This window comes from Pipistrellus hanaki (assembly GCF_964339955.1).
Source record: "Pipistrellus hanaki genome assembly, chromosome: X".
Lineage (NCBI taxonomy): Eukaryota > Metazoa > Chordata > Mammalia > Chiroptera > Vespertilionidae > Pipistrellus > Pipistrellus hanaki.
The window spans coordinates 8000726-8144904 of record NC_140524.1 but is presented as its reverse complement, the minus strand read 5'-3'; the positions used below and the strand labels follow the sequence as shown (position 1 = coordinate 8144904).

General features: G+C 42.7%; 1 protein-coding gene across 1 annotated transcript; it reads left to right on the top strand.

Annotated features, from left to right (window-relative positions):
* The first annotated feature begins 25017 nt into the window (after positions 1 to 25017).
* Positions 25018 to 139176, top strand: WNK3 (WNK lysine deficient protein kinase 3). The gene is made up of 23 exons (XM_084870997.1): positions 25018 to 25195; positions 50103 to 50747; positions 62611 to 62783; positions 64503 to 64723; positions 66104 to 66261; positions 68125 to 68213; positions 74578 to 74797; positions 80225 to 80519; positions 83982 to 84172; positions 84287 to 84427; positions 105241 to 105305; positions 106334 to 106481; positions 108830 to 108946; positions 109914 to 110069; positions 110151 to 110202; positions 112719 to 113659; positions 123670 to 123760; positions 124295 to 124425; positions 126269 to 126837; positions 129222 to 129436; positions 130374 to 130487; positions 131651 to 131853; positions 134015 to 139176. The coding sequence occupies exons 2-23, from the start codon at positions 50220 to 50222 to the stop codon at positions 134348 to 134350; spliced, it is 5154 nt and encodes a 1717-aa protein (XP_084727123.1). The 5' UTR covers positions 25018 to 25195; positions 50103 to 50219; the 3' UTR covers positions 134351 to 139176.
* Positions 139177 to 144179: the final 5003 nt, after the last annotated feature.

Below are 144179 nucleotides of genomic sequence, written 5' to 3'. Positions count from 1 at the left end.
TGGCTGAAACTGGAATTTATTAAGAAGATTATACTTTCACCTGCGGTTCACTTCAAGTCATTTCCATCCATGTTCTGCATCTCGATCTTTAAATAGTTCATAATGCTCTCCATTCTCAAATTAATCTCAAACTTCAGAAACTGCCATATAAGGGAGTAGTTAGAGCTACTTCTGTTGGGACTAGAGATGGGGGTGGGGGGGTCAGTCTAAGTTATATTCTTGGTCTTCCTTGCCTGGTTCTGGGGTCTTATGCAATGCCAAGCCTTAGGTGGGGACTGAGAAGGACTCTCCTAGGTTATTAGTGAGGATCATTGCCCAATGGGCAGCTACAGTCTGTGGCTTCTATGGCAGCGTTGGGACACAGAAAGTTCTTATAATGTTTGAAACCCCAGGTCTTGCATCCCTGTCCCTCAAGTTCATTAAAGCAGCCATTCCTCTCTTAGGGCCTCACCAGGAGGCTGTGGGAAGCAAGGTCAAGGTCCCAGCTGACTTCTCTCACCTTCTCTCTCCGCAGCTCAAGGGACATTTCTTTTTAATTTGGTGGGAGTCCCATTTGGTCAAAGAACACAATTCTCCTTAATGTGCTTGGGCTTTTAGAAAAGAATGTTCAAATATATATATTTGTATTGATTTCATAGAGGAAGGGAGAGGAAGAGAGAGCTGGAAACATCAATGATGAGAGAGAATCACGAATCGGCTGCCTCCTGCACAGTCCACAATGGGGATGGAGCTCACAACTGGGGTATGTGCTCTGACCAGGAATCCAACGGTGACCTCCTGGTTCATAGGTCGATGTTCAACCACTGAGTCATGCTGGCCAGGCAAGTTCAAATACCTTGCAATCTTATCTGCTTTCAGCTCAGCCACATACTTCCTAGAAAGCGATGAAGCAAAGAGTCTGCTATTTGTCAGAAAAGGAGAAAAGGAACGGGTGAAATTCAGGGAGAAAAAATCCTAATACTTTAAAATATTATCTAGAAATGAGCAGAAGTTTTAAAAATAAGACTCAATAAGTGCTAACCATAGAGCGGAAAATCGGATTCATTAAAATAAAAAACTGTTGTTATTTATCAAAAGATACTATTAAAAAAGTGAAAAGACATGACAAAAACAAGATATTTGAAATATGTATATCCAACAAATGATTCATGTTAAGAACATCTTACAAGCCAATAAGAAAAATGCAGACAATACATTTGAAAATTGACTTAAAACACTTCACAAAGGAGAACATAAAATGGCCAATAAACATATGAAAGATTGTTCAACTTCATAAATCATCGTGAAAATGCAACAGCACCACACACTTTACCAGTATGGTTAATGTGGAAAAGACAGACAATACCAGTTGGTGAAGATGTGGAATATTTTGATGGGAAACATAAAATAGTACAATTACAATATCTTGGAAAACTGGTAATAACAACTAAAGCTAAAGCTAAACACACACATATCCAATGGCCCAGCAATTCCATTTCTAGATATATACCCAAGAGAATATATACATACATACATACATACATACATACATACATCAATACATATATAAGGTGTTCCAAAAAGTGTATATACACATTTGAATAATTATAAAGGCGGTGTATTAAAACACATTTCATTTTCAAAATTGAACTATCAGCTGTTAAAGTGTGTACACATTTCTAGGGACACCCTGTACATAAGAATATCTGTGGCCCAGCTCGTGTAGCTCAGTGGTTGAGTGTAGACACACTTGAACCAGTAGGTCCTGGTTTGATTTCCAGCCACGGCAAATGCCCTGGTTGCAGGCTCAAATCCCAGTATGGGGTATGCAGGAGGCAGTCGATCAATGATTCTCTCTCATCATTGATGTTTCTCTCTCTCCCTCTCCTTTCCTTTCTGAAATCAATAAAAAATATATTTTTTTAAAAGAAGTGTTTGTGACAGCACTACTTATCATATTCCCAAATGGAAAGTACCCAAATGCTCATCAATGATAAAATAGTTAAGGTATATGGTAGTATATTCATACAATGGAATAACATACAACAACGAGAATGAGTAAACAATTTCTATATGAAACAACTTGAAAGACTCTTACCAATGCAACATTAAATGAAAGAAGCCAGATTTAACAGTATATTCCATATTATTCAATTTCTATATTTTTTTAAAGAGGCAATACTGATCGTTGGCCTTAGAAATCAGGATAGTGGTTCTCTTTGAGATGAGTAGTGACCGGGAGGATACATTAGGAGGGTTCTGAGGGACCGGTCATGTTCTGTTTTGAGGTCTGCATGCTAGTGACACAACTATGTTCTCTTCATGAAAATTCGTTAAACTTTACACTTAAGATATGTGTACTTTTCATATTCATGTAACACTTCAATAAAATTTACCTAAAAACTTTTACCTAAAATGTACCCAGCCACATTGAACTGCAAGTCTGAGGGCCAGCCTCTGAAATGTGATTCACGAAGGGAACAGATGTCACCAAGAAGCTTCTTTTCTTTCTTTCTTTCTTCTTTTTTTTTTTTTTTTAATCCTCACCTGAGGATATTTTTCCATTGATTTTTAGAGAGAGTGGAAGGGAAAGGGAAAGACAGAGAGCAAGAAACATCAATGTGAGAGAAACACATCGATTGGTTGCCTCCTGTGCAAGCCCAGACGAGGGCCCAGGCCTGGGAGAAGCCTGCAACCTAGGTACATGCCCTGGAATTGAACCCGAGACCCTTCGGTCCTCAGGCCAATGCTCTATCCACTGAGCTAACCCGGCTAGGGCACCCCTGAAGTTTAAATACTTGTCCTGGTGATATCCCTGGGCAGGTTTTCCTGGAACAGAGGGGACTCAGCAAAATTCCTTCTATAAATTCTGTTACCAGAATTCTGAATAAAGTAATCTAAGCACATATGTAGATTTTTAAAATATATATATATATTTGATTTTAGAGAGGAAGGAAGATGGAGATAGAGAGATAGAAACATCAATGATGAGAATCATTGATTGGCTGCCTCCTGCATGCCCCTTACTGAGAATTGAGCTGGAAACTCAGACACGTGCCCTTGGCCGGAATCGAACCCAGGACCCTTCAGTTCACAGCATGACACTCCATCCATTGAGCCAAACCAGCAAGGGCCATATGTAGATTTTTATTAAACATGGTGGGCTATCACCCATGGGAAACTTGCTCTGTACCTACCTCAGCTGAGGGACAGCCGTTCATGAGCCTATGTGTCCAACTTTACTTGAAGGCAAATCTTACCCAGTGCTACAAATCCCACTGACCAGGAATAACCAGAGTTAACAGATTAATGAGTCACTCTACAGGATGTATTAAAACAGCAAAAAGGAAATATAAATGAGTAGCTAGGTAGTGAATGCATAGAGATAATTTTGTGAGCATTTAAGCTACAAATTGGGAGAAGATAAGTTGTCGTAAATATAATAGCAAAAAATTAATATCCAGTATATATAAAGAACTCTAATAATAAAAAATAAACAACTCAATTAAAAGGTGGCCAGCATGGCTCAGTGGTTGAGCATCGACCTAGGAACCAGGAGGTCATGGTTTGATTCCCGGTCAGGGCACATGCCTGGGCTGTGGGCTCGATCCACAGTGGGGAGTAGTGTAGGAAGCAGCCGATCAATGATTCTCTCTCATCATTGATGTTTCTATCTCCCTCTCCCTTCCTCTATGAAATCAATAAAAAATATCTTTTTTAAAAAGTGGGAAGCTAATATGAAAATAATTTGCACAGAGAGAACCACAAAAGAGGCAATAAACATATGAAAAGGTGGCAAATATTACTAGTACAGTAATCAAGAAAATTAAAAGTAGAGTGACACAGAGTGAAAGGAAATGGGACTTATTCCCACATCTATGCAATCTGGTTTTTAATACTTTACACCCACAAGGTTGGAAAATTTAATTAAATTTAAAAAATTAATTAGGTCTGGTAATACCAAGTATTATTGGTGAGAATGGGAAGAAAGCCCTAACTGGTTTGGCTCAGAGGATAGAGCATTGGCCTGGGGACTGAAGGGTCCCAGGTTCCATTCTGGTCAAGGGCACATGCCCAGGTTGTGGCCTTGATCTCCAGTAGGGGGCGTGTAGGAGGCAACCAATCAATGATTCTCTCTCATCATTGATGTTTCTATCTCTTTCCCTCTCTCTTCCTCTCTGAAATCAATAATAATAATAAAAGAATGGGAAGAAAAAGGACCTCAGATATGAATGGTGGGAGTTTAACTCACTACAACTACTTCGCAGATTGATTCAGAAATAGAAAATAAAACTTATCCCTACTTCTATGCATAACACAGCCTATCTCTTTAACACCTCAAAGATTGGAAGTACGGCAGCAAGAGACACACCCATAATACAGATGCTATTCTCAGGATGTGTTAGCCACTTTTGGGAGTTGAATTGTATGCCCAAAAGGATATGTTGAAGTCCTAGCCCCCAGTACCTGTACCTGTGACCTTATTTGGAAATAGGGTGCTTGCAAATGCATTCAAGCTAAGATGAGGTCACACTGGATACTCCTCTCTCTTGCCCTTGCATGTTGCTAGGCATGTCAGAGAACAGTCAGAACTCCGATGACCCAAATCCTTGGCTCCTGAAAGAGTTATGCTAAAAGCCCATTCCAAGTAACTGTGCCTCTATCTGCTCTTTTATAACCATGTACCTAATACAGTGAAATTTGAAAAAATTATCCCAATCTCTTTGATGTCATAAAGACTGTGAGTCACTCTGGGCAGATTTTTTTTATTCTAGAAAAAATAATTTGGCTAGTTCCCTCAGTCATGGACATGAAAGGCAGGAAGGCGCTCTTAGCCAAGGCAGAACAGGATCTTTCTGCCGTGTTGTAGCAATATTATTCAGAGTTCTGGAGAGTCCTGGGGAAGCAGCCGATCGATTTGCATAAGAAGACGAGAGGATTTCTAAGAATCCAATCAGCGCTTTCTACCCTCAAGTTTTAAAATTCTGTTGGGGTGGCAAGAAAGGATTCCAGAGGTCCCCAAAGAGAAATGACCTGCCTGGAAGGCAGCGAGAAGCTAGCTGGGCAGCTTATCCGGTGTCAACACCAGGGCCTAAGGGTTCTTGGGGGTTGGGCTAGTTCTAAGGTTTGAAGTCCTAAGACTGAACCTGGCAGGCCCAGCGGTCTGTTTTGAGGGTCAACAGCTAAACATAAAGAATTAACTCAAAGAGTCCCGGCTGGCATAGCTCCGTGGTTGAGCATCAACCTATGAACCAGGAGGTCACACTCCTATTCCCTATCAAAACACATGCCTGGGTTGTGGGGGGTGGGGGGGGAGCATGCAGGAGACAGCCGATCAGTGATTTCTCTCTCATCTCTATCTCTCTCTCCCTCTCCCTTCCTCTCTGAAATCAATAAAAAATATATTTTTAAAAAAAAGAATTAAAGACCCATAACCTTGGTACTCTGAACCCTTGCATTGTGCAGGACCAAAGAAGATGGCAAGAGAGCTATAAGGCTAGTGGACAGACTGGTATTTCCAGTTCTCTCTCCCTCTGCCTAGAGTTTTGAAATAGGACTCATCACCTGGGAATGAACAGCTACCTCGGTTATTTACCAAGTTAGGGGGGAAGAGGGACTCCTATTAATAAAGGCAGATGATTCCTTACACGATTCATGGAGAGAGAAGACAGCCATCATTTATCCTCTTAAGTGGTAAAGCTGGCCATAACTTCACCAGGTGATTATTTATTGACTTCTCTTATGCACCAGGTACTACCAGACTCTAGGACTACGGTGGTGTGCAAAGGAGACATGGTTCCTGTGCTCTTTGACTTGATAATCTTGTAGAGGAGACAGATACTAAACAGACCGGATGAAGACTCCGTGTCTCTGCCAGCTCATCAATCAGTTCCTGTAGCCCAAATGTGGGCTGTAAAACTCCAAATGTGTATCCTTATCAGTCCGGAACCTGTAGCTAGCTCACTGGAGTGTCTGAGTTCCCTTCCAAAATCTTAGAGAAGAGAAGCTCATCAGCTCAGCTTAGGTTAGGTGTCTGCATGGTCCAATCAGCTGCAGCCTGGAATGAGGTGACAGTGGCCTATTGCCCACTTAGTGGGGCTCTTAGAAAGTTCTGGAGGAGTATGGGGGGAGGGCAGTTGAAAACAATGGACGTGGAACAGAGTGTGGAATCTCAGAGAGAAGGGTGGGGAAGGTGGGGGGAGAAGGTGGAGGAGAGGGTTTGGAAAGGGTAAGGGTGGGGGTGGGAGGTAAACAAGAACCTTAAGCATATATGCATGGCTCATGGACACAGATGAGGCCAGGGGGCGGTGAGGGCCTGGGATGCAGGGGGGTGGGGGGGAAGGGGCAGGCTGGAGGGGACCAATGTGGGGGAAAGGGGAATGTATGTAATATGTTCAACAATAAAGAATTAAAAAAAGAAAACAAGGGCCAAGACCCATTTGGCTCAGTAGGTAGAGCGTCGGCCTATAGACTGAAGGGTCCCGGGTTCAATTCTGGTCAAGGGCATGTACCTTGGTTGCAGGCACATCCCCAGGAGGGGGTATGCAGGAGGAAGCTGATCCATGTTTCTCTCTCATTGATGTTTCTAGTTCTCTATCCCTCTCCCTTCCTCTCTGTAAAAAATCAACAAAATATATATTTTTTTAAAAAAAGAAAGAAAACAAGGACATGTTGCCTAACTCTAAAACACAGCTCTACATACCGGATCTCACCATGTGCATCCAGTAATTACAATGACCTATACAGTGCTCAACATAATTGAATAATATCAAGTCCTTGCCATCAGCAACAGAAGACTTCCTGCCCAATTAAAGCCCAAATATATCCAAAACATCTTCTCTCTTCTCTCACTTTGTTCCATTTAGAGGAAACTCACGTGGGTACTGGTGGGGGCCTGAGTTCCTAAGTCTGTTGCTCTGGCCGGGCTGCCTCCCACTGATGTGTGTTGATTGACTCAGGAAGGGGCCAGGTCTGGCTCCTGCAGAGATGAAGCCGGGGTTGCCCGGGTCTCTCCCACCCTGATATGTGCCAGATGGCAAGATCAACAAACTGGCCAGGGAGAGGTCATCATGCCCCCGTCCACGATCTCTGCCCACCCCCTACACCTCCGCAGGCTACTGAGAGGCATTCCCTGCCATTTCCCAGACAGTAAGCAGAGGTATGGGCATCATCGCATTGCATATGTATGTGCTTACCGCAGGTGCTGAGTCACGGTCTATGGTAATTGTGCTCTATGAGTAGGAGCTTTGCAATGCAAGATCAGCAAGGTCTGGAGATATAACTCCGATAAGAGGAACTGGAGTATGTGTGAGCAACAAGGAGTCTGAAAGGAATGATTCTTTCCAGCTTAAAATCCAAACTAGATACTGGCCTGTTACCTTCCTTGGTCCTTTCCTCTGGACCCACACTCTGGGTTCTGTCCCTCTCAATCTTATTACCCAGACTATGAGCAGTAAGAGGCGTAAGAAATCTTTCAGCCGAAACTGGTTTGGCTCAGTGGATAGAGCGTTGGTCTGTGGACTGAAAGGTGCCAGGTTCGTTTCCAGTCAAGGGCATGTACCTTGGTTGCGGGCACATCCGGGTGTGCAGGAGGCAGCTGATCGATGTTTCTCTCTCATCGATGTTTCTAACTCTCTATCCCTCTCCCTTCCTCTCTGTTAAAAATCAATAAAATATATTATTTTTTAAAAAACTTTCAGAAGTCAACCAGCGGCAATGTTGTCCCTTTTATTTTTGGTGGTCACAAATGTGTGTGTGTGTGTGTGTGTGTGTGTGTGTGTGTGTGTGTGTAGGGGAAGGTGATACTGGCATCTACTAGGTAGAAGTCAGGATGCTGCTAAACAGCCTACAATGCAAAGAATAGTCTCCACAACAATGAAAAATGCCCCTAGTACTGCAGTTGAGAAGCTCTGGAGCGGAAAATGCCTCACTTCATTTCCCCATACATTCCATTCCTCATTAACAGGCCTCCGATCTCTTGGAATTCATCTGAATTCCCATTTAGCTTGTTTAGTGAAGGACAGTAGTCTAGGAATGGATATTCTGTCCCATGACCTGCACAGAAAAAAAACGCACAATCCACCGAAACCCGTTTGGCTCAGTGGTAGAGCGTCGGCCTGCGAACTGAAAGGTCCCAGGTTCGATTCCGGTCAAGGGCATGTACCTTGGTTGTGAGCACATCCCCATTTGGAGTTGTGCAAGAGGCAGCTGATCGGTATTTCTCTCTCATTGATGTTTCCAACTCTCTCTCTACCTTCTTCTCTGTAAAAAAAAAATCAATAAAATATATATATTTTTTAAAAGGCACAATCCAACAGTTTAACTAGAGAGAGAGAAAGATGTCCAAGCAAGGGGAAGATCAAGAGATGCCAAAGGAGATATCTCCACAGCAAAATTTTTAAATATATATATATATATATATATATATATATATATATATATTTAAATTTAATAAATCTTTATTGTTCAGATTATTACAATTGTTTCTCTTCCCCCCCTCCCCCAGATCCCCTCCACCCAGTTCCCACTCTCTGCCCTTACTGTCCACATCCTTAGGTGTACGATTTAAAAAAATTTTTTTTAAATATATTTTATTGATTTTTTACAGAGAGGAAGAGAGAGGTATAGAGAGTTAGAAACATTGATGAGAGAGAATCATTGATCAGCTGCCTCCTGCACACCCCCCACTGGGGATGTGCCTGCAACCAAGGTACATGCCCTTGACTGGAATCGAACCCGGGACCTCTCAGTCCGCAGGCCGACCCTCTATCCACTGAGCCAAACCGGCTTCAGCAATTTTTTAAAATTTTTTTTATTAAGGTATTATATGTGTACATATCTTACCACCCGCCCCCCCACTCCCATACATGCCCTCACTCCCCAGAGTTTTGCGTTCATTGGTTATGTTTATATGCATGCACACAACTCTTTCGGTTGATCTCTTTCTCCAGGTGTACGATTTTTGTCCAATCTCTTCCCGTACCCCCCACACCTCTTTCCCCCCGAGAATTATCAATCCACTTCCATTCTATGCCCCTGATTCTATTATATTCACCAGTTTATTCTGTTCCTCAGATTTTTAATTCACTTGATTTTTAGATTCACTTGTTGATAGATATGTATTTGTTGTTCATAATTTTTATCTTTACTTTTTTCTTCTTCTTCCTCTTCTTAAAGAATACCCTTGAGCATTTCATATAATACTGGTTTGGTGATGATGAACTCCTTTAGCTTTTTCTTGTCTGTGAAGCTCTTTATCTGCCCTTCAATTCTGAATGATAACTTCGCACACATTATTTTCTACTTTGTATTCCAGTTATTTGATTTCACTGTAGGTTTTCAGTTTTTATACAATCGACTTTTACAAAATATCCAAATCATCTTTGGATATATTAATATATCCGAACCATCTTTGGACATATTAATATATCTGAACCATCTTTTGGGAGCTGAATTTTGACTTACACCAGACAACAAACATTTCAAGCTATTGCCTGCCAGCCAACCCTCCAGTTCCTACAATGAAGCCATCTTGATAGAGCACATTTTGTGATTCAAACATTTTATTTCATTTTTTCTTATTATTTTTATAAAAATCCTAATTGGGAAGCCAAACAAAGTGAAAGGGCTCATACTATAATTTAAACAAAGACTAATAACATTAAATGTATCAAAAGCAGTGGCTCTTGAGATAAGCATACTAGAGTAGATGGTCAACAGGAGATTGAATTGTGAAGAAAAACAAGGTAAAGGAATAAGTACAGATGACTGAAAATACATCAGTGAAAAATGAGTCAATATATCTTTATGAACATATGTTTCCAAATTTTTCAGGTAGATACCCAGAAGAGGGATTTCTGAGTTATCTGGTAGTTCTATTCTTAATTTTTTTGAGGAAATGTTGTACTATTAACATAGCGGCTATAACAATTTATATTCCCACCAGCAGTGCATGAGGGTCCCTTTTCTTCACCGTCTCATTGGTAATAGCCAATCTAACGGATGTGAGGTGGTTTCTCACTGTAGTTTTGATTTGCATTTCCCTAATAGCTAGGGAAGTTGAGAATTTTTTCAGATACCTATTGGCCATTTGTATGTCTTCTATCAAATAGCTGTCCAGTTTCAATCTGTTGCATGTGGCTTCCCAATTTTCCCAGCACCATTTACTGAAGAGGTCTTCTTTTCTCCACGATGTACCCCTATGCTTATAGCAGCATTATTCATGGTAGCCAGTATATGGACACAACCTAAGTGTTCTTTGATGAATGATTAGATCAAGAAAGGTAGAGTACATATATTCAATGGAATACTACTCAGCCATTAAAAAGATGAAATACTGCCATTTGTGACAACATGGATAGATCTTTGGAATAAGCAAAGTAAGTCAAATGGAAAAGGATAAGAACCATATGATTTCACTCATATGTCGGATATAAAACAGAAAGCAGCAAATGAATAAACAAATAAAACACATAGATACAGGCAATAATATGGTGGTTACCAAAAGGGAAGAAGAGTTGGTAGAGATTGAAGAGGGTAATTAGGGTCAAATACATGGTGATGGAAGGAGACTAAACTTTGGGTGGTGAGTATACATTGCAATATATATATAATTTCCAGAATCAGAGAAGCTCACAGCTCCACAGAGCTATTTTTTTAAATATATATTTTATTGATTTTTTACAAAGAGGAAAGGACAGGTATAGAAAGCTAGAAACATCGATGAGAGAGAAAGTTCGACCAGCTGCCTCCTGCACACCCCCTACTGGGAATGTGCCCACAAGCAAGGTACATGTCCTTGACTGGAATCGAACCTGGGACCTTTCAGGTTCGGCTCCTGAAACCGGTTTGGCTCAATCCACTGAGCCAAACCGATTTTGGCTCCACAGAGCTATTGATTGGGGTACAATTTATACATTGCTATCAAATGAAAAAGAAGGATGGTGTCAGACTTCCTTTGGACAAATTTGTCAAGGGAGTTCAAAGATATCTCAAAATCAACATAAAAATATCCTGTTTAATCTTTTGAAAGCCCTCATCTAACAAATCCTTCTTCCCAACATTTAAATGAAAAATGTTTGGAAGATGGCTGCTCGGGTATACACCTAGCCGCAGCAGCTCACAACAATTTCAAAGGAATACAACTAAAATGTAGAGTGGACATTGCCCAGAGCTACAGGTAGTCGACTGACTGAAAACTCTACAATAGGAAGGAGGGAGAAAACCAGAAGGAAAATCAGAGGAGCTGAAAAAAAGCCTAAGGTACGGAGACATGCTGCGCGCTCGCACGCACGCGCGCGCGGAGAGGTCGCAGCCGGAGAGGAGGAGAGGGCTGGGTGCTGCCTGGCGTTCCCTAGCAGGAAGGAAATAGAACCCCCAGCCTGGGCTGAACCCCCGAACCGGCAGCGCTGAGCCCCAAGTTATGTGCCAGACCCTGGGGACCCAGGCTCCGGCAGGGGGAGACAATCCCGGGGGACGGCGAAATGCGGGGCCCCCGGAGTCGCGCGCACATGGCGCGCAGAGGACTGAATGTTGACTCTGATGCTGGATTACCCTAGCCGGAAGAAACAAAGCCTCCGGCGGCAGCTCTGAGCCTCAGTCCAGACCTCCCCGAACTCCAGGTCTGGGCCAGTCCCTGGGGACCCAGGCTCGGGCAGGGGGAGACGGGGCTGTGAGGTGGAGTCCTGGGAGCGCGGCGAAAGGCCGAGCCCCCGGAGTCGCGCACACTGTGCGCAGAGGACAGTCTGTTGACTCTGATCCTGGACTCCCCTAGTGGGAGGGAGAAAGAAAGCTCCAGACTGGAGGAACGCGACGAGGAGCAGGAGCCCCTGCCGGACACCGGCCAGCTGGGCGCCAGCAAGGAGCCGGGCGACGGGGCCCCCAGTGGGGGGGGTGCCCCTGAGCCTTCGACTGCTGAGCGCTGGCAACGGAGCCAAGGACGGGGGCTGCTTCCTGGGCGGCGCCGACCCCGGCAACAGGCTGGAACAGCGCGGGAGCCCGCGGAGAACAAAGGGGTGCCACAGGCCAACCTGCTGAGCTCCCAGGACAAGGAGGAAGAAACCAAAGAAGTTCTCAATGTGAAGAAATCAAGTGAGAGCAAATGATAGTAAAATTACTTAAGAAAGAATACAAAGAAGATCTTGAAAAATCAAAGACTAAGTCAGAACTCAACGCACCAGCCAACATTGCAACATAAATGCGTTTTGTTGTTTTTTTTTAAAAAAAGAAAAAAAAAAGAAGAGAAAAAAGAGACAGAATGTTGGAACAGCGGCGACCAGGCCTAGAGTGGCCAGGCACAAGGCAGTGGCAGCTGGGCCCGGAGCAGCAGTGGCCAGGCCCCAGAACAGCAGCAGCCAGAACAAGAGCATCAACGGCCAGCACTGGAGCAGCCAAACCTGGGGCAGTGGCAGCCAGGCCTGAGGCAGAGGCGGCCAAGCCCAGGGTGGCCAGTCCAGGAACACCCAGACACGGAGTGGCTGGGCCCGGAGAAGCCCGGCCCAGAGCAGCCGGGTTGGGAGCAGCCAGGCCCAGAACAGCAGTAGACAACCACGAAGAATCCAGGCTGGGAGCGGCCAGGCTCGGAGCAGCCGGGTCGGGTGCGGCCAGGCCCGGAGCAGCGGCGGCCAGGCTGGGAGCGGCCAGGCCCGGAGCAGCTGGGTCTGGTGTGGCCAGGCCTGGAGCAGCGGCTGCCAGGCTAGGAGCGGCCAGGCCCGGAGCAGCAGCTGCCAGGCTGGGAGCAGCCAGGTCCGGAGCAGCCGGGTCTGGTGTGGCCAGGCCCGGAGCAGCGGCTGCCAGGCTGGGAGCGGCCAGGCCCGGAGCAGCAGCTGCCAGGCTGGGAGCGGCCAGGCCCGGAGCAGCCGGGTCTGGTGCGGCCAGGCCCGGAGCAGCGGCTGCCAGGCTGGGAGCGGCCAGGCCCGGAGCAGCCGGGTCTGGTGCAGCCAGGCCAGGAGCAGTGGCTGCCAGGCTGGGAGCGGCCAGGCCCGGAGCAGCCGGGTCTTGTGCGGCCAGGCCTGGAGCAGCGGCTGCCAGGCTGGGAGCGGCCAGGCCCGGAGCAGCCGGGTCTGGTGCGGCCAGGCCCGGAGCAGTGGCTGCCAGGCTGGGAGTGGCCAGGCCTGGAGAAGCGGCTGCCAGGCTGGGAGCGGCCAGGCCCGGAGCAGCCGGGTCTGGTGCGGCCAGGCCCGGAGCAGCGGCGGCCAGGCTGGGAGCGGCCAGGCCCGGAGCAGCCGGGTCTGGTGCGGCCAGGCCTGGAGCAGCAGCTGCCAGGCTGGGAGCGGCCAGGCCCGGAGCAGCCGGGTCTGGTGCGGCCAGGCCAGGAGCAGCGGCTGCCAGGCTGGGAGCGGCCAGGCCCGGAGCAGCCGGGTCTGGTGCGGCCAGGCCAAGAGCAATGGCTGCCAGGCTGGGAGCAGCCAGGCCCGGAGCAGCGGCTGTCAGGCTGGGAGCGGCCAGGCCCGGAGCGGCCGGGACCGGAGCAACCGGTCCCAGAGCAGCCGGGTCGGGTGCGGCCAGGCCTGTAGCAGCAACAGCCAAGTCCAGAGCAACTAGGTCGGGAGCGGCAGTGTCCAGACCCGGAGCAGCTGGTTGTGGAACGAACCAGAGCAACAGAGGCCAGGCCCGGAGCAGCCAGGCCCGAAACAGCTCGCTCCTCGCCTGTACCTGCCCACGGCTGCCTCTCAGACATGGCTGGAAACTTTTGCGGGAACTTGAGGGTCTGCTGAATCAAGTGATGAAGGCTTAGATCTGGATGTGTTGAGTTAGTATAGCGCTGGGGTGTTGATCTGTAAGTGCCTTGGGTGGGACCTGGATGAGGCTGGTTGACCTATTTGGAAATGTCTTTTGTGTGAAGTGTATCATTGGGCATGTGGAGGTATTATTGATATGAGATAATGCTAAGTAACAGATTTACTATCTGAAAAGGGATTTACTATCGGGGAAAGGGAGGGAGGAAGAGACTGAACATAAACTGTGCACCTATGGATGAGGACAATGGGGGATGGGGAGGGGGCGGAGGGTGGGGTGGGAACCTGGTGGAGGGGGGAAGAAATGAGGAACCTTTGTAATAATATGAACAATAAAGATTGATTTGAAAAAAAAAAAAAAAAAAAAAAAGAAAAAAAAAAAATAAATGAAAAATGTTTGAAGAACAGTGCTCGCTTCGGCAGCACATATGCTAAAATTGGAATGATACAAAGAAAGAAAAAGAAGCTTGAAGAACTAATGGTCAACATTTTTCAAAATATGTTGAAAATTATAAAGTCACAGATCATTTGGGTCAAATGTTGGGACTTGGCTTAACTTAACCTTCTGTCCTGGCTTCTCACTTCAGCTGAGCACAGAATGTGTTAAATTAATGAATGCAATAAATAAATGAACCTCATTGTTTTCCAACAAATGTTTGCTAAGGTCTATGGAAGAGGGAGCATAGTTCTTGAAAGTAGGAAGTGTAAGGCTTACTGGGAAGGGAGCTTCTGTTCCCAGTAGGTTTTATTGTTTGAAAGGAGAAGTCTGCTGTCATCCTTATCATTGTTCTTTACCTAAAGGACAATAATTAAAAGCAAACTTCCTAGGCCTGTTTCTCCCGGGAGCACAGCCTCGCTTTTCCCCTCCCCCTCTTCCACCCTTCTCTCTCCAGAGCTTCTAGGATCCTTCTTCTGCGTCTGTAACTTGTTTCCTGAGCCTGTGTCTTCTACAGCTCACGTCTACCCCTGTGACTTTCTAAATAAACTTTCCCTTATAGTTTAAAAAATATTAACTACAATGTAAAATAAAAACAAGCTTCCTGGACCTCTTCTTTCCCAATTTTCAACAAATTTTGAAAAATTTCAGCCAAGCCGAAACCAGTTTGGCTCAGTGGATAGAGCATCGGCCTGCGGACTGAAAGGCCCCGGGTTTGATTCCGGTCAAGGGCATGTACCTTGGTTGTGGGCACATCCCCAGTGGGGGGTGTGCCAGAGGCAGCTGATTGATGATTCTCTCTCATCGATGTTTCTAACTCTCTATCCCTCTCTCTTCCTCTCTGTAAAAAATCAATAAAATATATATTTTATAATATATTAAAAAAAAATTTTCAGCTAATAGTTTTCCAAATTTTTTATGTCTCCTCTTTCTTTCTGGGACTCCAGTTATATGTGTATTAAGGCCTCTTGAAGGTTTCTCACAACTCAATACTCTTCATTTTTTTCAGTCTTTCAGTGTGTTTAACTCTGGATAGTTTCACCCAGTTGGCACGGCTCAATGGTATGCTCACCTATGAACAAAGAGATCAGGGTTCGATTTCCGGTCGGGACATACGCTCAGACTGCAGGCTCGATCCCCAGTGCGGGGCATGCAGGAGGCAGCCAATCAATGATTCTCTCTCCTCCTGGATGTTACTATCTTCCTCTACTTCTCCCTTCCTCTCTGAAATCAACAAAAATATATTTTAAACAATTCTGCATTTTTTTTAATACATGACTCAGATCTATGACTATGTTTTCAAGTTCATTTATCTTTCTTCTACAATGTCCAAGCAAATCTTAAAGCAGCTTGTTTTTAACAATATATTTATGTACAGAACAATGATAAGGATGGTAGGAGACTTCTGATTGAAAACAACATAACATAATGGGAACAGAAGCTCCCTTCACAAGTAAACCTTCTCCTTTCAAGGACTGTGTTGTCTCTCCTATGGACCTTAGCAAATATTTGTTGGAAAGTAATGGGGTTATTAATCCCATCTACTGTATTTTTCATCCCAATGAATTTTTCATCTTTAGAAGTGTAATGGGTCTTTAAAAAATATCGTTCATCTTTCTCCTCAACATGCTCTCTCTTTCCTCTACTCTCTTCAACATATAGAATCTATTTATAATAGTGGTTTTAATGTTCTTTTCAATTAATTTTACCTTCTGTGTCATTTCTGGGTCTCTTTCTATTGATTAATTTTTCCCTTTTTTGGTTGTATTTTCAGGCCATTGTGCATGCATGATCATTTTTTTGTTTTGTTAATCCTCACCCAAGGATATTTTTCCATTGATTTTTTTTTTTTTTTTTTAGAGAGAGAGAGAGACAGAAGGAGAAACATTGATGCGAGAGAGACACATCGATTGGTGGCCTCCCACACATGCATGCCCTGACCAGGGCTGGGGAGTGAGCCTTCAACCGAGGTATGTGCCCTTGATTGGGGTTGAACATGCCTGATCATTTCTTATTGGACCACAGACATGGTGAGGTTTACCAAGTTGGGTTCTGGATTTTATTTTTTACTCTTTTAAGTGATTTTGAGCTTTGTCTTCGGATACAGATAAGTTACTTGGAAACAATCTTATCCTTTAGAGGCTTGCTTTCAAACACTGTAGATGGGACAAACATAGTTTTTAGTCTAGGGCTAATCTGACCTTACTATTGAGGCAAGATGCCTCTTGGTACTCTTCCTGATGTGCCAGATGGGGAATGCGAATGATGCCAGCTCTGTGTGAGCACCAGGAATTTCCCCCTATGCTCTTTTCAGGTGATTCCTCAGCCTTGGGTAATCTCTTCACAAGCATGTGCTGACTAGTAGCCAGCTGAAGATTAGAGAGGAATCCGCTGCAGGTCTCTGAGACCTTCCTCCGCGCAGCTCTCTACTCTCTCTGCAGCTCTCCCTTCCCTGGCATTTTGCTCTGTGAATCCTAGCCATCCTGTTTACCTGGATCCTCAGCTCTGCCCTTCAGCTCAGGGAGCCGAACATCAAGCTCCATTGGAGTCCCCTCTCTCTGTACTGGGGTCTGGAAGCGCTCTTCAGGGGTAAGCTGGGGCAATTGCAGAACTCAACCTCATTTGTTTCCTATCTCTCAGGGCTGGCTTCTCTGTATTGGTTATTGGTGAACACCTGAAAACCTTTTTGTTCCTATATTGTGTGTGTGTGTTAGTTGTTTTAGGCAGAGGGTAAATCTGGTCCTTGTTCTTTTATTGTGGGTGGAAGTCGATGGAAGGGTTGTGAGCAGGTTAAATGACATGGATGGGTCTATTCATTGATGGCTGATGTGAGATGGGCTGGTGGTACTGGAACGTAACAGAGATATGGACCCCTACGCTCATTGCAGTGTTATTTACAACAGCTGAGATAGAGGAGCCACCTAAGAGCCCATTGATAGACTATAAGATAAAGAAGATGTACATCCCTGGCTGGGTAGCTTAGTGGGTTGGAGCATCATCCCGATACACCAAGGTTTTGGGTTTGATCCTGGATCAGGCACATACAAGAAGCAACCAATGAATGCATAAATAAGTAGAACAGTTGATCTCTCTCTCTCTCATCAATAAATTTAAAAAAATGATTTGGGACATATATAAAATGGAATATTACTTGGCCTTAAAACAGAATGAAATCTTACCATTTACAATAGCATAAATGGACCTAGTCAAATCATGGGCTAAGTAAAATAAGTCAGCCAGAGAAAGACAAATACCATATGAAGTTCACTCATATGTGGAACCTAAATAACAAAAATAAACGAACAAACAAAACAGAAACAGACTCATACATACAGAGAACAGGCTGATGGTTTCTGAGGGGAAGGAGAGTTGGGGGACTGGGTGGAAAAGGTGAAGGGATTAAGAAATACAAATTAGTAGTTAGCCAGTAGTCATGGGGACATAGACTACAGCACAAGGAATATAGTTAATAGTTAATAATATTGCAATAACTATGTGTGGTGCCAGGTGGGTACTGGAAATATTGGGGGAACACTTTGTAAAGTATATGATTGTCTAACCACCATGCTGTACACCTGAAACTCATACAAAATGACACTGAATGCAAACTGTAATTGAAGATAAAAAAATTAATTAAATTAAATAGAATCATAGACAATAAAGAAGATATAGCAAATGGTTAAGAGCATGAACTCTCAATTAAACTAACCAGATTCAATTCTAGCTCTGCCATGTAGTTGCTGTGCTATTCTGGGCAATTATTTAACCTCTTTCTGACTTGGTTTACCAATTTGAAAAAATGGTGTTAATAATGGTACCTACCCCACAGGGTCCAATGAGTTTGTATAAAGCACATAGTAAATGTTCTTTTTTTAAAAAATATATTTTATTGATTCTGTACAGAGAGGAAGGGAGAGAGATAGAGAGTCAGAAACATCGATGAGAGAGAGTCATCATCGATCAGCTGCCTCTTGCACACCCCCCACCGGGGACATGCCCGCAACCAAGGCACATGCCCTTGACCAGAATCGAACCCGGGACCTTTCAGTCCCCAAGCCGACGCTCTATCCACTGAGCCAAACCGGTTTCGGCTAGTAAATGCTCTTTAATGATTAGCTATTATTATTCATTTTTAAAATTATTCTACATCTTAGTGGCAGACTCTGATTCATTTCCGCTACATGAAGGATTTGCAGCAAGACTGTTTTTAAAAGATTATTATGGAATGTTGGAACACATTCAGAGGGATTAGTGGAAGGGAGAGAGAGGAGAGATAAGGAAAGAGAGGCAGTCAAATGCAGCCTGTTGCTATCCCAGGTGACTGAATTCTCTGATTCCCAGAAGAATATACTATGTTCAACTGTACATTTCTTTTTTTAAAATATATTTTATTGATTTTTTTATAGAGAGGAAGAGAGAGAGAGAGAGAGAGTTAGAAACATCGATGAGAGAGAATCATCGATCAGCTGCCTCCTGCACAACCCCTCCTGGGGATGTGCCTGCAACCAAGATACATGCCCTTGACTGGAATCAAACCTGGGACCCTTCAGTCCGCAGACCGACACTCTATCCACTGAGCCAAACCGGTTTCGGCACATTTTTATTGATTTTTTAAGAGAGAGTGGACAGGAAAGGGAGACAGAGAAACATCTGATGTGAGAGAGATAAAATCCATCCGATGCCTCCTGCACCCACATTGACTGGGGACCGAACCCGCAAACTGAGCATGTGCCCTGACTGGAAATTGAACTAGCAAACTTTGGATGCTCAGGACAACAATCGACTGACTGAGCCACACTGGCTGGGGCATGGGCTTATTGCTTTTAAAAAAATATATTTATTTTATTAATTTTTCACAAAGAAGGGAGAGGGGTAGAGAGTTAGAAACATGGATGAGAGAGAAACGTCGATCAGCTGCTTCCTGCACCTCCTACTGGGGATGTGCCTGCAAGCAAGGTACATGCCCTTGACTGGAATCGAACCTGGGACCCTGGAGTCCGCAGGCTGACACTCTATCCACTGAGCCAAACCGGTTAGGGCAAGAGGTACATTTTCTTTGCTGAGATGCTAAGATAAGGTGACCAGACATCCGGATTTTTAACAATTTGTCCTGCGTCCCGCGGCGTTTTAAAAAAGTCCCGATTTTTGGAAAGATTCTTTTAAATCTTTCAGACCTTTTTTAAAACACCGAGGGACTCGGGACAAATTGTTAAAAATCTGGACGTCTGGCCACCTATGCTAAGACTTAATTGAGGGAGAATGTGGCTGCGATATTACTTTGAGATAGAAATGGATTTTTGTCTTTCCTGACTTTCCCCCTTTTCTCTGCACACACCCCCCCTCAAAGTAGTCAGCTTGGTGATGTATCTCAGGGAAAGGGGGTGGCAAGTCAGGAAAAACAAACACACAGGTCTGTTGCTTTTGTGTTCCAAAAGTATAAGCCTGCCCGGCCAGTGTGGCTCAGTGGTTGAGCCTCTACCTATGAACCAGGAGGTTATGATTCAATTCCCGATCATATCACATGCCAGGACTGAAGGTTCCATTCTCAGATGGGGCGTACGGGAGGCAGCGGATGAACGATTCTCTCTCATCATTGGTGTTTCTAACTCCCCCCCCCCCCTCTCCCTTCCTCTCTGAAATCGATACAAATTTTAAAAGTATAAGCCTTAGGGAAGGGGGGTTAGGGTGCAGGGGCAGAGACAAACTATCTTGGCCAGAAAACTAAAAGGAAGAAAGCTGCAAAGCCTATAAAAAGATTCTTCTCTTCATCACTCCCCCTCCTCCCCGCACCTTTGAAAAGAGGCAGAGAGGTCTGTGGGAGCTCAAGTGGCTCCTAAAAGCCGCCCTTGGCTGGTTGGAAGACTCCAGAGAGGAAGGGCTGGCCGAAACCAGTTTGGCTCAATGGATAGAGCGTTGGTCTGTGGACTGAAGGGTCCCGGGTTCGATTCTGGTCAAGCCCATGTACCTTGGTTGCAGGCACATCCCCAAGTAGGGGCGTGCAAGAGGCAGCTGATCGATGTTTCTGGCTCTCTATCCCTCTTCCCTCCTCTCTGTAAAATATCAATAAAATATATTTAAAAAAAAAAAAAAAAAAAAGAGGAAGGGCTGTGGGGAATGTCTAGGTATTTGGACCATCGGTTGACCTTGGCAATGAGTCCCATGCCCTAAACGTGGCAGAGATGTTAAAGGGGACCACAGCACTTGAAAATACCCATGTGGGGAGAGGGCTCCGCAGTAAATGACAGAATCTAAGAACCTGCAAGCAGATACATTGAATTCGCCCACATTTCTGAGCACTACCTAAGATTCCCCCAGATATGGCATCACCTGGGATAAGGGAAATGAACATCAAGAATGACTTACATCTTTCTTGAGCCGAAGTCGGTTTGGCTCAGTGGAAGAGCGTCGGCCTGGGGACTGGGGGGTCTCGGGTTCCATTCCTGTCAGGGGCATGTACATTGGTTGAGGGCACATCCCCAGTGTGGGGTGTGCGGGAAGCGGCTGGTTGATGTTTCTCTCTCATCGACGTTTCTAACTCTCTATCCCTCTCAATTCCTCTCTGTGTAAAATCAGTAGAGTATATTTAAAAAAAAGAAAAAAGAATGACTTACATCTTTCTTGAAATATGAATGTTTATTGCATGTAAATTGCTAGTTATTTTGTATCTACAATCTGGTAATAGATTTATTTTGTATATTGTAAAAAAATAACAATACTGGTAAAAAAAAAAAAAAAAGACATTGTTTTCCTAGTAGCTTAGTCAAAGGAGTCAGAAACAGAGTTCTAGAAACAGTAACAACTCTACTCACGGCTGCAATTGTACACTTTGAGGTTCATCTTGGTTCCATCTCGATAGAAGGAGTTACTATCCTCTGTGGTAAGAAAAGATCAACAGCTAGCAGGGCCATGAAACTACCCCCATGCCCACTCCTGCAGAATATGGGGGTCTAAAAATGGATCCAGTGCCAGGCTGGCATGGCTCAGCAGTTGAGTGTCAATCCTGCAACCAGGAGGTCACAGGTTCGATTCCCGGTCAGGGCACATGCCTGGGTTACGAGCTCCATCCCCAGTGCGGGGCGTGCAGGAGGCAACCGATCAATGCTTCTCTCTCATCATTGATGTTCCTATCTCTTTCTCCCTCTTCCTTCCTCTCTGAAATCAATAAAAATATATTTTAAAAGAATACATAAAAAATAAAAATGGATCCAGTGAAGGCTTTTGCAATTTCTTGGCACCAGAGTCTTCAGGTAAGTTGAAGTAGATTATTGGAAGGAAGTTTTCCTGGAATAATGTAAAGCCAAATATAACTGGTTAATATACGTCAAATTTTCTATTTGATGACTACAAACAGTACACAAATTCCGTTTGAGAATCAGTGGAAACCAGTGGGTAAGAGGAGATGTTCTCTGTTGTATGTTTGCTGTTGACTATGTATCATGGCCCATGCCATTTTCTGCCTATAGGCATTTGTGCTGAGTTATGGACAGGTTGTTTCAAACACAAGAGCACATCTATATATATATAAAAAGTCAGCGACCAGAACGCCATAATGAAGGGTCATTATGCCCACTGTGGCCAGCAAACTGGCTGAATTGGGGGTGGGGTCAGCCAGCCAACCTCCCTCGGCCCCTCCCCCCAGCCAGTCCCACCCCTGATCGGCCTTTCCCACCCCCATCAAGGGCGGGGCAGCCGGCCAACTTCTTCCTCCTGGGGCCTTTCACGCAGGCCCGCATGGCCCCTATCGCCCGCCCCACCCTGATCTGCCAGCAGCTCCTCCTCCCAGCCTACGTGCCCCGGATTGTCCCCCCGCCCCTGATTGTCCCCCCACCCCAAGAGGAGGTGGGGCTGGCCAGTCAACCTCGTGCAGCCCCTCCCCTGGCTACCCCACCCCCATAAACCCCCACACCCCCACTCCCAGCGGGCCCCACCCCAAATCGCCCCCCTTACCCCAACAGGGGCTGGGGCCAGCCAGCTAGGGGTAGGGGCTGCAGGAGGTTGGCTGGCTGTCCCACCCCTGATGGGCCCCCACAACTCCAATAGGCCTCCCCCAACCCCCCCCCCCCCCCCACACACACACACCAATCAGGGGCAGGGTCTGCTGACCAATCTCCCATAGTCCTTCCCCCAGCAGGCCCAGCCCTGATCAGGCCCTAATAGGGATGGGTCGGCCAGACAACCTCCTTCTGTCTCCTCTTCCCTACAGCCCCCCGACAATCCGCCCCAATTGGGGCCAGTCAAGCCACACCCCACCAGTGCACAAATTCCTGCACTGGGCCTCTAGTATGTCAATAAAAGGCCTACATTGAGACGGCCTTTACTTAGATGGGGGGCAGACTTGTTTGATTTTCTAATCTCTAAAGTTTATAAAACAGACATGACTTTAGATTTATTTAGCAAATGTTTGCCTGTCAAAGAGGGACTTCTTAGATAGGTTCACCTCTGAACAGATTGAGGGGCTACTGCTTCCAAATACTGATCTGTGTTGATTAGATATCTTCAGGCTCAGAGACAAAGAAAAGAACAGGTGACAACTGAGGGAGGTACCTGTTGCTTTTCCTAAAGGTGGGTTGTATGTGGTGGTGGTGGGAGTAGAGTGACATTGAAAAATAAAAATGCGGACAGTTTCTAGTTACTGTCTCAGTGGGAGTGAGGACCTATAAAGACTTGGAATAACGTGGTAACCTTTAATATTGTTCCTAAGTGGTTATTTGGCTATGCGTCCCAATTCCTCCACAGCAGTCAATAATTTAACAGGGAAAAGGGACTATCTTCAGGGGCAAGTAAGTAAAGAAGGATTTGAGAGACCTCATCCATTCTACAGCTAATATGGAATGCAGAGACCTCCAAGGTAGGGAGGTGGCACTATCTGGAGAAACTTGTTCTTCCAAGAAACTTGATCTTCTTATCCAGGAAGATCTCCACAGCTGGAATATATAACCCTGAATTTTATTCCCTCAGTTTCCCTCCATTGTCAAAATTGAGATATGGGGATTTCAATCTATTAAGGGCAAGGTCTGGTTTCCTTGCATATTCTGGCAATATTGCGATTCAAATTCAACTTTTGAGAGGAAAGGTGCAGAGACAAGACGCAGGGCCACCATCCCACTCCATTTGGATTAGAAAGTTACATTTATTGATAGTTTTTTGAAGAGCTGAAAAAGGCTGGGGTTCTGAGGGCTACAGTAGGAAAAGAAAAAAAAGTGTTGGAGATAAGAGGCTGGTAGAGCTTAGTGATAGGGCCCTTAGGCTACAGTTGAAATTATTAGCTCTGCATTTTCCAGAGTCTGCCCCTCAAGGCATCCTAAGGCTTAAAGGGGCCTTGAGAAAGCAATCCCGCCCTTAGGAGCTTTCCGTCTAGGGCAGTGACGCCAGACACACCTTGGGGGGTTGAGAAATGCCTGAGCTCTGGACTGAGCACACTTGGGTTCAAGTTCTGACTCTTCAGTACGTAGTTGTGTGAACTTGAGCAAGTCATGTGCATTTTCCCCTCCTGAGCCTCAGTTTCCTCTTCTGTGGAGCCAGGATTGTTGAGGTAAGAATGACAGAAACAATTCTGATACTTTGTAGGAAGCAGTCGTAAACCAAGTAGCTGCCCCGAGGTTAACATGTAGTGAATGCTCTAAGGAGGTAGTATTCATACCAACTAGTGGATCTGGGAGGAGGATGGTGGGAGATGGTGAGAGCCAGTCTCAGGGGGGGTGGATTGTAGCCTTTCCGCATGCGCACAGGCTAGGAGCCCTGCGGAGCAGCGAGGGGGGCGGGGCCAGGTTCTGAAAAGGTTGCTATGGCACCGTGGGGCCAGGGGAGGTTAACAGAACCCTTAAAACCTTACTCCCTCCCCCACTCGCCACCGCCTGGCCCGAGAGCCATTGTTCCTGGCAAAATGGCGTCGGTAATCCCCCTCCCGGCCCGAGGCCTAAGTAAGGCAGAGGGTGGGAGTGGACCTGAAGGTGGGAATAAAAACTACAATTCCCAGAGTACCCTGCACCTGCCCGCGAGGCGCAGGGCACGTGCCCAGGCCTAGCGGTTACAAGCCGTCAAAAATCCCTTTCATAGCTTCCCTCTCCCATCCCAGCTTTTGCTGCTGCTCAGCCCCCGGCGCGCGCGCACTGCAGTCACCGGGGGTGGGGGGTACATGCCGTGGCCGTTGCCCTCGCAACGTAACCGGGAGACCGGTATTTGTAAATCTGTGCTTCGACTTCTAATCCCAAAGCCGGCAGGTACGGGTCTCGCGAGAAGAGACGGGAGTTGGCAAAAAAGGGACTTCGGGGTGGTAGTTGGAAAGGTGCGGGCGGGTACCACCTCTCGGCGGGGCTCCCGCATTTACAGTCACGTGAAAACCTGAGAATGCATGGAGGGCGGCTAGCAAGTTGTGCGTGCTTGGGACTTTTTTTGTTCTCAGCAAGCAGCCGTGGAGAGAGGGCTTTTGCACCCACGGGAGGTGTCACGCGTGGCTCCTTCCTGAGATCTTCCTCCCGGGAGCCTTTCTCCTCGACGCGCATCCCTGCCTCCCGCCGCGCCGAACGGGGCGGGGGAGGAGCGCGCACCCTCCCGCTGGCCGGCCGCTCGGCACCTCGCCGCGTTCGGGGCCGCTCGGAGCCGGGGCCGCTCGCTCCGCTTTCTCCGCCCCTCCCCCTGCCCTCTCCTCCCCTCCCGTTCCCGCCCCCTCCGCCCCTCTCCCGGCTCCGACTCAATTCCCCGGCCGGAGTACGCGTGCGCTTGCTCAGCTCTCGGGCGAGCGCGAGCTCGGGCTCGCTCCCCGCGCTCCGAACCCCGCCCGCCCCACACCTACCGGCGGCGGCCGGCCCGGTGGGCTCGCGGGGAGACGCTCGCGCGCGCGCACGCGCACACGCCGCCGAGCGGAGCGCGAGCCGCCGCGGAGGGGAGTAAGTAGCATCGGAGGAGGCGTTAGCGGAGGAGGCGGCGTGTGCGTATGTGTATGCTCTATGGTGCGGCTCGTCGAGGGGCGAGCGGAGGCTTGGAAGGGGACGGAGGAGAAGCGAAAAAAGAGTCCGAGGCTCCATCTCCTAGAAGCTCTGGTCCGGTGAGGGTCCCGGGCCGGGCAGAGCGCCGGGAGAGAGGGAGGAGGCCGGGGGGCGTGTCTGGGATCGGGCTGCGAGATGAATGGGCCGGGGATGAATGGAGGGAGGCAGCGGCGGCCAGGAGTCTGTTCGGAGTAAAGCGCCCTAGCGGGGGGCGCTTTGACCCAGGCGAGGTGATTTCGCCGTCCCCCCAAGAGGTGCGGGACGAGGCCGGGCTCGGGTCCTCGGGGTTGTCGGGCTCGGCGAACGGGCGGAGAGGAGGATGAAGAGGGGAAAAGTGGGCAAGGGCTGGTCCCGGGTGGAGGTGCGTCTTTTTTGTCTTGTTTGTTTTTGCTGGGGGGTGGCAACTTTGGGAGTTGATGGGAGACGAGGGGACGGGGAAGGTGAGGAGGATACGCGGCGGGGCGGGAGGCGGCTGACAAAGGGGCTGAGCGGTCCTTTAAGTTAGATCGAGGCTCCGGGCAGGGAAGATCGCTCCAGGTATGGGAAGTTGGCTTTCAGCGGGGAACGGGGTGGGGGCAGGCGGATTTCATTTCGAGATTCCGGGGATGCGTGCGGGTCCGGAGGACTGGATCGGGGCGAGGGATACTGCGGGCTCGTTGTGTAAGTGGGTTAGGTTCAAAGAGACTGCGATCTGGTAACTCGGGACCGGGTGGTGCGTTCTGTTGCTGACAGGTTCGGGGTGTGGAGGAGAACGGGCTAAGGGGGTCAGGATAAAGCGGCGAGCTGGCTTCCCTGCGCCCAGAGAGGTTTCGTTTGACTAGTTAAGAGCGGTGAAACATTTATGCAGCGGGCTATGGCCGGCAATCCTGCACGTGTGTCTCGGTGCCTTGGGAGTTGATGGACCTTGTTAAAATGAAATTGAACCCTCAAAACAGATGCGCGTGGTATGGCTGGTCCTTACGAGTTACCGTTGGCTGAAGCAGTTCTTTGAATAATCGCCTTGAAAAGTTGTGAAAATGTTCGGTACAAGAGTGATTGCATCCAGTTTGGGGAGGCATTGTCACCTGCTTTTACATCCATAGTAAGTGGTAATACCAAGGGAACTTTTGAAGAGGTCTCGGTATATGACACAGAGCAGCAGGTGTCTTTTAGACAGTCTCTATACCCCGGGTTTACCAGTTTAAAAACTGTTTCAACTCAACAGCGCGAAGGAGGAGGTACCTTGCATTCAAGAGTAACTAAAACCGCTCAAGCTGATCTTGAGTGCCAAAATCCTTTCTATATGATTTCTCCGGTGTCTTTCTGAATTTGCCTGGTTTGCAAAATAGGAACTTGATTTTTTTTTCTTTTTAATGTGAGTTTCAATGACAGCAGATTACTTGAACATTTTGTTCTGGGGATACATTCCTTATCTGGTAAGGATGCCTTGTGATGGTCTCATTCTGTTCTGGGTCAAGATGAATACTTTATGGATTTTTAACTTTCCATGATTACTTTCGACCAACTTGACTGACATGCACCCATTTATCTGGGAAATATCGCGAACTGGAGGACATGCTTTCATTCCACTTCGATGTCGAGGCAATGTTCATAGCCTCTTAGATTAAAAGGAATACTACTTACTTATTAAGTGGCAGCCTGGAAATGGTGCACTCACTCTGGCAGGCCAAGGTAGTGTCCCCATTTTGAGCTGGATGTTCCTGGAGTGGAAGAACATCCCAGTATCGAGGCTGGAAAGAGTAAGCCTTGTATATTTGGGGAGTGGAATGAGATAAGGCTAGAGTCTTACACTGAGGTCGGGGTGAAGGAGTCGGAGGTCAGAGTCAGGAGCCCTTGACCCTTTAAGAGAGGGAATGACATAAGCAGATTTGTGGTGGTCCTCTCACCACCTTGGCTTCTGAGCCCCTCCCCCCACCCCCAATTTGGAGTGCTCTCTCTCCGTTTCCCTTTGCATTTCAGTTCAGTAGCTGTTTCTGAAAGTCTCGCCTGCTCCCATCTTTTTTCCTTTCCTCAGCATCCTATACTGTTAGATCCCTTTAGTGGGACCAGCCACCTAGAACATATTTTTTTTAAATGTATTTTATTGATTTTTTTACAGAGAGGAAGGGAGAGAGATAGAAAGCTAGAAACATCGATGAGAGAGAAGCATCGATCAGCTGCCTCCTGCACACCCCCCACCGGGGACGTGCCCGCAACCATTGTACATGCCCTTGGCAGGAATCGAACCCGGGACCCCTCAGTCCACAGACCGATGCTCTACCACTGAGCCAAACTGGTTTCAGCGTAGTACATGTTTTTATTACTATACTTCTGCTGGGAGACAAGCAGGAAAGTTTTCCTTTTTATACCTGAGAGAGAAAAGAAAGCTCAGAAAAGATTTGCCCTAGTGAAGTAAGTGGTAGACCCTGGAGTTTTGACGTCTAGACCAATGTTGATCCTCATATCACAAGTCTACATGCATTGATATAATTATTCTGTAGTGTTTTAGGAGTTAAATTTCCATACTGTGGACCTTGACTTTCTTCTGTAAAGTAGAGGGATTTCTTTTTTATTAAGATGTCCCATCATTTAGCCAGTCAATGATGAAGGCAATGGTCGCAGTGTGCCAGAATCAGAAGTAAAGAAAATGGTCATAAGGTCCTGGTGGAATAGCTCAGTGGGTAGAGCATCTGCGCCATATGCCAAGGTTATGGGTTCAATCCCCTGTCAGGGCACATACAAGAATCAGCCAATGAATGCATAAATAAATGGAACAACAAATTGATGCTTCTCTCCCTCTCTCTCTAAAAATAAATCAATACTTTAATTAAAAAAAATATATATATATATATATTTAAATTTTTTACAGAGAGGAAGGGAGAGGGATAGAGAATTAAAAACATCTATGAGAGAGAAACATCTATCAGCTGCCTCTTGCACACCCCCTACTGGGGATGTGCCTGCAACCAAGGCACATGCCCTTGACGGGAATCGAACCTGGGACCCTTCAGTCTGCAGGCTGATGTTCTATCCACTGAGCAAAACCAGCCAGGGCATTTAAAAAATATATTTTATTGATTTATACATATATATATATATAATTTTTATTTTATTTTATTTTTTTAGAGAGGAAGGGAGAGGGATAGAGAGTTAGAAACATTGATGAGAGAAACATCAATCAGCTGCCTCCTGCACACACACACACACACCCCCCACTGGGGATGTGCCCTCAACCAACGTACATGCCCATGACTGGAATCGAACCTGGGAGGGACCCTTCAGTCTGCAGGCCGACGCTCTATCCACTGAGCCAAACCAGTTAGGACTAGGGCATTTTTAGAGACAGAGGGAAGGAGGGAGAGAGAGACAGAGAGAGAAGGAAGGGAGGGAGGGAGGGGAAAAAATAATCGATCCATTGCCTCCCACTGGGGCCTCAACTGGGCATACAACCCAAAGCTTTTTGGTCTGTGGGAAAGGCATCCAACCAACCGAGCCACACTGGCCAGGGCTCCTGAACTGTGGAAGATAGAAACGAAGTAACATTGTTTCCTGTGGTTTTGCCTGGTAACCTTTTATTGCGATAAAATGCACATAGTATAAAAGTTACCATTTAGAGCGTACAGTCCCTGGTGTGAAGCACCTGCACCATGTTGCATGTGTAGTTGCAAACGTTTTTATCCCTCCAAAAGCTGACCCTGTACCAATAAGCAGTGGCTCCCCGCTGCCCTTTCCCACCAGTCCCTGGCAACTGCTAACATGCTATCTCTATGGGTTTGCCTATTCTGGGTATTTTATATAAAGGAAATCATATAACACATGGCTTTTTTGTGTCTGGCTTCTTTCACTTTGCATGTTTTTGAGAGTGGCATATATCAATACTTCGTTCCTTTTTTTATTGTTGAATAATACTGCATTGTATGTGTATACTGCATTTTGCTTCTTCATTTGGGGTCTTAACATATTTTGACTTCTTTTGTTTCCAAGTATCTTAACTTTTAGAGTTTTAAGTTGTTATTTGCAAAAAAAAGATCACTAAAATACATAGAGATATGTTGTTCTCTTTTTTTTGAAATATGCCATTTTCATTGGATTTTGTATATTTGATTAAAAACTGTTATGTTTATTTGTGAATTTAAATATCTTATATCTCTATTTTAAAAGTTTTCATTGTTGAAAGTATTATATATGTCCTCCTTTTCCCCTCCATTGATCCCTTCTAGCCCGCCCCTGCCCCAGGCCTTCACCGCCCTATTGTCTGTGTCCATGGGCTATGCATATGTGCATACAAGTTCTGTGGTTGATCTCTTCCCACCCACCCACCCTCCTCCACCTGTCTTCTGAGATTCCGAAGTCTTTTCCATATTTCTCTGTCCCTGGATCTATTTGTTCATCAGTTTATTTTGTTCATTTAGATGCCCCATATGAGTAAGGTCATGTGATATTTGTCTTTGACTTATTTCACTTAGCATGATAGTCTCCAGGTCCCTCCATGCTGTCTCAAAGGGTAAGAGATCCTTCTTTTTTTTTAAAAAAAAAAAGTATATATATATTTTATTGATTTCAGAGAGGAAGGGGGAGAAAGAGAGAGATAGAAATATCAGTGATAAGATAATCTCAATGATAAGAGAGAATCATTGATCAGCTGCCTCCCGCACACCCACCTCCCCCACCCGGGCATATGTTCTTAACTGGAATCAAACTCAGAACCTTTCAGTCTGCAGGCCGACTCTATCCACTGAGCCAAACCAGCCAGGGCAAGATCCTTCTTTTTTACTGCTGCATACTATTCCATCATGTACTGATGAAAAAAAAACTTTAAAAAAATATATTTTATTGAGTTTTTATAGAGAGGAAGAGAGAGGGATAGAGAGCTAGAAACATGGATGAGAGAGAAACATCGATCAGCTGCCTCCTGAACACTCCCTACTGGGGATGTGCCCACACCAAGGTACATGCCCTTGACTGGAATCGAACCTGGGACCTTTCAGTTCGCAGGCTGATGCTCTACCCAATGAGCCAAACTTGTTTCGGCGGAAAAAAACTATTTTATATTATGAATTGTAGTAACCAGATTAGGAAGTTTTCTGTCAGTTTTTCAGATAGGTTTGAAATTCCTTGCTCTCACTCTTCTCCTTCTGGCACCCCCCCTCCCCCCGACCACCCATGTGAATGATGGTGTACTTGAAGCTGTCCCAGAGGTTCTCATTTATAATATCCTCATTTTTTCCCTTTTTATTGAATGTGTTGGGTGATACTGGTTAACAAAATTATGTAGGTTTCAGTCCTAGCCGGTTTGGCTCAGTGGATAGAGCGTCGACCTGAGGACTGAAGGGTCCCAGGTTCAGGTTCGATTCCGGTCAAGGGCACATGCCTGGGTTGCGGGCTCGATCTCACTAGGGGGTGTGCAGGAGGCAGCCGATCAATGATTCTCTCTCATCACTGATGTTTCCATCTCTCCCTCTTCCTTCTTCTCTGAAATCAATAAAGAAATATGTTTTAGAAAATTATGTAAGTTTCAGGTGCACAATTCTACCACATATCATCTGTACACTGTACTGTGTGTTCACTACCCAAGTCAAGTCTCTGTCCATCACCATTTATATTCCCTATACCCTCCTGCGCTCCCACCCATTACTATCCTCATTTTTTAATTTTCCTTTTTGCTCTTCTGATTGGGTGTTTTCTGTTTCCTTATCTTCCTCATCACTAATTTGTCCTCTGCTTCATCTGCTGTACTGTAGATTCCCTGTAATGTATTCTTCATTTCATTATTGTGTTCTTCCTTTCTGACTGGTTCTTTTTTTATGGCTTCTTTTTATCTCCATTTTTATGTTTCCTGTCTCTTTGTTGAAGTTCTCCCTGAGATCATTGACTATCCGTATAACCGGTGTTTTGAACTCTGCATTTGGTAGATTGCTTATCTATTTTGATGAATTCTTTTTCTGGAATTTGGTTCTTTGATTTCATGTGGGGCATGTTTCTTTGTCTCCTCATTTTGACCGCCTCCCTGCAGAGTTCCTGTGTCTCCTGGTCTTGGCAGAGTGGTCTTACGTAGGAGGCGTCTGGCAGGGCTCAGCGGTGCAGCCTCCCTGGTCACGTGAGCTGGGTGCTCCAGGTGCTTTCGCCATGTAGGCTGTATGCACCCTCCTGTTGCAGTTGAGCCTTGATTGGTGTTGGTGCACCAATGGGAGGGGTTTACCCCCAGGCTGATTGGCTACAAGAACTGGTCATGACCACCGTGAAGCATATGCTGTGTAGGGATCAACCCCATGAAGCAGACTGGCTTTAGTGAGACTGGAGCCTGCTGGGTCAGCCCCTTGAGTGTGTCGCTTGTGGAGGTGGTTGGGCGGTGGTTTGGCATGGTCTGAAGCTGTCCACTGTGCGCACCGGGTCCGGGGCCTCCTGGAAGGTGCAGGCTAAGGTCAGCCACCACCTGTGTCCTGCCTAGAGCCACCTGGCATGAGCTCCATAGCCACGTGCAGATGACTACCACTTGTGCTGGGCTTGTAGTTGCCTGGGAGTGGTGTAGCTGCTAATCAAGGCCGGCTACCCACGAGGGGCCACTTAGCAAGAGGTACCGGGCATGTCATGCCCAGATACTGCTTGTTTGAGAGATTTTAGGAAAGTCTGAAGCATGAACCAAGACAGGCCATTTATATGGAAAAGCCCCTGACAGTGGCTTGGGTGGGCCCATGAGTTGGGTGGGGCAGGGTCTGAGGGAACCACCATTGCAGGGCTAACGGTGTTATCCAGGTTGATAGAAACTCACAAAGGCACCCGCCTGCCAGCTCTATGTGAGGAGGGCTCAGCAAAGGGGTAATGGCTTCTGCCAGTACTTTTGTCCGGGAGAAAGCTGCTCCTCCAATCCTCACTGGACAATTCGGTTCTAACCTGTAAGCTCCTGGCACCTTCTGAGTTACTGTGAGCCCAGGTACATCCTTGGGACAGGCCCCCTTTAAGAGGAATGCCTGGACTCCAACTGCCTGACTCTGTCTCACAGTCAGCGTTAAAGGGACTTCCTGGCACGGGAACCCTGGGCTGGGGGCCTGGTGAGGGCTTGGGACCCCTGGGTTTTTAGAGGGGATCTCCACAGGCAAGTTATCCCTCCCAATTTTTATTTGTAATTGTTTTTCTTTTTAATCCTCGCCTAAGGATATATTTATTGATTTGAGAGATAGAGATAGATAAACATAAATGTGAGCGAGTAACATCGATCAGTTGCCTTTTGTACATGCCCCAACTGTAACCTGCAACATACCGTGTTTCCCCAAAAATAAGACCTACTTACAGGTTTCCTTCTGAGTGAAATATAAGGCATCCCCCCGAAAATAAGGCCCCCCTAGGCTAAACGAGAGATTTGGTCCACTGATTCTGAAAGAATTGGAGACACCAGAAATTCACCAGGAAATTCAGGAATTGCATTGTTCTGATGATGTTCCAGAAGATGATGACATGATTGTCATTGAATAAATGAGTAAATTCTTGATATTGTAGGATTCAGTTTGTCTGGTTTGTGTTGACAACTACCGTACTACCGTACTGTATACAGGTAATAAATTTCCTTTATTTTCATTTAACAATAAATGTGTACTGTATTCTTCTTCATGGAAAAATAAGACATGCCCTGAAAATAAGACCTAGCGCATCTTTGGGAGCAAAAATTAATATAAGACACTGTCTTATTTTCGGGGAAACAGGGTAGGTATGTGCCCTGACCAGGAATAGAACCTGCAGCCTTTTTGGTGCACAGGACAATGCTCCAACCCACTGAGCAACCCAATCAGGACCTCCCTCCTGATTTTTAAAAAATATATATTTTTTATTGATTTTTTACAGGGAGGAAGGGAGAGGAATAGAGAGTTAGAAACATGGATGAGAGAGAAACATCGATCAGCTGCCTCTTGCACACCCCCTACTGGGTATGAGCCTGCAACCAAGGTACATGCCCTTGACCGGAATCGAACCTGGGACCCTTGAGTCCACAGGCCGACGCTCTATCCACTGAGCCAAAGCCGTCAGGGCTCCCTCCTGATTTTTTAATTTCACACGTGAGTGTGGGACCAGCCCATTCCGAGTCTCACCCATCTTATAAGTCTCAATGTGGCTTCTTTTTTTAATATGCTTATTTCTAGGACTTCAGCTAAACTTCAGGTGGTGCTGAATGATGGCTTAGTAGTTTTCATTGTGATTTTCATGTGGTTGGGGGCCAGGGCGAGGACAGCGGTTACCTACCCTGCTATCTTGACCGGAAGCCTCCTTTTTTGGCTTTTGTGAATGCAGACAGCCCTCGGGTTACATCAGACTCAACGTACATCGTTTCATGGTTATGTCACCATATCCCATTTATTAAAAAAAAAAGTTCCATCATTCCGACATATGTACGTATGTGCTTTATGTTTTTTATTATTTACTTACCACCAGTAAAGGTCAGGAATTGGTATCTCTCTTTTAATTTCTTTTTACTGTTTCACTCCATTACTGCTTGCTGTACCTGTGCTCCACGTGAGTGACGTAGGTGGACTCTTAGGGCAAAAATCGCGTTACGTCGTCATAACGGATCTCTGACGTAACCCGAGGACTGCCTGTAATTCTGATATGAATATTTGTCCCAGGTTTGTTTGAAAACCTGCTTTTAACTTTGTTGGGTGTGTAGAATTTCTGGCTCATATTATGTTCTGCACCTAATTCCATGATTAACTTGTTAAAGACCCACAAAACTGTTTTTACATCGCAGATAACAATGTATCAGAGTATCAGAGTCCCAATTTTTCCACACCTTCACCAGCATTTGTTACAGTGTGTGTGTGTTTTGTAGCCATGCTAGTAGGCGTGAAGTGATACTTTATTGCGGTTTTGATTTGTAATTCTTTCATGACTAACGATGTTGAGCATCTTTGCATGTGCTTGTTGACTATTTGAATTTCCGTTTTGGAGAAATGTTTATTTAAGTCATTTTCCCATTTTTATTATAAATCTGATTGCTCATCTCTTTATTGTCATTTAAGGAGTGGTTGCCAAATCCAAGGTTATGAAGACTTACTAATTCCTTTGCAGAGTTTTATCGTTTTAGCTCTAACATTTAGTTCTTTGCTCTGTTTTGATTTCATTTTTGTATATGGTGTGTGTAAGGGTCCAGCTTTGTTGTTTTGCAAGTGGGTTAACTTAAAGTTTTTAAACTATAAAATACAGAGTACGCAATACTTACAATATGTAGTGTATTAGTTAAATGAAGCTATTTTGTGATGATATCTAGTCGCTCTGAGCAGTTGAGGAGAAAAGCATTTTTTAAGGTCACACCTGGTATTTGAAGTGAGAGACATTCTAAAGCTTTTTATGAGTCAGTGAGACTTTTATGATCAGGAAACTTGAATACAGCAAGCAAGACAGTCTTTATGCTAAAGTTACATAAGTGATTTTTAAATAACGAGTATTATTTTTGTTTTCAAATTGTTTGTCAAGGGTGAAATCCTTGCTTAAAACAAGGGAAACAGCCCAGTCGGCGTGGCTCATTGGTTGAGTGTCCATCTGTGAACCAGGAAGGAGGTCACGGTTTGATTCCTGGTCAGGGCACATGCCTGGCTTGCAGGCTGTATCCCCAGGGTGAGGCTTGTAGGAGGCAACTGATCAGTGATTCTCTGTCATCATTGATGTTTCTATCTCCCTCTCCCTCTCCCTTCTTTTGGAAACTGTAAAGCAAGGTCTGATCAACTTTTTCCTATAAAGGACCAGGTAGTAAATATTTTAGGCTTTTCGTGCCATGGAGTCTCCGTTGCAAGCCACTCAGCGGCTGTTGTAGCAGCCTTGGGCAATATGTAAATGAATGAGTATGGCTATATTCCCATAAAGCTATTTATGAACACTGAAATAATTAGTTTTGAATAACTTTCATGTGTCATAAAATATTCTTTTTCTTTTTCCCAACCATTAAAAGTGTAAAAGTCTTTCTCAGCTCACCTACTGCACAAAAACAGTTAGTTAGGGGAGGTGGCTTTGGCCTGGGTGCTATATGTAGTTTGGCTGCCACGTTTTATTTCAAACAAAACAAAACTGGATTCTTAAGTCCTTGTATGATTTTTGATGGGCTAAAGGAGAGAGGGGATGCACACTGTTACTTACATATGTCCTACCATGTTTCTATGCTCTTAGATTTCCTAAGAATTTGGGTTTCTCTAACTGCTCCTTTCAGTGATCTCATATAGTCTTACTAGAGGCCCACTGCACGAATTCGTGCATGGGCGGGCCCCTCTGTGTGGCCTGCAGGAATCGGGCCAAAATCCTGGATGCAATGCCTCCTGCAGCTCCCACCTGCCGCTCCCACTCATCCGGGCCCCACTGTGCCTGCCCCGGGCTCACACCCATTCAGTCCCGATCAAGAGAGGCAAGTGCTGCAGCCATGTGCCCTGCGGCTGACAACCTCCCAAGGGGAGTGGTCTGAGGGATCGGGCTGAAACTGGCTCTCCGACATCCCCCAACGGGTCCCGGATTGTGAGAGGGCGCAGGCCAGGCTGAGGGACCCTCTTTGGTGGTCAGTGCACGTCATAGCAACTGGTCAAACAGTTGATTGTCTGCCCCTGGTGGTCAGTGCATATCATAGCGAGTGGTTGAGCATCCTTAGCATATCATTAGCATGTTACACTTTGATTGGTGGTTCGGTTCTGCCATTCGGTCTATTTGCATATTACCCTTTTATTACACAGGATGGCATAAAATACCGTTTCACACCAAATTCACATCTCCTGCCTAGACACCTATCTCATGAACTCCAGCCTTGTTCCTGACATTGGGCCTTTGCAACTGGCTGTTCCTTTAGACCAGTGTTTCCCAAACTTCTCTCATGATGAGAATCACCTGGTGGAGTTGTTAAAACACAGATTTCTGAATCCCAACTAAGAAGTGCTAAACTAGAATTTTTGGGAACATATAGGTAAAATTGTATACTTAACTAGTGCTCTAACACAGATGTTATATACAGAGCACTAAGTTAGGTATGCAATTTTACCTATATGTTCTCAAAAATTCTAGTTTAGCACTTCTTAGTTGGGATTCAGGAATCTGTGTTTTAACAACTCCACCAGGTGATTCTCATCATGAGAGAAGTTTGGGAAACACTGCTTTAGACATTCTACATCCTAACCTCATCTTTGCTCAAATGTTGCCTTTTTACTAAAGCCTATTCTGACCATGCTACTTAATGTTGTAATCTGTTTCTTACTCACAAACTGCAAATACTAGATATTTTATATATTCACTAGGGGCCCAGTGCACGAACTCGTACACCTTAAAAGGAACTGTGGGTTGCAAGGCTACAGTAGTAGGCACAGGGGCAGCCCCCGCCTGGCCCCTCCCACCTCGGCCTCTGTTCCCTGTCTACCGGCAGCCCTTCTCCTGCCATAGCCACCGCTCCCACGCACTGACCCTGCTCGCACCTGCTGAAGGTGCGGAGCAATTGGGGCCGGTGCCAGCAGTGGGTGCGAGTGGCAGCTACTGCCCCAATCGCCCCTCAGGAGCAGGGGGGGGGTGGAGAAGCCCTCAGGGGTGATCAGGGCCAGCAGCCACTGCTCACCCATTGATGGCGCTGAGAGATCCGGACCAGCACTGGGCACCTGCAGCGGGTGCGAGTGGCAGCTCTGGCGCTGGCTGTGGGTGCAAGTGGGGCCATTGCCAGCCGCTGGTGCAAGAGTTGGCTGACAGCCTCAATCTCTCCTCAGGAACAGGGGGAGGTGGAGAAGCCCTGAGGAGCGATTGGGGCACTGGCACTTGCATCTACTGATGGCACCGAGCGATCAGGGCTGGTGCTGGGCACTGGCAGTGTGTGTGAGCAGTGGCTCTGGTGCCAGCAGCAGTGCAAGCGGAGCCAGCGCCGGCAGCAGGTGCAAACGCTGGGTGGGACCGAGGTGTGCGGGAGCGAAGGATTTTCAGTAAGCACCAAAGGCTCACTCTGATGACAGCTACTGGCACCCTCCCCCCCCCCCTTGGTCTGGCACCCCTTGCTTACCTGTTCCACCATCCTGCCGTGGCCGATACCTGCCATGTTCTGCACACGCCCCCTGGTGGTCATTTCATGTCACAGTGACCAGTTATTGTTTGGTTGTTCCAGTTCCACTCATTTGGTCTATTTGCATATTAGCCTTTTATTATATAGAATTATGCTTATTGTTTCTCTTTATTAGTATTTAAGCTCTATGAGGGTAGGGATCTATTTTTTAAAATAATTCTTTATTGTTGGAAGTATTACATAGGTCCCCTTTTCCCCCATTGACCCCTTCCAGCCTGCCCCTGCCCCAAGCCTTCACTGAACTCATTGTCTGTGGCCATGAACCATGCATATATGTATACAAGGTTCTTGGTTGGTTACTTCCCACCCCTCTTTCCCTCTGAGATTCCACACTCTGTTCCATGCTTCCATGTCTCTGGATCCACTCCATTCATCAGTTTATTTTGTTAATTAGATTCCGCATGATGAGTGAGATCATGTGATACTTGTCTTTCTCTGACTGGCTTATTTCACTTAGCGTGATACTCTCCAGCTCCCTCCATGCTGTCTCAAAGGGTAAGAGATCCTTCTTTTTTACTGCTTCATAGTATTCCATTGTGTAAATGTACTACAGCTTTTTTATTCACTCATCTGCTGGTGGGCACTTGGGCTGTTTCCAGATCTTGGCTGTGGTGAATTGTGCTGCTATGAACATAGGGGGGGCATACCTTCTTTCTGATTGGTGTTTCTGATTTCTTAGGATATATCCCTAGAAGTTGGCCACCACATTTTAATGGGTTATGCAGAATAAGGTGTTAATTAAGGATTTGAGGGAAAGTGATTGGTAAATAGAAATTGTTTAATTTTGATATATATTATGTCAATATGCATATGCCCACTTCATTCTTTTTAATGGATACACAGTATTTCATACTACATGCTTTTTTTAACTGCTAGGATCAGTTTAGAGTAGTGGTTGGCAAATTGTGGCTCACAAGCCACATGCGGCTCTTTGGTCCCTTGAGTGTGGCTCTTCCTCAAAATACCACGGCCTGGGTGAGTCTGTTTTGAACAAGTGGCATTAGAAGAAGTTGAAGTTTAAAAAATTTGGCTCTCCAAAGAAATTTCAGTCGTTGTACTGCTGATATTTGGCTCTGTTGACTAATGAGTTTGCTGACCAGTGGTTTAGAGCATATCCTGTCAGACATATAGAAATAAAAAGTTTTGGGGGGATTTTTACATAGATATGTATAGATGTAATGTATACATAGTACTAAAACTTGTTTTTCTCAGTACATATATGTAGATTTTTCTACATATATATTAGTATATATTAGTATATATCCATCTCTCATTTTTAAACAGATACATTTTATTACATAGTACAGATATACCTCTGTTCATTTCACTATTCTCTTAAAGATAGATATTTAAGGTGTTTTTCTTTTCTTTCTTTCTTTTTTTTTTAAAATATATATTTTATTGATTTTTTACAGAGAGAAAGGGAGAGAGAGTTAGAAACATCGATGAGAGTCAACGATCAGCTGCCTCCTGCACACCCCCACTAGGGATATGCCGCAACCAAGGTACATGCCCCCGACCGGAATTGAACCCGGGACCCTTCAGTCCCCAAGCCAACGCTCTATCCATTGAGCCAAACCGGTTTCGGCTAAGGTGTTTTTCTTTAATTCTTTATTGTTGAAAGTGTTACATATGTCTTCTTATTTAAGGATTTTTTTCAGGATTTTTTCAATTTCAAGCCATGCTTTATTTAAAAAAATCCGTGTACATATATATTTGTACATATATAGGGATATTTCTCAGGTAAATACTAAGAAGTGGAAATTCCGGGTTACAAGTTTGCGCTAAACACTTGGAATCGGAATTGCCATATGAAAAGGCTATTCCAGTTTACCTGCTAACAGTGCGGGATTTCTCGCATACTTCCCAAAACATGATATTAGCATATCTTCTTATTCTGCTCATCTGATGGACAAGAATGACTTTGAACTTACCTCTCTCTGCTTGCTAATTAGTTTGAGCCATCTTTCTACCATACATGTATTGGTCATTTGTATTTCTTCTTCCTGATTTTTTTGTTCTTTATATATTCCGGATATTAATGCTTTGCTATACCTGTGGCAAATGCTGGCTCCCAGTCTGTTGCTTATTTTTTAACCTTGTTCATGGTCAAATGGCAAAATGTGTTAGCTTTTTCGTTAATGATCTCTGCATTTTGTCTTTTTCAGAAGGCCTTTCTTCAGGTTAGAAATATATTGTCATAATTTCTTTAATAATTGTAGTTTTGCTGTTTATGTTTAGCTTTCTAATCTACCTGGAATTTATTTTTGTGACTGAGTTTTAAGTGGGTAGCCAGTTATTCTGATACCATTAGAAATGCCATCTTTATCATGGACTACATCCCCATATATTGTGTCTGTTTCTGTACTCATTCTTTTTTTAATTAAAAAATTTAATTTTTTTATTCATTTCAGAGAGGGAGAGAGATATCGAAACATCAATGATGAGAGAGAATCATCGATCAGCTGCCTCTTGCACACTCCCTACTGGGGATGTGCCCGCAACCAATGTACATGCCCTTGACCAGAATCAAACCTGAGACCCTTTAGTCCACAGGCTGGTGCTCTATCCACTGAGCTAAACCAGCGAGGGCTGATTCTTTTGTTTTATTCTTCATTGGAGGATATGGTCATTGACCCTAGAGAGAAGGGAAGGAGTTGGGGAGGGGGTGAGAGAGAGAAACATAGATGTGAGATACAACATCAATTGGTTGCCTTCCGAATGTACCCTGACTGAGGATCAAACCCACAACCTTTTGGTGTATGGGACAACGCTCTAACCAACTGAGCCACAGGGTCAGGACTCTGTACTGATTTTTCTACTCTATTAGTCCATTTGTCTGTTTCTGTCCTGAAACTACACTGTAATTTACCAGGTGTACAGGTTAATAATGCAGATTTTGTAATCGAAGTAAACTCGATAATTTCCAGAGAAACATCAAAAGTGCTTTATTCAAAATAATGACCATCGCTAGCTACACATTTCCCCATCTTTCAGGTAATTTGTGGATATCGTCCCAATAGAATAGAACTTTTCTTGTTTTGAGGCAAACCATTTAGAGGCGGCGATTTTCCACTTCTTTGTTTTGAAGAGCTGCTCAGAAAGTGCGTGTGCCATCGATCGGAACAAGTGGTCATCTGAAGGAGCAAGGTCTGGTGAATACTGCGGGTGGATTAATACTTCCCAGGCAAGCCGAGACCAGTTTGGCTCAATGGATAGAGCATCGGCTTGGGGACTGAAGGGTCCCGGGTTCAATTCCGGTCAAGGGCATGTACCTTGGTTGTGGGCATATCCCCAGTAGGGGGTGTGCAAGAGGCAGCTGATCGATGACTCTCTCTCATCGATGTTTCTAACTATCCCTCTCCCTTCCTCTCTGTACAAAATCAACAAAATATATTTTTAAAAAAAAATACTTCACAGGCAAGATCTTTTAACTTGTCTTTAACTGGTTTTGAAGTGTGTGATGGTGCAATATTAACCGGTACACCTAGTACTATAGCTGCATGTAGTATCTGGTAAGGCAAGTTCTCATTGTTTTCTTTTTCAAGATTTTCTTGGATTTCCTTGTATTCTTTTAGAATCCGCTTTTCAATTTTGGACAAAAAATATCTTTGAGATTTTGATTGGGTTTGCATTGAACTTGGAATAATCTGGCGGGGGGGATATGTAGATGCTGATATTGAATCTTTTGACAAAGGAAAAGGGTTTTTCATATACTTCAGTAAAATTGTACAGCTTTCTTTATATGTGTTGCATACTTCTTCCTGAGTTTATTCCCAGATGAATATTTTATAGCTTTGCGGCTCTTATGAACAGGATAGTTTTTTGTGTTTTTTTTTTTAAATACCTCTTTTGCCCTAGCTGGTTTGGCTCAGTGGATAGAGCTTTGACTTGCGGACTGAAGAGTCCCAGGCTCAATTCCGGTCAAGGGCACATGCCTGGTTGCTGGCTCCAGCCCCAGTGGGGGGCATGCAGGAGGCAGCCAATCAATGATTCTCTCTCATCATTAATGTTTCTCTCTCTCTCCTTCTCCCTTCCTCTCTGAAGTCAATAAAAATATATTTTAATAAATAAATAAATAAATATATTTTAAAAAATCAATTGACTTACCTTCCTTCCAGGGTACCCAACTCTTCCTGCCCCACTTGAGGGGTTGCCTACCCCTCTGCTCTAGCCCTCACCTTAGGATAGTTTTCTTTTAAATTCCATGTAATTGATTATTGCTGATGTCTAGCAAAGCTGTTGATTTGTTTGTTGATTTTGTCTTTGGTTTTTCTGCTGAGCTCGGCTGTTTAGTTCTTATTATAGTTTTGTAGTTATTTTGTTTGGATTTTCTAGATAGATAATCATGTAGTCCTGAGTTTTGTCTCCGACTTTCCAATATTTGTAGGTCTTGTTTTATTTCCTTAAAGTGGCAGCAGTGATAATAGGAATTCCTGCCTTATTCCTGACTTTAATTATTGTTTATGTGAAAGATGTTTAAGCTCACTCATAAGATAAATGCTAATTGAAACCATACAGAGATTCCTTTATTAAATCTATCAGAGCGTTAGAAATCAAAACATTTGATCACACCCTTTTTATTGTGAAGGATGTGGGGTAAAAGATACTCTCACACATTGCAGGTGGGAGTTAAAATTGGTTCAGTGCCCGTGGAAGGCAGTTCGGCAGCATTATATAAAGATGCATTTGTATTATGTGTACTCTTCTGGATATATTAGGATGTTTCGATACAAGCTAAATATACAAATTTCTTTTGATCCAGCAATCCCATTTCAGCGAATTTGCATATATGTGTACACACATAGGCAAAATGAAATACTCAGTGTTATCTGACATAGCAAATCACTGAATACATCTATATAGTTAGTAAAAATAAGAATGAGGGACAGTTATGTATGGACAGGGAAAAATATACCCTAAAATATTGTGACTATAGCCTGGATAGCTCAGTTGATGAGAGCATCGTCCCTATATGCCAGCTTTGCATGTTCCATCCGCGATCAGGGCACACACAAAAATCAACCAATGAAGGCATACATAAGTGGGATAACAAACCTTTCTCCCTTTCTCTCTCTCAAATAAATCAATAAAAATATTGTGACTATAAAAAATTTAATACATACTATGCTACTTTTTGTATAGAAAGGGGAGAGAGAACATGTATTTATATTCACTTATTTTTTCCTAAAGAAACTCTGGAGGGCTATAAGAATTGAGTAAGTGGTTACATGTTGGAGTGGGGGAAATTAAATGGCAAACAGGGTTAGGAGTGTCCATATATAACTCCCTCTTTCTTTCATTTTTGGATCTTCTATATATTTAAGCTTCTTTTCTTTTTATTGATTTCAGAGAGGGGAAGGGAGAAAAAGAGAGGTCAAGGGAAACATCAATGTGAAACATCAATTCTTTGCCTCCCACACGCACCCTGACTGTGGATAGCACTTGCGACCTGGGTATGTGCCCCGACTGGGAATTGAACCATGACCTCCTGGTTCATAGGTGAATGCTCAGCCACTGAGCCATGCTGACTGGGCTCAGGCCTGATTTTTTTTAAAATATATTTTTATTGATTGTTTACAGAGAGGAGGGAGAGGGATAGAGAGTTAGAAACATCGATGAGAGAGAAACATCATCAGCTGCCTCCTGCACATCTACTGGGGATGTGCCTGCAACCAAGGTACATGCCCTTGACCGGAATCGAACCTGGGACCCTTGAGTCTGCAGACCGACCCTCTTATCCACTGAGCCAAACTGGTTTCGGCTCAGGCCTGATTTTTGTAGCTATTTCACCGAGCTGTGTTTCTGCATTGCTGAATGTAGAAAGAGATATTATTGTGGTCACTGAAGTATATCCCAGTAGCAATGCAACTGCAAAGCTTTAAAAGAATGCATTATACAGTATACTCTTTGGCCTTATTAAAAATAAATGTAATGTCCTGAAAATAATTTACTGTTTGGAGTATTGTTGAATAGTGCTTTAATATAGGGCTGCCACTAGGGGTTATTAAGAGATAGAGAATAAAGACTTCCATTTATTGATTATTATATTATGCCAGGCACCATGCTAAATAGCTTATATGTATTTGTGTATCAGTCCTGTGAGATTTCACAAATGAAATCAGGGATGAATGAGGTTAAGTAATTTGCCTCAGATCTCCTCTGCGAAGTGAGAGGCAGAGCCAATATTTGATTCCAGGTTTCTCGCACCCCAAAAACCTGTGTTCTGAAACTGTTTTCTGATCCAGAAAGCTAGTCGATCCACAGTGAAAAGGCCCCAGATACACTCTGAGTAGTGAAGTTCTTGGCCTAGTTAATTTTTTTTCTTGTTCATTGTTTACCCTAAGGCTACCAGCTATTACATTTTATTGTTGTCAGTAGTTTCCCTTCAGAACAGCAATTCTCAACCCAGGAGGCCAGGCTAAAGATAAAGAGAGTGGACAGAAGGGGGGTGGGTAGAGAGTATGGTTTTAGAAAGGCATATTTGATATTATGATTTTAGTAAAAATACTTTAGGATCGTAAACAGGGACATCATATTTTATTGAGATATAATTTACATACCATAAAATTCACCAACATAAATGTCCATGATTTTTTAGCAAATTTATAGAGTTGTATATTCTTTTTTTTAAAAAATATATTTTATTGATTTTTCTTACAGAGAGGAAAGGAGATAGATAGCTAGAAACGTCGATGAGAGAGAAACATCGACCAGCTGCCTCTTGCACACCCCCTACCGGGGATGTGCCCGCAACCAATGTACATGCCCTTGACCGGAATCGAATCTGGGACCCTTCAGTCCGCAGACCGACGCTCTACCGCTGAGCCAAACCGGCTTCGGCTGTATATTCTTTTTAAAAATATATATATATTTTATTGATTTTTTTACAGAGAGGAAGGGAGAGGGATAGAGAGCTGAAAACATCGATGAGAGAGAAACATCGATCAGCTGCCTCCTGCACACCTCCTACTGGGGATGTGCTTGCAACCTAACTACATGCCCTTGACCGGAATCGAATCTGGGACCCTTCAGTCCTCAGGCCGACGCTCTGTCCACTGAGCCAAACCGGTTAGGGCAATAGAGTTGTATATTCTTTTTTTCTTTTCTTTTTTTTTTTTTTTTAAATATATTTTATTGATTTTGTACAGAGAGGAAGGGAGAGAGATAGAGAGTTAGAAACATCGATGAGAGAGAGTCATCGACCAGCTGCCTCTTGCACACCCCCTACTGGGGATATGCCCGCAACCAAGGTACATGCCCTTGACTGGAATCGAACCCGGGACCCTTCAGTCCCCAAGCCGACGCTCTATCCATTGAGCCAAACCAGTTTCGGCTATATTCTTGATTACAATCTAATTTTAGAACATTTCCATCACCCCAGAAGATCCCCTGTACTGGTTTGCTGTCAGTGCTATTCCTGTGTGCCAGCCCCAGCCCCCAGGCAACAACCAATCTATTTTCTGTCTCTAGATTGGCATATGCTAAACATTTCATATAAAGGAACACTCTACAGTGTCAGGTCTTTTCCTCTGGCTTCTTTCCCTTAGCATAATGTTCTCAAGGTTCATCCTTGTAGCAGGTTATTATACCTCATACCCTTTTATTGTGTGAATAGTGTTCTATTTCCATTGCATGGATATAACGCATTTTGGTTAGCCATCAATTAATAGGCATTTGGATCGTTTCCACTTTTTGGCTATTGTGAACAGAGCCGCTGTGAACACTTGTGTACAAGTTTCTGTGTGGACATGTGTTTTCATTTCGCTTGGGTAGATGGTATCATATGGTAACTCTATGTTGCCTTGTTGAATAACTGCCAGATTATGTTCTGAAGCAGCTGCAATGCTTTACATTCCCCCCAGCAATGCATGCGGGGCCATTTTCTCTCCATCCTCACCAACTTGTTGCTGTTCATCTTTTTATTGTAGCCAACCTCGTGGGTATGAAGTAGTCTTTCATTTTAGTTTTTGATTTGCATTTACCTAATGAGCAATTATGTGGAACATTTTTTTTCATGTGTTTATTGGCCATTTGTATATCTCACTTTAGAAAATGTCTATTCAGATCTTCAACCCATTGGATTATTTATCTTTTCATTATTGACCTGTAAGAATTTTTTGTATGTTCTGAATACTAGTCTCTTATCAGAAAAATGATTTGCACATATTTTCTCCAAGGCTTTTGTGTTTCACTTCCTTGGTGGCATCTTTTATTTTTTTAATATGTCTTTATTGATTTCAGAGAGAGCAAGGGAGAGAGAGAGAGATAGAAACATCAAAGATGAGGGAGAATCATCGATTGTCTGCCTTCTGCATGTCCCCACGCTAGGGATTGAGCCCACAACCTGGGCATGTGCCCTGACTGGGAATTGAACCCGGCAACCTCTGGTGCATGGGACAATGCTCAACCAACTAAGCCATACCAGTCCGGCTCTTATCACTTTTATTTATTTATTTATTTTTTTAATATATATTTTTTTTATTGATTTTGTACAGAGAGGAAGGGAGAGAGATAAGAGAGTTAGAAACATCGATGAGAGAGTCATCGATCAGCTGCCTCTTGCACACCTCCTACTGGGGATATGCCCGCAACCAAGGTACATGCCCTTGACCGGAATCGAACCCAGGACCTTTCAGTCCCCAAGCCGACGCTCTATCCATTGAGCCAAACCGGTTTTGGCGGCTCTTATCACTTTTAACTTAATGTATTTTGGGGCTTTGTTGTTAGATGTATATAATTTTACTAGAGGCCAGGTACACGAAATTCGTGCATCGGGGGAGGTGTCCCTCAGCCCAGCCTGCACCCTCTCCAATCTGGGACTCCTTGAGTGATGTCCGACTGTCTGTTTAGGTCTGATCCTACCCCTAACTGCCCTCCCCTACAGGCTTGATCACCCCCAACTGCCCTCCCTTACAGACCTGGTCCCTCCCAACTGCCCTCTCCTGCTGGCCAACTTGTGGTGGCCCTCTTGTGTCCACATGGGGGCAGGATCTTTGACCACATGGGAGCAGCCATCTTGTGTGTTAGAGTGTTGGTCAATTTGTATTTTACTCTTTTATTAGGATTGTTCTAATGGATTAATCTTTTCATACTTATAAAATATCCCTCTTTGTCTCTATAACATTTTTCGTCTTAAGGTTGTTTTTTTAAAAGACTGAGGGAACACTCCTTTCCTCATCCCTCTTATTTTCTGCTGCTTATCCCATGGTTTGGAAAACCAGGTGACCAAACATGTTAAAATTATACTAGAGCAGGACAACTTGCCCCTCTATTTTTATATTAGGGTTCTAAGTAAGATTTCACTTTTTAAAAAGAATTTCTGCAGTTATTTAAGTTCTCTTATTTTACCTATTTTTTTTTTTTATCTTTTAAGAAGTCCTTTTGGCTTATGGATCTCTGTTCTTGAGGTTTCTGGATAATTGACCTTTAGCTAAGTGAAGTGAGTAATATTTTTAAGACTATCTCACCTAAAATGTTAACATTTGGGAAGTTTAAGTGAAGGGTATATTGGATTCTTTGTGTACCTTTTTCCAAGTCCAAATTGTGTCAAAATAAGTTAAGGAAAAAAATCTGCACCTAAGTGAGGTGTTACTAGTTACCCTTTCTTACTTACAGGTAATACTAGTCTTATTCATTGACTTTCGAAATACATTGATTTGGCAATGTAACCTCATAAACCTCATGAGTCCTTAAGTTGCAATCATGCACCATTTAATAACAGGGATAGGTTCTGAGAAATGCATTGTTAGGTAATTTCATCTATGTGAACATCATAGAGTATACTTACACAAGCCCAAATGGTATAGCCTACTAGACACATAGGCTGTATGGTATATGTGATCCGTCTTTGACCAAAATGTCATTGTGTGGTACATGACTGTAATTCTTATCTATGTCCTAGTAATGTTATAGGCAAATTTCTGAGGGTTATCATAGATCCTTCCTTTCCCCTCAAAACCATATTCACTCAGGCAATAAACCTCAAATTTAGAACTTCCTTTCTTGAATCTATCCCTCTTGCCAATATTTTCATTCACACATCAGCATCTCTTTCCTGGATTATTGCAGTAGATTTTTAACTGGTCTTATTTTATATCTGCTCTCTGTCTTCATCTGCCTGCTTCTAAAGTATGCGGTAAACTCTTCACAGTACCATTCATACACTTAATCCATGCTGTCTCATGACTTTGCTTGTGATCTTCCTTCCGCTTGCATTAGGGAATTTTCTTTCTTTGAGACTCAGTTCCAGCATCTCTTCCCGTAGACCTTCCTTAGAGTGTGGACTTCATTCTTTTGCATATAGATATTTGTTGAAAAGAGGGTTCTTTCCCCATTGAAATGTCTTGGCACCCTTATTAAAGATCAATCATAAATATGTGGGTTTATTTCTGGGTTCTCTGTTTCATTCCATTTATTTTTATATCTGTCCGCATGCCAGTACCACTCTATCTTTTTTAAAAAATATATATTTTATTGATATTTTACAGAGAGGAAGGGAGGCCTGAAACGTCGATGAGAGAGAAACATCGACCAGCTGCCTCTTGCACACCCCCTACTGGGGATGTGCCTGCAACCAAGGCACATGCCCTTGACCGGAATTGAACCCGGGACCTTTCAGTCCGCAGACCAACGCTCTACCACTGAGCCCAACCGGTTTGGGCAGTACCACTCTATCTTAATACTGTAGCTTTGTGGTAGGTTTTAAAATTCGAAAGGATGAGTCCTCCAACTTTGTTCTTTTTTCAAGATTGTTTTGCCTTTGGCTATTCTGGTCCCTCAAAGTTTTATGAGTTTTAGGATCAATTTGTTAATTTCTGCAAAGAAACTAGGTGGATATTGATAGGATTTATGTTTAATATGTAGAACAATTTAGGGTATTTCTCCCCATTTTGTTTTAGTTAAGGATTGTTATTCTCAGGTTTCAAATTTGATATTTCTCCGTATTTTTTTTTTTTTTTTTGCGACAAAAAGTGCCTTCTAAGGTGTATGACATAGTTAGACAGAACTTAACTTTGGGATGCATGTTTATGGTGAGAAGAGAAGAATTTTCTTTCTTTTTAAAAAAAAATTTATTGATTTTTTATAGGGAGGAAGGGAGAGGGATGTTCCCGCCTCTTGAATACTATGAATAATGCTGCTATGAACATCCAATTGTAGCTTTGAGGTACACAAATACATGTTTATGAGCTTGCCTTCGATTTTAGCAGAAACTACTGTAAAACATTAACATAAAATACGAAAAAATTAAAACACTATACTAAATCTGTTAAACACTTTAAAATACACATTCTCTTGAACCAGCAATTCTACTTATAGGAACTTGCATGAGAAAATAGTCAATTTGTGCAAAGATTTAATTATAAAGACATTCATTACAGCACTTAATAATTTGGAAAAAACTGTAACTAAACAAAAACCTAGTAGGGATTTAATTAAATATCTCAAAATGAGATGGATACAGTATTTTCTTAAAAACCACTAGCTTTTAATGATATTAAAAGACATCTATATATTATATGGTTAAATGAAATATATACAATAAGCCTTCATATATACATACATACATGATATTAATTCTGAATTGTATAATTATGGACTTTTTGCTTTTCTGTATTTTTTTACATTTTCCACAAAGAACATGTGGAAATATGTGGAACATATAAAGAAAGTTATTTTTAAATTTTATTTTAAAATTATAGTTTACATTCAATATTATTTTGCATTAGTTTCAGGTGTATAGCAAAATATTTCAGGGACCACTTTGTAAAGTACATGATCGTCTAAGAAAAAGGTTTTTCAAATGAATAGTCTAACTACCAATAAGAAAATTCTCGCTGAAACCGGTTTGGCTGAGTGGTAGAGCGTCGGTCTGCGGACTGAAGGGTCCCCGGGTTCGATTCCGGTCAGGGACATGTAAGTTGGCTGCGGACACATCCCTGGTAGGGGATGTGCAAGAGGCAGCTGGTCGATGTTTCTCTCTTATCGACGTTTCTAGCTTTCTATCTCTCTCCCTTCCTCTCTGTAAAAAATCAATAAAATATATATATTTTTTAAAAAGAGGTGGAAACAGCCCAATGCATTGAGCAGATGAATGGATAAACAAAATGTGGCATACAGCATACACACAGTGTAATATTGTTCAACCTTAGAAAGGAATGAGATTCTGATAACATGCTACAACATCAGCGAACCTTGCAAACATTTTGTTGAGTGAAGTAAACCAGACACAAATGGACAAACACTATATGATTCCACTTAGATGTAGCACCTAGAATAAACAAATTCACAGAGACACAAAGTAGGATCGGGATTACTAGGGACTGGAGAGATGAAGAGTTATAGTTTTATGGACACAGTATTTCCATTTGGTATGATGAAGTGATCCAGGATGGAGAGTTCTAGAAACAAATCATGGTGATGATTGCACAACATTGTGACTGTACATAAAGCCACCGAAGTGTATGGTCAAAATAGTAAATTTGATATTAAGTATATTTTGCCACAATAAAAAGACTACCATCGGATTCCAGAATTTTAGACGAAAAACAATTACTGAGGAGCAATGTGCTTGTTTTAATTATCGTGTGTTACCTTTTACCTTGTAGCTAAGTGAACTCAGGTCTAGATACTTGTTTTAAATATGATGGATTGATAGATGGCACTGAGAACTAGGTTCCTAACTAGTATCCATTCAATCTGAAGACTTACTGAGCTGTATGCCAAGCAGCCTGCTAGGCACTGCAGGTTACAGTGGTAAACAAGATAAGACACAGTCCCTGGAGTCCGCTGGTTGCTAAGCTTGGACAGGAAAAAAAAAAGAACAAACTTCTTATTAAGAAAAAATGGATTAAACAATCAGGTGACTTGTTTTCTCCTTAATGATTTCCTTTGTGAGGTAATTTTAAAATATTCTTTTTTCCCCCTTTCAGGTTACTATGGAAACGTGACCACATAAAAAGGAAGTCCATTCTGATCATTCTGATACCTGAGATGTAACTGGACTGAAGGACAGCGCAGGGAAATTTGCAGTGCCAACCTTAATTACCATGGCTACTGATTCAGGGGAGCCAGCCAGCACGGAGGATTCTGAGAAACCTGATGGGGTTTCGCTGGAAAACAGAGTCCATCAGATGGCAGCCACCCTGACCGTGGAGAACAGACTGAAGGAGAAAGGCAGTGCCATCTCCGCCGGGGGCGAAACCGTCGAAAGGAAGAGATTCTTCCGAAAGAGCGTGGATGACAAAGTTGTGGATTCTCCCTCCAGGGATGCCGAGAAGATGAAGACAGCAGCAGCTACTCCAGGAGGAGAGATGCTCCCCGCAAACGTGCTAAGAAGCGAAAAAGAAGCCAAATTCTCGCAAGGGTCAAAAGCAACCTCAGAAGCCTCCAAAGATTGTCCCAAGGAGAAAAATGAAAAGGAGATGGAAGAAGAGGCAGAGATGAAGGCCGTGGCTACTTCTCCTAGCGGCCGCTTCCTGAAATTCGACATCGAGCTGGGCAGAGGAGCATTTAAAACCGTGTACAAAGGCCTGGACACGGAGACCTGGGTTGAGGTCGCCTGGTGTGAGCTGCAGGTCGGTATATAACCTTCCTGGTTTTAATCAATCCCAGCTTTAGTGGACCCGGGCCTCTGAGCGATCCAGGATCCAAACGCATCCGAGATTAAAATAAAATTAAGCGCTCGGCCCCCCACCTCCCCAAAACGATGCCCTTTTTCTAGATCCTCTTAGGACCTCACGCCAACTATTTTTCTGCCCCATGGCTTTGCCCTCTGGTTTAACAAGGGAAAACGCCATGATGTCTTTCTGTGGGAAAATGCTCTGAATTTATCAACGTTAGGAAATTCCTGAAACTCTGAACGGCTCATTTTTACAACTTCTTCCTAAATCTGTGCCTCCAGACTTGATATACTAAGTGCTGGAGACTGTGGCATGTGAGCCATAGATTCTGCGATATCTCCCTTTCCTCTTAACACATTTTTGGGGGTTCGTGGACTGTTTTTTTAGAACAGGAAATGCTTTTCTTGGTTCTTGGAGGGCTTCTGTTAGTCTAAACTCCCACATGCCTTTGTGTTTACCTTGAAGAGGATCTCTGGAAGAAATAATCAGCAGAATTCACTGAGGTTAGTCCAGTGCAGTGTGCTTAGGAAGGAGAAACGCAAGCAACAGGCCTGGAGTTGGATCAGCTTGATATTTGGTTCCATAACAGATGTTTATGTGGACTTCTAACTCACGAATGACTACCGAGGGGGTCAAGTATCATAGAAGGAGTTATAATAATAGTTTCGACAGTTGTAGGTCAAATATAAGGAAAACCTTTGTGACCTCCGTCAGCTCTGGAGAAGTGGTCAGTTTTCACTGGAGATGCGTAAAATGAACAGAATAAAGCCAGTAATTCCAGGCAGGTGATTGTAGTTCAGATTCTAGTGGGTGTGTCTGATTTCCCCCTTTCTGAATATGCTACAGGTTACCATTGAGATAGGTTTGAAATTCAGTGTAAGTCTCTGCATTTCTAGAAAGCTTTTTTGTTTAACACCAAGTTTCCAAACTGTACTCTTTGTGAAAGTCAATGATTGCTTCATATGCAGATTCAGGAGTTTATTGTCAGAGATTCAAATTCAGCAGGTCTGGGTGGAGCGAAAGACGGTAATTTTGATTAAGGACTTTTACCTAGGTTTCAGGATCAATCCCTAGCCCTGGGGCCCAGGTTGGGGCAGTTGTGACAGTAGATGTGTCTCTCTCAACTAGGTCTCTCCCTCCTTCCCTCCCTCCCTCATTCCCTCCTTCCTTCCCTCCCCTCTCCCTCCCTCCTTTCCCCTCTGAGTAAAAAAGCAATGGAAAAATAGCCTGGAGTGAGGATTAACAAAAACAAAACAAAAAAACAAAGTGTTTTGAAAGTGGGAAATCCCTTGATGACTCTTTGGAATGCAAATAATTTAGCAGTAGAGCCGTTATAGTAGTTCCTGAAAAGTGCTTGCAGGTAGGGGGCTTGCTTGAGTTTCTTCTCACCCCTTTTTAATCCTTGAAGAATTTTATAAAGTCTGTGTCACAGTAGAAATATTAGATAATGCGAGGAAACAAACATGAAAGCCTCAGGGCATTCCTTACACCCCCCCCCCCCAGCCAAAGAAAAGACAACCACCTTAAATTCTAGTACTTTGAGGATGCTTTAAACAATTTAGTATATCTTTCTGGACCCTTTTGCATAAATGTATATATGGCTTTTTGTGTATTTTTCTCCCACACAAATTGGAAATGATAAGCTTTTACAAAACCTTTTTAAAACGCATCACTGACATCCTTTCATTACCAGTAATTACACATTTACGTCATTATTTTACTAGGTGCCCTTATAAGTTATTTAATCAGCCCTCTATTATTGGACATTTAGATTTTTCTCCAGCGTTTTACCATTATAATCATGTTGTGGTCAACATCCATATATATTTATTGGATATCACGGACATTTTAATCTCACCTCTGCATCTTCAGGGATACTCTGTAAATGGGGAGAGTCATTTCCATTCCCTTGGTAGCAGGCCATATAGTAAAGCTAGGTCAAGTTATTTTGCAAATTATGCATCTATCTATGCCAGGGGTCTTCAAACTACGGCCCGCGGGCCACATGCGGCCCACAGAGGAGTCTGATCCGGCCCGCCAGGTTTTTTGGCAGTGAGCGCAGCCGAGGTGTTACAGTAGGAATTAGTAGTTCATATAGTCCGGCCCTCCAGCTCTCTGAGGGACCGTGATCTGGCCCCCACTTTAAAAAGTTTGAGGACCCCTGATCTATGCTAAAGGATGTTTAGGTAAAAGTTGAAGAAAATGTTCTAGCGGTAGGACCTGCCTCCTATCATTCGCCTGGGGAAAGACCGAAAGATCCTATAAGTCTTCCTAGCAAAGCTTGTTGGAATTGTATGTTCCCAGGCCTCATTCCAGACCAATGAATCAGAATCTGCCGCTTAGTCACATCTGCAAATGATGAACTGCAGAGTTTGAAAAGCACTGAAATAAGGGACCAGTTCCAAGAATTAGCTGAATCAGAGGAGGAAATCCCTGAGTACACTTAACATGAGCTTTATATTTTATCCAATCCTAGAGGCCTAGTGCACAACATTTGTGCACTGGAGGTTGTCCCTTCGCCTGGCCTGCCCCCTCTCACAGTCCGGGACCCCTCGGGGGATGTCCGCTTGCCGTTTAGGGAGCGGGCCTCAGCCAGCAGGCGGACATCCCCTGAGGGGTCCTTAGCACTGCCACAGAGGTGGGAGAGGCTCTCACCACTGTGCTCCCCAGCTGTGAGCCCAGCTTCTGGCTAAGCGGGTTCCCTAGTGGTCAGTGCAGGTCATAGCGACCAGTCATTCTGCCATTCAGTCTATTTGCATATTAGCTTTTATTATGTAGGATACTGACTCCTGGCACTTACTCCAAACTTTCCAAATCAAAATCTCCAGGAGATGGGACCTAGAAATTTACTTTTTAAAATATTTTTTTTTTATTGATTTAGAGAGAGAGAGGAAGGGAGAGAGAGACAGACATTGATGAAACAGAAACTGATCAGCTGCCTCATGCACACCCTTACTGGGGATGAGCCCACAACTCAGGCATGTGCCCTGACTGGGAATTGAACCTTTGACCTCTCAGGTGCATGGGATGATTCTCGGCCAACTGAGTCACAATGGCCAGGGCCCAAGAACTTATTTTTAAAATGTTCCCCGGGTACAATAAAGATTTAAAAAATAAATTAAAAGTTCCCTAGTAATTGGATACAAAGCCAGATTTGGGATTCTCTCATGTGCAGCAAATGTTATAAATTATATAAAATACATTCTAATTTAGAGAACAACAATTGCAATTTTTTATTATGAAAGGAATATCAGAATTAGTGAACTTAGTTGATAAAATTTTGGGATATTATTTCATTTCCTGCATATTTGGAACTAAGAAAAACTAGCTTATTTTTTAAAAATTTCTTTATTGATTAAGGTATCACGTATACCCCCATTCCAATCTCCCACCTCCCCCACTCATGCCCTCACCCCCCTATTGTCCTTGACCACTGGTTAGGCTCATATGTATGCACATAAGTCCTTTGGTTGATCTCTCAAAACTAACTTATTTAGAATATCAGAAGGATATGCTTAATGATTTTTAGAGAGAGGGAAAGGAGAGAGAGAGGGGAACATCATTGTGGGTTGGTTGCCTTTCATACGTGCCCAGACCAGGGATCAAACCCCAACCTAGGTATGCGTCCTGACTGGGAATTGAACCCCCATCCTTTTGGTTCAAGGTCGATGCTCCCCCCCTGGCTGGAGTGGGGCATCACCTTTTAATTACTTTCCTGTGAGTACTCTGCAGTTTGTAATGGATAATTTCTCATATTTTAAAAAAATTAAAGTGTTCTTTATCATATAATTAAACCATTTTATAGAAAACATCCCAGCTAGCAGTTTAAATTATTCTAGATTCTTTTCCATCTAAGTTTCTATATGTGTGTGTAATATAAAAAATTGGTATGTCCACTAACAGCGTGACATACACTGAGTGGCCAGCTTATTATGTGTTCAGAGGTCATAATCGGGCTACTGAGTGTATATTCTATTCACTAACATCATTTAAATTGTAAACCATATTACATTCACACCACCTCTTCTTATCCTTCTCCCCTGAAATTAGGCAATTCTGTTCTTTTTAAATTTTTTTAAATCTTTTACATGTTTAATTTGAAATTCACAGATCAACAAAAAGTTTGTATACCTTTTCTCTTGGTGGCTTGTTCCCTTCATGATGGACATTTGAGCCTTGTGTGCAAATTCTTAAAAGCACCAGCCACATCCATTTGTTTAAACGACATGGGCTTTATGGCAGCACCAAGAACCAGGAGAGAGATTTTTACTGCTGATACTTGACTCTCAGGATGTTAGAAACAAGCAAGCAAACAAACAAACCCTTTGATGTAGGTCAGATGTAGGATTAGGCCATCCACAACTGCCTTTGAACAGTTTGTCATTTTTTAGGGTTTCCATTCTTGACTTTTTATGCATTCCCTGGAAACTTTGACCTATTGTTCTTTGTAAAGAACTTGCTAAATTACTTGGTAATTCCTTGGTAAATTGGTAATTTACTGCGAGTGAGGGCTTTAAGACCTACTTCCTGTTTACAATGCTATTTATCTAGTTCATGATATTGAATGACCTGGTCACATGTGGCTGAAACTGTTTAGTAACTCTCAGGAGGAGTCAATCACAGGTATTCTTTTTCTTTTTTTTTAATTTCCTTTTTAAAAAAAAAAAATATCTTATTGATTTTGTACAGAGAGGAAGGGAGAGAGGTAGAGAGGTAGAAACATCGATGAGAGAGTCATCAATCAGCTGCCTCTTGCACATCCCCTACTGGGGATGTGCCCGCAACCAAGGTACATGCCCTTGACCAGAATCGAACCCAGGACCCTTCAGTCCCCAAGCCGACGCTCTATCCACTGAGCCAAACCGGTCTCGGCTAATCACAGGTATTCTTAATAGTTTCTTTCCTCTTCCACCAACCACTTCAGAATTAGCAGCGCTCTGCTTTTCCACTTGGAAACATAACCAGGTTTTGCTTTGCTATACCTTGGAAAAAGATTTCCACTAGTACATTTGTCAGTTGTTTTCTTGGTGGAAGTGAGTTTTCATCTAACGGGGCTATTTTCCAAATGAAGGAACACGGCTATCTGAAAATCTTTGTCTTTTATGCGTAACATGCAGTTGAATGTGCTTCACTGTGGGGTCAAATGTGATTGTGTGCTTCTCAGGGTAATTAAACAGGCCTTCTTTAAGGAGCATTTAACAAAGAGACATCAGGAAGTCTTTTTGTAGTTTCTGAACTCAAGCAAAATGGCACTGAAAAGAAATATTAAAATAAAAGACAATCAACTTTAGCAGGATGACATGTTGAGTGAGCCTTCTCATTATAGAAGTTAATATATTCAAAGCAATGCAATGGAAATCACAGTTTAAAAATCCATACCTCTGCACTGAAAGCTTGTACCAAAATCATGGAGCCCTGACTGGGTGGCTCAGTTGGCTGGTGCATAGTCCTGTACATCAAAAGGTTTCAGGTCGATTCCCGGTCAGGACACATGCCTGAGTTGTGGGCTTGATCCCCAGTGTGGGGTGTGCAGGAGGCACCCAATCAATGATTCTCATCATTGATGTTTCTATCTCTCACTCTCTCCCTTCCTCTGTGAAATCAATAGAAATATATTTTTTAAAAGTATACACCAAAGGCAGATGCTTTCATAAAATGACAGGGTGAGAGAGCAGCAGGAGACAGACAGACTTGGTCTCTGAAATATTCATTTTCCCAGTTATGTCAAAGGGTTAGTTTTGAGCTATCTGCTTGATAGATAACAAATTGATACATGTATTAGGCTGAATAATTGCACCTGAAAGATGTCTGTCCTAATCCCTGCAACCTATGAATATATTACCTTACAATGCAAAAAGCACTTGCCAAAACCAGTTTAGCTCAGTGGATAGAGCGTCGGTCTGCAGACTGAAGGGTCCCAGGTTCGATTCCAGTCAGGGGCATGTGCCTTAGTTGCGGGCACATCCCCAGTGGGGGGTGTGCAAGAGGCAGCTGGTCGATGTTTCTCTCCGATGTTTCTAGCTCTCTATCCCTCTCCCTTCCTCTCTGTAAAAAATCAATAAAATATATGAAAAGAAATGCAAAAAGGACTTTGCAGATGCAGTTAAATGAAAGATCTTGGTAGATTTCCCTGGGTTATCTAAGTTGGTCCGGTATAATAACAAGGGTCCTTATAAGAAAGTGGGAAGGGAGGCCGTAGTCAGAAGGAGATCTCATGATGGAAGTGATGCAGTTGGAAGCAGGCAATGAGCCAAGGAATGTGAGCAACCTCTAAAAGCTGGAAAAGGCAAGGAAACAGATTCGTTCTTCCCTCAGGCATCCAGTGGGAATGCAGCCTTGCCAACACTTGACTTTGGTGAGATTCATTTTATTTATTTTTTGTTTTTTTAAAATATATTTTATTGATTTTTACAGAGAGGAAGAGAGAGAGATGGAGTGTTAGAAACATCGATGAGAGAGAAACATCGATCAGCTGCCTCTTGCACACCCCCTACTGGGGATGTGCCCACAACCAAGGTACATGCCCTTGCTCGGAATCGAACCTGGGACCTTTTAGTCTCCAGGCCAACGCTGTGTCCACTGAGCCAAACCGGTTTCAGCAGATAAGATTCATTTTAGACTTCTGGTCTACACAACTGGAAGGTAGTAATACATTTGTGTTGTTTTAAGCAACCGAATTTGTGGTGATTTATTACAACAGCAATAGGAAATGAATATAATGCACACAGCTGCCATTCATTCATTTGTTCATTCATTCATCAAATAAATATTTAGTGTCTGTAATGTACCAAGACTGTGCTAAGTGCTAGGGACATAATGGAGAAAACCAGACACATGCCCCATTTTTATCAAGTGTAAGTAGAGGGAGCTTATAATCGGTAAGAAGACAGTTTGGAGATTGGAATTAGTGAAAATCAGATGAAAGGGCTGTTAAAATATAGGTTTGTTGATGGAAATGGTAGGGTTGGGAGTAGCAGGCAACAGAATAGCACTCCATTACTACATGGTTTTCTCTCTTTAACTTTTTATTCTGAGATAATTTGCTACTAACAGAGGAGTTGCGAAGATAGTCTAGAAAGTTCCTGTATGCCCTTCAGTCAGTTTTCCCTTACGTTGATATCTTAACCAGAGACAGAAATTATTGTTAGTGCAATACTATTAACTCAAGTTAGAACTTATTTGGATTTCCCCAGTTTTTCCACTGATGTCCTTTTTTAAAGATATATATTTTTTGATTTTTTACAGAGAGGAAGGGAGAGGGAAAGAGTTAGAAACATTGATGAGCCGAAACTGGTTTGGCTCAGTGGATAATGCGGATTTGATTCCGGGTTCGATTCTGGTCAAGGGCATGTACCTTGGTTGTGGACACATCCCCAGTAGGGGGTGTGCAAAGGCAGCTGATCGATGATTCTCTCTCATCGATGTTTCTAACTCTCTATCCCTCTCAATAAAATATTTTTTTTTTTAAAAAGAAACATTGATGAGAGAGGAATATCAATCAGCTGCCTCCTGCACACCCCCTACTGGGGATTTGCCCACAACCAATGTACATGCCTTTGACTGGAATCGAACCTGGGACTCTTGATTCCGCAGGCCGACTCTCTATCTACTGAGCCAAACCATTAGGGCCTGATATCCTTTTTTAATGCTATGATTCAATCCAGGATCCCATATTGCTTTTATTTTTATTGATTTCAGAGAGGAAGGGAGAGAGTGATAGAAAAATAAATTATGAGATAATCATTGATCAGCTGCCTCCTGCACACCCCACACCAGGTATCGAGCCTACAACCTGGGCATGTGCCCTGACTGGGAACAGAACCTCCTGGTTCATAGGTCAGTGCTCAACCACTGAGCCATGCTGGCTGGACCCACATTGCATTTAGTTATGTCCCCTTAGTCTCTTTCCTTGTGTTCCATGATCTTGAGCTTTTGAAGAGTATTGTTTCGCTATTTTGTAGAATGTCCCATAATTTGGGTTTGTCTTATGGTTCCTCACGATTCGATGTTGGCTATGAATTTTGCATGGATTCCACAAGAGGGATAATGCCTCTCTCAGTGCATTATAGTAGTGGGTATATAGTGTCGACTTGGATCACTTGGGTAGGGTAGCATATGATAGGTTTTCCATACTATTAAGTGCATATTTTTATATTAATATCTTGGGGTATATATTTTGAAACTTTACAGATATCTGTTTCTCCTCAAACTTTCCCCTGTTATTTTGGCACTCATTGGCGTATTTCCCTGTAGTGAGTATTACTGTGGTATTAGAACAGTGATTTTCTATTTCCCACATTCCTTCTACATTTATCTTTGGAATTACCTCTGTTTTATGTGGTCTCTTCCTAAATATGAAAGTTATTAAGATGCTTTCCTTTTATCATATACTAGAGGCCCGGTGCACAAAATTCGTGTGGGGAGGGTGTCCCTCAGCCCAGTCTGCACCCTCTTCAGTCTGGGTCCCCTTGAGGGATGTCCAGGATCGGACCTAAATGGCAGTTGGACAGCCCTCTCACAATCCAGGACTGCTGGTTCCCAACTGCTTGCCTGCCTGCCTGCTGGCCCGATTGCCCCTAACTGCCCTCCCCTGCAAGACTTCCCCCACAACCTCCCTCCCCTGCAGGCCTGCGTCCTCCCCTGAATGCCTGGTTGCCCCCAACTGCCCTCCCCTGCCTGTCCGGTCACCCCAAACTGCCCTCCCCTGTAGGCCTGGTCCCTCCCAACTGCCCTCCCCTGCCGGCCTGATCTCCCACAACTGCCCTCCCCTGCTGGCCGTCTTGTGGTGGCCATCTTGTGTCCACATGGGGATGGCCATCTTTAACCACATGGTGGAGGCCATCTTGTGTGTTGGAGTGATGGTCAATTTGCATATTACCTATTTGTTATATAGGATAGCCAGACTCTATTATATGCTGATTTCTTGATTAATTCTTTGGTGTTACCATTTACTAACTGCCATTGCCCTTGTGTGTGTTTATTTCATTTAACTGTAGTTCTGGGGTGCTATTTAGTCTCTCCATGGCAAGTGGCTTGTGAGTGAGGTATCTGCAGTCCTTCTGTGAATATTGTTTCTGAGAGGCAAAGTGATCGCCTGGAAAGTGCATGGACTTCAGAACACGGCAGCCCTGGTTCCAATGTTGCCTTTCCCCTTTGGTACCCAGGACAAGCTAAGCTACTTAACATTTTGAAGCCCTAGTTTTTCACTTAAAAAGAACGAATATTTTTGATATACAAAAATACTAAAGAATAACACAGTGCAGCTTGTGTACTTAATACTCAGCCTGAGAAACAAAATCTTAAGGGTTAGAGATAATGCTTATAAAGCCTGTGATACATGTCTGAGTGGTCATTAAATGACAGCGATAAAATACTGAGCAATGTCATATTTATCCAGGCTAGGCATGGACAGACTGCTTTGTAAAGTGAGCGGTGTGTTTTGAAGCCTTCGTAGTATTTATCCTCATCTGAACAAGTTCTTTTGTAGCACAGCCTTTAGAATATGTTAATTTCTCCCTCCTCTTGCGTTTGCAGAAACGTATCCATGTGCCCTCTGACCTGATTCTGTACTTCATTGTTGGTGTTTGCATTAAGACATAGCTGATAAGGCTAGAGTTTACCTTTTGGAAATGAAATGCTTCTTATCTTGAATAAATACATATGCAGGTTACTCATGTTGGTATTGTGCCTTGCCTCAGGAAAGGTTTTGTGTACCTTTTAAGCATGCCATATATTATGATAGATTAAGTGTTTAGTTAACATTCATAGAAGGACAGTAATTCTTTTTAAAGTAGTGTTGGAGTAGTTGAAATCTATTCAGTGACCTCTTATTATATTTATCAGCCATATAAATTAATATCTATAACACTGAAACATTGATACTTGATGCTTTTTTTGGGGGGTGAGGGGTGACATTACCTAGAGACAGTAAGATTAAAGGATCATTTTTGTAGACTGTAATTTTCCTAGCTTCTGACTATGTCAACTCCATTATCTTTCAGTGATCTCTAGTTTGCCATTTGTGGGTCATCATTCCTTTCTTGTGTAAGAACTCTTCATTGGCAATGTGTGAAAGTTACTGATTAATACGAGAGAGAGAGAGAGAGAGAGAGAGAGAGAGAGAGAGAGAGGGAGAGAGAGAGAGAGTTTGAGTTTAAAGGAGAATTATTATAGTAGCTGAAAGCACTCCTCTGGATTTGGGTGTGAATTTGACAGGTTTACTTTCCACTCTGAATTAGAATGGACCTTTGAAGACCTTGGCCATACCTTTTTTAAAGAAGATTTTTAGATTGATTTTTAGTGAGAGAGGAAGGGAGACGGAGAGAGAGAGAAACATCAATGTGAGAGCAGAAAATGAACCCACTACCTTCAGCACACCCCCTACTTAGTCTCAAGCCCGTAACCCGGCCACATGCCACGACTGGGAATCGAACCGGCAACTTTTCCTTGCACGGCAGGATGCCCAACCAACTGAGCTACACTGACCAGGGTTTGGCTGTACCTTTTTAGTGGAATTTTACCTTTCGTAATATGTCTGAGATAGCAGTTACAACTTTGTAAAGTTGTTTATCCTGAATGCTGACTCCTTTTAATTCATAGGATCAAAGGATAAAGTGAATTATGTAGCTTATCTTGGCACATGACTTGTGCTTGCTAATTTCATCAGAGGGCATCAAAATTTGTTCATTATTCTTCAGAGCAGATCTGCGGACCTAACACAATGGAAAGACTTCTAGCTAATTGTAGGGACAGTTAGGACTTATTCGTCAGGTTAGGTTAGACAGAAAATCATAAACACTTGATTTTAGACATCTTCTAAGTTTAGCATTTCTTATTATACTTTTCCTTTGAGTTCCTTAACTTTTTAAGTTTTTTTTTCCAGAAATACAATTGAAATATAATATTGACATATGATAAGCTTAAAGTGTACAGTGTATTGATGTAATATATTTATCTATTGCAGTATGATAGCCACCATAGCATTAGCTAACACCTCCATCATGTCACATAATTATCATTTTATTGTGTTGAGAACAGTTAAGATTTAGTCACTTACTAATTTTATTTTAAAAATATTTAAGGCGTGAACTGGTTTGGCTCAGTGGATAGAGCGTCAGCCTGCGGACTCGAGGGTCCCAGGTTCGATTCCAGTCAGGCACATGTACCTTGGTTGCAGGCACATCCCCAGTAGGGTGTGTGCAGGGGGTAGCTGATTGATGTTTCTCTCTCATCGATGTTTCTAACTCTCTCTCTCCCCCTCCCTTCCTCTCTAAAAAAATCAATAAAATATACTTTTAAAAAATATTTAAGGAGCTTGTACAGTGTTTGTCTATGTCTGTCTGACTTATCTCACCTGGCATGCCTTCAAGATCTATCCATATTGTTGCAAATGGTAGGATTTCCTTCTTTCTTTTCCAGCAACAGAAATTTTATTTATTTTTACAGTTTTATTGAGATATAAATGACATATAACAATGTATAAGTTTAAGGTGTACAACCTAATGACTTGTTATATGTATATATTAAAAAATGATTACCCTAAAAAGTTAACTTCCAAGATATGTTTTTCAAGGTATTGGTTTATTATGCTGGTGGGTTTATAACAGTTATTAAATGCAGCAACTGCTGCATTGCTGTATGGGATGAGTCATAATCACTAACAAGGGATGTCTATCAGTGATTGTATGGAAAAGAATTGTCAGGCAAAAATAAGTACATATATAAATAAGTACAATAAAGTAAAGCACTCATTCGAGTGGTATTAAAAATGTGCATGAGAATTCCCACGCTTTAATTTGGAATTTATTTCTTCATTCAGGATCGGAAATTAACCAAAGCTGAGCAGCAGAGATTTAAGGAAGAAGCAGAGATGTTAAAGGGTCTCCAGCACCCCAATATAGTTCGATTTTATGATTCGTGGGAGTCTACATTGAAAGGAAAGAAATGCATTGTATTGGTGACTGAACTTATGACATCAGGGACATTAAAGACGTAAGTTGATCCTGATAGTGTTAATGGTCATAGTTTTTAGAAATAATTTTCAGAGCCATAAAAGTTGCTTGTAAAATAACAGTAATTGATTAAAGAATTTGTAGCCGATACCGGTTTGGCTCAGTGGATAGAGCGTCTGCCTGTGGACTGAAAGGTCCTGGGTTCGATTCTGGTCAAGGGCATGTACCTTGGTTGCGGGCACATCCCCAGTGGGGGGTGTGCAAGAGGCAGCTGATCGATGATTCTCTCTCATCGATGTTTCTGATTCTCTATTCCTCTCTCTTCCTCTCTGTAAAAAAATCAATAAAATCTATTTATAAAAAAGAATTTGTAGAATCTGAATTTAGAGACTATGTATCAGAGCAGGTTAAAAATTATGATAATGAATTTTGTTAGAAAATACAATGTTGTGAAATTATTTGTGGGGTAGCATAGGATTTTAGAATTAGAAACCATAGAAATAATATAATGTGTAAAAGGTACTGAAAAATTGGCCAGGTTCACATATCTAATGAGCTATTTACTATGTGATTATAGTCCATTGCTTTGTTTCGGACTAGTTTTTCATTTGATGGTTTAATCACTTATTTGTAACTATTAAATGTGGGGTATACTTCCTCTGTTTCCTGGCACCCTTGCTCTAAAATTTTACATAGTTAAAGCCTCTAGTGATCTATATGAACAGTTATTAGGAAGTAGAAGTGGACTTTTTATTATATATAATTGATTTCAGAGAGGAGGGGAGAGTGAGAGAGATACAAACATCAATGATGAGAGAGAATCATTGATTGAACCTGGGACTTTCAGTCCACAAGCTGAAACTTTATCCACTGAGCCAAACCAGCTAGGGCGAGACAGACTTTCTTTTTAAAATTGTGCTACCATTTCACGAAAGGCCACTCTGGTTGGAATGATTCTTTTCTTTTTTCTTTTAAATATTTTATTGATTTTTCACAGAGAGGAAGAGAGAGGGATAGAGTTAGAAACATCGATGAGAGAGAATCATCAATCACCTGCCTCTTGCACACCCCCTACTGGGGATGTGCCCGCAACCAAGGTACATGCCCTTGACCGGAATCGAACCTGGGACCTTTCAGTCCGCAGGCCGACGCTCTATCCACTGAGCCAAACTGGTTTCGGCTGATTCTTGTTTTGAATTAAAAATACTAAACTTGGTAGGATTCTTTTCTAAGAATGAGGCTTTAGATTTCGAATTTTCTTGCCAAATAGACAATAAAAAACAAGTTGGTGCCCAGCCGGCCTGGCTCAGTGGTTGAGCGTTGACCTATGAACCAGAGGTCACGGTTTGATTTCCAGTCAGGGCACATGCCTGGGTTGCAGGCTCGATCCCCATGCAGTAGACAGCTGTTCAATGATTCTTTCTCATCATTGATGATTCTCTCTTTCTCCCTATCTTTTCCTCTCTGAAATTAAAAAAAAACCAAAACCCTATATATTATATTATATAGGTTATAAATTATAAATAATTTATATATATTATAAATAAATAAATATTCTAATATATATTATAAATAAATAAATATATATTATATTATACTATATATTATAAATAAATATATAAATAATCCAACAACTTAGTGATGGTAATAGTAGTATGGCACATATAATTTCTGCTAGCTTAAGTGATTTACCCTAATACTGCTCATATAGTAAGTTAGGTATGTTTATTAACGTGTGGTCTTTTGTTTCTTTATATAGGTACTTAAAGCGATTTAAAGTCATGAAACCAAAGGTCCTAAGGAGCTGGTGCAGGCAAATCTTAAAGGGGTTGCAGTTCTTGCACACTAGGACTCCTCCTATTATCCACCGGGATCTCAAGTGTGACAATATTTTCATCACGGGACCTACTGGATCGGTGAAGATTGGTGATCTAGGCCTGGCTACCTTAATGCGCACATCATTTGCTAAAAGTGTCATTGGTGATTAACATTTTCTAGTTGATTGGTTGGGTAAAGAGAGTTGTTGATTGTATTTGTCTAGAACAGGGAGCAGCAAACTACAGCCCATGGGCCAAATTTGGCGCTGCTGCCTATTTTTATAGATAAAGCTCTATGGAGCATAGCTATACCCACTTGCTTGTGTATTGTCTGTGGCCGCTTTTGTACTACAATGGCAAAATTAAGTAGGTGTGACAGAGACCGTATAATGGCAGAGCCTGAAATATTTACCATTTGTGTCTTAATGGAGCAGTTTGCTGCCCTCTGGCCTAGTATGTGAATTTGTTTTGAAATATTATATGTTGCCTTATTTTTGAGATATCCTACTGTATTTTTTCTTTTGTGAGATATATTTTAAATTATTGAAAGTTTCTAAGGACTTAAGAAAGCTAATTTTCTAATTTAATTATGAAAATTTTCAATAACTAAAAAGGATAGAAATAAAAACAAATTTTAGTGATCATGACCTAATCTTGAGCATTACAGATTGTACTTTATCAGTACACAAAGTTAATGAAATTCTTTAAGTGCTTTATATAGATACTAGAGGCCTGGTGCACAAAATTTGTGCACAGAGCCGGGGAGGGGGTGTCCCTCAGCCCAGCCTGCACACTCTCCAATCCGGGACCCCTTGGGGGATGTCCCACTGCCGGTTTAGGCCCCAAACCGGGGAACCGGCCTAAACTGGCAGTGAGACATCCCTCTCACAATCCTAATCGCTCTCCTGCCTGCCTGGTTGCTCCTAACTGCCCCCTGCCAGCCTGATAGCCCCTCACTGCCACTGTGTGCTGGCCTGGTCACCCCTAACTGCCCCCTGCTGCTGGTCAGGTCATCCCCAACTACCCCCTTTCTGCCCTGGTTGCCCCCAACTGCCCCCCTCTGCTGGCCTGGTAGCCCCTAATTGCCTCAACCATCCCCCCCACTGCCAGCCTGGTCGCCCCCAACTACACCACCCCTCCCTCCCAGCCTGGTCACCCCTAACTGCCCCCCCTGCTGGCCTAGTCTCCCCTCACAGCCCCACTCCCCACCGACCTGATCACCCAATGCAGCCTGCTGTTCAGTCATTTGGTCATCCCTCACTAACCCCCCTGCTGGCCTGGTTGGCCCATGCAGCCTACTTGTTCAGTTGTTTAGTCTTCCCTCACTAACCCCTCTGCCAGCCTGCTTGTAGACAGCCATCTTGTGGGGGCACGAGGGTTAATTTGCATATTTTTATAGGATAACAAGTGTTTAACAAATTTTATATTTTTTAATTTTAGGAAGTAGAAATTAACTCAAGTAATTCTTTTTGCAAAGGAAAAGTAATTTTTGTGAGCACATTTTTCTTTTTAATAAAAGTGTGGTTGTGGTATTACCTTGTAGGGACTCCTGAGTTTATGGCCCCAGAGATGTATGAAGAGCACTATGATGAATCTGTAGATGTCTATGCTTTTGGAATGTGTATGCTGGAAATGGCTACTTCGGAGTACCCTTATTCTGAGTGCCAAAATGCAGCTCAAATATACCGTAAAGTAACTAGTGTAGGTATCACTTTATTCCTTTTACTTCACAAACTGCCATATTTCATGATGAAGTTGGTTTAAGTAAACTGAGTAAAACCTAATTTTGGTTTAGTTCTGTATAACAGTGCTAAATATAACACAATTGTAACGACACAAGCTTTAGATATTTGTTGTATATCTATATTCTATTGGGGTCATATAAAATGCTCTGTATTGGTATCATTGGGAAAACATAGACATATCATCTATATCCATTTGTTTGTAAAGAATTTTTAGACACTTATTAGATGGTTCTTATTTTCCAAACCTGAATAATAAAGTTTGGCTAAATAGTTCTGAGGGTCTCTTTCAGTTCTAAAAGCCTGATTAAGAAAGGGCATTCAAAATATAGTTCAACAGATACAGTATTTGATTCTTACTATGCATAAATTTTTAGAAATTGCAAGGGATGCAAAGATGAATAAGAAGTGTCTGCTACCCACAAAGAGCTTATATTTTTAGCAGGACAATAATATAAATTCACAAATAACTATAAAAATAACAGCATGGGAGTATTTATTATAAGGGACATAAGGAAGGTAGATGCAAAGTGTTAGAATTGTTCAAAAGAGGTCTACATCATATCCAATTAGTGACTCAGGTTAGGCCAGGAGAGTGATTGTTAGACTGTTTCCAGTAACTAATGCCAATAGGTACTGCTTTTAAATGTATGCTATATGCCACATGCTTTCATCTTTATATCCCTATAAGATGGTGCTATCTTCAGTTTATAAATGATGAGACTGAGTATCAAGAGATTGTGACTTATCCACATTCACATTGCTAGTACTAATGGATTTTTATTCTATTTTATTGATTTTTTTTTTTTTTACAGAGAGGAAGGGAATGGGATAGAGAGTTAGAAACATCCGTGAGAGAGAAATATCGATCAGCTGCCTCCTGCACACCCCCTACTGGGGATGTGCCCCCAACCAAGGTACATACCTTTGATCGGAATCGAACCTGGGACCCTTGAGTCCGCAGGCCAACGCTCTGCCCACTGAGCCAAACCAGTCAGGGCACTACTAATGGATTTTGATCCCAAGTCTGACTTCAAAGGTTTGTGTAGGTAGACAATAAGAAATAATGCATACACCAAAAGGTGGCAAGTTCCGTTCTCAGGCAGGGCACGTACCCAGGTTGCTAGTCCCATCCCCAGCTGTGGTGTGTATAGGAGGCAACTGATTGATGTTTCTCTCACATCAATGTCTCTCTCTCCCTCTCTCTAAAAAAGTCAGATTAAAAAAAAAAGAAATTGGCCAATGTCCAGAATATGGGATATTCTATAGGAAAAATGACCTAGTTTCTCCAACAAATCATCAATTTGATTGTTTATTGTTTCTAGCCATTCTAGAAGACTTTGAAATAATATTGTTTTGGAATATTTGCAATAAAGCAGCCCTTCTTAGCCCTTTAATAGCATTGAATGTTTTTCTGATTTCAAAAAATATTTATTATATTTTGCTAATTGGGGTAGTACTATTTATACATTTTGGGTCTTGTTTTTTCCCTACTTAATGTTGCAGTGTCAGAATTTCCCATGTTAATAATTACTTTGAGAACAATTTTAATTTCTTTATAATATTGGCACATATATATTACATAATATGCAATTTTGGCTCTATTGTTGATTTAAATTATTTACAACTTTCACTGTTATCTGTAGATCTAGGACAAAATCCTTGTCAAAAAAAAGTTGTTAAAGACATACTGTATGTATATATTTATCTCATTTAAAACTTGAATATAGTTTAGGGTAAAAACCATTATTGTAATAAAAGTCATGTTGATTTGGGCTTTCAGTTGCTTCATTTGTAACTAGAAACCATTTTTTCCTCCCAGGGCATAAAACCAGCCAGTTTCAATAAAGTCACTGATCCTGAAGTGAAAGAAATCATCGAAGGTTGTATTCGTCAAAACAAATCCGAAAGGTGGGTACCGATTTAGTGAAATGACAAAACTGATGGATCATTTTTTTTGACCTTTGCATGGAAGCCAAACCCAAACCATACTGTCTTAGTAAAGTGTATCAGTGTATCTTGTTTGCCATTTTAGACTTTAATATCATCTGCTAAATTTTCCTTAAAGTAACATTTGGGGTGCTCGCACATGGCGTGTGTGTGTGTGTGTGTGTGTGTGTGTGTGTGTGTGGTGACAAGCTTTTGTCACCTTGAGGCATCAGTTTAAGTCAGTGGGTTCTTCCTCCCCCATTAACTTACTTCTGACAGTTGATTAAGTAGAGAACTTCTGTGGGTCACCTTCATGTAAGTATTTAAATGGTTCTTTAATGGTAGTTTTAAAAAAATGTGACCATCAACTCACCAGGTTTTTAAAATTTAATCCCATGTCCTTATAGTATGACTAGAGGCCTGGTGGACGGATTCGTGCACACCGAAAGGAAATTAATTAGAAGAAATATTTTAATATCGCTATTTGCCCTTTCTCTTTAATGACCAAATTCATGATCAACAATGACAGATCAAAACACACATGTGCAGTTGGCACCAGCGAGAGCTTTATATGTATTGTGCATGCATGAGTCAACTTAGCCATATATATACACAAATGCTATATGTATAGATGGAATAAACTTGCTTAATTAGACATGCTTTCTGATTTAGCTAAACTTTTTCCAGCCCAGTGAAGCACCCCAACTTCTCTTTCTGATAATTGTCAGCAACATAGCAGGTTATTGTTGTAGATCACACAGGGAGAACAAAGGGTAAAATATTTAACTGCAGTAGTGTTTGACTGTATTCTGTGCAGTGAGAAAACCTGAAGTCAATTTCAAGGTCCATCATTTCTTACTTCTTTTCAGTTGGGTCAAGTTTCTAAACTTTCTAAATCTCTGTTTTCTGGCTAATGAAAAGAAAATAGGATTCTACTGAGTCTCCTATCTACCTACTCCAGGACTTCTGTGAGTATCAAATGAGATGAGGCACAGGAAAACGCTTCACAGACATTTGGTTAAAGTGTAAAATGTTTGCACCTGGCTATAATGCAAGTCATGTTCCTGGGCTGAAGAAACTGCAAGGAGGCTAGTCAGTAGCAAGAGGAAGCTGGGTATTGCTACCTGACATTATCCCATGCCCACAGCAGCCGTTGCTGGGCTGGGATGGGCTGGGCTGGGTTGTGGGCTGCAAGCACCATGGGTTCTTGGCAGCGTTTTTGCCATTTGGTGGGCTGTTGCTCTATGGTCGTGGCAGGGCCTCTAGAGGTCCCACTTAGGGGAAGCTGAGTGTTGCTTTGTCGGGCACCAAGTCCACGGTGCCATTTCTTTGTAAATGGCCAGTGCTTCATGACAGGTCTTATGTAGAGTGTCTGCCCCCTGGTGGTCAGTGCACATCATAGCAACTGATTGGATGGTCAGAGGGGCACTTAGGCTATTATATATATAGTAAAGTTGTTAGGGCTGTTTTTGTTCAAGAATTGGTATTCTAGATTATTTCTATCACAGTTTCTGTTTTTCTTGTGGACAACACCCTTTAGTTTTAGCTTATATTTCCCTTTCATTTGAGCTTTAGACAGTTGCTGACTTAAATTGAAAAATTAGTCATTTGGTTTTTACCTCCTTATTGATTATGGTTAATAAAGATAACAGGTCCTGCCCTAGCTGGTGTGGCTCAGTAGTTGAGCATAAACCTATGAACCAGGAGATCATGGTTCAATTCCTGGTCAGGACACATGCCCAGGTTGTGGGCTCAATCCTCAATGGGGCCATGCAGGAAGCAGCCAATCAATGATTTTCCCTCATCATTGATGTTTCTTTCTCTCTCCCTTCCTCTCTGAAATCAATAAAAATATATTTTTTAAAAAGTGATAGGTTACTTATAGAAATTATTTCCACCAGCATTTGATTGACTATTGCCTACTTTTATTACTTTTCCATCTAAGATTAGCGTTGCTTATCTGAGAGTGCATAAAACCATTAAGGTAAGGCCTGTGTAATTATAGCTTTATTACAGAATAATCTTTGTGTTTGTACCAACAAGCCATATCTAGGTATGTATTTGTTTTCATTATGGTAAAATTTATATAACATAAGGTTTACTATTTTAGTCCTTTTTGTGTGTTATAATTCAGTGGCATTAAGTACATTCACATTGTACAACCATCACCACTATTTCCAGAACTTTTTCAGCAACCCAACAGAAGCTCTGTACCCATTAAACAACTCCTAATTCCTTTTTCCTTCAACCCTTTGTAACCTCTCTTCTACTCTCTATCTCTATGAATTTGCTTATTCTAGTTACCTCATATAAATGAAACCATACAGTATTTCTCTTTTTGTTTCTCGCTTATTTCACTTAGCGTAGTTTTCAAGTTGTAGTATGTATCAGAATTTCCTTTTTAAGGCTGAATGATATTATAACACATATGCATATATACACACACATAAACATGCTACATTTTGTTTATTCATGTATCTGCTGATGGACACAGGTTATTTCTACATTTTGTCTATTATGATTACTTCATGAAAATTGGTATACAAATATTTGCTTGAATCTCTGCTTTCAATTCTTTTCAGTATAAACTTAGGAATGGAATTACTGGATAATATGGTAATATAACATTTAATTTAAAAATATTTATTGATTTCAGAGAGGAAGAGAGGGATAGAGAGATATAAACATCAATGATGAGAGATAATTGTTGATTGGCTGCCTCCTGCCCGCCCCCTACTTTGGGGGAATAGAGCCCAAAACCCAGCCATGTGCTCTTGGCTGGAATCGAACCTTTAGTCCACAGGCCAATGCTCTATTCCCTGAGCCAAACCAGCTAGGGCTACATTTGTTTATTTATTTATTTATTTTTATTGATTTTTTTTACAGAGAGGAGGAGAGAGGGATAGAGAGCTACAAACGTCGATGAGAGAGAAACATCAACCAGCTGCCTTTTGTACACCCCCTACTGGGGATGTGCCCACAACCAATGTACATGCCCTTGACCGGAATCGAACCTGGGACCTTTCAGTCCACAGACAGACGCTCTACCACTGAGCCAAACCAGCTAGGGCTACATTTAATTTTTTGAAGAACCACCCAACTGTTTTCCACAGTGGCTGCACCATTTTGCATTCCCTACAGCAATGTAGGAAGGTCATAATTTCTCAACATCCTCACCAACCCTTATTTTCTGTTTGTTTGTTTGTATATTTGTTTCTATGATTTTTTATAATAGCCATCCTAATGGGTGTGAAGTGGTATTTTATTGTGGTTTTTATTTGCATTTTCCTAATGACTAATGATGCTGAGTATGTTTTCATGTGCTTATTGGTCATTTGCATATCTTTGGAAAATTATCTATTTAAGTCCTTTGCCCTTTTTAAAATTGAGTTGTCTATTTTTGTTCTTTTTTGAGTTGTAGGAGTTTAGGCTTGCTCTTTTTAAGCAAGGCTAAAAATACTATGTTGAAGTATCCATTTTAGTTTGGATTCTGATTATTGTTTGTACAGCATTTTAATTACGATTTATCACGAACAGTGGAATATTCAAAAGGATTCATGGCATATCAGTTTATTGGAAAGAGCACAGGCTTCAGTTTGAGACTAAAATTCAAATCTGGACTCACTTAATCGGTGTGATACTGATTTAACTGTTACTCAAAACAGGCATTGTTGCCGGGACCGGTTTGGCTCAGTGGATAGAGCGTGGGCCTGCGGACTGAAGAGTCCCAGGTTCGATTCCGGTCAAGGGCATGTACCTTGGTTGTGGGCACATCCCCATTGGGGGGTGTGCAGGAGGCAGCTGGTTGATGTTTCTCTCTCATCGACATTTCTAGCTCTCTGTCCCTCTCAATTCCTCTCTGTGTAAAATCAATAAAATATATTTTAAAACAAAACAAAAAAAACCCACAGGCATTGTTTTGATGATTAAAAAGATAATGAATGCATATAAAATACGTAACAGTGATATATATTTAATGAATGGTATCTTCTGCGATTGCTATAATTATTCTTAATCAAATAGGCAAATTTTCCATTGAAGGCAGAGGTTTTAACTTGGCTGTGCTTTCTTACACACATTTCTCCTTAACCTTAAAACTAATTAGTCAGAGGAAGATTATTATTTTTATATCACTGCCTTAGTTAAGTATTTGTCTTTTTTTTTCTTTTTCTTTATTGATTAAGGATTATTTGTCTTTTGATCACTAAATATGTAGAGGGTTTAAGTCCTTAATTTACAGGGTAACGCTTTGTCAATATGCTTTATCTGTTTTAAATAGCACAGCAGAGGCTTTCTACGTAGACATTATGGAACACATCAATTTTAGTGCTCCCTGGCCTGTAATACAGATAGACTAGATATTACATATCTATTTTGGAAATTGATCAAAGGAAAGGAAATTAACTCCCCAGCTTGTAAAAGAATTTTTAGAACCACTGTACTTTTTTTTTTCTTCAAAGATGGTTAATCCCTGATATTAAGCTAGTCTTGTATCCATTGTATGTATACTTTGGCCTAAAACACTAGACATAAATACTTCAAGAAAACCATGGGACTTTGCTGAACTAAATTATAAATTATAAATTTATAAATTAGCTTCACCTGTGGCATGCTCTAAAGCAGTGTTTCCCAAACTTCTCTCATGATGAGAATCACCTGGTGGAGTTGTTAAAACACAGATTCCTGAATCCCAACTAAGAAGTGCTAAACTAGAATTTTTGAGAACATATAGGTAAAATTGCATACCTAACTTAGTGCTCTGTATATAACATCTGTGTTAGAGCACTAGTTAAGTATACAATTTTACCTATATGTTCCCAAAAATTCTAGTTTAGCACTTCTTAGTTGGGATTCAGGAATCTGTGTTTTAACAACTCCACCAGGTGATTCTTATCATGAGAGAAGTTTGGGAAACACTGCTCTAAACTAGCATGACATACACTGATTATGGCTAATGAAGCCTATGAGTTCTATTTTTTTTATGTTCTTATTGATTTTAGAGAGAGAGAAAGCAAGAGGGAGAGAGAGAGATAGAAACATCGATGATGAGAGAGAATCATTGACTGGCTGCCTCCTGGATGACCCCTACTGGGGATTGAACCCGTAACCAAGGATGTGCCCTTACCAGGAATCTTTTGTTGCCACACTGGCCAGGGCTATGAGTTCTATTTATAACATTTGCAAAGAATTTGAACTTCTCATTTACTTCAGAGTTTACATGTCTGGAAGAGTTTTTCATTTCCTTGGCAGACAATCTGTTGTTTGAGTCTTAAAAAATTTGAGCCAGTAGTTTTATTGCTAGCTTTACCCCGTGGCCAGATAAGTTTCTATTGAATGAGTACAAAAAACGTTTTACATCAATGTTACAGGTACGCCTTAAAATTAAATACCCATTGCATTTTGAAGTTATTTATTCCATTGATTAAGTTATTTATTCCATTGATTCTCCCCGTTCTATAAAAAGATAAGATACTATCTTTTTATTTTTTATTATTTTAAAATATATTTTATTGATTTTTAGAGAGAAAGGAAGAGGGAGAGAGAGATAAAAACATCAGCGATGAGAGAGAATCATTGACTGACTGCTTCCTGCACACCCCCTACGTGGGATCGAGCCTGCAACCCAGGCATGTGCCCTTGGCCGGAATCAAACTTGGCCCTCAGGCTGATGCTCTATCCTTTGAGCCAAACCAGCTAGGGCTATCTTTTTAAAGTATGATACTTTATAAAACACCGTCTAATATGAAAACACGAGAATTCGCATGATCCGTCTACAATGTGTTTTCATAACCTAAGCCAGTGGTTTAGGGAAACTACTCAATTCCCGTAACATGAATTGCAGCACTTCTCTAAATCTCTCTCTGTCTCTTTTAATAATTCCTTATTGTTCAAAGTATTACATATGCCCCCTTTTCCACCATTCACCCCCTCCAGCCCACCTCCTTCTGCCCTCGGCCATCACCGCCCAGTTGGCTGTGTCCTTGGGCCATGCTAAATGCATCCATGGTCCTTGGCTGATTACCCCCCCCCACCCTCCCTCCACAATTCAGTCTCCAGCTTTCTTTAAGGCCTACTTCTAGGTATGTAAAACTTCAGTATCTAGATATGTTGCTAGTAATAATCTTTAATTAAGGCCCCTACGGATGCATGTTAGTTGGAAATTTTTTTGCATCCTTGGTAATAATAAGTTAGAGAAAACCTTTTGTGTTTATGACAAGGCAGATTAATAGTTTAATTAACAGAAAGTTTAATATAGACCGTTACTTTGATACAATCAGTTGGAAAGGGCCTATATGTTGTTTATGATTGGGAGGATTGCTAATGAGCTATGCATTTCGTTCATTAGGTTGTCCATCAAGAACCTACTAAACCACGCATTTTTTGCTGAGGATACAGGACTGAGGGTGGAGTTAGCAGAGGAGGATGATTCCGCAAATTCGTCTCTGGCTTTGCGGCTCTGGGTTGAAGACCCTAAAAAATTGAAAGGCAAGCACAAAGACAATGAAGCTATTGAATTCACTTTCAATTTAGAAAAAGATACCCCTGAGGAAGTAGCCTATGAAATGGTAAGTGAATCCTGCTGCTCTCCATCCCCCGCCCCTTTAGAAGTATCAGCATTGATTTCCTTTCGCATTGCTTTCTTTTTTCATTCTCTCCTTTTCTTTGTTGAAGTGGATATTGTACTATGAAATGCATTGCTACAGCAGAGTATATTAAATTTGCCCATACAGCATAAAGACTGATAATACACTACCTTTGTTAAGAAACAGAATGCAGCCGGGACCGGTTTGGCTCAATGGATAGAGCGTCGGTTTGGGGACTGAAGGGTCCCGGGTTCGATTCCGGTCAAGGGCATGTTCCTTGGTTGCAGGCACATCCCCGGTAGCGGGTGTGCAAGAGGCAGCTGATCGATGACTCTCTCATCGATGTTTCTAACTCTCTATCTCTCTCCCTTCCTCTCTGTACAAAATCAATAAAATATATTAAAAAAAAAAAAAAGAAACAGAATGCAATTGGTATGTTAGAAGCCATCTGTGTGTCCTCCAGGTTGCATCTCCCTCGCTCATCACCACCAGCAATATCTCTTCTGACTTTTGTGTTGTTCATTCCTTTGCTTTTCATTGTAGTTTTACCTAAGTAACACATGGTTTTGTTTTGAAAACCCGAGTGGTAAGCACACCCCCCGCTGGTTACTGAAGTGACTCCTAGGTGAAGCTGCTCAGGAGAGGAGGAGTGAACAGAACCCCTCAGTCATTGTCTGGCTTCAGCTTCTTGTTTACAAGACTTCTGGGAAGTTAGGGGGTGAGGTCACGCGAGATTCCAGGGAACTAAACATGTGGCTCCCCGCAGTCAGTACATTAGTGGGGCTGTTGTGTGGACCAGATGAGTTGTCTGGGTCTCCAAACGGGGCTGTTGCAGTGTTTGGAGGGAGGGTTTGCAGGAGCTTCATTCAGCAGCACGTGGTCAAGGTTAGTGAAGTACAGATACTGGGAAGCAGGCTCATCTGGACATTCTGTTCTCAGGTTAAAAAGATGAATGAACCCTAGCCGGTTTCTCAATGGTTAGAGCATCAGCCCCTTCTGGTCAAGGGCACACACACATACCTCAGTTTCAGGCTTGATCCCTGGCCACAGTCAGGGTGTGTGTTGGAGGCAACCAATCGATGTGTCTTTCTCACATCGATGTTTCTCTCTGTCTCTTCCCCTCCCTTCCATTCTCTATTCTAATCAAAGGAAAAAAATATCCTCTGTTAAGGATTAACTAAAAAAAGGAGAAGAATGGGACAGTGATTGTGGAGATCTTGGAGACGACAGTTCTGTCTTTCTAGTCACACTTTAATCTGGAGTGACTGCCTTGAACATCTGGTGCGCAGCTCTCATCCTGGCATCTCCCTTCACTGTCCTCATAGACTTCTCTGCCTCTCTCCTGTATTGGACTTCCTGTTCCCGAATCGCACACCTTTCTCCCATGGCTTACTCTTTTGCTATGGTTTCATACTTCCTCTGTTAGCGTCTTCAGAAAAGGTACATGGGAGGTAAATTCTTTTTTTCCCTATCTTCATATTTAACCGATTATTTGGCTGGCTAAGGCATTTTAGATTGGCAGTTAAAAAAATTAAGAGTCATCCTAACTGCTTTGGCTCAGTGGATAGAGCATCAGCCTGTGGACTGAAGGGTCTCTAGTTTGATTCTGGTCAAGGGCATGTACGTTGGTTGCGGGCACATCCCCAGTAGAGGGTGTGCAAGAGGGAGCTGATTGATGATTCTCTCAACGATGTTTCTAACACTCTATCCCTCCCCCTTTCTCTCTGTAAAAAATCAATAAAATATATTTTAAAAAAATTAGAGTCATTGCTTTTCTAGCTTTCCATATTGATATTGAGAAGTGCAAAGTTGTTCTGTTTTCTGGATCTTTTGCATATGATCCATTTTTCCTCTTTGGAAACTTCTAATATCTTGGCATTCTTCTCAGTATTCTAAAATTTCACAGTTATGTCTTGATTTGGGTCTATTTTCATTTACTGCCTTGGATACTCAGTGGACCCTCTCAATCTGTCAACTCAGAACCTTTATTTATTTATTTTTAAACTTATTTATTGTTAATCCCCACCTGAGGATGTTTTTCCATCAGTTTTTAGAGAGAGTGGAAGGGAGGGGGAGAGACAGAGAAAGAAAACCGATGTGAGAGAGACACATCGATTGATTACCTCCTGCATGCTCCCTGACCAGGGCTGGGGATCAAGCCTGCAACCGAGGTGTATGCCCTTGACCGGAATCAAACCTGGGACCCTTCAGTCTGAGGTCCTACACTCTATCCACTGAGCCAAACTGGCTAGGGTCAGCTCATACCCTTTAGTTTCTGGAAGGTTTCCTGAAGTATTTTACTGACGAGTTCTTCCCCCTTGTTTTCCTCTTTCTGGAACTGTTATTATTTGGACATCAGACCTCTTGAACTGTTTCTCCAATTTTCTTATCTTTTTTATGTTCCATCTTTTTGTCTTTTTATTCTCCTTTCTGGCAGTTATTATCAACTTTATCTTCTAACCTTTCCATTGAGTTTTTCATTTCTGCTATCATGTTTTTAATTTTAAGAGTTCCTTTATACTTTGGTCTGTTTCTTTTTTAGAGTAAAAATCATGTTCTTTGTTGTGTTGATGCAATATTATCGCATCTTTCTGTAACCTTAGTAAATGCAGTGCTTTTGATATTTTTTTCTTCCTGCATAGTCTCTTTACTCCAATTTGCTGGGTTTTTTTTTTTCCTTTGTTAGTTTTGTGCTCCATCTTCTTGTTAGAGGCTTTTCTCATATTTCTGGTAATTCTTGGCCGGCTGTTCATGATTAATAGTGGGAGAGTCTATGAGTTTTCTGTTGCTGTGTGACAAATGATCACCAACGTCTTAGTGGCTGAAAACAGCGCTCATTGATCTCAGTTCTGTAGGTCAGAAGTCCTCGTGGGCTTCACTGGATCCTCTGCGTGGGGTTTCCCAGGCTGAAGTCAAGGCGTTGGCCACCAAGGCGCTTACGTGGAGGCTCTGGGCAAGAATCTGCTTCCAGGCTCATCCAGGTTGTTGGCAGAATGTGATGCCGTGCAGCTTTAAGACCAAAGTCCCCATTTCCTCTCTGGCTGTTAGTCAGGGGCCACGTTCCGTTCTTATAGTCCCTTCACCTGTCCCCACTTCTTTAAGTTAGCAATGGCATGTTAGATCCTTCTAGTGTCACCAGCTGGTAAAAGGCTCAACCACATCATCTCCCTTCCTTCATGTCAACTGCGCGTAGCACAGTGACATCTCATACGCTCAGGTTTGAGGATCAGGATGTGACATCTTCCAGGGGCCATCATTTTGCCAACCACAGAGACTGACAAGCTGATCACATCGTACGATTGCTTGTGTCAGACTTATTAACCTTGACCTCGACCACCAGGTATCTGGGTGGGCCGTTAATTGGGGAATCTCTGACATCAATATTTGTAGGTTTTTCTTCTTGGATTGGTCAGATTCCCTAGAGAGGAACCTTTCAATGTCCTTCCTGGAAGGTAAGGGTCTGGTTACTGGCATTTTGGTAGCCAAGTGGGGAAGAGGGCTGGAAGTTTCTGCATATGGCATTCGGCATGCATATAATCACTTAATTTTTTTTATAAGCTATATCCTCAACTGTGCCTGGTATTCCATAGTCCAGAGAACTAAACTGTAGACTCCTTGGGTAGGGGAGAAGCAGTCACTGAAAAGTATGGCATGGAGGGCAGGGTACAGGATCTTACACATCTGCTTCTCAAAACCCTTTTCCTTAGTCTTCCTGATTTTAGTCATCTCTTTGGATTTTACCCAGTTTGGGAAGTACCTGGTACTACCAGTCCCTGCACCTTGTGAGTAGTGTTGAGTGTGAATGGGAATGAGTCTCAGCTTTCTCTAGTTTACCTTTTTGAGGTTTGCTAAGTCAATTATTATCTATTTGTTTTCCATATTCAAGAGATTCCCAACTATTGTTGCGTTTGTCTTTCTCTTATTCTCCCTCTCCTTGTGGACTTATAACTTAAAAATCCATTTCCTATGGGGTTTGTTTGGGTGTTCTTTTAGCTTTCAAGGGAGTGAACTTAAATATCGATATATGAACTCCCGCCCTAACCCGTTTGGCTCAGTGGACTGAAGGGTCCCGGGTTCGATTCCGGTCCAGGACATGTACCTTGGTTGCGGGCACATCCCCATTTGGAGGTGTGCAAGAGGCAGCTGATCTATGTTTCTCTCTCATTGATGTTTCTAACACTCTTTCCCTCTCCCTCTCTGTAAAAAATCAATAAAATATATTTTTTTAAATCAATAAATATATGGACTCCGTCTCACATTTTAATCATCTTTCAACTATCATGAAATTCCCCCAAGTCTGCAGACTCCCAAGACATACTCTAAAATGCAGATAGCAGCCAAAAAACGGTTTGGTTCAGTGGATAGAGCGTTAGCCTGCAGACTGAAGGGTCCCAGGTTCTTCGATTCCGGTCAAGGGCATGTACCTTGGTTGCGGGCACATCCCCAGTACAGGGTGTGCAGGAGGCAGCTGATGGATGTTTCTCTCTCATCTATGTTTCTAACTCTCTATTCCTCTCTCTTCCTCCCTGTAAAAAATCAATAAAATATATTTTAAAATGCAGATAGCAGGACTGAGAATGGCAGGCCATAGCCCCTCCCCAGGTCTTTTCTGCTCCTCAGCCCCGCTCCTCTCAGACAAGCCCTTAACTTCTCCTCACTCCTCTAACACCTAGTGAGCAGTTGTACTTTGCTGTTAGCATACCTCCCCCGGCCTGGAGTGTTGATCTGCAAACGTCATCTACACTCAACAGCCTGCCAAGTTCCTCTTTTGTTTGTTTGTTTTAATCCAGGTCAGAGTTTATCTTCTGTGACACTTTCTCTGCTTCCTCCCCATAGGCAGGTGCTCCTTTAGGGCTTTTACAGCAGCTCGTTCCTGCCTCTGATTTCCTTTTAAGTTTGTGTCTGTCCCTCAGCACCAGATCGTGTGCTCATATAGGACAAAGGGCCAACTTAATCACCGCTCTGCCTCTAGAGCCCATTGTAGGCACTTAATGTTGCTGATTGTGCAAACCCTTTTAATGTCACAAAACAGGGCGGTCATAAATGCCCTGTAATAAGACTGCATGTACCGAAACATCAAGTTATTTGCTTGTTTGATTTAAGACCAGAATTCTTTGAACAATGCTTGGTGATAGTATTGTTTTCCTCATGTTGATTAAAGACTCTGACATTTACCTACGTCTAATTAAGAAGGAACATAGAAACTGTTATTTAATAGCATTTGGGATTTGGGGGCACTAAATAACTCCACTGTTTTTTTTTTTAATTTTTTGGGGGTTTTTTTTTAAAGGTTAAAATCTTCAATGTTGGATGTGAGGGCAGATCTTGCTGCAACATCCCGTCACCCCATCATCGATCCCCAGGGTTAAACATTAAAGACACAGTTTGCTGTTTATGTTTTGTTTGTAGGTCAAGTCCGGATTCTTCCATGAAAGTGATTCCAAAGCTGTCGCTAAGTCCATCAGAGACCGGGTGACCCTGATAAAGAAGACGAGAGAGAAGAAGCCAACCGGCTCTTCCGAAGAACGCAGGGATTCGCAGTGCAAGTCTGTGGGGAGCGCTCCCCCTCCACCCCCGAATCCAACTTTGCCCCCTGCTCCTGCTCCGCCCGCTGCGGCCGAATGTGAAGACACTGAAGCCGATCAACAAGTTCGCCAGCAGCTTCTGCAAAGACAACCGCAGCAGCAATGCTCCTCTGTTACAGGTAACGTCCTTATGACTTTTACAAATAAGCAACGCCTGGCTGGTGTGGCTCAGTGGTTTTGGCCTCGTCTCGTGCATAGAAAGGTTGCTGGTTCGATTCCCAGTCAGGACACAAATCTGGGTTACGGGCTTGATCCCTGGTAGGGGGTGTGCAGGAAGTAACCGATTGATGTTATGCGCTTACATTGATGTTTCTCTTCCTCTTCCTTAAAAAAAAGTAAAAAAATAAAAGCAAACAAATGTTTAATTATATTCCCTTATCTTTAGATACTACTTTTTTTATTTTTCAAAGTATTGTTATCTATCATTTTATCAGTCCTTTTACAAATTCCCTGAAATAGATAAGCCAGCTCGTTTTATTTGAATCTGTTCTGTTACAGGACTTGCCCAAGGTACTACCCTGTTTCCCCGAAAATAAGACAGTGTCTTATATTAATTTTTGCTCCCAAAGATGCGCTAGGTCTTATTTTCAGGGGATGTCTTATTTTTCCATGAAGAAGAATACAGTACACATTTATTGTTAATTGAAAATAAAGGAAATTTACCTGTATACGGTACGGTAGTACGGTAGTTGTCAACACAAACCAGAAAAACTGTGAATCCTACAGTATCAAGAATTTACTCATTTATTCAATGACAATCATGTCATCATCTTCTGGAACATCATCATAACAATCCAGTTCCTGAATTTCCTGGTGAATTTCTTGTGACTCCATTTCTTTCAGAATCAGTGGACCAAATCTCTCATGTTTAGCAATAGCATTCTGAGACAGAGCCTAGGGGGGCCTTATTTTCAGGTGGATGCCTTATATTTCACTCAGAAGGAAACCTGTAAGTAGGTCTTATTTTCGGAGGATGTCTTATTTTCGGGGAAACATGGTAGTGGCATAAGGATTATAATCTTTCTACTATTTTAGGGGACTAAAATAAGTCCTTTAATATAGAAAACTAGGAATTGAAGAGTATGATTTTTTCTTTAAGAAGGAATTTTCTATACTTTAAGACTCTTTATATTTTTACTCAAGTATAAAATTAACACAGTGCCTCTTAATTTTTCCATTGTAATGCATTCTGTTTTCTAGAAGGACACAGCATTTTTATAGTAATAGCTAATTGTTGTATAATGGCAGTATTATTCTCTAGCTAAGTTCTAGGAGAATAAAAAAAGAATATGACATTTAGATTTCACTGAAACCCTATTGAAAAGTATAGGCTAGTTAGGGATGTACATGAAATGGCCAGCAAATGGATTTGGTTTTTTTTTTTTTTTTTTTTTTAAATAAATTTTTATTGTTCATATTATTACAAGTGTTCCTTTTCCGCCCCCTTCCCACCCCACCCTCTGCCCTTTCCCCAACCCCCATTGTCCTCATCCATAGGTGCACAGTTTATGTTCAGTCTCTTCCCACATTCCCCTGTCCCCTTTTCCCCAAGAATCATCAGTTCACTCCCCTTCCATACCTCTGATTCTATTATATTCAACAGTTAATATTGTTCATCAGATTTTTTTTTTTAATTTCCTTGGTTTTTAGATTCACTTGTTGATAGTTACGTATTTGTTGTTCATATTTTTATCTTTATTTACTTTCTCTTCTGAAAGAACCCCCTTCAGCAATTCATATAATTCTGGTTTGGCAGTGATGAACTCCTTTAGCTTTTTTTTATTAGTGAAGCTCTTTATCTGACCTTCGATTCTGAGTGATAGCTTTGCTGGGTAGAGTATTTTTGGCTGTAGGTTCTTGCTATTCATCACCTTGAATATTTCTTGCCATTCCCGTCTGGCCTGCATGGTTTCTGTTGAGAAATCAGCTGACAATCGTATAGGTGCTCCTTTATAGGTAACCACCTGCTTAGCTCTTGCTGCTTTTAATATTCTCTCTTTGTCCTTTGCTCTTGGAATCTTAATTATGATTTGTCTTGGTGTGGTCCTCTTTGGATTCCTCTTATTTGGAGTTCTGTGTGCTTCCTGGACTTGTAAGTCCAATTCTTTCCCCAGGTGGGGGAAGTTTTCTGTCACTATTTCTTTCAGTATGTTTTCGATATCTTGCTCTCTCTCATCTTCTGGGACCCCCATGATTCTGATGTTGGATCGTTTGAAGTTGTCCCAGAGGTTTCTTACATTATCTTCAATTTTCTGGATTCTCTTGCCTTCTAGCTTCTGTGGAGGAGTGTCTTCTGGCTCTTTATGTTCCAAATCTTTGACTTGATTCTTGCGATCTTCCCTTCTGTTTTTAGGACTCTGTAGAATATTTTTTATTTCAGACAATGTATTCTTTATTTCTTGTTGATCCCTTAGCATTTCTTGTTGATCCCTTTTCATATCCTCATAGGTCTGATTTATTTTATCGGCCTTTTCTAGGAGTCTCTTGAAAAACCCTATAAGTGTGGTTTTGAACTCTATATCCAGTCGCTTTTTGTCCTCCATTTCTTTCTTTTGTGATCTATTTGGTTTAGGCATTTTCGCAGGCAGCTTTCCTGATGGGGCGGCGTTTCAGGGTGGAGCCTACAGCCTCGGCTTCCGTCAGCCCCGCCCTATGCGACTCCTGAGACTCAGGGTCCTTCAGTACTTGTTGCAAGCGCCTCTGAGAGAAAGGTGCCCTCGATTTTCGCCTGCTACCAAACAGTGTAAGCTCTCCCGCAATGGGCCCGAAACTGGGGTTCAGTTCAGTTGGAAGTGGAGTTGGAGGTGGCGTTCACAGCAGTCTGGAGCCCCAGTCTCCTTCCCGTCAGGGCAATCCCGCGGCACAGCCGGCCGTCCCTTCTCTGGGGGCAGTGTGCGCGCCTCCGGGACCTCCTTTCTCCGCTACCCCGGGGTTCCGACTTACAGCCCAGCTCCCTATGGCTGAGCCTGAGTCCCCGGGGTCTGGCCCAGAACTGGGGTTCAGAGCAGTCGGGGGCCCAGCACAGTCGGAGTTTTATCTCCTTTCCGCTAGGGAACGCCCGCCAGGCACTCGGCCTCCCTCCTCTCCGGCTCCGTCCTCTCTGCGCGCAGCGTGTCTCCGTACCTTAGGCTTTTACAGCTCCTCCGTGCTTCCTTCTTGTTTTCTCCTTGCTTCTTGTTGTAGGATTTCCAGTCAGTCGACTTTCCTGTAGTTCTGGGTAATGTCCATTTTATATTTTAGTTGTATTTATTAAAATTGTTGTGTGCGGCTGCGGCTAGTTGCCTACCCGAGCAGCCATCTTGGATTCTCTGCTTCCTCAGAATTTTCGGATTTGGTTTTTTTATGTGATTATTTGTTTTTAGCTTTTGCTTTACTAAGAAAAATCTTGCCATTCTACCATGTCAGCACAGAGCGTTCACACCGAGGGTTTTTGATTAATTCTGCATTGTGCATATTTTATTTGAAGCTGTCTCAGGTTGTCGGCGTAAAAGACAAAATGAGAGAAACACCATTTCCTATGCCATTTGGACCTGGTGCTTCAAGTTTTCACTTCCACCTGTTGCTTATTTTCTTTGTTCTAGGTGACAGTTTATCCGAGGCTGGAGCTGGATCAGTTCCACACTCAGATGCAAGTCAGCCCAGCACGGGCTATTCCTCCGACCAGATGATGGGCTCTCAAATGATTTCCAACATCTCACAGGCCGAAATGAATGTTCCCGGGACGATTTACCCACCCCAGCAGCTAGTAGGACATTACCAGCAGATTTCAGGGGTGAGATGAGCTGTTATATTTTTAAATATATAATCAGTATATTTACTGTAAATGGGAGGGATTATCTTTAATCTGTGTGTGTGTGGTTTTTTTTTTCTTATTTGACTGTTACAGACGCAGCCACAGCTGACTCAGCCCCAAATTTTGCCCTTGGCTCAAGGTCAGTCCACTGTTTTGCCTGTACATGTCCTTGGACCACCAGTCTCACAACCCCTGGTGTCCCCATTAACTGTCCAGAAGGTCTCACAGACAAAGGTAAGATACATTTTAGAAGCCCTGTATTCAGTTAAGCATATCTAACACTGCCTAGATTTTTCTGCTAGGCAAAGGCTCTCTTTCATAAACTCATCATCTCTCTATATAAAAGCCTAAATGCAAATTGTCCCTGCGGAAGTTCCACTGGGAGACCAATCACTCGCTATGATATGTGCTGACCACCAGGGGGCGGCGAGAATGAAGGCCCTAATTGGCCCTGATTGCTGACCATGCCTAGGGACCCTACCTGTGCACTGGGCCTCTCGTGGTTTTTATAAAAGTCACTGAAAGCCGAAAGTTTCTGCTTTCCTTTACCTATGACTTTCTTCTTGAGGATGCACCTAAACTAACATTGTATAACGAGAATCTAGAGACATCGCTCATATACTTGGAAAAGAAACCACCCTGAGGCTTTGTTAAGCCATTCTTCTGCTCAGTATGTGAGTACAGCACAGCTCCCTTCTAGTTCCATTAAAGGCCATCAGCGGCCCATCGGGCTTCACAAAAGACACACTGAGTATGCCAGCCATACCCAGTGGCACATCAGGAGTCTCTAACTCCAGGTTCTTCGGTGCCACAAAATCAGATTATGCATTTGGAGAAGCCTTGTTTCCAAGCCTGTATTCAGCAGCAGCCATTAACTTGACAACCTAAGATTATGGCATCACCACAGAAAAATGGTCATCAGGGTTGTATTCTGCAAGAGTCTGAAGCTCATGCAACTCAGCGGCAGCCAAAGGGTGGTATTGAAAGCGTGATGCAGCCTCTGGAACAGCCATCTTACTCTGTCCAACCCGCTTATCCAGGACCATCGCAGAATTTCCATCCTTCTCCTCCCCCCCCCCCCACCTTTTTTTAATATATATTTTATTGGTTTTGTACAGAGAGGAAGAGAGAGGGACAGAGAGTTAGAAACATCGATGAGAGAGAATCATCGATCAGCTGCCTCTTGCACACCCCCTACTGGGGATGTGCCCGCAACCAAGGTACATGCCCTTGACCGGAATCGAACCTGGGACCTTTCAGTCTGCAGGCTGACGCTCTATCCACTGAGCCAAACCGGTTTCGGCATCATCCTTCTTCCCTTGAAGGCTCCTGGGCGGCTGCTCTTTGGGTTACATCCCCAGGAACCAGCTCATCATAGTCAGCTTCCCCAATCCAGGCTCCGGCACAGCCTGTTGATATACTGCCAGCCAGAGAGCATCCTCTTTACACTGTACAGCCATCAGGATCACAGCCAGCTCATTCTCTGCAGCCTTCTTATCTATTCTCCCCCACTGGTACAACCTCTCATTCAGCCCAGGCCAAGGGAAGCCTGCTTCTCCAGTGCAACTTCCAGTTCAGTCACCTTTTCCAGACCAGGGAGCAGATAGGATCCAAGCAGCTTACCCCATGCAACCTCTGCAACAGCCCCCTTACCAGGCACCGTCTCTAAAGCATGCCCGTTATTCAAGACAAACTTATTGCACCGTGCAGACAACTTAACAGGCAACCTTTATAACCCAGCATGTATACACTGTAAACCCTTCTAATAGCAAGAAAACACACATTACAAATTCTGCAGGTCAGACATTGTACTCAGCACCACCTTATGTAACACAGACATCTGAACACAGCCTATTTAAGACAGCGTTAAGGCAATTCTTCAGCAAAAGACATTTAACATCAACCTTAGATACACAGGCTTATTCTTTTATATACACTGAGTGGCCAGATTATTATGATCTCTGAACGCATAATAATCTGGCCATTCAGCGTGTGTGTGTGTGTGTGTGTGTGTGTGCACGCGCGCACGCATATATACGGTATATGGGGGAGGGGGGGGCGCGGTCTGGTGCTTGAATTCGTGCATGGTGGGGTCCAGCCAGCCTAGCCAAGGAGAAGGGACATGGGTGGTTGGCCAGCCTGCCTGCTGGTCCAACTCCTGGTTGAGGAGACAATATGCATATTACCCTTTTATTATATAGGATATACACTGAGTGGCCAGATTATTATGCATTCAGAGATCATAATATTCTGGCCGATCAGTGTATATAATAGTGACCCGGTGCATGGATTCGTGTACGTTGAAAGGAGATTAATAATTTTTTTTTAATATATTTTATTGATTTTCTACAGAGAGGAAGGGAGAGGGACAGAGAGCCAGAAACATTGATGAGAGAGAAACATCGACCAGCTGCCTCCTGCACACCCCCCACCGGGGATGTGCCCACAACCAGTGCACAGGCCCTTGATCAGAATCGAACCTGGGACCCCTCAGTTCACAGACCGATGCTCTATCCACTGAGCCAAACCGGTTTTGGCGAAAGGAGATTAATTAGAAGGTGTTCAGTGGGCCGGGACTGGGCGAGAAGGACAGGACACGCCCTGGAACCAACCTCCTGCAGTCCCTCCCTGGCTGGCCGTATCTGCGGTGGCACCGTGGCTCAAAGGGCATCTGTGGAGTGAGCAAGGCCCCTCCGGCAGGTGGGGTCCCTTGGCCTGACCTGCAGGGATTGCCTGCAGGGATCAGGCTGAAATTGGCTCTCTGACCTCTCCCGAGGGGGCCTGGAGTGTGAGAGAGCACTCTGCAAAGTTGTTGTCATACAGGATGTGGAATGCAAACGCAAGTGTGCGGTAAACCAGATTCGGGCAGACAATGCCCCAAGTTCAGCCATTACTAGGTATCCCAAGGGCCATTCCAAACACAGTCTAGACTACATGTCCTTGGCAAGAATAGCTGCAACCAGCAGCAATAGGACAACATGTAATACAACCTTTAGAGCAGCCTTAAGTGCTTCCAGCATTAGACAGCAGTCAGACTTTTCCCCTCAGAAACACCTAGCACGGCACCAGCCGGCCTGGACTCAGCAGTGGCCTGCTGTCCAGCCACAGTGGCAGCCAGCTTCTGGCCCAGCACCTGTTTCTGGGTCACCAGAACCACAATTGCAACAGCAGACCCTCTATCAAATCAACCATCTTCTTCTGTTCATCTATCAACACCTGGGCTCCCAGTCCAGGCTCCCACTGCCTTTCAGAGCCTTTTCCTGAACAGACACAGCAGCATTTGCAAAGCCAAGAATTTCCCACGGTAAATCCTCCCGGGAGAAGATAGTGGATGATTGTGATTTCCCTGTAATGTTCCAGGGTCAGAGAGATAGCGAGCTGTGGTAGAAATGGCACTGAAACTAGGAGTCACAGTCCCTGCTTTGGCTCTTTTCCTTACTGAGTGGCCTCGAACCAAGTCTCCCTGGGTTTTCCTTATCTGTCAAATGACGGGATGAGACTCGATGATGATAACAATGACTTGAGCACCAGCTTGGGACATGTCAGTTAATTAAGAACAAAAGTGCGTTCTGTCACTGAGTTCTGTTGCCTAATCGAAGGAAGACTCAATTGCCATCATAAAAAAGTAAATTATGTAATACGGTACAAAGAGATCGGGGGAAATTGAGAGCAGGGTAAGGAGGAAAGTGGGTTGCAGTTGTCAGTAAGGTGGCGATCAGGTTAGGACTCATTGAGAAGGTGACATTGGAGGAGGCGAGGGAGTCCACAGTGTAGTTGTTAGTCCTAAAATGTTAGGAGCCTATTGAATTGTTCTACATTTATTATAAAGTAGGGGTGTCGAACTCAATCAGAGAAGGGGCCAAAATCTAAAATCCAGCCTAAATCGCGGGCCGAATGGTTTACTGAACAGTCATAAACTGACAATGTCATAAACTGACAGCGGAGTGCAGTGATGACAGCGCGGTGCGGGCCACATTGCAAGGCCTGGCGGGCTGGATTTGGCCCGCGGGCCTTGTATTTGACACATGGGTTATAAAGCATTACCTTTATGAAAGGACTAGAGGCCTGCAACAGGGCTTCCGCCTCGGTCTCCGCTGCCCCGCCTGCTTCTCTCGCTTCTCCCCAGCTTCACTCCCTTCTGCCGTGCTTGGCTTCTTTCTACACCTTCGCTCTGGCCTGGATATGCAAATTAACCGCCAACTTGATTGGGTCAAATTGCATACTTGCCCTGATTGGTTGGTGGGCGCAGTTTGTGGGTGTAGTGAAGGGACGGTGGATCTGAATGTTTCTCTTTTATTAGAGAGGATACTAACGATCACCATTGAGTGATTCCTAGGTGCCAAATGCTGTTTTCTAACAGCCCAACATATACTGTCCTCATAACAACCCTATGAAGAGTAGCTGTCATTACCCCCATTTTACAGGTGAGAAAACTGAGGCCCAGGAGTTTGAGTTACTTTCCCAATGACATACAGGAGGGCTAGGGTTTAAACCCCAATTTCCTGGCTGCAGAGGCTGAGCCCTTAATCATGACACCATTCAGCCTCTTTGTAGGATAGCTGTCTTTTGTACTGGAAAGGAGAAAAGGGGATATGATGACTTCAGTGAGATTTACTTAATGCAGGGATTGATTGAAATCATTGAAGGAAGGAACTGAGAATCCAGTTTATTCTTTTCTTGCTCTTCGGTTCTGCATTAGATATCTCTAACTTCCCTAAATTTGTTGGGTTTGGCTAATAAAAATGCTTTGAGCTTTTTAGATTAAATGTACACTGCACTGTAAGGGTTTTCTAATTATGATATATTACTGTTCCAAAGAGCTATTATCTCAAGTATTGTGTGTTTTATAAAATTCTCTCTTTATCAAGGGCATAAACCTTTTTCCTCTCATGGCACATAAAAACTAATTACTAAAATTCTGCGGCACAACAAAAATGTATTTTTTTTACAATCTGTCAAAAAGTAGGTATAATTTTTTTGTTCACACTGGATAGCTATTATGTTAGCTGTTATCATTTTTTAATTTGACAATCTTTGGGGAAAGAGGTCAGTGTCCCTGACTAAACAGTCAGGTAATGCATGATTTAAAAATTCTTGTGCACACCAGACTGGTTCAAAATTGCTGGCATAAATGACAATCTTTTTTGGTTAATCCTCACCCAAGGATATTTTCTCATTGATTTTTATTTTTACTTTTTTTATTTTTATTTTTTTAAAATATGTTTTATTGATTTTTGTACAGAGAGGAAGGGAGAGAGATAGAGAGTTAGAAACATCAATGAGAGAGAGTCATTGATTAGCTGCCTCTTGCACACCCCCTACTGGGGATATGCCCGCAACCAAGGTACATGCCCTTGACCGGAATCGAACCCGGGGCCCTTCAGTCCCCAAGCCGACTCTCTATCCACTGAGCCAAACCGGTCCTGGCTTTTCTCATTGATTTTTAGAGAGAGTGGAAGGGAGGGGGAGAGACAGAGACAGAGAGAAACATCGATGTGAGAGAGACACATTGATTGGTTGCCTCCTGCACATGCCTCGACCAGGGCCACGGATTGCACTTGCAACCAAGGTACGTGCCCCTGACTGGAATTGAATCTGGGACCCTTTAGTTCACAGGCCAATGCGCTAACCACTGAGCAACTGGCGAGGGCTAATTCAATAAGTTTTTAAAAAATAATTCTTATTGATTTCAGAGAGGAAGGGAGAGGGAGTGGGGGCTAGAAACATCAATGATGAGAGAGAATCGTTGACTGGCTGCCTCCTGCATGCCCCTATTGGGGATTGAGTCTGCAACCCTAGCATGTATTCTGACCAGGAATTGAACCTTGACCTTCTGGTTCATAGTCCATGCTTAACCACTGAGCCAAAGCAGTTAGAGCTAATTCAGTGAGTTTTGACACCTTTTTAACCTAAGCCATTATGAAAATATAGAACAGATGTTGGCAAACTTTTTTTTGTTGTTGTTAGGCCTCACCCGAGGATATTTTCCATTGATTTTTAGAGAGAGTAGAAAAGAGAGGGAGAGACAGAGAAACATCAATTGGTTGCCTTCTGCATATGCCCTGACCAGAACCAGGATTGAGCCTTCAACTGAGGTATGTGCCCTTGACCGGAATCAAACCCAGGCCCTTCAGTCCAAAGCTCTATCCACTGAGCCAAACTGGCTAGGGCGGCAAACCTATTCTGTAAAGTTCTAGATAGTGACTATTCTAACCTTTGTGGGCTATTGAGTCTCTGTTGCAACAAGTCAACATTCATATTGCATGCAAGAAAACATCCACAGACAATAATGCAGAAGAATAGGCACGGCCATGTTCCAGTACAATTTTATTCACAAGAACATATGATGTACCAGATTTGGCCTACACGCTGTATGTAACTTGCCCACAGGATATAGAATACTGCCATTACTGCAGAGAGTTCCAAATGCCCCTTCCCAGTCAGTCCTCATTACATCTCCCCATGGTCCACCATAGCTTTTTTCACCATAGATCAGGGGTCTTCAAACTACGGCCCGCGGGTCACATGCAGCCCGCAGAGGAGTCTGATCCGGCCCGCCAGGTTTTTTGGGCAGTGAGCGCAGCCGAGGTGTTACAGTAGGAATTAGTAGTTCATATAGTCCGGCCCTCCAGCTCTCTGAGGGACCGTGATCTGGCCCCCACTTTAAAAAGTTTGAGGACCCCTGCCATAGATTAGCCTGTTGTACACCTACATATAAATGGAACCATACAGCCAAAGCCGGTTTGGCTCAGTGGATAGAGCGTCGGTCTGCGGACTGAAAGGTCCCGGGTTCAATTCCAGTCAAGGGCATGTACCTTGGTTGCGAGCACAACCCCAGTGGGATGTGTGCAAGAGGCAGCTGATCGATGTTTCTCTCTCATCGATATTTCTAACTCTCTATCCCTCTCTCTTCCTCCCTGTAAAAAATCAACAAACTATATATATTTTTTTTAAATGGAACCATACAGTATGTACTCTTGTGTATAGCTTCTGTTACTTGACATGTTTTTTAGATTAATCTATGTTGTGTGTATCAGTAGATTGTTCTTTTTATTTTATTTTCACTGCAGAGTAATATTCCATTTATTCATCCATTTTACTATTCTTAAATTACCAGAGTTTTCTAGCTTTCTGCTCTTATGAGTAAAACTGATATATTGCTTTCTGTGGCTTCAGAAACCTTTGCCGGCACCCACATTACAAAAATACTCCCCTGTTTTATGGTTTTAGGTTCTATGTTCATATCTATAGTTCATTTTGAATTAATTTTTATGAATGGCATGAAGTAAGGGATCAAATTTCCTTTTTTATTTCTCTCCAGGAACATCCCATTGTTCAAGCTCTACTTGTTGAAAAGATTTCATTTTCCCATCAGGTTGTTTTGGTACTTTTGTCAACAGTAAAATCTATATATAAAAGCCTAATATGCAAATTGTCCCCTCGAGAGTTCTGGGCGGGGGAGGGGAGGGGAGGGGGTTCGATCGCTCACAATGACGTGTGCTAACCACCAGGGGGTGGCGCAGAACGAAGGAAGGCCCGGGCCAGCAGCCAGAAGGCCCCAATCGGCCATGATCGCCAGCCAGGCCTAGGGATCCTATCTGTGCATGAATTTGGTGCACCAGGCCTCTAGTAACCATATAAATGTACATCTGTTTCTGGGCTACATAACCTATTGCATTGATCTAGTTGTCCATCCATAAGCCAAACCACAATGTCATAATTACTGTATGTCTTGAGTTAGGGGTGTCGAACTCAATCAGAGAAGGGGCCAAAATCTAAAATCCAGCCTAAATCGCAGGCCGAATGGTTTACTGAACAGTCATAAACTGACAATGTCATAAACTGACAGCGGAGTGCAGTGATGACAGCGCGGTGCGGGCCACATTGCAAGGCCTGGCAGGCTGGATTTGGCCCGCGGGCCTTGTGTTTGACACATGTGGGTTAGGTAGTACAAGTCTTCCTACTTCGTTATGCTTTTCAAGATTTTTTGTATATTCGAAGTCCTTTGCGTTTCCACATAAATCTTAGAATCATATGGACTATTTCTACCAGAAAAAAATGACTAACAAAATTTTAATAGTGATTCTATAAAATTTTTATGATCCATGTGACCTATGTTATTTTTGAATTTTTGTATAAGCTGTGAGGTTTAGATTGAGGGATTTTCTTTTTCTTTTGCCTGTCCATATATAGTTGATCTAGTGCCATAATATTTTTTGAAAAGACTATCCTGTTGAATTCTTTTTATACCTTTGTCAAAAATCAGTTCGGCATATTTGTGTGAGTTTTGTTCTGGGCTCTTTATTTTGTTTAGTGCATTTGTGTCTATCCCTCTCTTAATTACATATGGTCTTGATTATATAGTTATATAGAAAGTCTTAACATTGGGAAAGTGATTCCTCCCACCGTCTTCTTTTTTTTAATTACTTTATTGATTAAGGTATCACATATTTGTCATCATCCCCCCCATTCCCATCCCAAACCCCTCCCCCACACATACCCCACCCCCTGTTGTCCATGACCACTGGTTTGGCTCATATGCATGCACACAAGTCCTTTGTTTCATCTCCCTCTCTTATTCCCACCCTCCCTTACCCTCCCTCTCTCTCTCTCTTTTTTTTTTTTTAAATATTACTTTAATTATTCTAGGACTTCTAGCTTTCCATATAAATTTTAGTATAAGCTTGCCTACAACAAATCCTGATGGGATTTTGATAGGAATTTGATTAACCCTATATATACATTTGGGAGAATTGACATCTTTATTATGTTTACTCTTCCAGTACATGAACATAGTATGTTTCTCCATTTATTTAGATCTATTTTGATTGCTTTTATTGCCTAAGTTTATCCCTAAGTATTTAATTTTCTTTGGAGGGATTGTAAATGGTATTTTTTAATTTTAGTTTCTACATGTTCATTGTTAGTATATAGAAAGCAAATTTATTTGTATGTGTCTGTATGTACTTGTATCCTATGCCCTCGCTGAATTTATTATTAGTTCTAGGAGGGTTCTCTATACAATCCTTGAAACTTGTTTTTGTGGACAATCATATAATCTCCAAAGTAGAGACAGTTTAACCTCTTCCTAAACTCTGCCATTTAGTTCTTAATTTTTCCTTTTATTGTGCTGGCTAGAATTTTGAGTACTGTGTAGAATAAGGGTGGTAAGAATGAATATGCTTACTTTGTTCCAGTATTGGGGGAAAACATTAAGTCTTTCACCATTAGGATTATTATAAGATATAGATTTTTTTATACATGCTCTTTATCAAGTCAAAGTATTGCTCCATTATTCCGACTCCTGTGTTAATTAATATGCTCATACTATTTTTATTTCACCTATTGATACATGTGTTATATTGACTGATTTTGAAGGTTGAAACACCCTTGCATCAAACCCAATTGGTCATGATATATCATCCTTTTTGTACATTATTGTATTCAATTTACTAATATTTTGATGAGAACTTTTTTTTTTAAATAAATATTTTATTGATTTTTTCACAGACAGGAAGAGAGAGGGATAGAGAATTAGAAACATCGATGAGAGAGAAACATCGATCAGCTGCCTCCTGCACACCCCCCACTGGAGATGTACCAAGTACATGCCCTTGACCGAAATCGAACCTGGGACCTTTCAGTCCACAGGCCGACGCTCTATCCACTGAGCCAAACCGGTTTCGGCTCGATGAGGACTTTTTGAATCTTAAGTTCATGAGAAACATTAGTTGGTAGTTCAGTTCTTCCATATCTTTCTAGTTTCCTGTCTAGAGGTTTGACCAGTTGCTGAGAGTAGGGTTAATGTTCCTAAATATAATTGAGGAGTTATGTATTTCTCCTTTCAGGTCAGTTTTTAACTCATTTGTCTGAAGGCCTCTTGTGTGGTGCATCCACATTTAGGATGCAGTGCCTTCTTGGTGGATTGATCTTTTTGTCATTATATATGTCCCTCTTCATCCCTAGCAATTTTCTTTTTTCTGAAGTCTACATTATCTGATATTACAAATCTACTCCTGCTTTCTTTTGATTAATGTCAGCATATTTTTTTTATATCCTTCTACTTTCAACCTATTTATCTTGTGTTGGAAGTGAGTTTCTTGTAGAAAGCATATAATTGTTGTTGGTTTTTTATCCCCTCTGCCAGTGTCTCCCTTTTAATTGATATATTTAAACCATTTCTGTTTAAAATAATTTTTGGTACCTTGGTATTTGCTTTTTGTTTCTTAAGTTTCTCTTTCCTCTGTTTCCCTTTCTTTTTTTTCCTTTTTTTATATATATATATATTTTTTATTGATTTTACCCAGAGAGGAATTGACAGGGAGAGAGAGTTAGAAACGTCGATGAGAGAGAAACATCGACCAGCTGCCTCTTGCACAACCCCCACTGGGGATGTGCCCGCAACCAAGGTATATGCCCTTGACTGGAATCGAACCCGGGACCTTTCAGTCCGCAGGCCGACGCTCTACCACTGAGCCAAACCGGTCCTGGCCTTCTGTTTCCCTTTCGTTGTCTTCCTGTGAGCTACTTGCAAGTTTTTTAGGATTCTTTCCTATTAGATTTATACTGTTTTGAGTATATTGTAAGAATATGGGTGTTTTTTTTTCTTTCTGAGTTTTAGCTTCTGTAGGGCCCTCCCTCAGGGGAAAAGCCTAAAAACTGCAAACTCATCCATCCACTGTCCTTCCTTTCTTCCTTTGGCGCCTTCCTATCAGCTTCTACCTGCTTTTGGTTGTTCTCTTATGCCTTCAGGCAGTTGTGTGTGTGTTTTTTTTTATATTTGTCCAGCACTTTTTTTAAAATATATTTTTATTGATTTTTTTACAGAGAGGAAGGGAGAGGGATAGAGAGCTAGAAACGCCGATGAGAGAGAAACATCGACCAGCTGCCTCTTGCACACCCCCTACCGGGGATGTGCCCGCAACCAAGGTACATGCCCTTGACCGAATCGAACCTGGGACCTTTCAGTCCGCAGACCGACGCTCTATCCACTGAGCCACACCGGTTTCAGCTGTCCAGCACTTTTTGTTGGTAACTACAGGGTTCTGGTGGGGTCCTTCCAGAAGTAGAACCTCTCTTTCCTCATCTTTGTTGCTGCAAAATAGCATCCCTGACTTAATGGAGGCAAGTAACCGCGATATGCCCATCTGTAAGCCCTGAAGAGTTAATGACAGAGGAATGGAGCGAATTTCTGCTGTTGGGCGGTTTTTCTCACTGCCTGGGTCAGTGGTTGGCAAACCCCGGCTCGCAAGCTACATGCAGCTCTTTGGCCCCTTGAGTGTGCCTCTTCCACAAAATACCATGGCCTGGGCAAGTCTGTTTTGAAGAAGTGGTGTTAGAAGAAGTTTAAGTTTAAAAAATTTGGCTCTCAAAAGAAATGTCAATTATTGTGCTGTTGGCTCTGTTGACTAATGAGTTTGCTGACCACTGGCCTAGGCCCTGCCTAGGCAGAGGGGAAAGGGCTCTTCAGCTAGGCCATATTGCAGGCAGTGCTTATATTTTGTGTCTGTGCTCCCACTAAAACTGAAAATTCTTTACAATGAGATCTGTACCTGATTTATCTCTATTCCTAGCACCTAGCACAGTGTTGGACACAAATAGTTGCTTGTTAACATGTTTGTTGAATAAATTAATAAATAAGAATGACATCTATGCCGGGACCGGTTTGGCTCAATGGATAGAGCGTCGGCCTGCGGACTGAAAGGTCCCAGGTTCGATTCCGGGCAAGGGCATGTACCTTGGTTGCGGGCACATCCCCGGTTGGAGGTGTGCAAGAGGCAGCTGATCGATGATTCTCTCTCGTTGATGTTTCTAACTCTCTATCCCTCTCTCTTCCTCTCTGTGAAAATTCAATAAAATATATTAAAAAAAAAAAAAAAAGAATGACATCTAGCCAGTTTGGCTCAATGGATAGAGTGTCAGCCTGTGGACTGAAGGGTTCCGGGTTCAATTCCGATCGGGGGCACATGCCCAGGTTGTGAGCTTGATCCCATTGCGGGGTGTGCGGGAGGCAGCCAGTCGATGATTCTCTCTCATCATGGATGTTTCTTTCTCTCCCTTCCCTTCCTCTCTGAAATAAATAAAAATATATTTAAATAAATAAATAAATAAATAAATAAATAAATAAATAAATAAATAAAACCGGCTGTGGATATTGCTATCAGCCTGCTCTCAATGGGAGACCAATCCTTTGTTTATGTCCATCGTTCTTGTTGCCTAATCAGGACTTCTAAGTTGATAATGAACTTGTATTGGTGGACAACCTAAGATCCGTTATTTCTCCATTTTATTTCCCCACGTAGCAGCAGGGCTTATGAGAGACAAAGCGGATCATGAGTTCAGATGTGTCGACTGTGCTTTTGATTATTTTACCCAGAAATAGGGGAAACCACTTATTCTGATTTTTATCTATCGCTGCGGCCAGCACTTTTTACCTCCCGTTCTGTGCTGTGATAGCATTAGTGCATTAGTACTTTGGTGGTTGACATTAGTTCCTCTTCTGTTGACATTGTGGTCTAATCAAACATTTGTTTAGATGGTTTTATTTTAAGCCTCTGGAGAGAAATATTAAACCTCAGCATTTTTCTGTGCAGGTTTATTTCTACTCAGTATAGTGTTTGAATATCATTTTCATTCTCTACCACAATATTTGCATTCTTTTTAAAAATCTTTTTCTGATTAATTTAATTACTTAGGTAATAAGCCAATATACCTATACTCCTGGAAAAAATTTAAAACAAGGCAGAGAAGTCTCATTTGACCTCCCTATATCCGTGTCCCTTCTGTTTTCAGTTTGGTTGTGTATCCTTCCAGATTAAAAATTTTAAAATATATTTTTATTGATTTTAGAGAGTAAGGGAGAGGGAGGGAAAGCGAGAGCTGGAAACATCAGTGATGAGAAAGAATCATTGATTGGCTGCCTCCTACACATCCCACACTGGGGATAGAGCCTACCACCCGAGCATGTGCCCTAACTGGTAATTAAACCGTGACCTCCTGGTTCATGGGTTGATGCTAAACCACTGAGCCATTTTTTTTTAGTATAGTTACATATATAGATATGTACCCTTAGATTGTATAGTACTGTTTTCTGCTTTGGAATGGTTTTAAGCACAGAAAAAAGATCCTACCATATGTGTCACTTTGTATGTTTTTACTCAATTATATATCCTGGAGATATGTCTCTGTTATTACATAGAGATATACTTGCTTTTCTGTAATTGCCCTATAGTATTCAATTGTAAGACCACACTGCAGTTTATTTAGCTCTTCCACCTACTGATGGACATTTTAACTGTTTCCAATTTTTCACTATTTAAACTAATGTTATAATTGTAGATCATGTTAGACGAGGCACTGGAGCAAAAATACTACACCATAGGTTCTACACATTTTTATTTTTTTTTTATTAAATTATTATCTTTGTACATTTTTTAATTTAATACATACCAGAGGCCTGGTACATGGGATTCACGCCCTGTGCGGGATCAGCCCACTAGGAGCACAGCTCATCCTGGTATGCAGAGCGGCTGTGGAGCCAGAGCACTCGCCTCTCCAGGGGAACTGGTCGGGGCTGGGCCCAGGGGCAATAGCACTGAGAGGCAGTGGAGTAGGCCTCAGTCCTGTGGTGGCCACGAACCCACCTCCCAGCCACTGGGGTGCGGGCATCTGGAGGAAGTGGCAGAGAGCCAGGGGGAGGAGCCTGGGGCAAGGAGGCAATGATTGAAGCCCAGGTTCCTGCCCATCCACCCAGGGTTCGCAGTGGGAGCAGCCACTCATCCCAGTCACCAAGTGGCGCTCCCACTGTGGTAGCGCACTGAGCACCAGGGTGCAGCCCCTGCATTGAGCATCTGCCCACTGGTGGTCAGTGCATGTCATAGCGACTGGTCAACCAGTCCTCTGGTCATTCCGCTGTTTGGTCACGGTGCTTTTATTATATAGGTCTGGTGGCCCCGGGCACGAAATTCATGCATGTCAGGGGGCTTCCCTCAGCCCAGCCTGTACCCTCTCCCAGTGGGGACCCCTTGGGGGATGTCCAACCACTGGTGTAGGCCCGATCCCACAGGACATCCCTCACAATCTGGGACCACTGGCCCCTAACCGTTCACTTCCCTGCCTGCCTGATCACCCCTAACTGCCCTCTCCTCCTGGCTTGATCTTGCCCCCAACTGCCCTCGCCTGCTGGCCTGATTGCCCCTGCTGGCCTGATTTCATCCCAAATGTCCTCCCCCGCATCATCCTGATCTCATCCCCAGCTGCTCTCCCCTGCCAGCCTGATCACCCCTAATGGCCTCTGCCTTGGCCCTCACCCCCATGGCTTTGTCTGGAAGGAAGTCAGACGTCCAGAAGATAGTCAGTTGATCCGGTCTAATTAGCATATTACCCTTTTAGTAGTATAGATTATATAGGATAGGATTGCTTAAATGGGGAGGAGCCTTTTTATCAGGAGGAGATGCTCTTGGCAGACAAAAATACATAATCCCTATATCTGGACTGATAGCCAGCCATATGCACCATACTGCCAAACCAGTCATTAAAAAATTGAACCGCTTTCTTACACCTTACACCAAACAGCTGTTGCCCTTAAAACCCCTCCTCAGCCTCCACCTTAGGTTCTGCCTTTGCAGCTCACCCAGATTTGGTTCTGATTGGTTGGATTCTATGCCAGTCAGCGTCTCCAGGCCTATCAACCGGCTTGATCAGAGAGGGGCTGATCAGCAGCCTCAGTGAAAGCCCGAGAGAAAGAGGTGCGGCTGCTGGCCAGGCCCCTAGAGAATGAGAGGCAAGGGCTGATCAACAGCTGCCATGGGGGCTTCGGATCAGATCCTGCCTCTTTCCCTGGGCCTTTCTTCAGGCCTAATCTGAAGCCCCTCAGCAGTCAGTGCTGGGTCACCATGCCCGCAGTGGCAGGCAGTCTGTGCTGGGTTGCCATGGCAACCCAGCACTGACTTCCAGTTGGTCGAGCTGTTTTGGATGTTTCAGACCCTGGGTTTTTATATATTAGTGTTACAAAATTGCTTTCCCAAGGGACTAGACCAATTTAAAATTTCAACAGCTAGTGGTATAATCTTACTGTCAATGTTTGATAATTCAGATGTTTTTTGATAAGCTGATGAGTGAACTTCCTGAGTACTAGAGATGATGAGTAGCTCTTCATATGTTTATTTTTAACTTTTTATTTTGAAATGATTTTAGACTCACATAGAGATTGCTAAAAGAGTACAGAGTTCCCGTGTACCCTTCACTCAGCTTTCCCATATATATATATATATATATATATATATATATATATATCCATAGTATAATAATTAAAACCAGGGAATTGACATTGGTACAATACTATTAACTAAACTATAAACCTTATTTGGCTTTTACCAATTTCTACATGCATTCATTCATTTTGTGTGTCTATAGTTCTATTAATTTATTTCATGTATAGATTTATAGAATAATCACCACAATTAGGATATATAACAGTTTCATCACCCACAAAAACTCCTTTGAGCTATCCATTTACAGTCACACCCTCCATCCCCACCTCTAACTCCTGGCAATCACTGATCTGTTCTCCATCATGATAATTGTATTTTCAAGAACCCTGTATAATAATTGCTGAGACCGGTTTGGCTCAATGGATAGAGCGTCGGCTTGGGGACTGAAGGGTCCCGGGTTCGATTTCGGTCAAGGGCATGTGCCTTGGTTGTGGGCATATCCCCAGTGGGAGGTGTGCAGGAGGCAGCTGATCGATGACTCTCTCTCGTCGATGTTTCTAGCTCTCTGTCTCTCTCCCTTCCTCTCTGTACAAAATCAATAAAATATATTAAAAAAAAAAAAATAAGAACCCTGTATAATAAAAGCCTAATATGGTGAGTGTCTGACCATTCAACCAGTCACTGTAATACACACTGACCACAAGGGGGCAGACTTCCAACTGGTAGGTTAGCTTGCTGCTGTGGTTTAGCTCCGTGGTCGGCAAACTGCGGCTTGCAAGCCACATGCGGCTCACCAGCCACAGTTTGCCACTCTGTTGACTAATGAGTTTGCCGACCACTGTCATATACTACCCTTTACCTCTTTGCACACAATATGCCGCAATTGCCTAATCTTCACAGCTTCCAACTACACGGTAACATTTAGTCTAGTCCAATGGTCGGCAAACTCATTAGGCAACAGAGCGGCTAACCGCAGTTTTCGACCACTCGTCTAGCTGATTGGGTCTGTGTGAGATGGGCCAGACACGCCCTGGGCCCTCCCACGGTCCCTTCCCAGCACCAGTAGGGTCCCTCAGCCTGGCTTGCACCCTCTCACAATCTGGAACCCCTCAGGGGATGTCAGAGAGCCGCTTTCAGCCTGATCCCTGCAGGCCAGGTGAGAGAGTCCACCAATGCACGAATCCATGCACCGGGCCTCTAGTATTATATAAATAGAATCATACAATATATAAACTTTTGAGATTGACTTGAGATCCATTCAGGTTATGTGTATCAGTAGTTGCTTATTTTTTTATCCTTTTTTACTGTTGACACTATTACAGGTGCTTACATCCCCGCCCTCATTTGCCCACCTCCACCCAGCCCTTGCCCCAGCAGTTTTACTTCTTCCTATGTTTGTTGAATACTTGTTATTCTTTGTAAATGCCATTCATATCTTTTTGTCCATTTATCTATTGATGTCTTCCTCTTTTTCTCTTTGATTTCTTTACTAATCCTTTGTTAATTATATCACAATTATTTTCTCTAATTGTGTCCCTAATTTGCTTGTAGAATCCTTTGTCATACAGAGCATTTATCCTTTATACAATCAAATCGATTCAAACCCCCCCCCCTTTTTTTTTTGGTTATGGATTTGCATTTTGCTTAAGGCTCATGAGCATAAAATATTCTTCTGTATTTTCTTCTGATACTGAAAATATTTTGCCTTTGTTTAGCTCTATATTCCATTTGGATTTTGTTTTTTTTGTGGGCTGAGTGAGGTAGAGATCTAGCTGGGGTTTTTTTCAAAGTTAATAGACATTTCCCCCTGACATTTTTATTAAACAGCCCATCAGTTCCACACTGATCTGAAATGCCATCTCTATCATATCTGAAATTACTATACATTCTTGGGTCATATCTCAACTGTCTGTATTGTTCCTTTAACCTTTATCCATTCTTATACCAATACTCATGTTCTATTTACTTTATCTTTATTGATAAGAAATTTAAAATTTCTGCTTTGGTTTCCGCTTAAATACAAGTTGGTTTTTTTTTTTGTTTTTTTTTTGAATGATTATGTTTGTTTATTTTGATACACCATCTATCTCAGATTTCGCTAGTGGATCCTCTTCAAGCTGGTGCCTGTGTCCTTTTGACATGTCCCCATCACTCTTTGAACTTATCTTTTACACAAGATGTTCCAGGCACATGCTATTCGTCACTGCCCCAGCTTCCCAATCGGTCATATCTCAACAGGCCTTGGTGGAGAAGAATTGTTTGAATAGAGATACGATCTCATGTTTATAAAAGGAATGATTTAGGAGCGTGGGGGAAATATGGTGAGATAGGAGAATTACTGGAATGATGTCCTTGAGAAGGTGAGAGGAGCTAAAATTTAGTTTCTAGAGGGGGTGGCCTTAGCATAGGAGCCCAGACAGGTTTTGTCCACAATAAAGGCAAAGGCAGAGAATATGGTCACAAATGCGGTGAGGTGAGCAGATCTCGTAGTGGGAGCTATGGACATGCTCTTGTTTTTTGGTTTTTTGGTTTTTTATTTCTCATTGAAATAGATAGATAGCCATAATCTGAGCAGGAGTTTGGGAAGGAAGTGGGCATTAAAAGTTTGAGGAAAGCCCAGGTGGCATGGTCAGTGTTTGAGCTTAGACCTATGAGCCAGGAGATCATGGTTCAATTCCCAGTCATGGCACATGCCTGGGTTGCCAGCTGGATCTCCCAGTGTGGGACATGCAGGAGGCAGCTGATCAGTGATTCTCTCTCATCATTGATGTTTCCATCTCTCTCTCCCTCTCCCTTCCTCTCTGAAATCAATAAAATATATTTTACAAAGAAAAGTTGGAAGAAAGAGGCAGAGCTATACAATAGTTTTCTAGGAGAATGAACAGTAGTAAGATTGCCAAACAGCATTAAGTACCTACTTGAAATTCTTGTTCTAAAGATTTCACCTCTTTGTTGAATTTGGTGCTTATATTTTTCTAAACTTACGTTTTTTTCCATAGATTTTTGTTTCCCTATGGATGTAATCCATTGGTTTCTGTTCCTTCGGAAATTCTCCACCATTTATGATTTGTGGATGGCACTCTCTTTTAGTTTACTGTAGTATTAGAGTGGATATATATATTCCTTGTTATCATGTTGATTTAGTCTCTTAGAATTTTTTATCTGCATGAATAATGCGGATTAACGTTATAAGAGAAAGGTGACTTTTTGTTGTTGTTAATGTTTGGTATTGACAAGGAGAAGAAGGGGTTTTTGTTGATACGTCTTTAGAAGCAGTGACAGAACTGACCAGATTGCAGACTTTGGATGCGTCAGGAGTCAATAAAATATTATCATGCATTAACTGTTTTCACAGATAAATCTATATATTAGCATATCTGAGTTGTCTATATATAAAATCACTCTGGAGATTGTGGTTCTTAGCAATTCCTATTTTTCTACTGTTTCCTAGCTGATCTCAGTGGAATAATTTTCAACTCTACTTTCTTTTTTATAAATGTGTTTTTATTAGAGAGAGAGGAAGGGAGAAGGATAGAGAGATAGAAACATCAATGAGAGAGCAACATCAATCGGCTACCTCCTGCACGCCCCCCACTGGGGATCAAGCTCACAACCCTGGTGAGTGCCCTGTCTGGGAATAAAACAGGGACCTCCTGGTTCATGGGTCAACGACACTCAACCACTGAGCCACACCGGCCGGGCGGCTCCACTTTCTTAATCAGTGAAGTACATACTATCTTTACACTTCAGACTTGGTGATTTTAATTCTAACATGGAAAGGTGGTTACTGAAGATAACAGTGCCTTTTAGATGTTTACTTTGTCTCTCGTTACATCTCTATTGTTCTGTCTGGGGGTTTTTGTGGGTTTTTTAATATATTGCTTTCAGAGAGAAAGGGAGAGGGAGAGAGATACAAACATCAATGATGAGAGGGGCACGTGGTTTGGTTGCCTCCTGCATGCGCCCTAACTAGGGCTGGGGATCAAGCCTGCAACCGAGGTTATATGCCTTTGACTGGAATCGAACCCTGGACCTTTAAGGCCTCAGGCCGATGCTCTATCCACTGAGCCAAACGAGCCAGGGCTCTTCCACTGCTTTTAAGACAGTACAGAAGCTATATGAAGAATAGACGAAGTTTTGTTGATGTTTATAATGCTATCATCAGTTGGCCAGAGAATCTGCAAGTTCAGTTTATTGAGAAACATCTGTGGGCTTACTATGCGTGAGTATGATTAAAACAATCAAGTTTATTCTGGTAAGGAAGGTTTTACTGTAACATGAGTCCATTTTTCGGAAGCATCCTAACGGAGTAAATCTTACAGTCAGTGGACTGACCCCGAGAACCAAGCAAGGCACCTCATTTCATCTTCACCGTAACTTCCTTTATAATGCCGCTAATTCCATTAAATGAAAATCTTTGTGTGAAAATTGAGAAAGTTATGACTGGTTTCTTTAGAAAGAGTGATTCTGGCTTTCAGGGCATTAAACCATTTCTGTAAAAATGCTACTTAGCACAATAGTGGTTTTATGTAAAATTGCTGTACTGTAATTGAAGGGAAATTGGTCTAAGTAGCGGGTGTGTTTCCTGAACATTGTCAAAAAAAATGTTCGCAAAATGCACACACCGCTTTGTATAGCTTCATAATGTCCGAGGGCATTCGTCATTTGGATTGATTTACGGGGACATTGTTCAGCCTTCCCCCTTTGAATGTAAATTAGGTAAAGCATGGAACATATTGAAAGAATGGGGACCTTTCTAGTTGGTCTCATTCTCAAAGGAAGGAACCAGCCTGTAAAATAGCACAGCTGAAATCTTCAATTTGGCTGATGGGTGGAAGGAGATAAGAGAAAGATTATCTGTGGATTGCTGCTATATAAAGTACTTAAGGAAAAGGCAAACTGTTATTTCTGGGTGATAGTACGAACGGTATTTTTTATTTTATCATACTATACATTTTACATTTTCAGCTTTCATGTGTACAATTTTGAAACGCAGTTTTAATCACTTGGACTTAATACTGATTGCTAGTGTTAGGATGCAGAACCGGTTTTTATACCACAACCTAACTATCCTGGATGCTGAAATTTTGCTAAGTGCCTCTGTAGTTAGGAAAATGGGTTTGTGTAATTTTTCAAGGTTATTTTGGTGTGCTATTTTTGATCCTTTGGGTATGTGAAACTTACCTTTCACTCACATTCATAAATGCAATATAATTTGGGTAGAAAAAAGTATCAGATTGCAACCTTTTCTTTCCTTCTACAAGATATTTTGTGCGGCCTTGGCCAGGTAGTCCAGTTGGTTAGTTGTCCCAATACCGTAGTTGTGGGTTTGGTCCCTAGTCAGGGCACATACCAGAATCAACCAGCGAATACATAAATAAGTAGAACAACAAATTGATGTTTTTTTCCCCATCTCTTAAAGCAATCAATCCTTTTTTTAACTATAAAGAAATATATTCTGACTCAACCGGCATGGCTCAGTGGTTGAGCATCAACCTATGAACCAGGAGGTCACTGTTCAATTCCTGGTCAGGGAACATGCCCTGATTTTGGGCTCATTCCCCAGTAGGGGGCGTGCAGGAGGCAGCCTATTGATGATTCTCTCTCATCATTGAAGCTTCCATCTCTGTCTCCATCTCCATTCTACTCTGAAATCAATAAAATACAGATTTTCTTAAATGTGAGGTAAACATACAAAAGTGTAGATGTTCTTCCTGGTTATTGAATAACCAATATGTGGAATATAACATTGTATGTTTTCTGAAATAACACCAAATTTCATCTTTAGCCTGAAGTTTGCTGTTAACCTAAGTTTTGTTTCTGTACTATTCACAGCCTGTATCCCAACCAGCTGCAGCTGAACAACAAGCAGCAATTCTACAATCGGATTTAGTACGAAGGTGAGTATCTTCAAATTTAATACCATGGAAATGATAAGGATATGTTGAAGTATTGCAGTCATTAAGGGCCCATTGTATCATGACTGGAGGAAATTTTGTGTTCTTGGATTTATGTGTACGTTCAATACAAATGGTAGGTATTGTTTTTTACTTTTTTATTTTAATGAAGCTCATGGATTGTGAAATTATTGACCATTTTCTTGCTCTCATAACATTTCTGTTTCTAAGAAAAACTTAGAAGAACTAATAAAGAAAAGAAATAATATAGAGTAAAATTCCAGCTAATGTAAAGAAATACATTATAATGAGATATATAATTGTGCTATTATTTGGTAGCTGTAAACTAATGTTTTACTGTGTTATTCAGATTGGCTAATTCCTATTACTCTGTTTTCAAGTTCACTGAGTCTTTCTTTTGTCCTATTCATTCTGCTATTATGCCCATTCCAATGCATTGTTTTTCTGTGGTTGTACTTATAGTTCTATAATTTCCATTTTGATCTTTTTTAATATCTTCTATTTTTAATGAGATCTTTAAATGTTTTAATGAGCTTCCAGAGTATTTATAATTACTTATTGAATCATTTTGCTTTAAAATCCTTGTCAGTTACTTCCAATATCTTATTCATTCTGGTGCTGGTGTCTGTTAACTGTTTTTCTGCATTCAAAGTGTGATTTTTCCAGGTTTTTGGTATGACAGGGAATTTTCATTTGTCTTCTGGACCTTTGGATATTATTTCAGGAGACTCTGGACTCTCTTTAAATATTGTAGTTTATGCCAAAACCGGTTTGGCTCAGTGGATAGAGCGTCGGCCTGCGGACTGAAGGGTCCCAGGTTCGATTCCGGTCAAGGGCATGTACCTTGGTTGCGGGCACATCCCCAGTAGGGGGTGTGCAAGAGGCAGCTGATCAATGATTCTCTCTCATCGACGTTTCTAGCTCTCTATCTCTCTCCCTTCCTCTCTGTAAAAATCAATAAAATATATATATTTTTTAAAAGAAGTTGCTTCTATGCTTTTAATTACTAGTTCGCAGCAAGACGTGGTAGCTGTGAAGGATAACAACAACACCGCCGATAACCCAAGTGGAAATGGCAAACAGGATCGGACCAAACAGAGAAGAGTGTCCTGTCCTCGCCCAGAGAAGGGGACCAAGTTCCAGCTTACTGTCCTGCAGGTCAGTGTGTAAGCACTGGCGGGCTACGTGCGCATAGAGGCCTGGGGAGTCAGGGAGGGGCAGTGTTACTGTGCAAGCGTGGGATTGTAAGACTCTCTAAATTAACCTTTCCTTCATTAAAAGTTTTTAATAATGAGAGCATCATGTATTGTTAAACATGGGAAATATAAGGAAAATAAAAACCACTTGTAGTGCCCTCGCTGGTTCTGCTCAGTGGATAGAGCATCAGCCTGTGGAGTGAAGGGTCCCAGATTCAATTCTGGTCAAGGGCACATGCCCTGGCTAGGAGCTCAATTCCCAGTGGAGGGCGTGCAGGAGGCAGCTGATCAATGATTCTCTCTCATCACTGATGTTTCTATCTCTCTCTCTCTCTCCCTTCCTCTGTGAAATCAGTAAAAGTATGTGTTTTTAAAAATTACTTGTACTCTCTTATATAATACCTGTTAATGTTTTAGTTTGTTTCATCTCTTTTATTCTGTATGTATGTATGTATCACCTTTTACATTAAGATGGTAATAATACCAGTAATAGTGAAAATGTGTTGAACTATTTTGTGGTAGACACCCCAAATGTTCATATTTACTTTGTCATTTAATCCTTTGATAATCCTATGTGATACCCTGTTTCCCCGAAAATAAGACAGTGTTTTATATTAATTTTTGCTCCCAAAGATGCGCTAGGTCTTATTTTCAGGGGATGTCTTATTTTTCCATGAAGAAAAATACGGTACACATTTATTGTTAAATGAAAATAAAGGCAATTTATTACCTGTATACAGTACAGTAGTACGGTAGTTGTCAACACAAACCAGACAAACTGTGAATCCTACAGTATCAAGAATTTACTCATTTATTCAATGACAATCATGTCATCATCTTCTGGAACATCATCATAATTCAATTCCTGAATTTCCTGGTGAATTTCTTGTGACTCCATTTCTTTCAGAATCAGTGGACCAATCTCTCATGTTTAGCAATAGCATTCTGAGACAGAGCCTAGGGGGGCCTTATTTTCAGGGGGATGCCTTATATTTCACTCAGAAGGAAACCTGTAAGTAGGTCTTATTTTCGGAGGATGTCTTATTTTTGGGGAAACACGGTATTTGGTAGTATACTTACCTTTACAAATGAGAATTAGAGAGGTTTAGTAATTTGCCCAAGGTCATTCGACTAGCAAGCCATAGTCAGACCTGAATCCAGATAAGACTGTAACCCCATATCTCTAATCAATAAAGTATAGGTTTTGGATGGATGCTAATACTTAATTAAAAATTAAAAATATTTAATTTTATATCCTGCCTTATATATATATATATATATATATATATATATATATATATATATATATATATATTAATTTTTACAGAGAGGAAGGGAGAGGGATAGAGAGCTAGAAACATCGATCAGCTGCCTCCTGTACATCCCCCACCAGGGATGTGCCTGCAACCAAGGTACACGCCAACATTGCTCAGTGGTAGAACGTCAATCTATGAACCAGGAAGCAACAGTTCTATTCCTGGCCAGGGCACATTCCCGGGTTGCAGGTTCAATCTCCAGGAAGGGGTGTGCAGGAGGCAGCCAATCAAGGATTCTCTCTCATCATTAATATTTATCTCTCTCTCTCTCCCTCCCTCCCTCCCTCCCTCCCTCCCTCCCTCCCTCCCTCCCTCTCTGAAATCAATTTAAAAATATTTTTTAAAGAGAGTTTTGGGAATCAATGACCAAATTTAGGTTTTTGCATTGTACATAGTGATACTGACTATTATAACTTGTTTTTGCCTTGTTATAAAAGTTCTGTTTTCACCTGGCTGGGGTGGGTCAGTGGTTTGAGTGTCAACCCTTGAACCAAGAGGTCACCGGTTCAATTTCTGATCAGAGCGTATGCCAGAGTTGTGAGTTGATCCTCTGTAGGGGGTGTGCAGGAAACAGCTCACCGATGTCCCTTCTCAAATCGATGTCTCTCTCTCTCCCTCTCTCTAAAAAATCAATTTAAAATCTTTAAAAATATATATTTCTTGCCCTAGCCACTTTGGCTCAATAGGTAGAGTGTTGGCCCATGGACTGAAGGCTTCCAGGTTCAGTCTAGTCAAGGGCATGTACCTTGGTTGCAGGCTCGATCCACGGCCTTGGTTAGGCCACATGTGGGAGGCAACCAATCGATGAGACTCTCTCGCATCAATGTTTCTCTTGGGTGAGGATTCGCAATATATATATGCAAATATATAATTATTTTTTAAAATGCCATTTGCATTTTGATTGAGATCACATTAAATCTGTATATTGCTCTGGGTAAGATAGCCATTTTAACTATGTTGATTCTTAATCTGGTGGTGAAATGTTTGTGCCCAGGTGTCAACCTCTGGAGACAACATGGTTGAGTGTCAGCTAGAGACACACAATAACAAGATGGTCACCTTCAAGTTTGATGTTGATGGCGATGCACCCGAGGATATTGCAGACTATATGGTAAGTACAGTAAAACCAAATGATTCTTCTTTCAGTGTTCTCTCTTTTTTCCCTGTGACTCTTCCCCCATTTATTCAGAGTCATCTTGTTCTTAGAATACTCTTTTTAAAATTTGTGCAGAGCTAAATTGGTTATGATCAAGAGAGAGCCAGTGCACCTCCTCTGGTTACAGTTTATTTATTTATTTATTTATTTATTTATTTATTTATTTAGTATATTTTATTGATTTTTTACAGAGAGGAAGGGAGAGAGATAGAGAGCTAGAAACTTCGATGAGAGAGAAACATCGACCAGCTGCCTCTTGTACACCCCCTACTGGGGATGTGCCCGCAACCAATGTACATGCCCTTGACCGGAATCGAACCTGGGACCTTTCAGTCCGCAGACCGATGCTCTACCACTGAGCCAAACCGGCTTCGGCTGGTTTCAGTTTATTTATCTGCAAAATATGAAGGTGTTTCATTGAGAGATGTTTTAGGTCAATGGTTCTTTATCCCGGGCTGCATGTTAAAATCACCTGAAGAGGGTTTTTTTAAAAAACAATTCCCTAGGTCCTTAATTAAATCAGTGTTTCGAGGTGAGGCCTAAGCATCAATCCACGGGGCTAGGGTGACAGGAAGAGTACACATGCTTTTGTTTCTGCCAGTTTTCTTTAGAGATATATTCCTGGCCATTGCCTCAGTTGTATCCTTCAAATGACAATCAATTTATAGAATGCCAGATAGTTTTTCAAATGCTGGCTGCTGCTTCTCTCCTCTGTAATGCCGATCTGACAAATGATAGTGGTCTCAAAATAGAACTAATAATTTAATACCTGGTCTTTGTTAATTCTGTTGCGGCATTTGGATGTAAATAATAAATTTTAATTTATTTTTCTTCTGGGTAGTAATCATTGATAGACATACTATTATCATTTGGAAGACATTAAATCCGTTCTCGTAATTGGCTTACTTTTACTTTTGGACAGGTCGAAGATAACTTTGTGCTGGATAGTGAGAAAGAAAAATTTGTCGAGGAATTGAGGGCTATTGTGGGTCAAGCCCAGGAGATCCTTCACGTGCACTCTGCTGCAGACAGAGCCAGTGGAGTTGACGCTGTCGCCGTAGAACCCAACAGTGGCCAAGTAAGAGCAATTATTTAGCAAATAGGTCTTCTAGGATATGCGTCAGAAACTTCTTTATTTACCTATTCATTTTTAATTCAGACAGGGTCATCTGAACCAGCACAGATAAATTCTGCATCCACTCAAACCAGCAGTAAGTATATTTAATACAATTTGCCAGGTGGCATTTGAAACAAGACATTTGGAGACTTGAATTTACACATCTTCATTGAGAAAGATGTTAGCCAATAAGGGAATTAGATAAGTTGTTAATGTACAATTTCCCACACTCTGAAAGAACTTGATAGCCCAGAAGAAAGTAGAATAAGAAGTAAAACTATTCTCCAAATTTCCTTCAAGTGTTGGTGATTTATCTGGTTCATTTATTTCTGACTTGCTGTATGGTATGCTACCAGAAAAGCAGTCATGGTACTGATGATCTTTAACGGTTTCATTATTTGAACTTGACTGCTAAGTCCGCCACCCGCCACCCCCCCACCACGTGAGGTGTGCATAAACGTTCTTAACTAAAATCATTATGTTCAAAATTTGCCTCGTGTTTTAATAGTCATTGATATGATTTCATTCCACTGGTGATAAGCTTCTCCTTGCTCTGATCACTAAGTTTTTGTAAATCAGGTACCAGATAAACTTCCAGGGACTAAGTGGGGGAGGGGGCGGGTCTCTGTTTTCTCTGAAGATTTTCCCTCTCCATTCTTCTCAGCTCCGGTCATGGGTATATTTAGAGTCTCTGGGAGGGGAGAAAAGCCATAGACAAATGAGGACCTCTGAAGGAATTATAACGACACGAAGAAGCAACAGGTGGTGTGCGAGTTATGGAACCAGATAGCATTACCCTGAAATTCAGCTTGTGTTGGAATGCCGGGGTCCTTCTCTATCTTCTTCTTCTCATTAGCAGGAGTCCGAACAGGTTTCTGGCTGGCACACTAGGGTAACGTTTAATAGAGAATTACTTATTACAGGAAGTTGGCAAAGGAGGGGTAAAGATGCAGGGGCATATTTTACTTTATTTTTTGAAGTTGTCATACAGTGACATTGACTTTTTCCTTTGGTATCCAGTCCTGGAAGTTGTATTACTTAGCGTAGATTTCTATAAGCACCATAATCAGGATACAGAACAGGAAATGTAGGCCTTAATGGTAAAAGTGCTTCCTTCCTTCCCCCCCAGAAAAAGTACCCGGCTTCTAACTACTAGTGATATGTTTGTTTCAGAAGAATCTAAAATCTTTCTCTGAAGTCATCTTATGTTTAATTCTTTTTAAAACAATTTTTAAGTTTTTTATTTTTATTTTAGAGACAGAGGAAGGGAGAGAGAGATCGAACTATGAATGATAGAGAAACATCCATCAGCTGCCTCCTGCCCACCCACTACTGGGGATTGAGTTTGCAACCCAGGCATGTGCCCTGACCGGGAAATGACCTCTTGGCGCATGGGACAAAGCTCAACCAACTGAGCCACACCGGCTGTGCTATTCTTTTTTTGTTGTTGTTAATCCTCACCCGAGGATATTTTTCCATTGATTTTTGAGAGAGTGGACGGGAGTGGGGAGAGACAGAGAGAGAAACATCGATTTGAAAGGGACAAATTGGTTGCCTCCCACACACATCCTGACCAGGGCTAGGGATCTAGCCTGCAACTGAGGTATGTGCCCTTGACTAGAATCAAACCTGGGACACTTCAGTCTGAAGGCCTATGGTTCACCCACTGTGCCAAACCAGCTAGGGCAGGGCCGGGCTATTCTTAATTCTTGAGAGTATTTTTCAGGATTGGGGAGAAGGTCTGGTCTCATAAATTGCACACATCCTAGTGTTGTTGGAAATGGAGGTACAAGAAAAATTGGTGTTTTAACCTGGTTTCCTTAGTCAGTAAGGTAAACATTCTGACAGTTGCTTAGCATATTAAATTTTCCACAGATGAATCCGCTCCTCAGTCATCCCCAGTTGGTCGGTGGCGATTCTGTATCAATCAAACGATAAGAAACCGTGAGGCTCAATCTCCTCCTTCTCTTCAGCAGTCCATATCTACAGTGCCTGGGCTATATCCACTTTCTAGTAAGCATTTATTCTCTGCCAACTTTATCCAGACTCGGAGGATAGGGGTGCAACATATGAACCGTATCTTTTTTTTTTTAAGGTTTTTTAATTTGCTTTTTAGAGAGAGAGGAAGGGAGAGGCGGAGAGAGGGAGAGAGAGAGAAACTTCAATGTGAGAGTGAAACATCAATCACCTGTCTCCTACACAACCCTACTGCGGATGGAGCCTGCAACCCAGGCATGTGCCCTGACCGGGAATCAAACCTGCAACCTCTCGGTGCACAGTGAACTGAGCCACACTGGCCAGGGCCGGACCATATTTTTAACTTGTCTGCATGCGCAATTTCGTGCTTGTGAGAATTTTCATAATCATTTTGGAAGATGTTAATACCGGTTACACTTAAGCCATTTTTATTGAATATTTATTTTTTTAAAAAAAGAGAAGGTTTTCTTTTCCTTCACAGGTAGAATTGTATACTCTGAGTCCTTTTTACAAAAGTACCTTCACACACGTTCTCGTTTGCCCCTTGATCTGCCTGTCCCCTTTGAGTTTGCGTAGTAGTCCATGCTTTGTGCTTACCAATACACGCTTACCCATTCTTTGTTATTGTTCCAGGTCCAAGGAAAACAAATAATAAGGAAATGTCACAGGACACACTGCTCACTCCAGAAAGTGATCCATGCCAGCCTGCACTTTTAACCTCAGAACTCAAGGATGTGGTGGACGGTAAGAGCTCTGAATGTGCCAGTGTAGAAACGAAGCAGCCAGCTGTAGTCCATCAAGCGGAAGAGGACAGCCACAGAATGGCACCAGTTGTAAGTAGTTCTACTTACACTGCTCCTTCAGTTCCTGCAGTCCCTGTGAAATGTGAGGGACCCACCAACGAAGCAGAAACATTCTTACCTGTGCTTCCCTGTCACCAAGCTGCCAGTCAGGCTAATGTACTCACGGCACCTCCTGGCGAGTCAACTCCGTTTGCTGGTAACTCTCCTGAAGCGTCAGCATTGCTGTCCGATCAAAGGCCTCAGTCCTTAGCAGTGCAGCAGCCAACTACGGACACAGAGTTGATTTCCCAAGAAGGAGAGAAAACCGCAGCGAACACTGAAGCAAGTTCTCCTAAGAAGGTCATCCCCACTCAGACCCCCGGCCACGAACCGTCTCCCCTCCTACCCGCTACTGTCCTGGAATCAGATGGGGAGAGACCTCCCAAAATGGAGTTTGCAGATAACCGAATTAAAACCCTGGATGAAAAACTACGAAACTTGCTCTATCAGGAGCACAGCCTGACTAGCATCTACCCTGACAGCCAGAAGGACACGCAGAGCATCGACTCTCCATTTTCTTCCTGTGCTGAAGATCTGCTCCCGGGCCCGGTGCCGGAAGTCATAGCCATCGGCCACTGTGGAGTTCAAGACAGTCCTGCGCAGTCCCCCGGTTCTCAGCAGACGGGCCCTAAGGTTCTGTCCAATGTGGCTGCCAGTCAGCCTGCTAACATATCAGTGTTCAAAAGTGACCTGAATGTCATTACTTCTGTGCCCAGCGAATTATGTTTACATGTAAGTATGACTCTTTCTAAACAACTCCTTATCCTTGTGCTTTTAAAAAAAATGCATTCTTTAAAAACACATGCTTTTATGGAGAGGAAGGGAATGGGAGAGAGAGATAGGAGCTTCACTGATGAGAGAGAATCGTTGATCAGCTGCCTCCTGCATACCCCCTACCGGGGACCAATCGAATCGTGATTTCCTGGTTCATAAGTCAACCCTCAACCACTGAGCTACACCAGCCAGGCAAAACATTCTTTGCTAAAGTTCTATCCTTCGGAATGGTAATTGTCTGTGTCACAAGATTCTGAGGGCACAGGTATTTCAGAAGGCCATCTTAGTTGTAGGTGGCCAGAGATGGCAGACCTACTTATGGTAAGAGCGCCCTCTGGTGAATTAGTTAGGAACTTGCAAGCCAAATCTGTTTTGTATTAATAACAAGAACAGGACTCATTGATTTTGTGGGTAGGAAGAACTTACTTTTAGATTTACAGCTAAAAATGTCTGTTGTTAGTTTCCTTTTCAAGAATTTTATGGTATTAACATAATCTTGTTTTTGTGGGGTTTAATTCATTTGAAATTTTTCTTTATAAGAAAAGTAAAAATGACACAATCTCATGACTTTCTTTTTTAGGTTACATAACGTACCAGTTTAATTTCCCTTTTCTGTCTCTTTAAATCACAGAAGTAATCATTATCTGATGTTTATCTACTATTTGGTACTTAAGTTAGCCCATCTTTTTTTAAAAATCATTATTGTTGAAAGTATTACGTATGTCCCCTTTCCCCCTAACTTCCATTGACCCCTTCCAGCCCTCCCCTGCGCCACTCCCCCACCTGCCCCGAGCCTTCACCACGCTATTGTCTGTATCCATGGGAAAGTTCTTTGGGTACTTTTTGGTGGGTACTTAACCCTTCCTGACTTCAGCTTACACAGATCTATTTTCTTTTTTTTTTTTCTTTTTTCTTTTTTTAAATCTATTTTATAGGTTTTTTTTACAGATAGGAAGAGAGAGGGATAGAGAGTTAGAAACATCGATGAGAGAAAATCATCGATCAGCTGCCTCTTGCACACCCCCTACTGGGGATGTGCCTACAACTAAGGTACATGCCCTTGACCGGAATTGAACCCGGGACCCTTCAGTCTGCAGGCCGACGCTCTATCCACTGAGCCAAACCGGTTTCGGCCACAGATCTATTTTCACACCTGGAATTTTTCACTCACAAAAATAGGATTGTGCTATATACATATTGATCTGCAACTTTATTTTTTCAATTTATAGTATATAGGATAGCCATGTTTCTAAATCTTTACCACTGTATCTATTGCTTTTATTATTATATTTGGGTAGCATTTGTGTGTATATATAGAGTAAAATCCATCCCACTTCCAAACCTATAGACATAGCTGTAAATAAATCTTTTCAGACATGTTTTAACTGACATACACATATTTGTTGACGTATTTCTTTATATATGTCATATATTTATAAGACATGGATACATATTATATATTTATTCATATACTAGAGGCCTGGTGCACCACTGAGGTCCCTCAGCCTGGCCTGTGAGAATTGGGCCAAAACCGGCTCTTTGACTTCCCCTGAGGGGTCCCAGATTGCGAGAGGGTGCAGGCCGGGCCGATGGACCCCACCGGTGTACGGATCTGTCCACCAGGCCTCTAGGCTGCATATAAGATCTTTGGTTAATCTCTTCCCACCCTCCCCCCTTCCCTCCAAGATTCATCAGTCTGTTCAATGTTTCCATGCCTGTGCATTGAGTGTCTGCCCCCTGGTGGTCATTGTGTGTGTTGTAGCTACCGGCTGGTTGAATGGTTAGGCTTTTTTATAAATACACACTGCTTTTTTTATGTTTTTATTGATAAGAGAGAGAGAGAGAGAGACATCGATTGGCTGCCTCCTGCACCCAATACTAGGGACCAAGCCCGAAACCCAGGCTTGTGTCCTGACCTAGAATCGAACTGGTGGCCTTTTGTTGTATAAGGTTACCCTCAACTAATTGAAGTCATACCATCCAGGGCTACATATACTTCTTTACATGGGTGGACTGGTTTGCATTTCTTAACAATATATTTTTACTGATTTCAGAGAGTAAGGGCGAGAGAGATAGAAACATCAATAATGAAAGAGAATCATTGATTGGCTGCCTCTTACATGCCCCATACTGGGGACTGAGCCCGCAATCCAGGCATGGGTCCTGACCGGGAACCAAACCATGACATGCTAGCCGAAACCCGTTTGCCTCAGTGGATGGAGCGTTGGCCTGCGGACTGAGGGGTCCCGGGTTCGATTCCGGTCAGGGGCATGTGCCTTGGATGTGAGCACATCCCCAGTTGGGGGGGGGTGCGGGAGGCAGCTGATCGATGTTTCTCTCTCATCAATGTTTCTAGCTTTCTGTCTCTCTCTCTCTCTCCCTCTCTGTAAAAAATCAATATAATATATTTTTTTTTAAACACAAACCTGTGACATCCTAGTTCACAGGTCGATGCTCAACCACTGAGCCACACTAGCCGGGTGGATTGCATTTTCCCCCAGTTATTTTGTACTATTCATATCAGTACACATAGTTCCACCTCACTTAAATTTTTAGAGCAATAGTAAAATATTTTATTGAATAGATATAATTTAAATATTTATTTTTTGTAGATAGTAATTTTAAATTACTCAATTAATACATAAACATGAAAGCAATTCAGAAGAATAGAGAATTTAAAGTAATTGTTTTGTTAACACCCTCCATTCCCCCATTGCACTCCCCAAACACAGTTAAGTTCCTGGTTTGGGGGTTTTGTTTTTTAATATATTTTTATTGATTTCAAAGAGGAAGGGAGATAGGGAGTTAGAAGCATCAGTGATGAGATAAAGCCATCAATCAGCTGCCTCCTGTATGCACCCCCCCCTCCACACGGGATCAAACCCACAACCAGGTATGTGACCTGCCTGGGAATCAAACCCTGACCTCCTGGTTCATAAGCAAATGCTCAAAACCTGAGCCACACTGGCTGTTCTAAGATCCTGTTTTATTTTTTTGTTTTTTAAATATATTTTTATGTATTTCAGTGAGGAAAGGAGAGGAAGAGAGATAGAAACATCAATGATGAGAGTGAACCATTGATCGGCTGCCTCCTGCACTCCCCCTACTGGGGATCCAGCTCACAACCTGGGCATGTGCCCTTGACTGGAATCCCAGCCCACAGGCTGACACTCTATCCACTGAGTCACACCGGCTAGGATCTATGTTTCTGTTTTAATTCTTGTGCTCATTGGCCTTAATAACTAGTAAATAATATACTTATTTATTTTTTAATTTAGTAATTTCAAACAGTACTTATTGGCTTACTGCTATGAAGGGTGAGGAAATTATACTTTTTCTTTCCTCCATTTTTTTATTTTTTTATTTTATTGATTTTGTACAGAGAGGAAGGGAGAGAGATAGAGAGTTAGAAACATCGATGAGAGAGAGTCATCGATCAGCTGCCTCTTGCACACCCCCCACCAGGGATATGCCCGCAGCCAAGGTACATGCCCTTGACCGGAATCGAACCCGGGACCCTTCAGTCCCCAAGCCAACGCTCTATCCATTGAGCCAAACCGGTTTCGGCTCTTTCCTCCATTTTTATTAATTATACTAGAGGCTTCCAATTTTTATTAATTATACTAGAGGCTTGATGCACGTAGATTCGTGCAAGAATGGACCTTCCTTCCCCTGGCTGCCGGCAGCGCCTTTGCTCTGGGTGGAGCTGCCTTTCCACTCCAGCTCAGAGCCACCGTTCTACCTTCCCACGCTGCCCAGAGGCCCGGAGCAGCTGGGGTGGTGCTGAATGCCTGCGTCATCACCATGGCAATGACACAGCATCCTGCCCCACCCCCAGCAGCTCAGTGCCTGTGTATGCAAATTAACCCACCATATTTCTTAGGTTAATTTGCATCCTCACTCCTGATTGGCTGATGGGAGTTGCAAAGGTACAGTCAATTAGCATGTTACTCTTTTATTAGGTAGAGTCCCAGTGCACAAAATTCATGCACGGGGGTGTGTGTCCCTCAGCCCAGCCTGCACCCTCTCCAATCTGGGATCCCTCTCACAATCCAGGACTGCTGGCTCCTAACTGTTCACCTTCCTGCCTTCCTGATTGCCTCTAACCACTCCCCTGCCAGCCTGATTGATGCCTAATTGCTCCCCTGCCAGCCTGTTTGACCCTAACTGCCCTCCCCTGCAGGCTTGGTCCCCCCCCAGCTGCCCTTCCCTGCAGGCCCAGTCACCCCCAACTCCCCTCCTCTGCTAGCCTGGTCACTCCTACTGCTCTCCCATGCAGGCTTGATTGCCCCCAACTGCCCTCCCTTGTAGGCCTGGTCCCTCCCAACTGCCCTCCCCTGCTGGCCATCTTGTGTCCACATGGGGGCAGCCATCTTGTTTTTTGGAATGGTGGTCAATTTGCATATTATTCTTTTATTAGATAGGATTACTTTTTAATTTTGGTAAAGTTTAGCATCTATATATTTTCTGTAACTATTGGTTGTACTTTGTCTATAGTTTGATTTAAAGAATTAGAAATCAATAAACAGCATTTATATTATAAATGTTATCTAATGATCATATAATGTGATTAGGACTATAAAAAGTGAAATATAGCCAAAACCGGTTAGAGCGTCAGTCTCCGGACTGAAGGTTCCCCGGTTCGATTCCGGTCAAGGGCATGTACATTGGTTGCGGGCAAATCCCCAGTGGGGGGAGTGTGCAGGAGGCGGCTGATTGATGATTCTCTCTCATCGATGTTTCTAACTCTATCCCTCTCTCTTTCTCTCTGTGAAAAATCAATAAAATATATATTTTTTTAAATAAAAATATATATATATATAATTCTCTGTCATTTATACTTTGTTATTTGAAGGAGACTTCTTCCAAGTGTTACTGTCAAATGGATTCTTTGGCTTCTTTTAAGTGCCCATTGCTTCATCTTGATCAAACTTACCTGCCATTGTTTCTGGTGTCCTAAAATTCCACCCTCCCTGAAATGTTTCTGTGACTGATATTTTAAAATATGTTGCATGAGAGACGTGTGTGTGTGTGTGTGTGTGTGTGTCTTTTGGGTGATGGGAGCACGATGCAGTGTGAGATGATGTTTCGCCCAGTTGTACACTTGAAACCTGTTTTGTTTTGTGAACCATGTCACCCCGCTAAATTCAGTTTTTAAAGACCCACTAAATGCCTGTCATGTGGGAGACCGGGGTTCGATTCCCCTACGGGGAGCCCCCCAAAAAACAAACAAACCATTAAACTGGATAGTTTAAATGGCTGAACTTTTGAATACGTGAAACATGTTTTGTTTTTTATAAAAAGCAATACCATGTTGAAATAATAATGTTTTTTAATGTCCAAATATGTCTTTATTTTCCTTCACACTTGATTAAGTACATACGGTAGGATCATTTTGAGTTAATTTTTGTATATCGTATTAAGAAGGGTCCAGCTTCAGTATTTTTTTAAATATATTTTATTGATTTTTTACAGAGGAAAGGAGAGGGATAGAGCCAGAAACATCGATGAGAGAGAACTATCGATCAGCTGCCTCCTGCACACCCCCCACTGGGGATTTGCCCACAACCAATGTACATGCCCTTGACCAGAATCGAACCCGGGACCTTTCAGTCCTCAGGCCGACACTCTATCCACTGAGCCAAACTGGTTTCGGCCAGCTTCAGTATTTTGTATGTGGAGATCCAGTTGTTCCAGCACTACTTGTCATTCTTTGTTGTTATTACAAATGGAATTGTTTTCTTAATTTACTTTTAAGATTTTTTTCTTGCTAGTGTATAGAAATAGAACTGGTTTTTTTGGGTGTTACATTCTACAAGTTTGCTGAGTTTATTAGCTCTGACAGCTTTGGGTGTGTGATTTGGCATTTTCTATATAGAATATAAGATCATATCATCTATGAATAGAGATAGTTTTCTTTCATTTCCTGTTTTTCTTATCTATCAGGTTTTCATTTCACACTTTCATTTCTGTCCCTTTGCTTTCTGTACTGGGAGAATTCCTCAATTTTTAAGCTGTTTCCCATGTCCTATTCAGCTATTTTTTAATGTCGATGATTGTGTTTTTAATTTCTAGTCATTGTAGGTCATTGTTTTTTCTTTTTGTTAAATATATTTTATTGATTTTTTACAGAGAGGAATGGAGAGGAATAGAGAGTTAGAAACATAGATGAAAGAGAAACATCGATCAGCTGCCTCCTGCACACTCCCTCCTGGGTATGTGCCCGCAACCAAGGTGCATGCCCTTGACCAGAATTGAACCTGGGACCCTTGAGTCCGCAGACCAACGCTCTATCCATTGAGCCAGACCGGTTAGGGCTGTTTTTTCTTATAGATGTTGTAGATTCACACATCTCCTGAAGATATTAGTCTTATTTTATGTTACTAATGCTAGTTCCTTGGCTATTCTTCTGTTTGTGAAGTGTTTTTTGATTGTGTTGATTTCCCATAAGTGTTGGTGATTGATTCTTAGTTGTGTGCTCATCTTCTCTTTCTCCCCTTTAACATGTTGGTCCCTCATAAACACTACGCATCATTATCGTAGCCTGCCTCCAGTCAGTTGGAGGTGGGCATGGGCCATGCTTCCTGGCACTGGATTGCACCTTGTTTCTTTGCTGCCTAGAGCAGCAGTCGCCAACCGGTGGTCTACGGACCACTGCTGGTCCGTGAGGTCCGAAAGGTTGGTGCCTGCTGGCCTGGAGGGTGGCTCGGAAGACAAGCTTCCCCTTTTCCTGGATGTCGTCTCCTCCCTACACTGCTGACCCCTCTCTTGGCCACACACATTTTCCTCTTACCACGCATTCGGGAGCAGATGCCTCCCGCTGTCTTTTGCCTGCTGTGGAGGTGGAGAGAGAAGGACCAGATCTGCCTGGCTGTTCCTTTTTTGCTACCCCAAGCAGCTAACTCTTCCACTCAGCGAGCACTGAGGAAGCCAAGATCTCCGTTTCTGTGCCGTCCACGTCCTAGTGGGGGAAGATGGGCCCTAAAAAGATACATAATTAAAGTAAAGGGCTGGGGGGGGGCAATGTTAAAATATGTACACAGATAATAACTTAATAAAAACGTAACAAATAAAATAAAGGGCTCTGAGAGAAAGACTCGGGATGACTCAGGTGGTCAAGGAAGGACTTGCGTTTGGCGCTGGCATTCACAGATGGAGACCCGTTTCAGGAACCAAAAGAAAGCCAGCACGTGGGAGGGTGTTATGATGTGATGCTGAAGAGGCAGAGAAGCCAGATCGCGTGGAACTTTGTCAGCGTTCTAGCCAACCGCTAATTATCTCGGTCGGCCAGGACTCTCCCACTGCCCGTATCTGCCACTCAAATTTGCAGCGTTTTGTAACAGTTCCTGCATATGTCGTGGGCTGCTTTTTCCTCCTCTGATTATATATGCATATGTCTGCATCTGTTTATCCTGTGTGGCTGAGAATGTGGATTGGTAAAGGAAGCTAGAACTTGTATGTGATTTACCACATTGACCCACTTATTACTTATGAAAAATCTTGTCTGGAATTTCAGTGGGACCAATGCAACACTTTCTTTTTTTTTCTTTTTTTAATATATTTTATTGATTTTTCACAGAGAGGAAGAGAGGGGGATAGAAAGCTAGAAACATCAATGAGAGAGAATCATCGATCAGCTGCCTCTTGCACACCCCCTACTGGGGATGCGCCTGCAACCAAGGTACATGCCCTTGACCGGAATCGAACCCGGGACCTTTCAGTCCCCAGGCCGACGCTCTATCCATTGAGCCAAACCAGTCCCGGCCCAATGCAACACTTTCTACGTTATAATATTATTGAGAATGTTTTCCTCTTTTTTTACAAATATATTTTTATTGATTTCAGAGAGTAAGAGAGAAAGAGAGACAGAGAGAGAGAAAGAGAGAGAGACATCAATGATGAGAGAGAATCCTTGATCAGCTGCCTCCTACACGCCCCGCACTGGGGATTGAGCCCACAACCTGGGCATGCGCCCTGACTGGAACTCTAACAAGGACCGTTGAGACTGCAGGCCAATGCTCTATCCACTGAGCCAAACCAGCAAGGGCTATTTTTCCTCTTCATGAAGGTAGTATTGTTACCATTCCAAATGAGATTTTGGAAAATTAACACTAATTGTTTAGAATTTTCTTTCCAATAAACTGCTAACCTGCCCCAAGTGTTAAATCTTACCCAGGACTGCAATAGACTTAGTGCCACTTAGGCTGTCTTCCTTCAGACAAATGCTAAAACCCATTCCTTGAGCATTTAAAGACTCCTTTAACTTTCTAGATTGGTATTGACCATTCTCATGTTTCTGAAAGTATTTTTGATTGTGTATATTAATTTTTGTGTTAATTATTACAGGGAACTTATTTTTAAAGTGATTATTTAGATTACAGCAGTTAACTCTAGCTTTTTTTTGGAGAGGGATAGCAAGTCAAGAAGAGGAAAGAGTGATTTTATTGCCAGCCTTATGCTAACAGTTTTTAGAGCATGAATTTGAAGTAATTTTGAGATCCATTGTAAATTTCTGTGTGCTTACATAAAGTAAAAAAATTGATTTGGTAATATTTTCCTGTAAATCTACATGTCTAGATAACAAGCATACATAAAAATGTTCATTTTAAGAATATAGGGTTTTGCCCTGACCGGTTTTGCTCAGTGGATAGAGCGTCAGCCTGTGGTCTGAAGGGTCCCAGGTTTGATTCTGGTCAAGGGCATGTACCTTGGTTGCAGGCACATCCCCAGTGGGGGGGTGCAGGAGGCAGCTGATGGATGTTTATCTCTCATGGATGTTTCTAGCTCTCTATCCCTCTTCCTTCCTCTCTGAAAAAATCAATAAAATATATTTTAAAATATATATAGTGTTTTGCCCAGCCAGTGTGGTTCAGTGGTTGAGCATCAACCTATGAAACAGGAGGTCACAGTTAGTTTCCTGGTCAGGGCACATGCCTGGGTTGTGGGCTCAATCCCCAGGAGGGGATGTGCAGGAGGCAGTCGATTGATGATTTTCTCTTATCTTTGAAGTTTCTGTTTCTCCCTCTCTGAAATAATTTTTAAAACATTTTGATAATCTTAAAAAGAAAAAAATTATAGGGTTTTAGTAACCTTTTTTAGTAAATTAGTGCATACGAAGGAAATAATTTCCATTTTTCAAAGTTGCTATAAGAGAGAATATTCTAGGGTAGGAGATTCATATTCTGTTGTTTTATTTATCTGAAGTCTAAGTAATATATATTTTTCATTTACTGATTTTAGACAGGAAGGGGGAGAGAGAGAGGGAGACAGCCATTTGTTCCCCTTATTTATGCATTAATTGGTTGATTTTTTATATATGCCATGACCTGGCATTGAACCCACAGCTTTGGTGGATGGGGACAACACTCTAACCAACTGAGCTCTGCCAGTGTCTGATGTCTAAATATTTTTAAAGAAAGGGGAAGGCTTCCTTCCATAAGTTGCATACTTCAGGTTCTGTCTGAAATGGTGCTATTAATGCAAGTATACATGGCATTCTGTTTTTGACTAGAGGCTCAGTGCATGCACTGGAGGGGGTTCCCTCAGCCTGGCCTGCCCCCTCTCAGAGTCTGGGAGCCCTCAGGGGCAGGAGGCGACCTGGCGATCAGGAAAAGGTGTTACCCCATCACACATCTGCTGCTGCCACTGCCGACAGCGCAAGCCTTGGCCAGCCCTGGTTACCTGAGCCTTGGGCCAGCCCTGGGCGGCTGGGCGGCTGGGGGGCTGAGGGGACTGGGGGCCTCCTGAGGCAGGCATGCGGATCGACCAGGCCTGCATGCCATCCTGGCAGGGCTGAGGTGATTATGCACTGCCATCTTGTGGCTGTGGGTGCCATCATCTTTGAGGGCGGGGCAGTAAATTAGCATATTCCCTCTTTATTAGATAGGATTACTGATTCGTCCATACAAGAAACTGCAATGGTATAACCAACTGCTACACCTTACCATTTTGATTTTTGTCTCGATCAGGAGATGTCCTCAGATGCCTCACTTCCAGGGGATCCAGAGGCCCATCCTGCTGCCGTGCCAAGCAGTGGAGCCACTCGTCTGCACACAGGAGGTGGATATCTTGGCCTAAGCTTTACTTGTCCTAGTCTCAAAAATCCTATTAGCAAGAAATCCTGGACTCGCAAATTAAAAAGCTGGGCATACAGGCTACGGCAGTCAACCAGCTTTTTCAAGAAATCAAAAGTCCGTCAAGGTAGTGTGCTTACAGTCAGGGACCTAGCCTAGGTAACATCACTTTTCGTTTCCTTCTGTTCGGTTTTCGGTTTTTCTTTCCTCATACCCAAACGTTGCCACTTTTTTCCACGTAGCCCATGTGTGTGACACCTCCCATTAATGTCATCGCCATTTGATTTTTTTTCCTTCTGTAAGTAATTTGATTTTAGAGTTTTTCATTTCATATAGATACTAAGTCGGGATAAAGCTTGCAATGTCTGGTTGAGAGTTAGGGCAACACTTTTTAATTGTCTAGCCGGAGTTAAGCTTTTTTTTTTTTTTTCTTTCTGCTTTTCTTTATTTTTGGTAATGCAAACAGATTTAGCCTTAACCAATTTTCTCTTCTCTCTTTACAACTTGGCGAAACTCACAGTGGAAACAGATGATATGATATCCACAGTTGCTCCTGGTCCCAATCCTCTGACAGGAGAGTTCGCAGCTGAGAGTAGGCCTTTGAGTAGATGCAAATCGATGAGTGGACCCTTTCAGCGGGGCCGCTTCCAGGTTTGTGCTTTTGATTCAATCCTTATTTACAATGCATTATAACAGGCAAAGCGTTGAAGACGGTGTAGATCAGTGGTCGGCAAACCGGCTCGCAAGCCACATGCGGCTCTTTGGCCCCTTGAGTGTGGCTCTTCCACAAAATACCACATGCAAGCGCGCACGTACAGTGGATTGAAACTTCATGGCCCATACGCAGAAGTCGGTTTTCGGCCTGGGCGAGTCTATTTTGAAGAAGTGCCGTTAGGACACTCAAGGGGCCAAAGAGCCGCATGTGGCTTGCGAGCCGCGGTTTGCCAACCGCTGGTGTAGATCATTGTCATATTTAATTTGCATCCCTTCACCTTTTGAAGCCATTCAGTAAAGGTGTCTAAAGCAATGGGGATTAATATAGGGGGGATAAATAGTGATGGAAAATGAATGAGTGAATGAATGGCATCCTTACAAGAAAAAAGAGGAAATGGATTTTAGTAGCTGGAAGAGAACACAGCAAGGGATCATTATTTTGTGGTGAGGAAGCATTCATTTTATATAAAAACTGCTGTTTGAAATTCTAACCCTGCTATTTTGGCTTTGGTAAATGCTTGCTTGCTTAAATAATAAGGAAAATAAGACTGCTCCCATTTCAGAGAGGCCATTAAACCTTCCCCGGATGACGTTATCAGTGCTGGCACCAGGCCAAGCCTTTGGTTGAGGTCTCAAGGCCCCAACATATAGGGGCTCTTTAAGAACTTGCAAAAGGGACCGGAAACCCCATATTTGGGAGAGAGAGAGGGTAAAAAGGTATAAATACAGGAAACTTCCTGTGTGACTTCACCCAGAATTCTAGAGACATTTTTCTCTGGGCCCTCGCGTGATAATAATAATGAAGGTAACTCCATCTCTCCAAGCGTGGCTTGGTTCTTCTCCGTTCTTCTGTAGCAGTGGGAGGCTGGGTCACCTGTTTTTATAAATCCCATTTCATGTCTTTTAGTATCTTGGCATCTTTAATTATGGACTTTTTTTTAATTGTGGAATTGTATTTGAGCAATCAACGCCAAGGCTCTTAACCCAAGGGGACCAATCGAAGGTTTTTGAAGCCCTGGTGGGTAGGTAGCTCAGTTGGTTAGAGCCTCGTTCCCATACGCCGAGGTTGTAGGGTCAATCCCCTGTCAGAGCACACACAAGAGTCAACCAATGAATGCATGAATAAGTGGAACAATGTCTCTCTCTCTCTCTCTCTCTCTCTCTCTCTCTCTCTCTCTCCCTCTCTCTCTCTCTCTCTCTCTCTCTCTCTGTCTCTCTCTCTCTCTCTCTCTACCAATGAATGCATGAATAAGTGGAACAATGTCTCTCTCTCTCTCTCTCTCTCTCTCTCTCTCTACCAATGAATGCATGAATAAGTGGAACAATGTCTCTCTCCCTCTCTCTCTCTCTCTCTCTCTCTCTCTTTCTCCCTCTCTCTCTCTCTCCCTCTCCGTCTCTCTCTCTCTCAACCAATGAATGCATGAATAAGTGGAACAATGTCTCTCTCTCTCTCTCTCTCTCTCTCTCTCTCTCTCTCTCTCTCTCTCTCTCTCTCCAATGAATGCATGAATAATTGGAACAATGTTTCTCTCACTCTCCCTCCCTCCCTCCCCCCCTCTCCTTCCTTCCATCTCTCCTACCCCCCTTTGTCTCTTTAAAATCAACAAATAACAAAATTAAATAGAAAGACTCCCAATATGGGGAGCTGCATGGGGTGTTAAAGCTTGGTCCTGTCAATGTGCACATCACAAGCAGAGCCGCCGCTTGTCTGTGCCACATGTTGATCCCGAATTCCTCTGTGTGTTTGCTCTTTAGCCACTCTTGCCTTTTTGTGCCTCAGGTGATCACAGTCCCTCAGTCGGAGAAAGCGGCAGGCACTGGAGGCAGACACCGCCCAGCCTTCAGCGACAAGCCAAGCCATTCCAGCGGGGAAGCCCCGGCCTTCGCTGCCACAGCCAGGGTGCAGGTAGTAGGCGTAGAGCCCGCCACGCGCAGTCCCGAGACTGCATTCTCTCCGCAGAGCCTGGAAGCTCGTCATGGAACCTTCCAGAAGGGTAAACCAGTCCCCAAACCGGGAGACAGTTCATCGGAGAAGGAACAGGAAGGAAGCTCGGCCACGGGAAGTAGCATGCAGTCTGGCTCCCAACTGCGGCCCAAAGGGCGGGAGAGGCCCGCTGCTGAGAAACAGCGGTGCTCTGCCGCCGGATTGGCAGCCGCCCCTCCTGGCAGAGGGCACTCCCCGGCGGGCAGTAATCCGGGGAGCAGCGATCAGTGCCTACGGGAAGGAAAAGCCCGTGCTCAGGCCGGGAGCTCGCTCTTCTACTCACCCTCTTCCCCGATGAGCAGCGACAATGAGTCCGAACTGGAGGACGAGGACTTGAAGGTGGAGCTTCAGAAATTACGAGAAAAGTAAGAACTGTTTCTCTTTTGTCACCTAGCTAGTTGCCCTGGGTTTAGCTTTGGTGCGTGTGTTTGTTTAAAAATATTTTTTTTTTATTGACTTCAGAGAGGAAGGAAGGGAGCGGGAGAAAGAGATAGCAGCATCATTGATGAATCCTAGATCAGCTGCCTCCTGCACACCCCCAACGGGGGATTGAGCCCACAACCCAGGCACGTGCCCTGACTGAAATCACACCGGTACCCTTCAGTCGCAGGCTGACACTGTATCCACTGGGCCAAACCAGCCAGGGTGCCCTGGGTTTTATAGAACTGTTAGGATGCTAACTAATTTAGGACTGTTGGCATTTTAAATATATCTATATCTATCTATCTGTATGTATGTATGTATGTACATCAGTGTGAGAGTGGGACATTGATCTGCTTCCTGCATGCCCCACACTGGGGACTGAGCCCACAATCCGGGCATGTGCCCTGACTAGGAATTGAACCATGAATTCCTGGTTCATAGGTCGACGCTCAACCAGTGAGCCACACCAGCCGCCAGGACTGATGACATTGTAATGGTTGAAAACTTTTTTTATGATTGAAATCTACAAAGACAGCATCAGATCCCAGTGGTTATGAACTCAGTCCTACATGACTGCCCCCCCCCATGCCAATCACAAGTCCAGGTGGTATTACCTATGCTTCTGACTAGCCTGTTCTAAGCTGGAGATTCCCTCCAAAGGATGCAACTCAAGAACAGCCAAATGGCAAGGTCTGGGGGAAGGAACACGGAACTTCCATGCACGCTCATGAGTGCCACTCCGACCAACCTGGAAACTCTCCGGACCTTTAATACAGAAATTTTTATGGAATCTTCATCGAGAGCGGTGTGATTGAGTAAATCATTAACCATTGGTGATTAATTTAATCCCCAGCCGCACCCCTCATCAGAGGTTGGGGGGAAGAGCTGAAAATCCTCATCCTGTCATCACTCAGCTGGTTCCCCTGGGAATTTTACACAAGCCACTAGATTGACCTAGACACCACCTTTATAATTCTGGAACTATTTGAAGATACAAGACCAAATATACAACGAACGATTCTCCCATTGCTCATATCACTTAGGAAATTACAAAAATCCATCTCCTATATCTCACGCCCTAATATAATTTCTCAACCACTGCGACCTGTTTCATTTACAAATACATAGTTTTTGCTTTTGACAAGTGTTATATGATACACATGCTGCAATTTTCACTTAACTCTGTCACCTATGTATATTCATGTTTGCACAAATAATCTGTATTCCATACACTGAAATAGCTTGTCACCATTGAAAGTTTATTGAATCTCTCCTTAATGGACATTTCCGTTTTATCCCGTGTTTTGCTTGAAGTGAACATCCTTATTTGTTATACAGTTATGCAAGTGTTTTTGTAGGATCAATACCTAAAAGTAGAATTGCTGGGTTAAAAGATATGTCCATTTTAAATTCCATAGATATTGCTATTATCAAATGTGGCTATACCGTTTTACGCAGCAAACCAAAGTATATGAAAGTGCCTATTTTACCACTTCTTAACAACATTGGGCTGGACATTATTGATCCTTTTAGTTTTATTCCAGATGAATTCATTTTTTAAAAATTGTATTATCTTAACTAAAAGTGAGGATGTGCATCATCTCATTTATTGGTTACTTGTATTTATTTTTCTTTGGACTCACCTTTTCATATTCGTTCCCGCTTTTCTAAAAGATAGTTTCTTTTTTTTCTTACTGATTTTTAGGAATTATTTACATATTCTAAATATTAATCTTTTCTATATAATGCAGAAACTTTTTTTTCTTGTTTATACCTGCATCGTATAATAAAGAAAAAATTGATATTATCAATGCTCTGTGACTTTCAAACTTTGTTTTGCTGTTTTTCACTATCTTGAAGTTTTAGAAATTTATTCCTGTCAGTTTGTTGTCCTTTCTTCTTTATGTCTGATTAGTTTAATGGTATACTTAAGAAGACATTTCCCATTTTAAAATTGTGAAAACATTCTGTATATCCACATTCTTTTTAAAAATATATATTTTACTGATTTTTTACAGAGAGGAAGGAAGAGGGAGAGAGAGTCAGAAGCATGGATGAGAGAGAAACATCAATGAGCTGCCTCCTGCACCCCCCCCCCCCACTGGGGATGTGCCATCAACCAAGGTACATGCCCTTGACTGGAATCAATCCTGGGACCCTTGTGTCCACAGACCAACGCTCTATCCACTGAGCCACACCAGCTAGGGCTATATCCACATTCTTAATCTAAATTCCTTGTTAAACTTCACTTGTACTGGTGTGACATTTTTTAGCTCCTCCGTAGGAACCAGCACCATTCAACGCTCTCTGCCTCATTTTCATGTAGACACATTCGGGAGGTGATAACGCTCCAAACCCAGCAGAATAAGGAGCTGCAGGAGCTCTATGATCGCCTCCAGGCAATCAGAGATAGCAAACCCCAGCCAACTGAGGTTCCTCTGCCGTCCGCATCCCCACTGCGCCGGCCAAGATCGCTCAGAAGCAAACTTCGAAGCCGCCCCCAGTCCTTGACCCAGGTGGACAGTGATTCAGCTGCCCCAGGTACACCGACTCCAAAAGTGGTTTTTCAAAACTGGGCCAATGATCAGCAAAATGAGAAAAATAATGACCATGTATTTTTTATTCAGCTAAGATAATTTGAAAATGTGCACATTCTGAGATTCTTTTCTACTTTTCTTGGTGTTCAGTGTTCTTTTTTTTTTAATATATTTTATTGATTTTTTTATAGAGAGGAAGGAGAGGGATAGAGAGCCAGAAACGTTGATGAGAGAGAATCATCAACCAGCTGCCTCTTGCACACCCCCCACCGGGGATGTGCCCGCAACCAATGTACATGCCCCTGACCGGAATCGAACCTGGGACCCCTCAGTCTGCAGGCCGACGCTCTACCACTGAGCCAAACCGGTTTCGGCAATGTGTTCAGTGTTCTTTTATGAAATAATGATGAGGATAAATGAGAGATTTGGGAGAGCAGATGAATGTATTTCATGTTTTTATTTGGAAAATAAATACCTGAAGTCTCAATTTCAGTCCCCAAGTACTTTTTATTTTTTATTTATTTATTTTTAATATATTTTATTGATTTTTTTTACAGAGAGGAAGGAAGAGGGATAGAGAGTTAGAAATATTGATGAGAGAGAAACATCAGCCAGCTGCCTCTTGCACACCCCCTACTGGGGATGTGCCCGCAACCAAGGTACATGCCCTTGACCGGAATCGAACCCAGGACCTTTCAGTCCGCAGACCGACGCTCTATCCATTGAGCCAAACCGGTTTCGGCCCCAAGTACTTTTTGAAATTTTAGCAATTAATGGGAACTGCTGGTCTACATTTAGTTTGTTGTTTGTTGCCAACAAAGATAATCTTAAAAATATAGTCATGTTCTATATGATACAAGATCTTTATTATTTATGAGAATATTAGAAAATGTACTTGTTCTTGTTAATCCTCACTTGGCATTTTTCCCATTGGTTTTTAGAGAGCCTGGAAGAAAGGGAAAAAGAAAACGAGGAACATGAACATGAGAGGCGCATAGATTGGTTGTCTCCAGCTCCCTCCCGGCCCAGGGCTGGGGATGCAGCCCGCAACCGAGGTAAGTACCCTTGACTGCAATCAGACCCATGACCCTTAGGTTAGAGGGCCAACACTCTACCCACCGAGAAAAACAAGCTAGGGGTGTACTTTTTTTTTTTAAAGGTCAGTCTCTTTTTAACTAATAAAAAAGTTGGCAAAGTGGAATTGAGGGTGTAGATGGAATTAAGGGTGTTTATTAGCGGATTTTATTTTATTTTATTTTATTTTTTGCTAATCCTCACCCAAGTATATTTTTCCATTGGTTTTCAGAGAGAGTGGACGGGATGGGGAGAGACGGAGAGAGAGAGAAACATCGATATGGAAGAGGAACATGGATTAGTTGCCTCCCGCACATTGTAGCATGAGAACAGGCCTGCAACCAAAGTACATGCCCTTGATCAGAATCGAACCTAGGACCCTCCAGTTTGCGGGCCAATGCTGTATCTACTGAGCCAAACAAACCAGGGCTCAATGAACTTTAAAACAGGGAGATTTTTGCCGAAACCGGTTTGGCTCACTGGTAGAGCGTCGGTCTGTGGACTGAAAGGTCCCGGGTTCGATTCCGGTCAAGGACATGTACCTTGGTTGCAGGCACATCCCCGGTAGGGGGTGTGCAGGAGGCAGCTGGTCGATGTTTCTCTCTCATTGACGTTTCTAGCTCTCTATCTCTCTCCCTTCCTCTCTGTAAAAAATCAATAAAATATTTTTTTTAAAAAACAGGGAGATTTTCCCTCAGTGGGGGAAGGGGGGGTGCAGGAGGCAACTGATCAATGATTCTCATCATTGATGTTTCTATCTCTCTCTCTCCCTTACTCTCTGAAATCAATAAAAATACTTTTTTTTTTTTTAAAAGATAGGGAGGTTTTCCTGAGCCAAACCGGTTTCGGCTGTGATTGTTTTTTAACTCTTCTAAGTATCTCTCTGAGGATTAGGGTTGATGCTAATTTTTTAAGCGATACTACTGTTTATTATACTTGATTCATACCTAAGGTGAACATATAATTTGCGATCCAGACAAGAGGAAACGTTTGAGAACGAAAGGAGTATGGCTAGTAATTACTTCAGGACAACAGCTTTAAGCCAGAACTGCCCCAGATAAACTTACTCCGTCAATTGCATTGGTGTTCAAATAAGAGTATCAGTTCTAATTCCTTTTCATGGTCTTCCTGGTTTTCCTTATAGACCCACTGGGTGTGGAGAGTAGTACAGCATCGAGCCAGCAATCTCCAGCGAGTAAAAAAGGGATGTTCACGGATGATTTACACAAATTGGTAGATGACTGGACAAAGGAAACGGTTGGAAATTCTCTTATCAAGCCAAGTTTAAACCAACTTAAACAGAGTCAACACAAATTAGAGACTGAAAACTGGAACAAAGTACTTGAAGTAAGTTGTTTATACCTAATTCTCTTTACTTATAAGAATTAAAACCCAGGCTGGTGTTGCTCAGTGGTTTGAGGGTCATCCTGTTCACCTAGGGGTTCTGGTCAGGGCACATGTTTGATACATAGAGAATGGAAGGGATGGGGAAGAGAGAGAAACATTGATGTGAGACACACATATCCATCAATTGCCTCCGCATGGGCCCTAACTGGGGCCAGGGATCGAATCTACAACCCAGCTATGTCCCCTTGATCGGGAATCCAACCTGTGACCCTTTGGTGCTCAGGCCAACACTAACCATTGAGCAATACCAGCCAGGGCCTGAGATGCTTTTGAAATATCCAGTTCAATCCTTTAAAAATAAAAGTCACATTATTGTTTATAAAATGCTTGTTATATAATTTAATCAATGTGGAAAAGTACAAAATTTAAAATACTGCCTTCAAATCCCACCACCCAGGTATAATTGTCACTAGCTTTAGATAAACACCATTTCAGGTATCTTTCTATGTCTGTATATGGATACATGGAAATCCTATATAATAACAGTGTAGTATGCAAATTGTTGACCTGGACTTGTCCAGGAATTTGACCAGGGGGTGGAGCCGGCTTGGGGAAGGAAGGGAGGCCCCAACCAGCAGCCGTAGAGACCCTACCAGTGCATGAATTTTGTGCACTGGGCCTCTAGTGTACCGTATGTTTAAAAAATGCAGTCATACTGTATGTGCTCTTTTGAATCAGAAGTGTTAAATTCAGTTTTACTTTAACAGAACAAAAACACTATGAAGAAGGGATTGCTGAAACTTAAGCACATGTGTGAGGGTTTTTTCACCTCAAGAGATATTGTCATTTATTCTTAAGTCAAGCTCAAAAACTTGACCCTAACTTTAGCTTGAAACTTTCAGTTTAGTTGAAATGGTTTTAGCTTAACCATTCATTTTAGAAGAACTAAGCATTTGGGACTGATACTAATCTCTCCTTTGAGAATTTTTTTTTTTTTTTCAGAAATAGCCTATTTCTTTTTTTCTTTTTTTAAAAAAAATATATTTTATTGATATTTTACAGAGAGGAGGAAGGGAGAGAGATAGAGAGCTAGAAACGTCAATGAGAGAGAAACATCGATCAGCTGCCTCCTGCACCCCCCGCACTGGGGATGTGCCCGCAACCAATGTACATGCCCTTGACCGGAATCGAACCCGGGACCTTTCAGTCCGCAGACCGACGCTCTACCACTGAGCCAAACCGGTTTTGGCGCCTTTGAGAATTTTTAAAAAATATATATTTTATTGATTTTTTTTTACAGAGAGGGAGAGAGAGGGATAGAGAGTTAGAAACATCGATGAGAGAGAGTCATCGATCAGCTGCCTCTTGCACACCCCCTACTGGGGATGTACCCGCAACCAAGGTACATGCCCTTGACCGGAATCGAACCCTTTCAGTCCGCAGGCCGACGCTCTATCCATTGAGCCAAACCAGTTTCGGTGAGAATTATTCACTTCCATTAGACTTACTAGTCCCATGTGCATAAGATTTCAGTAATCTTTATATTGATACATAGGCTTAATCACAATACAATATGATAAAAAGAATCAGACAGGAATATATTTCCTCAATACTGCCAAAAGCATAATTGTCTTGAGTTTATATTTCCAAAAATAGAACAGAAATTTAAAGACAGTGAGTGGAAACGGGGTAGGGAGATGACACTTATTGAGCACCTACTGTATCCCAGGCTCTTTCCCCCATGCCATACCGAATCATGCTCCTCTGTCCTCAAAGAATCATGTAATACAGTAAGATGGGCTGTCGTGTGTGGTGCTGAGTAGGAGAATGCCCAGGAGTGGCAGGAGGAAATAAAAAGAGAAGAGGAATGCCAGCATGAGGACAGGAGACACTAAACCCAACAGAGATTCCGCAGGCCCTCAGTTACCTGGAACATTGTTCGAACCCTCAGCTCACTAGGAATGTGCTCAGCGTGTCAGCTGTTAGCAATTTTGAGCTGCTTTTTCCACATCTGCAAATGCCTGCCTCGCAGGGCAGTTATGAAGATGAAATGGAAAAGGCACGTAACTGTGCTCAGCACACAGAACGGTGCTGTAAAAACGGTGGCCAAACGCATCTGCCAAATAAACTGATCTTTTGTTTTCCTTTTTGTTTTCGTTAGACTACTCCATCTACTCTGAGCTTCACGCCAACATGGATCTCCTCTCTGCCCCAAATCCGGGCGGCTGTCCCGACCTCCTCACCCCAAGGCCTCCCACTCTCTGCGTACCCAGGGCCATTGCCAGCGTACGGAATGCCCCATGTGTGTCAGTACAATGCCGTGGGGGCGCCCGGGTACCCGGTCCAGTGGGTAGGAATCCCCGGACCAGGACCAGTTCCACAGCCCGTGGTCCTCCCTGCCCCGCCAGGGCCGCCGTTCCCGCCAGCAATCAACTTGCCCATGTTTCCATCGTCCTCGCTGCAGAACCCCTCCACGAACCCTCCCGGCCCCAAATGAATCAGAGCAAACGCCGAGCGAAGAAAGGGGAGCTTTTCTTCCGAATTGTTCCCGGGCCCCCTACGCTATAAAACTTCTTCTCCTTGGGTTCTGCCATCTCCTCATTTGAGTTTACTTTCCACTGTATTTCTCGGGGGGCTCCGATGTAGTCTTTGATACAGCTCGTCGTCCTGTAGGACTGTGCAGTCTGTACATAGAACACTGCGCAGAGAGATGTTTTTTCACTTCAAATCCTATCCTCTTTGATACTTGATTTTTTAAAAATACTGTTCAGAATGCTTTAAAGGAGCTCGCCTCGAGCGTCACCATTTCCAGGACACTCGCCATGAATTGCTGAGAAGCCTCCGTTTTTTTACTGCTGCCACCCGCAGCTGGATGATCCTTTTCTTTAAGATGTATAGAAACTATTTAAATCGCTATCTTCCCCCCCCCCCCCCAACGTGGACAAAGTGAGATCCTCCGGCAGCCGCAGTCCTGTGGGATCCTTCACACGTCTGTCTTAGGTTTACCGCTCCCAGGAGGCAGGGTAGTGCTGCAGGACATGTTTTGGTGTATAAACTTAGGATCCCTCTGGTCGACTCATGTAGAACACGAGCCCTTTTTAATGTGATTTTTCTTCCCGTCTTCACAGCTCGCTGGAGCGAAGCCTTGTTCTAGGTGAGGCGGAGAGAAAGGATGAAAACAGAACTGTAACAGTTCCTTGATTCTGCAGATAATGTAGCTGTTTTAGGATTCCCATAGTAATTCAAAGCAGCTGTCTCCTTGTTTCTCACGTGCACACCGCGTTGTTTTTGAGCATCTGAGAGGCATGGGTTTGGCTTGCATTCTTTCACCAGGGATATAGTGCAGCTGATCTGAATCTCTTCCCAGCCAAGGGGATTCAAGTCACACCTCTCTGACCCGTTCTTCGGAAGTGAAATGTACTTGACACCGTAGGTTTTGTGGGTTTCAAGACTTACACGCGAAACACTGGCTTTTCAGGGTTCTGAGAGATGTGGGGTGTCCGCTGTCCTGCAGTGAACTAGTAGGCCCTTGAAGTATACTATTTAATTGCCCTTAGCTTTTTTTTTATTGCCTTTTTTTTAGTTGTTATAATTTCTAGTGAGTCTCTGTAGCCTGTTGTGTTTTAGAGCTTAGATTATTTTCGCAACCTCTTTAGAATCTGCGAGAGGTCACTGTCAAGTTGCACTTTACTGGGTTTATCCAGTCGGAGGAGGAGGGAAGGCATGTCAAAACATACACTTTTGGTTCTCGAAGGTTCACTGTCATCATCTGAAAAGGCCGGGCACAGTTACCTAATGAAACCCGGGGCAAATCCGTAAACGATATTTACCGACCGCCACATAGACACGTTGAAAATACCTTTCACCCTTGCCAAGTTCAAGGTGGTTCCTAGTGCACGTTTACCTTCAGAACAAGTTCGGCCTGCCGGGAAACATTCCAAATTCTCACCCACTATTTCCGTGAATAGATAGATCTTCTTCCATATCCCACTGCAAACCTTAGCCCATGAGTCTGCCAGGTAATGAAGCAAAGTTAATGGGTGTAGTTTTGGTTTTTTGTTTTGTGTTTTGTTTTGTTTTTTTTGCACCGTTTACTTTGTCACATTCAGTGCCCCTTCTAAAAAGATCTCTGTCTTATACCGCCTCCCCGAGGATCGCCCTCGCCATGGTGAAGATTCTGTCACGGGCAGGGAGGGGAGCATTGTGAGAATTGCTGTTGGTAAGAGCCAACGTTTCCTTGCCTATAACATGCTAGTTTGGATGAGTCTTCCTAAATCTTAATCTTAGGGACGCATTCTTCAAATTCCTCATGCAGTATTGCTCTGCGAGTTGAAGTGATTGTAGGACGGTAGTGGGATGCAAATGCTTGCACCACAGTGTTCACCACCTCTATAAAAACAACGTGCCTGAAATCTGGAATTCTTTCACACCGCTCGTGTTGCATTAGAAGATTTGGATTTGTGCGATTACACTGAGACTTAGAACCTAGAACAGCGGTCGCCAAGCTTTCAGACCTCCGGTTAGCGACCGCTGACCCAGAAAGTGAAAATACTGGTTTTAAGGTCCCTTCTCCTCTAGTCAAAATCTTTTTTTTTTTTTTTTTTTTTTTTTTTTTTACTTTTTAATTTTTGGAGGAAGAGAGAGTGGGAGAGACATCTATGGGCTGCCTCCTGTATGCTCCCTGACTGCAGATGGAACCCGGGTACATGCCCTGATCCAGACTCGAATCTGCCACCTCGCAGTGTCCAGGACAACGGTCCAACCACTGAGCCACACCAGCCAGGGCTCCAGCCACAACCCTTTTCAACAGTGTACCTACCCCAAGATGGAAAAGCTCCGTGGACATGCACAATTACCCCGGTGAATGGCTGCTCTAAATCACATGCCCCACCTTCGGCCGCCACCTCTGTTTCATGTCCGATTCATCATTTGTTTGCCTGCAGACTTTTGCAGTGCCTTGTAGTGTTTAGGATCTTTTCAGATTTTTTGCTGGAAAGAAAAGTAGTCTTCTAAAGTTTGAAGATGGTGACTAGTGTACTGCCGCGTCCATGCTGACTGCAGTGGTTGGGTTCACATATATGTTATGTATACATTGTGTATATGTAACGTGTGTGCAAGTTTTAAAAAAAAAAAAAACAGTGACTTTGTGCAGAAATGAAGAAAACAGTGTTATTCGCGTCACTGTGGGGTTTTTTTATTTATTTTTTCCCATTACTTAAATGTTTGATCCAGCTTAGAGTCACTTTGACTGTACATATTGGCTAGTTTTATATGGAGGGGTTTTGCATTATTTCCTAACTTTTTGCTAAATCACATGATAGTGCTGTTTGCATCCTTGCTGAGGTACTTTTCCAACCCAGAAATAGTTCATTCTTGAGGTAAAGCTCAGAAGCTCCCTTCTTTCTTAACCAAGAGCCTACTGTATGTATCACAAGGGCCTTCTACCCACTTCCCAAAAACAAACCGTCCCCTTCCTTTTCCTTCTCGTGGAGGAGAAAAGGGTTGTGTTATGTCATCGGCTTGTGACGTCTGTTGGGAGGTAGTCTGTCTGTCCAGCCGCCATGTTTACTTCTCTGACGAATAGTACTGTACCTCCACACGTGCTAACGTGAGCATCTCTTCGTGAATTACCTGCTGCTATGTGTGTGAAGTCAGGCGTAACATCTTCAGAACATGAAACCAGTATTGGTGTAAATCTAATGGAAAATTACCCTCTGTACATCTGTAGCAGTCTTGAAGCTCTGTTTAAGGTAATTTGCTGTAATATAACCAATCTCCATCCTGTTTCTCATCCCCTTCTTGCCAGTTTTATAGCGAGCATGAATTCTCATGGTTTGACAGCAAAATTATCTGTGGAAGTTTAAAAGGCACTTTCCCCGCTGCGATGTTGAGACTGAGCGTCGAGTGTTTTGAGTGGAGAGTATGATGGGATGTATCATTTGAGAACCCCAGGTTTAATTCCAGCCCAGTTGCTTTTGTTAATCTACCTCGTTTTCAGTGCTGTTTGGGGGTGCACGAGTAAATACTGCCTGTGAAACTTGCTTTTTTTTTTTTTTTTTTTTTTTTTTGCCTTGATTCTCAGTATTCTTTCAGGTTACTAACCTAGCCTGCCTCTTTGTCCCAGCATTAACTCTGAGTTTGTGATGCCACCGATCTGTGTTTAAGTGGCGAGAGCCACACGCATCTCTGAAATAAGCTTTGGGGGTTGTGTGGGGGGGGGGGGGCAGATAAAGAAATCCAGCTTGTGGCAATATCAGAATTCGTTGTAGGAATTAGCTGTCAAAGGAGCAAATGATAAGCAAGCACCCCAATGAGACAGTTCAGTGCCTGTAGCTTTGTGTCTTTCATCAGACATGCGTTTCTTATCTGTGTTCCCAAAGGGCTATGGTGAAACTGGTTTAACTAACTACCACAGAGAAAGAGCTTGACAAGTCCTCCAGCGGCGGCCTGTCACTCAGCATATTAGCATCTGCGAGATCATTTGCAGCGATGTTTTGTTACCCAGAAACGCTGTAAGCTTTCACTTACATTGCAATTGGTGAGAACTTGGTCCAATCGCTGAAGTTTATTGGAGACATCAACTCTCTCTGCTGTCTTTTCCAAGTGATGAAGATGATGCATTCCTTTTTCCCAAAAAGACAGCAAATGTTTGTAAGCCGCCTGGACCCTGCTCCACATGTTCACCGCGTGCAACACAACAGCATATGTCATGGTAACAAACACTGTCTTTCAGGCTCCGTGCACAGGTCCATTCCCGAGGCATACGTGCCATCCGTTTGGGATTGCGTTTCTTCATCTATAGACTGTTCACATTTCATTCTGTTCATTGGCGACCTGTTTCCCCACCCGACGAACCAGAAGGGGGAGGGGCATAGAAAAGACAATTAATTGATTTGGTAAATGTAATTTCTGGGATTGACATTTTAACAAAAAAAAACAAAACAAAAAACAGACTATAAAATGGCGACAGTCAAACTTGCTCAAATCCTTTGAAGTGAAATTAGCACGAAACTTTAATGGAGCCAAATGCTTTCAGGTCACCCCGGAGATAGTTTTACATGTGAAGGATGAACACGAACATTGGTCAAGACTTGACAGCCGACTTAGGCAGGGGGCCTGGGATAGTGACTGGGTTACACTGGAGTTATTTTTAACTGAGATCGCTACCAGAGTGTACACACCACCGGCTCCCATTCTGGAAGGTTTTCTGTTCCTTTTTAAAAAGTCCGAAAGGCTGAACGTCAAGCAAGAAGGGAAGAGAGAAACTGGGCTCTTGAGAGAAAAAAGTGCCAGTGTAAAATAAATTCCTAATTGTGTGCTTGCCATCCTTCCAGTTTGTTTGTTTGTGGATTTTTTTTTTTAAGTTGCATTTCCTTTTTCACTACATTTTAAGATTTCAGAGTGAGGTTTGTGGTCCAGAACATACCTTCAGCAGAAATGGTGACTGATCAGAAAGTGCAGTTGTTCAAGGTCTGCCATGCTCAATCACCTAAAGCTTTGTTTGATATGAATATTAAGCATGTAGACCTAGATCAGCATGGGAGCCACTCAGGAAGTTTATGCAACTAATAAACTTTCATGCATAATTTACTATGAAGCATACAGACTTTCAGTCACATCTCTACATTTAACATTTAGTTGTATATGTGAAATTTTTTTTTCATTGATTTTCTTTAAGAGAGAGGAAGGGGGAGAGAGAGAGAGAGAGGAACATCAATCGGTTGCCTCCAGTACACTCCCCAACCGGGGATTGAACCTGCAACCGAGGTATGTGCCCTGACCCGGAATCCAACCTCCCACCTGTTAGTGTACAGGACAATGCTCCAACCAACTGAGCCACACCGGCCAGGGCTGAACTCTCTTTTCTTAATTGGGGAATGTAGCGTCATATAGAATGTTGTTAAATTTCATTTTAATCCTTGACCTTAACTTTTTTTTTTTTTTTTTTTTTTTTTTTTTTTTTTTTTTTTTTTTTTTTTGGTAAACCAAGTGATCTGCCTTTCAGCAATTGTCTATTTTGGTTATTTGAAACTGTGATTTTTATTTCCTTTGTACCCAACCATTGTATTTTGTTTCCTGGAAATTTTGTTTTCAAACAGAAAATAAAGGCTGTGTTAAAATGAGTATGTCATCTTATTCAAATACTGTCGGAGTCACTGCAGTCATCTGGCTTAAACTAGTTCTTCACTTACCAAATTTAATTCGGCAGATATTTAAAATCAAGTCCTGTAGAGTACACTGGCTGATCAGACCAACCAAGCTGTGTTATCTCTCGATTTATAGCCCCAACAAATTTTGAGTCGGACCTCTTTTCCACATTGTCAATCAGCGCTGAGTGTCAGAGTCACTGATTTACTGAGCACCTACTATGCTAGGGAGGCTTTTATCTGATATTTTAACTCATAAAACAATCCTATAAACTAGGTCTATCACTAACTACACTTTTCCGAGAAAACTGGAGAATCACAGAGATTAAAGAATTCACCAAGGTAATGACTGCTAGGAAATGGTGAAGCTCACGGGAAAAATCCCGAGCCGTACTGTCAGATGTACTACATGTACCATAATCCAAATACATTTACAGTAGGATTTCATCAAATTAGAGGATTAGTATGTATTCTTTTGCACATCTTACAGTTCTATCTCGTACTTGTTTCATAATCTCAGCTGTAGTATATGTAGTACAAGAAAATTCAAAATATGCCCTCTGCACATACTTATTTCTTTTCATATTGACTGATTATGGTCCACCTTTAGAAAAAAGTACATTGGGCTATGTCCCTCCCACAACTTAAAAAACATATTTTATTGGTTTTTTACAGAGAGGAATAGAGAGTTAGAAACAGCGATGACAGAGAAACATTGATCAGCTGCCTCCTACACACCCCCCACTGGGGATGTGCCCGCAACTCAGGTACATGCCCTTGACTGGAATCGAACCTGGGACCCTTCAGTCCACAGGCCAATGCTCTACTCACTGAGGCAACCCGCTTAGGGACCATCTAATCTGAGATAGCTATCATTACATCCCTTCTAAGGTCCTTGACTGTCTTGAAAACTACTTTTTCTTCCAGTGCCTAGCTTTATTCCTGTTAAATAAATTAATGAGTCCCTATGTCACAGATCCAGTAAGGGGTCAAGAGGTTCAGTAACATGTTAAAGGGGTTGAACTAGTATTGGAACCCAGATCTTACATCCAAAGCACAAACTTAAAAAAAAAATTTTAAACATATAGCCAAGACCAGTTTGGCTCTGGATAGAGAGCATCGGCTTGCGGACTGAAAGGTCCCGGGTTCGATTCCAGTCAAGGGCATGTACGTTGGTCGCGGGCACATCCCCAGTAGAGGTGGTGCAAGAGGCAGCTGATCGATTCTCATCGATGTTTCTAACTCTATCCCTCTCTCTTCCTCTCTGTAAAAAATCAATAAAACATATTTTTTTTTAATTTTTAAACATTTTTTTTATTTCAGAGAAGAAGGGAGAGGGAGAGAAAGTTAGAAACATGATTATGAGAGAGAATCATCCATCAGCTACCTCCTGCACACCCCACACTGGGGATCGAGCCCAAAACCCAGGCATGGACTCTGACTGGGAATCAAATCTTGACCTCCTGGGTCATAGCTCAATGCCCAACCACTGAGCCATGCCAGCTGAGCAAAGCTTACACTTAAAAAAATTATATCTTTATTGAAGGTATTACATATGTCCCCTTTCCCCCCATTGACCCCTTCTAGCCTGCCCCCATCCCTGCCCCGGGCCTTCACCTTCCTACTGTCTGTATCCATGGGTTATGCAAATATGCATACAAGTTCTTTGCTTGATCTCTTCCCACCCACCCTGATCCACCTTCCCTCAGATTCTGCAGTCTGTTCCATGCTTCTGTGTCTCTGGATCTATTTTGTTCATCAGTTTATTTTGTTCATTCGATTCCACATATGAATGAGATCATGCAAAGCACACACTTTTGCCCAGCCGGTATGGCTCAGTGGTCGAGCATCGACCTATGAACCAGGAGGTCACGGTTTGATTCCAGGTCAGGGCACATGCCCCAGGTTGCAGGGTCTATCTTAGTGTGGGGCGTGCAGGAGGCAGCCGATCAGTGATTCTCATCATTGTTGTTTCTATTTTTCCCTCTCTGAAATCAATAAAATTCTAAAAAAAAAAAAACAAACAAAAAAAAAAAAACAGAAAGAAAGAAAAAAGAAAAGAAAAATGCACATGCCCCCGTTTGGCTCAGTGGATAGTATATTGGAAATTATAAAGTGTCCCGGGTTTGATTCTGGTTAAGGGCACATGCCTGGGTCTCAGGATTGACCCCCACTAGGGGGCGAGCAGGAGGTGGCTGATCCGTGATTCTCTCTTATTGATGATGTTTCTATCTCTTTACCTCCCTCTTTCTTCCTCTCTGAAATCAATATAAATGTATTTTTTTAAAAAATGCACACTTTTAAAAAAATATATTTTATTGATTTTTTACAGAGGAAGAGAGAGGATAGAGAGTCAAAAACATCAATGAGAAACATATACCAACTGCCTCCTGCACACCCCCTACTGGGGATGTGCCTGCAACCAAGGTACATGCCCTTGCCCGGAGCTGAACCCAGAACCCTTCAGTCTACAGGCCGACGCTCTATCCACTGAGCCATACCAGTTTCGGCCCGCACACACTTTTAACCACTCTTCTGTGACATCTACTGTCCCCCCCCCCCTTTTTTTAATATATATATTTTATTGATTTTTTACAGAGGAAGGGAGAGAGATAGAGAGCTAGAAACGTCGATGAGAGAGAAGCATCGACCAGCTGCCTCTTGCACACCCCCTACCGGGGATGTGCCCACAACCAATGTACATGCCCTTGACTGGAATCGAACCCGGGACCTTTCAGTCCCCAAGCCGACGCTCTATCCATTGAGCCAAACCGGTCTCGGCTCAGTGTAACTCTTGATTCTAAAACCTAACTGCCACCAATAGATCTGCAGAGAAATAAGTCAATTAACCAGGATAAACATTGTCTTTCAGGAAAGAAGAGGGGCATACTACTATCAACCACCAGGTCTGAGCACGCACCGTTTCCACCTGCGTAGGAAAAAGGACCTAAATCACAGGCATAGAAAAGTGACTGGGAGTCCATTGTTTAAAATATATATTTTTATTGGACTTGTGTGCACACATATGAGCCTAACCAGTGGTCAAGGACAAAAAGGGGGGTGGGGGCGTGAGTGGGGGAGGTGGGGGATTGGAATGGGGGGTTGAGGACAAATATGTGATACCCTAATCAATAAAGAAATTTTAAATATATATTTTTTTATTTTAAATATATATATATTTTAATTTATTTTAATTTTAAATATATATATATTTTATTGATTTCAGAGAGAAAGGAAGAGATAGAAACATCAATGATGAGAGAGAATCATTGATAGGCTGCCTCCTGCAAGCCCCCCACTGGGGATTGAGCCCACAACCTGGGCTCGTGCCCTATCCACTGAGCCAAACCGGTTTTGGCCTCTCCCTCCTTCTAATGCCCCCTCCCCTGCACCAGTGGGAAAGGGGCTCAGCTTTTCCCCTCCCCAGTAGTGGCTGAATGAAGTGTCTTCACTGCTTTAACTATTGCCCTGTCTTTGCCTATACTCGAACCACAGATTCCTCTGCACTTGCACCGCCAGAGTTTCTGACTCTGGAGTTCTGGAGGGAGGCCTGACCATGGACATTTCCAGCAGTCTAGAGGGGACGCTGATTCGCTGGTGGAGGCAGAATCACTGTGCTGGTTCACCGTCCCTGTCCCTGTTCACCTAGAGAGGGTAGAGATATGATCTCCTAGGGATACAACTTCCCTGACACTTTGCCTGCCTGAATATTTCATTTCACTGCCTGTATATTTCATTTCACTGCCTGTATATTTCATTTCACTGCCTGTATATTTCATTGGAGGGGCTTCAGAATGCTAATAGTGCCAACAATCTTGTCAAGTTCTGCTCTGTTGCCTCTTCAGATCTGTTAAAGAGAATAACCTGGCTCATCCTGTTGCAAATTCTGTTTGTTTTTAAAAATATATGTTTGTTATTGAATTTTTACAGAGAGGAGGGAGAGGGATAGTTAGAAACATCGGTGAGAGAGAGAAACATCGATCAGCTGCCTCCTGCACACCCCCTACTGGGGATGTGCCCACAACCAAGGTGCATGCCCTTGATCAAAATCGAACCCGGGACCTTGAGTCTGCAGGCCGTTGCTCTATCCACTGAGTCACACCGGTTAGGTGCAAACTCTATTTCTTAGCACTTTGCCTAAGGAGTTGGGTCATTCTCCCTGGCTTTCTGTTCCACATT

What these genes read in the sequence shown, in the direction of transcription:
- WNK3 (XM_084870997.1), top strand. Translation starts at nt 50,220, where the DNA reads ATGGCTACTGATTCAGGGGAGCCAGCCAGCACGGAGGATTCTGAGAAA. An exon ending in AGGATATTGCAGACTATATG is followed by an intron (nt 108,947 to 109,913) that starts GTAAGTACAGTA and finishes ACTTTTGGACAG; the next exon opens with GTCGAAGATAACTTTGTGCT. An exon ending in CTTCAGAAATTACGAGAAAA is followed by an intron (nt 126,838 to 129,221) that starts GTAAGAACTGTT and finishes ATTTTCATGTAG; the next exon opens with ACACATTCGGGAGGTGATAA.